At 38.7% G+C, this 131,841-nt stretch overlaps 12 protein-coding genes across 23 annotated transcripts; 4 read left to right on the top strand and 8 right to left on the bottom strand.

Moving 5' to 3' along the window:
* Positions 1 to 13,097: 13,097 nt before the first annotated feature.
* On the bottom strand, positions 13,098 to 15,781 carry LOC109191367. The gene is made up of 8 exons (XM_019342006.1): positions 15,471 to 15,781; positions 15,273 to 15,340; positions 15,029 to 15,095; positions 14,772 to 14,926; positions 14,589 to 14,659; positions 14,285 to 14,353; positions 13,755 to 13,855; positions 13,098 to 13,652 (listed from the first exon to the last, which is right to left on the bottom strand). Exons 1-8 carry the CDS (start codon positions 15,738 to 15,740, stop codon positions 13,341 to 13,343), a joined length of 1,113 nt encoding a protein of 370 aa, XP_019197551.1. The 5' UTR covers positions 15,741 to 15,781; the 3' UTR covers positions 13,098 to 13,340.
* A 3,092-nt stretch (positions 15,782 to 18,873) lies between these two features.
* LOC109191227 (receptor-like protein kinase ANXUR1) lies at positions 18,874 to 22,151 on the bottom strand. The gene is made up of 2 exons (XM_019341813.1): positions 19,131 to 22,151; positions 18,874 to 19,084 (listed from the first exon to the last, which is right to left on the bottom strand). The coding sequence occupies exon 1, from the start codon at positions 21,788 to 21,790 to the stop codon at positions 19,142 to 19,144; it is 2,649 nt and encodes an 882-aa protein (XP_019197358.1). The 5' UTR covers positions 21,791 to 22,151; the 3' UTR covers positions 18,874 to 19,084; positions 19,131 to 19,141.
* Positions 22,152 to 23,623: 1,472 nt separating this feature from the next.
* On the top strand, positions 23,624 to 26,214 carry LOC109191346 (UMP-CMP kinase 3-like). 3 transcript variants are annotated; one of them, XM_019341976.1, is made up of 8 exons: positions 23,624 to 23,738; positions 24,086 to 24,177; positions 24,972 to 25,026; positions 25,139 to 25,256; positions 25,320 to 25,476; positions 25,603 to 25,683; positions 25,769 to 25,876; positions 25,965 to 26,214. In XM_019341976.1, exons 2-8 carry the CDS (start codon positions 24,151 to 24,153, stop codon positions 26,064 to 26,066), a joined length of 648 nt encoding a protein of 215 aa, XP_019197521.1. In that variant the 5' UTR covers positions 23,624 to 23,738; positions 24,086 to 24,150; the 3' UTR covers positions 26,067 to 26,214. The 3 variants fall into 3 exon arrangements, with proteins under 3 accessions (XP_019197521.1, XP_019197519.1, XP_019197520.1); XM_019341974.1 differs by having other exon boundaries at positions 24,112 to 24,177; XM_019341975.1 differs by lacking the exon at positions 23,624 to 23,738 and having other exon boundaries at positions 23,909 to 24,177.
* Positions 26,215 to 28,404: 2,190 nt separating this feature from the next.
* LOC109191345 (zinc finger CCCH domain-containing protein 1-like) lies at positions 28,405 to 33,030 on the top strand. The gene is made up of 4 exons (XM_019341973.1): positions 28,405 to 28,537; positions 30,743 to 30,840; positions 31,080 to 31,915; positions 32,621 to 33,030. The coding sequence occupies exons 2-4, from the start codon at positions 30,792 to 30,794 to the stop codon at positions 32,723 to 32,725; spliced, it is 990 nt and encodes a 329-aa protein (XP_019197518.1). The 5' UTR covers positions 28,405 to 28,537; positions 30,743 to 30,791; the 3' UTR covers positions 32,726 to 33,030.
* A 4,059-nt stretch (positions 33,031 to 37,089) lies between these two features.
* On the top strand, positions 37,090 to 41,172 carry LOC109191343 (pentatricopeptide repeat-containing protein At2g31400, chloroplastic). Of its 2 annotated transcripts, XM_019341970.1 has the most exons (5): positions 37,090 to 39,095; positions 39,466 to 39,682; positions 40,227 to 40,411; positions 40,501 to 40,772; positions 40,848 to 41,172. In XM_019341970.1, exons 1-4 carry the CDS (start codon positions 37,159 to 37,161, stop codon positions 40,766 to 40,768), a joined length of 2,607 nt encoding a protein of 868 aa, XP_019197515.1. In that variant the 5' UTR covers positions 37,090 to 37,158; the 3' UTR covers positions 40,769 to 40,772; positions 40,848 to 41,172. The 2 variants fall into 2 exon arrangements, with proteins under 2 accessions (XP_019197515.1, XP_019197514.1); XM_019341969.1 differs by having other exon boundaries at positions 40,501 to 41,172.
* Positions 41,173 to 41,450: 278 nt separating this feature from the next.
* Positions 41,451 to 44,392, bottom strand: LOC109191344 (putative proline-rich receptor-like protein kinase PERK6). 2 transcript variants are annotated; one of them, XM_019341972.1, is made up of 7 exons: positions 44,343 to 44,392; positions 43,455 to 44,047; positions 42,666 to 43,355; positions 42,517 to 42,587; positions 42,352 to 42,428; positions 42,096 to 42,240; positions 41,451 to 41,991 (listed from the first exon to the last, which is right to left on the bottom strand). In XM_019341972.1, exons 2-7 carry the CDS (start codon positions 43,963 to 43,965, stop codon positions 41,686 to 41,688), a joined length of 1,800 nt encoding a protein of 599 aa, XP_019197517.1. In that variant the 5' UTR covers positions 43,966 to 44,047; positions 44,343 to 44,392; the 3' UTR covers positions 41,451 to 41,685. The 2 variants fall into 2 exon arrangements, with proteins under 2 accessions (XP_019197517.1, XP_019197516.1); XM_019341971.1 differs by having other exon boundaries at positions 43,446 to 44,047.
* A 20,601-nt stretch (positions 44,393 to 64,993) lies between these two features.
* On the top strand, positions 64,994 to 79,424 carry LOC109191348 (phosphatidylinositol 4-kinase alpha 1-like). Of its 2 annotated transcripts, none has more exons than XM_019341978.1 (26): positions 64,994 to 66,385; positions 66,487 to 66,828; positions 66,914 to 67,075; positions 67,856 to 68,026; positions 68,157 to 68,315; positions 68,410 to 68,537; positions 68,620 to 68,926; positions 69,686 to 69,854; positions 69,995 to 70,212; positions 70,800 to 70,958; positions 71,078 to 71,260; positions 71,532 to 72,065; positions 72,167 to 72,523; positions 72,897 to 73,111; positions 73,335 to 73,515; positions 74,545 to 74,681; positions 74,776 to 74,926; positions 75,052 to 75,318; positions 75,508 to 75,585; positions 75,725 to 75,769; positions 76,412 to 76,584; positions 76,667 to 76,862; positions 77,086 to 77,226; positions 78,269 to 78,477; positions 78,797 to 78,958; positions 79,048 to 79,424. In XM_019341978.1, exons 1-26 carry the CDS (start codon positions 65,396 to 65,398, stop codon positions 79,304 to 79,306), a joined length of 6,093 nt encoding a protein of 2,030 aa, XP_019197523.1. In that variant the 5' UTR covers positions 64,994 to 65,395; the 3' UTR covers positions 79,307 to 79,424. The 2 variants fall into 2 exon arrangements, with proteins under 2 accessions (XP_019197523.1, XP_019197522.1); XM_019341977.1 differs by having other exon boundaries at positions 64,995 to 66,385; positions 71,532 to 72,071.
* An 8,955-nt stretch (positions 79,425 to 88,379) lies between these two features.
* On the bottom strand, positions 88,380 to 89,969 carry LOC109191255 (pentatricopeptide repeat-containing protein At2g35030, mitochondrial-like). Its single transcript, XM_019341839.1, has one exon. It carries the CDS (start codon positions 89,967 to 89,969, stop codon positions 88,380 to 88,382), a length of 1,590 nt encoding a protein of 529 aa, XP_019197384.1.
* Positions 89,970 to 97,540: 7,571 nt separating this feature from the next.
* Positions 97,541 to 103,066, bottom strand: LOC109191336 (DUF724 domain-containing protein 6-like). 6 transcript variants are annotated; one of them, XM_019341957.1, is made up of 9 exons: positions 102,507 to 103,066; positions 101,665 to 102,078; positions 100,503 to 100,937; positions 99,991 to 100,099; positions 99,730 to 99,917; positions 99,259 to 99,346; positions 98,888 to 99,103; positions 98,480 to 98,626; positions 97,541 to 98,405 (listed from the first exon to the last, which is right to left on the bottom strand). In XM_019341957.1, exons 1-9 carry the CDS (start codon positions 103,008 to 103,010, stop codon positions 97,720 to 97,722), a joined length of 2,787 nt encoding a protein of 928 aa, XP_019197502.1. In that variant the 5' UTR covers positions 103,011 to 103,066; the 3' UTR covers positions 97,541 to 97,719. The 6 variants fall into 6 exon arrangements, with proteins under 6 accessions (XP_019197502.1, XP_019197501.1, XP_019197500.1 ...); XM_019341956.1 differs by having other exon boundaries at positions 98,888 to 99,100; positions 99,991 to 100,102; XM_019341955.1 differs by having other exon boundaries at positions 99,991 to 100,102.
* A 296-nt stretch (positions 103,067 to 103,362) lies between these two features.
* LOC109191337 (SWR1-complex protein 4-like) lies at positions 103,363 to 108,162 on the bottom strand. 2 transcript variants are annotated; one of them, XM_019341962.1, is made up of 17 exons: positions 107,630 to 108,162; positions 107,430 to 107,519; positions 107,245 to 107,310; positions 107,097 to 107,156; positions 106,937 to 106,993; positions 106,542 to 106,671; positions 106,313 to 106,380; positions 106,100 to 106,192; positions 105,891 to 105,938; positions 105,657 to 105,824; positions 105,135 to 105,245; positions 104,894 to 104,989; positions 104,671 to 104,745; positions 104,523 to 104,580; positions 104,352 to 104,386; positions 104,173 to 104,259; positions 103,363 to 103,620 (listed from the first exon to the last, which is right to left on the bottom strand). In XM_019341962.1, the coding sequence occupies exons 1-16, from the start codon at positions 107,741 to 107,743 to the stop codon at positions 104,182 to 104,184; spliced, it is 1,347 nt and encodes a 448-aa protein (XP_019197507.1). In that variant the 5' UTR covers positions 107,744 to 108,162; the 3' UTR covers positions 103,363 to 103,620; positions 104,173 to 104,181. The 2 variants fall into 2 exon arrangements, with proteins under 2 accessions (XP_019197507.1, XP_019197506.1); XM_019341961.1 differs by lacking the exon at positions 103,363 to 103,620 and adding an exon at positions 103,711 to 104,014 and having other exon boundaries at positions 107,630 to 108,161.
* A 3,215-nt stretch (positions 108,163 to 111,377) lies between these two features.
* Positions 111,378 to 115,588, bottom strand: LOC109191212 (nitrogen regulatory protein P-II homolog). The gene is made up of 8 exons (XM_019341792.1): positions 115,231 to 115,588; positions 115,077 to 115,122; positions 114,912 to 114,939; positions 113,803 to 113,890; positions 113,530 to 113,597; positions 113,369 to 113,438; positions 111,859 to 111,894; positions 111,378 to 111,661 (listed from the first exon to the last, which is right to left on the bottom strand). Exons 1-8 carry the CDS (start codon positions 115,433 to 115,435, stop codon positions 111,591 to 111,593), a joined length of 612 nt encoding a protein of 203 aa, XP_019197337.1. The 5' UTR covers positions 115,436 to 115,588; the 3' UTR covers positions 111,378 to 111,590.
* A 9,151-nt stretch (positions 115,589 to 124,739) lies between these two features.
* On the bottom strand, positions 124,740 to 125,894 carry LOC109191256. The gene has a single exon (XM_019341840.1). The coding sequence runs from the start codon at positions 125,892 to 125,894 to the stop codon at positions 124,740 to 124,742; it is 1,155 nt and encodes a 384-aa protein (XP_019197385.1).
* Between the last annotated feature and the right edge of the window lie 5,947 nt (positions 125,895 to 131,841).

Here is a 131,841-nt window from a genome sequence, read left to right on the forward strand (position 1 = left end):
TTGGAGGATACACCTTTCACAAAAAGTCTAGATTTTTTTAGTGAAGTATGATGCTCAATAGTGCTCTCTATTCCCTCTCGGGGTCTCCAATCTGCCCCTTACAAGGGTGGAGGAGCCCTCTTTATAGTGGCTCCTCCTCTACTGACTTAAAGGCCCATGATGGCCGACTTAAAGATTACATTCAATGTGTCGAGCCGTTGGGCGACGTTACGGACTCTGCCAACGGCTCTCTCTGGCTAGTAACTGGCGGACCGAGTCCGGCCTTTAATGCCTCAACGGCTCCTTGCCTCGACTGCTCTGAAGGCTCCCTCAACGGCTCTCTGGACCGAGTCTTCTCCTGGGCCGGACCTGGGCCGACTCCTCGTCCCCGTTTGGCATCGGGCCGTCCTTTCCGGGCTCTGAACTGGGCCTCCTTCTTCAGACCTGGGCCGAGTCCTGGACCCGGCCCATGCATTCTTTCTGGGCCTCTTTTCTTGGGCTGGGGTTCTCACCCCATCAACTAGTCCCTCACTTTTTCATACCCGGTCCGCCAACCTGGGTTTGGAAAAGTAGTAACCGCCTCCTTCTCACCGAATCCGTGCCTTGAATGACCCAGGATTAGCCCAGATTATCCGCTATCTCCCGGATCTCGCGGGACCGTTCTGATCTCCTCGGCCTGGCCTGGCACCTATAAATGACCTTGACCGCTCTTCTCTTAACTTACTAATTCCTCATGGGTCGCTCACCACTGAAAGGGAAGCGAATTGACTTTGGATCGCCCCGGCGCCCCTTGCCTTCGAAACGGACTCGGCCTGAGAGGGAGCCTAGAGGGAAGGCTCCCCGTCCGACTCCACAGAGATCACCTGTTGGCGCTGCCTCCAGGGCTCTTCATCCGCCGACTCCTGCTCGTCGTGAAGTCGCTCCGACTTCTCGCCCTTCTCCTCCTCCGGGGACTGCTCGAGTAACTTCCCCAGGCGGGACCGTTGTTGATGTGCCTGTCCCAGAGCAGCTGACCTTCCGTATGACCTTTTCTATTCCTCTGGATGACTTGGACGGTCCGGTTACAGGGCTAATGAACGAGGAAGACTTTGCTCGTTATCAGGAGATGTACCCGGACGACGAAGAGCTGGTTGTGCCACCACTCATGCCGGCGTTCTGGGACTCGCTTTGCCCACCCTCTCCTGGACCATCGGGAGGGTTCTTTGGGAGCGACTCCTCCTCGCCGAGTGAGTGATCTTTGTGAACTGGGGGCGGCCGGATTCTCTAGAGGGGTAGTTCTTTTAGGAGCACTTGCTTTCTCTGTAATAAGCTCCTTGTAACCTGCACCTTCTTTATTTTATAATAAAATATTTTCGGCCTTCAGTTTTCATCTTTTTCAGTATATTTAGTGCACTCGTCCGTCCCAATTGTCGAGGAGTCGGCCGCGATGTCGAGTCCTCCCTCCGCTTGACACCTGTAAAATCTCGCTTCCCAGGGCGAGCCAGGCTTTTTTCAGTTTAGCGTGCGAATCTCACCCTTCCCGAGCTAATTGGATGGGATCAGTCTCTGACAGAGATTCGCGCTGCCCATCCAATCCGGCTCAGTTATGTCAGTTACGATTCCCTCCGTGATTTACGCCTCGGTCGTCGCTCTCTCGAGGCTCTATATAAGGGCTCTTGGTAGCTCTGTGCTTTCTCACCATTTTACATCTCAAAACCTCAAGCTATGAGTTTCAGGGACGGTGATCGTCGTTGGTCCACCGTAATAAGGAGCATGCCCGGCAGGAGGAGCTCCGGCGGAAGATGGCGGCTAGCGGAGGGCACCTGGTGGGCGACTCCGCTTCTGATCCCATCGTGGTGCCTCCTGACATGCTTGATCTGATGGTCGTGGAGCCAGAGGAGGACGAGATGGAGCCCACGATAGAAGATCCAGAGCCAGAGGAGGACCTAGAATGGGAGGCTCCTCCGCTTTTTGGCGTGGCCATGTCACCGAGTGCTCTGGAGAGGCCCCTGCGGATGGTTGTAGATGGGAAGCCTGCTGTGTATCTAGATGAACTGCCCGAGCCCGAGCCTGAGCCGAGTCCGTTGCCTTTCCGCCCCCACTACTACTTGGAGGGTCCGCAGCCGGTGCGTCACGCGGAGGAGGAGGAAGTTAAGCCCTAGGCCCGTCTTTTCTGTGTAATGCTTGTGGCCGAGTCCTCGGCCTTGTACCCCTGTCTTTATGGAATAAAATCTCGTTTTTACTTTTCGGTTCTTGGTTTTTGCGTGTTCCTTTGGCCGACTCTTGGTCGTCATGACCGACTTGTAGACTCTGCCCGACCAAGCCCTGTGGGTGACGGATTCGGCAGATCCGTCGGCCGATCTTGCGACCTGAAGCTCGTCCGGGCCCCTCCATTTGGCCGGACCCAGCCGGGTCACTTCTAGAAACTTCTAGCGTGATCTGGATGGGCCCCCATAGCTTTTGCCTTGATGGGCCTTTGGCCTGGCAGGCCGGGTCATTGTCACTCAACCTCGGTCTAGGGTAGACGCGCCGCTTGTAGGCTAGCCCTAGGCCTGAACCGTCGTTCCGCCCATCGAGGCATTAAATGCGGCGTCCCTTCAACGTCTTGTCGCCTCCGATTCCTCCACTACGGAGGCGCCGCGTGGCAACCTCTTGGACTTCTTTCCCCCCTTAAAAGGCCTTTTCCTTCCATTCTTCTTCTTTAATTCTCCCACCAAGCTTCTGCTCTTTCATCGTCTTCTCAGCCTCAACTCCAATCTGTAAGTAATGCCTTCCTCTTCTCATTCTTCTTCTTCCTCCCGTTGGCCGTCTTTTGACAATCCGGCGGGGACCTCTCCGTCATCTTCTTCTTCTTCTTCCGTCGTTCGCCGCCTGGAAATGCCGGCGGGCTTCCAGGCGGTGTCTTCTTCTTCGCTCTTAGCCCCTTCTTCTTCTGGGGCGGCCACTCCGATGAGCCCAGCCCCGTTGACTACGGTGGCTGCTTTGCCGGGCGGCGTTGTACGGCCGCGAGGCAAGTTTGACTCGGTTGTCCGGCCGTCCGGTCTTCCGTCGTTGGCCACAGCGGCGGACCTAGACATGGCTCGCTTTCTGCTTGGCCCTTCGGCCTTGGTCGTCGCGGCGGAAAGCCGGCCTATCCACGACCCGCCGGAGGGTTTTGTGGGTATCCATCTGCACTCGGTTGCATTCGGCTTCCGAGTGCCTCCACACCCATTTCTTTCACTCCTCTTTCGGCATTATAACTTGGTCCCGGGCCAGTTAGTGCCTAACTCTCACCGACTCCTGACCAGCTTCATCAATCTCTGCCATTGGTGGCAGTGCGAGCCGGATTTGGACCTGTTCCGGTACCTCTTTACCGTGAACAAGGTCGGTTCTCACTTGCCCGGCTTCATCCAAGTCGCCGCCCGTCCGGGGCGACAACTTTTCGAGGGGTTGTCCGACTCGATAAAAGAGTGGAAGCCCCTTTATTTCTTCGTCCGACTTTGCTCCTCTTCCTTCACCTTTCCGACCCTCTGGCCGGCGACTCTCTTCAAGCCCTGCTCTCGGCGCGCCGTCTTTATGGAGGATGCTGTCATGGGCGGCGACTTCTTGAAGGGCTTCGGGCCGTACTCCGTCAAGTACTGGTCCCGAGTCCGGGCCATGGCCAGGCATGGCCTTCTGCCGGAGGGCGCCGCCACCGTAGGTAGCGTCTTTTTCATTTCTTTCTCGACTTGCTTCTTATTTCCTACGGGAACCCTCACAAGTGAGTGGATTTCTTTTGCAGGTCCGTACGATTCCGACTCCTCCAGCTCCGGCGAGGCAATCGCACCGACCCCTGAGATGGCAAATAGAGCGGAAAAGATGAGGCGTCGCTTGACGCAACGCTCTACCGGTGCTGCCGCCGCGTCCTCTTCTCAGCCGTCGCCGGTGGTTCGACCGACTCCCCCACCTTCCCACAACGTGGTTGACCTCACACCTTCGCCCGTGGTATCGCCCAGTCGGCAGCCGCCTCCTCCTGCTACTGAGAGTCCGAGTTCTAAGCGGCCTGCCGAGCATACGGAGGGGCTGACTCCGAAGAGGATCAGGCTGTGCCACGAGGTGGACGAGGATGCCCAAATCTGGATGGGCAACACCTCCGTTCGCAAGTGGTGCAAGGATGTCCTTCTGCCAAAGGATGTGGAGTCGACCCGTGCTCTTGGCGACGGGTTCATCATCGAGGCCTTACTCCGTCAGTCGTATCGCGTAAGTTTTACCCATTCGGCCTTTTTCCTCTGTTTTACCCATTCGCAAGTGGTGTAAGTTTTTTCTTTTCCGTTCGACTGACGGTTTGGTGTGCAGGACCTCGCCCTCCAGATGGAACTGGGCAATCGGTTCCAGGGCTTTAGGAATGATATGCGGGCCATGACCGCCAAGCAGCGCCAGATAGAGGAAGCTCTCCTGGAAGAGCAGGCGAAGCAGCTCAAGATGGTGGAGGTGCACAACGCCGAGTTGCTGAGGGTCACCCGTCAGTGGGAGGAGGAGAAGGGCAGAGTGGCCACGATCGCTGCGACTTCTGTCGCAGATTATAAGAAGTCGGCGGCCTTCGAGGCGGATGTGCAGGCGGCGGTGGCAGCTCGGAGGAGAGAGGTGGCCAAGGAGTGGCTGGCGACCCCAGAGGGCGATGATTTCCTCCTAGACCTGGGCGAGCGGGATTACCGCCTCGGCTTCCGCGAGGCGCAGATGGAGATTTACGCTACCCTGTTGGCCCGCGACTCCTCGTTCACTCCCGAGAGCTGGGGTCTCAAGCCGGTGCTGGACGCTGATGGGCCGGCTGCGCCTACTGACCCGGCGACTCTTCCTGCGGCGACGCCTCCAGAGCTTGCCGAGTCCTTTCCTCAGGCCGAGGACCCTTCCTCTGTTCCCCTTGCTGGACCATCGGCGGGGGCGCAAGTTGAAGGGGTCGCCGTCGGTACCCCCCCCCCCCCTGTAGCCTAGGGTCTTTTTAGAATAGACCCTCTTTTGTAAGGGCTGGCCTCCTTATCGGTCGTATTTTAATAAAAAAAAACAGCTTTCCCTTCTCTTTTCACGGAGTTTGTCTTCGGGGCTCTTTTAATATTGGCGTTCTTCTAAGGTTTTGAATCTTACTCAGTCGAGGCGACTCCTTTACGCTTCTTCCGAGAAACGACTAAGGGTCTGGACCCTTGTTTCCCAGCCATTTCTCGCCGAGTCCCTCAATCGAGGCGACTCCTTTCTGCTTTTTCTCTTGGAAACGACTAAGGGTCTGAGCCCTTGTTTCCCCTCTTTCTCTCGCCGAGTCCCTCAGTCGAGGCGACCTTTTAGGCTTTTTCTGTTCTCAGAAACGGTTTAGGGTCAGTGCCCCGTTGTTTCTATATATACTTGCCGAGTCCCTCAGTCGAGGCGACTCCTTTTGGCTTTTTCACGGAAACGTCTAAGGGTCTGAGCCCTTGTTTCCTATCTTTCTCTCGCCGAGTCCCTCAGTCGAGGCGACCCTTTAGGCTTTTTCTGTTCTCAGAAACGGTTTAGGGTCAGTGCCCCGTTGTTTCTATATATACTTGCCGAGTCCCTCAGTCGAGGCGACTCCTTTTGGCTTTTTCACGGAAACGTCTAAGGGTCTGAGCCCTTGTTTCCTATCTTTCTCTCGCCGAGTCCCTCAGTCGAGGCGACCCTTTAGGCTTTTTCTGTTCTCAGAAACGGTTTAGGGTCAGTGCCCCGTTGTTTCTATATATACTTGCCGAGTCCCTCAGTCGAGGCGACTCCTTTTGGCTTTTTCACGGAAACGTCTAAGGTTCTGGGCCCTTGTTTCCTATCTTTCTCTCGCCGAGTCCCTCAGTCGAGGCGACCCTTTAGGCTTTTTCTGTTCTCAGAAACGGTTTAGGGTCAGTGCCCCGTTGTTTCTATATATACTTGCCGAGTCCCTCAGTCGAGGCGACTCCTTTTGGCTTTTTCGCGGAAACGTCTAAGGGTCTGGGCCCTTGTTTCCTATCTTTCTCTCGCCGAGTCCCTCAGTCGAGGCGACCCTTTAGGCTTTTTCTGTTCTCAGAAACGGTTTAGGGTCAGTGCCCCGTTGTTTCTATATATACTTGCCGAGTCCCTTAGTCGAGGCGACTCCTTTTGGCTTTTTCACGGAAACGTCTAAGGGTCTGAGCCCTTGTTTCCTATCTTTCTCTCGCCGAGTCCCTCAGTCGAGGCGACCCTTTAGGCTTTTTCTATTCTCAGAAACGGTTTAGGGTCAGTGCCCCGTTGTTTCTATATATACTTGCCGAGTCCCTCAGTCGAGGCGACTCCTTTTGGCTTTTTCACGGAAACGTCTAAGGGTCGGGGCCCTTGTTTCCTATCTTTTTCTCGCCGAGTCCCTGGGATGATTGGCTGCAATCCACGCACTTTATTCAGATTTCTTGGAATCCTCGATCTCATACATGACCTATCATTGGCTACTAATAAAACTTTTTCAAATGTGTAGCATTCCATATGCGATCTATAAGCTTGCCTCCCATGGTCTCTAATTTGTAAGTTCCGGCCTGAACTACAGCCGCGATGCGGTACGGCCCTTCCCACTTGACCGCAAGCTTGCCTCCTTCGGTAGGTTGGCTGGCTTGTCGATCCCGTAGCACTAGGTCGCCAACCTGGAAGGTTCGCGGGCGAGTTCTACGGTCGCGGTATCTTTTTACTGCCTGCTGGTACTCAGCCATTCGCGCACTCGCGGCTTCCCTTCTTTCTTCTAGAAAATTTTTCTCAATCTGCAGGCTCTCCTCATTTGCTGCGTCCGAGTAGGTGCGAACCCGGTGGGTGGGTTCGACCACTTCGACAGGAACCTTGGCCTCAAAGCCGTATGCGAGCGAGAATGGACTCTCTCCCGTCGCCTGCCGCGGGGTAGTGCGATAGGCCCATAGGACTCGATCAAGCTCGTCCGCCCAGTTTCCTCGGACGTCTTCGAGTTTCTTCCGGATCCCATCGACCAAGGTTCGGTTCACATTCTCAACCTGCCCATTTGCTTGGGGGTAGGCCACCGACACCTTGGTATGCTTAATGCCGTGTCGGCGGCAGAATTCGGCGAATGCCTGGCAATCAAACTGTCGCCCGTTATCGCTGACGATGTGCTCGGGCAAACCGAAGCGACAGATCACCTTTTTCCACAGAAAACGTCGACACTGGTACTCGGTGATGGTAGCCAAGGGTTCCGCCTCGACCCACTTGGTGAAGTAATCGATGGCCACGACGCAAAACTTCAATCCTCCCGGGGCGACGGGTAATGGTCCCAACAGGTCTATTCCCCACTTGGCGAAGGGAATGGCAGTGGTGACTGGTGTATAGAAGGTGGCTGGCCGAGTGTCTTTCCTGGCGAATGCCTGACAAACGCCACATTTGGACATCCGTTCAACACAATCTCGCATCATGGTCGGCTAGTAATATCCTTGAACGACCAATTTTCGGGCGAGCGTGTGAGCACCCTGGTGCGCAGCGCAAATGCCTCTGTGAGCTTCATCCATTACCTTCTCGGCCTCAGGCTTAAGTAGGCATTTCAACAGGGGTCCTCCGAACGACTGTTTATATAGGTCTCCGCCAACGATCCGGAAGGAGGGGGCTTTCCGCCGAATCCTCGCTGCGACTGCCGGGTCAGTTGGCAACTCGCCCGTTTCCTTGAATCGCCGGATGTCATCTATCAAAAACATCTCCGGGTTTTCCTCTCGATCCCACCCTTCGGCGTTTACTTGCTGGACACCTAGCGGCGCCTCTTCAACACTCGGCCGACTTAACTCCTCCTTCTGGCAAATCTTTATCAAGCGGTCAGGCACCCCTTCCAGGGCGATTTTAGACAAGATGTCGGCCTCTACATTGTCCGCCCGGGATATATATTCTATTTCATAAGCTTCGAACCCCTTCAACATCTTAATGGCACATTCTTTGTACAACGCCATCCTCGCGTTCTTAGCTTCGCACGTACCCGAGATCTGCCCGACTACTAGCCGAGAGTCGGTTTTGACTCGTAGCCGTTCGACTCCTAGATCCTTGGCGAGTCGAAGGCCGTTCAACACTGCTTCGTACTCGGCCTCGTTATTCGATGCAGAGAACAGGTACCTTAAGGCGTAATACAGCCGAAATCCCTCCGGAGTGATGAGCACAACGCCGCCTCCGCAGTGCTGTCGACTTGATGCTCCATCCGCATGCATCTCCCACCATTCGCCCGGATTGCTCTCCGAGGCGTGTTCCTTATCCTCCTCACTCGCGGTACACTCGACCAGAAAGTCGGCCAAAGCTTGGCCTTTGATGGAGGGCCTGGGTTGGTACTCGATCCCATATTGAGTCAACTCGACGGCCCACTTTACCAGCCGGCCGGAGGACAAGGGGTTCCGTAGCACACTCCCGAGTGGCTGATCCGTCAGGACCCGGACGGTATGGGCTTGGAAGTAAGGCGCCAACTTGCGCACAGTGACCACCAAGCCATACACGATCTTTTCCAGGGTGGTGTACCGTGCCTCGGCAGCTTTCAGTGAGCGGCTTACATAGTAAACCGGGTGCTGGACTCGGTCCTCCTCTCGAACCAACACCGAACTTACCGCTTTGGCCGAGGCGGCGAGGTACAACAGTAAGGGCTCGCCCTCCTGGGGGGTAGACAGTACTGGGGGAGTCGACAGATATCGTTTTAGTTCCTCGAACGACTGTTGGCATTCGACAGTCCAAGCGAATCCCTCTTTCTTCTTCATGGCTTCGAAGAAAGGCACAGTCTTATCCGCCAATTTGCTCAGAAAACGGCTGAGAGCGGCCAGTCGTCCAGTCAAGCGTTGTAGGTCCTTGATAGTAGTAGGAGGCTGCATGTCGAGGATGGCTTGTACTTTCTCTGGGTTAGGCTCAATGCCCCGCTTGGTGACCATGTAGCCCAAAAACTTACCGCCCTGGACGGCGAAAGCACACTTCTTGGGGTTCAATCGGAGGTTGTATTTTATCATTACTTTAAAGCAGTCGGCTAAATCTTCCGCGTGCTTGTCCTCTTCTCGACTCTTGATGAGCATGTCGTCGACGTATGCGGCCATCGATTTTCCTAGCAGGTGGTGGAACAACCGGGCGACCATTCGGGTGTATGTAGCCCCGGCATTTTTGAGTCTGAATGGCATGACTCGATAGCAATAAACTCCGTCTAGAGTTAGGAAGGCGGTCTTCTCCTCGTCCGCCGAGTGCATGAATATTTGATGGTACCCTCTGAAGGCGTCCATAAAACTGAGCAGCGCCGACCCGGCTGTCTCGTCGACTAACTGGTCGATTCGGGGCAGAGGAAACGGATCTTTTGGGCATGCTTTGTTAAGATCCGTGTAGTCTACACACATTCGCCACGTCGGGGGCTTGGGCACAAGGACCACGTTAGCCAACCATTCCGGGTACTTGACCTCACGGACGTGCCCGGCTGTTAACAGCGTGCTGACTTCTTTCTTCACAAACTCCCTCCGGTCGTTGGCCAAGTACCGTTTCTTTTGCACGACCGGCCGGTGCTCCGGGTCTACGGCGAGTCGATGCGATATGATCGATCGATCTACGCCGGGCATATCTTCTGGGCCCCAGGCGAAAACCAGCCGGTGCTCTTGGAGTACTCTCGTGATTTCCCCCTTTGACTTCTCCGAGAGGCCGACTCCGATTCTCACTCGCCTGCTCGGCTGTGCTGGGTCGATCTCAATTTCTTCTAGCTCGACGGCCGGCTCTGGGCGAGGTATCACTGTTTTCTTAGGGGGCCTCTCGGTGATCTCGTGGACCTGCATCCCACGCTTGCCCATTCCTCTACATGCTTGCAGATAGCAGTCGCGGGCGACCTTGCGGTTACAACGCACCGTTCCTATTCCGTTCGGCGTGCGAAACTTCAGGCATAAATGTTCGATTGAGATCAGGGCCCGAGGTCTTCCAAACCCGGGCGGCCGAGTATGGCGTTGTGTGAGCAGGCTAGATCGACCACGATAAACTTCATGCTCAACTGTTGTACGTCCGGATAGCTGCCGATTTCCACAGGAAGAGTAATGGACCCTTCCGCCTCCACCGAGTCCCCGGTGAAACCGGCGAGAGGGGTGTTCACGGGTCTGAGCTGTTCTCGAGTCAGCCCCATCTTGGTAAAGGTCTCCAGGTACAGTACGTTGACGCTGCTCCCGGTGTCGACCAGGATTCGGCGAACGACCACTCCGTTGATGTCCATGGCGATGACCAACGCGTCTCGATGCGGGGTTTCCCCGGCTGGCAGGTCCTTATCGGTGAACACGATGGGCTCCCGGCATACCTTTTTGGAGCTCTCTTCTCGACCATAGACTGTTCCGACATATAGCTGCCGAGCCCAGGCTTTTCGGGTGTTCGCGGAATCGCCGCCTTCCGGCCCGCCGACTATCATGTTAATGACCGGCTTCTGGCGCCATTGGGCTTCGTCCTCTTCGGAAGCCGGCTGCTTGCCTCGGCTGTTTTCGGCGTCGGCGGCGGGTCCCTCGCCTCCTCGACTGGTCGACCTTCGCTTCCATTGGTTAGGGGGCGGCGTCCCTTGCTGGATGATCCCCTCCCTGATCTTCTTTAGATAGTAGCATTCTTCCGTGCTGTGAGTATAAGTTTTGTGATAGAGACAATATTTAGAAGTCTTACCAGTATCCTCGTCTACTGCACGGTCGTCAATCGGCGGAGGCGGAGGCGGGGCGACTGCCTGTACTTCGTGGACCGGTCGCTCTGGAACCGGTCGATAGGTGTGAACGACGGGGCGGTCATACGGTCGCCTGACCTCGGGTCGCCGGGCTGCATCCGAGCGCCTCTCTCTCGTTTCCACCCGCGTCCTTTTTCCGCTGGCGGACCCACCGACCTCGCGCTGCCGTTTATGCTTCATGGCCTGCTCCGTGTTGGCCCTCTTGTTGGCCATCTGGACAGCCTCCGCGTATGTCGCCGGGCGGTTGTCCCTTAGGTCTCGATACAGCTGTCCGGATCGCAAAGATTCAATGAAGAAGGTGAGCGCTGTTTGGTCCTCCACCTCTTCTATTGACTGGATCTCCTTTTGCCAGCGAGCAAGATAGGCTTTCAAGGACTCGCCTTCATCCTGATGGATGTCGCCTAAGTGCGTCAGATCCTTCTGTGGCTTGATGTTAGCGGCATAGTGGCTCATGAAGCGGTCTGCCAGTTCCTCAAAGCTGTGAATCGACCCTGGGGGCTGACCTACAAGCCATCTTTGGGTGGGCCCCTTCAGCGTGGGTAAGAAGGCACGGCACATGACCGGATCCCGCACTCCTAGGACTTGCATCTTAGCTTGGTAACTCAATAGATGCTCTCGCGGGTCGCCTGATCCGTCGAATGTGGCTTGCTCCGGGAACTTAAAGTCGCTCGCTATCTTAAAGGCCATAACCTCGTCTGAGAAGGGTAAGGCGGTCAGCAACGTACGTCCTGGGGATTTGGTTTTTCCCTCCATCCGTTCTTTCAGATTTCGTACCTCCTGTACTAGGTTGGCCACTTCGATCCTCTCCCGGGTGCGATTTCCCGTGGATTCCGTGCTTTCGCCGACTTCAGACTCAGCCGGTTGGACGGGGTTGCGAGGAGGTTGCTCCACGCGACGAGTCTCAGTCCTGGTTCTTTTGGTTCGGCTCTTCCCTCGTGCAGCTTGTCGGTCGCGGGCGACCAACGGGGCACGACTGGGCTCCTTCCGGCCTAATCGCTCTCTTGCCGACCGACGTCCGACGCTGGGACCTAGCCGGGAATGAACGGATTGCACCGGTTGGCTTTCAGCCCGTCGGCTCAATTGCCGGTTGTCCGGCCTCTGAGGCGGTTGCAATTCGCGTTGCAGCTGGCGAGTGATGGACTGTTCTCTCACTCCTAGGCTCGCTTCCGCGCAGGCGCGTCCGATTGCACGCAACTGCTCCGGGGTGAGCAGCACTTGAGGTAATTGCGGGTTTCTCAGCGGCGTCGGCGGCGGTGTCGTCTCGTTTTCATGCCTTCGGGCATTTCTCCTATTCAGCTGGTTTCTCAAGTCGGCCTCTCGTCCGTTGTCTTGACGGCTCGACTGTTCCTCGCTTCCAGCCATGTCTGGAGTTTGCCTGATTCAACTATTGTTTCTCGGACTCGCCTTACTCAAGAGGACACGTGACTCTTCGGTTCAATCCCCACAGACGGCGCCAGTGATGGTTTTTGGGTTTTCGGGCCCAAGGAGGTCCAACACAACCTTAAGCTGGAGGATACACCTTTCACAAAAAGTCTAGATTTTTTTAGTGAAGTATGATGCTCAATAGTGCTCTCTATTCCCTCTCCGGGTCTCCAATCTGCCCCTTACAAGGGTGGAGGAGCCCTCTTTATAGTGACTCCTCCTCTACTGACTTAAAGGCCCATGATGGCCGACTTAAAGATTACATTCAATGTGTCGAGCCGTTGGGCGACGTTACGGACTCTGCCAACGGCTCTCTCTGGCTAGTAACTGGCGGACCGAGTCCAGCCTTTAATGCCTCAACGGCTCCTTGCCTCGACTGCTCTGAAGGCTCCCTCAACGGCTCTCTGGACCGAGTCTTCTCCTGGGCCGGACCTGGGCCAACTCCTCGTCCCCGTTTGGCATCGGGCCGTCCTTTCCGGGCTCTGAACTGGGCCTCCTTCTTCAGACCTGGGCCGAGTCCTGGACCCGGCCCATGCATTCTTTCTGGGCCTCTTTTCTTGGGCCGGGGTTCTCACCCCATCAGAAACAATAATCTGTTACAAAAAAACTAATTAATCAAACACTTATACATTTAACCAAGTCAAACAAACTAAAATTAACTTATAAGCTAACTATGTTACCAAAACAGGGCCCTTATGTTCAGCCTAGCGCGAATCATTTTTCCTTCCATTCTTCAAATTTTGGAATATTTTTAACATTTGAACGAAAGTCAATTCATATAAAGTTAGACACCAAAATTGAAAAAAAAAAAAAAAGTAGTGTACCAAAATTAATAAAATCTCAAAAATTATGGGACTAAAAGTGATATTAACTCAACTGATAATATATATTATCAGTTGAGTTACCAAATTACGCCTCAAACAATGACATCTGACAAGATTTAGTTGTCAATTTGGCCAGAATGACCAATAATGATTAAAACAAATAAACTTAGATATCAAAATTAAAGAAATTAAAAGTTGTGCACTCAAAATAATAAGACTCCAATAGTCACGAGACCAAAAGTACAATTTGCAAAATTTACTTGTTCACTCCAAATCCTTTTTTTTTTTTTTTAATTGCCCCCTGGCATCAAGTCACCACTCCATACAAGGAGGACAGACTAATAACAGTAACAACCTCTGTAAATAGTAAATAGATTATTCTAATCTAAAACCCAATAGTAATACACAACACTCCTACTTGGTTTATAGTTTCAGGCTTTCAGAACAGACGACTAATAACATACTGTAAAAATGTGTGATTTGCTGCCTGCCTAATGCCTATCTCAAAGATTGTCGTTGTCCATAGGCGTAAAACGGACTCCTCCCTTGCTTCTTGAGACTCTATAGCCAATAAAAACAGACATGCAGAAAGCCACTACAGAAAACAGAAGAGAGAAGGCTGTCGCTGCGTCCCAAGAGCTCCTCCTTCCTGCCTCCGAACTACTACTGCCTGCCCCCGGCCCCGCCATTATGTCCATCGATATCCAGTCGCAGCTTATCGAGTAATGTGCCGATCCATGCCAAGCTTTCCCATCAACAGGGTACCATAGAGCTGCAGAAACCTTACTTGAATTCCCAATTCTGAACTGGGCATCCTGCACCACCCCGCCCAATTACAACTATTTCTTTCACCAATTCAACACACAAGTACATTGGAATGCCACACAACTCAAGATAAGACCATAAACCTCATTTACCTGTTGCAGGCGATCCATTGTTGTCAAAGGCCTAGAGAATTCAAAGTAATATGTTCCTGATTCAGCATTTGACGCATAGGGGCTGTCTTCCTTAACAAAACCTGTTCGTTTTGAGCAGCATTGAAAAATAGTATACTATTACTTACTATAAATGCCACAACAACAATTAGAATCTTTATATAAAAAGATGTAGTACACACACACACAGAAATCAATATACTAAGAGGAGGACATAGGATACAGTAATAGAGGAAGAGCACTGCCTAAACGACTAACTAGGCACATCCTAGTTTTATAAAAGGCAAAGCAAATTTGCTTCTTGGAGAAAGACTATAAAAAAAATATGGCTACATTCCCTATTCAATCTAACACTTTAAAGACATTCAACAATGAAGAAAATGTCACCCACCCACCCACCATATGATAAATATAAAATTGTAAAACTTTATTATTACAAAATGATTATAAATCTCCATCATGAGTGGAATTTAAGAAGCAAGCGAAGTAGTAGAAAGGGAAAAAGTTGGTACCTGAGTGACTAGTCAAGCTGCTGTGCCACCATGCACCTTTCCAATCATTCTGCGCACTAGAATCATTCGCTGATTGAAAACAAAATAGAAAGGTGTAGCACCAAAACAATTAAAATATGAAGCAAAAACTTGCACAACCTTGGTTACTGTAACTTAATATAAATGCAGATTCCACCCACCAGCTGGAATCCTTAATATTATAATTTGAAACTAAATGCAGGTCCAATCCAAGGAGTTTGAGTGAGATAAAATAATTTTAGTCAATTTATGCACAGAAACAAAAGCTCAATTGGATCATACATACCTGAAGGACCAATACCATCTAAGTATCTGCAGTGAGGATTCCATGCATAAACATCAACCAAATGACCAAACCTGTTGAGTAGTAGCAATAAACATAAGCTTAACTTGTAAACTAGCGCAATAATATTAGTTAGACTGGTGGACATGCTTTAGTACAAGGGAGAGAAGTAAGTATTGGCATTACCTGTCTCCCCCATTCCCCGCAGTGTTATCAACTGGATTGCCTCCATACAGCCGCCCTGGAATAGCATTTCCTATTGAGAAGTGCATTATGTCAACTTCGTGGCCATGGCAAGTCTTGCTTGAGCAAGTATCCGATTCTTGTTCACACCCACCCATCTTACAAGGTATACATTTCTCAGATCATAATGCTAATAATATGCAGTTGATAAGTAAAGAAAGAGAGGAAGTGGAGAAAAGGCTACTCTACTCAGTACTCACTCTATGATAAGTTGCATTATCCCCAATTGGGAACATGAGAGCTACAGAAGGGCATTTTGTATTGTCCCTGCAGCATAAAATCAAACACAAGGGTCTGATTAGATCATGTCTATCAGAAACTGAAACTCTAGACAAACCAAACCAAGTTATTCTTAAATCCCAGGCAGGCACAGCGATAACTTTGTTCTAATCTAGTAATCTCTCTCCTAGATTACATATAATTCAATAATTCATTCATTCACACCCGTCAGTATAAGCATAATTCCCGTCGACTTGCAACATAAAGAATACATCTTTCCCATCGTGCAGCGCCTACAAACAAAATGGTGTGTGAGAAATTAAATAGGTAAGAGAGAAATCGAGATCTAGAAATCGAAAAAAGAATCGTCAAAGGCATCTTATTATTATTATTATTATTCCAATAATGAAGTGATGTAGGTACCTTGATGGTCATCTTGCCGCCATTGTACTCCTCATCAGCATCTGGGTCTAACGCGGGCAAAAGCGGAAACTGAGACCCAGCAACGTCCTTCCAATCATCGACATGGCCGTCGAGGGTGATTATCCCGGGTCGGAACTGGGCCTGGAGTCGGATCTCGGGGTTGGAATCGCAGCTCCAGTCGCCGGACTCTTGGTGAGAGCTCACTTGTGCTACACCAGCTAAGCTCAATAATGATAGAACCGCGAGTGCAGGAAACATGGGTGGGTACATGGAGGGAAGAAGACGAAGAAGAAAATTCAAGAAACGAGACTTATTAGAGTGGGAAAATGTTAAATAGACGACTTTTCTTTCGTAAGTCCGCCAATTTTGACTTGTGAAAAGCTAAGGAACGGTTTATAATTGTTACGGACTTACGGAGTATTTTAAATTGGGGAGAAGTGTCAAATAGGCCTATGTACTATTATTGTCAAGTGTTCAATTTTCACTATGAACTAAATTAAATGCTAATTAATGAACAGATACTACAATGTAATAGAGCCAGTAACTTTCAAAAAAAAATTAAATGCTAATTAATCACATTTACCTACTAAATTTGTTCAATTAATTTTTTTTTACAGGTAATTGACTTTTTTTTTTTGCAGGTTACCAATTCAATTATTAAAAAAATAATTTCAAAATAATTTAAAATTTATTAAAAAAAATAAAAATACAGCCACTGCCCACTGGCTGTCCGGCGAGAACAGCCGGTGGCTGTATTCTTTTTATTTTTTATTTTTTTTTAAATTTTATTATATTTTATTTATTTATTTTAATAATTAAATAGGTAATCTGTTATTAACCTGTAAAAAAAATTAATTGAACAAATTTAACTCGTAGATGGACCTATTTGACACTTAATTTAGTTCGTGGTAAAAATTAAGCACTTCGCAGTCGTTAATGGGCCTATTTGACACTTGTGCCTTTAAATTGGGATAGAAAATTATTACACGTACTACTACACTTGTGCAGTATAATACTACTACTATTACTTTGTCATTGTTTGCAAATAAAAGTAAGTTTGTATATATATGGTAAAATAGTTAGCCTCTTAATTTTGATTTATTTGACCACTATTAGCTGTTTGATTTGGTTAAATAATCTATATGAGTATTTGATTAATTAATTTTTTTTTTTGTAATAATTTCTTTTCAAAATGTTAAAATTTAAAAGAAGAACTGTTCAAAATTACTTTTTTTAAAAATCACTTTGTATGTAATCAGCTAACCACTAACAACTAATTTACCATTAACTTTTCTACAATCGACTAATACTATCAATTAGTTAAATCCACTAACCAAACCAGTTAGCAGTCATTTACCAAACACCTCATATTGATAAAAAGAATAGTTTTATGTCCATCTTGTTTGAACCGTGCGATTTGTTAGAGTATCTCCAACCCACTCTACTCCAAAACACCAAATATTTTCACCAAATGTCACATCAGAAGGAATATTCTCAACATATTCTCACACCAAATTTATTCATCTCCAACCCATTTTTACCAAAACACCAAACTTTTACACTAAAATAATTTTATTTTTTAACTTTAATTAGTTTAATATAATTTATTTCGAACTTACTTAGTTTAATATAAAATATAACTTGTGATGTAAATAATAATTTTTATTAACATTAATTTTTTTATAAAATTAATTATTTTAAAAAATCGAATTTAACATTTTTTAAAATTTAATTTATTCCACAATAATAATATAGCATACAACATCTAGTACATTTAATTATCGAAATTACTAAATCATTTCAACAAATGCTCAATCAATGCATTACAGAGTATTTTATTATATTTTTTCAAAATTGTGTTGTATTTTCTAGTATTAAATATTATGTCGTATTAAAACACAAAGAACCAATAACGCCTCCACTAAGGCTTGAACTCGTAACCTTCCAAATGGAAGTCCAACCTGGGTACCATTAGACCACATAGTCTTAGTTATTATGTTCTAGTTATGTTTGATGTATTTGAAATTTTAATTAATATATATTCAATATTAGTCTTGTTTCGATCGTCTCAATGAGATCTTTAAAATTGTATAATTTTAATTTAATTATACAAACTTTAAATATAAGTATTTAACAAACTAAAACATTACATATAAAACAAATAATTGATACATTTGGAATTATAAAAAGAAGTAAGGACAAAAGAGTCATTTCCCCCTCCATTTTAGATTTGCCGCGGATGAATAGTGCAGCGCCACACTGTTCATTAACGCCAAACATTTTGGCGTTATGCCGCAATGCAATCTCCCTTTGGAGCACCCCAATTTGCATATTTGGTGTTTTGCAGTCAAATTTTGCAGTTTTACAGTCAAATTTTGCAGTTTTACAGTCCACATTGGAGATGCTCCTAGGGCATCCCAATAGGTTTTTTTTAAAACAAAAGTTTATTAAGCAAAAGAATTAAAATTTCTTACAACTGATGGTCCAAAAGTGACCATAACACATACTCAGCCCTTGGGATTGGGCCTATACTAATATAAAGAAACTAAAATAAATGATGGACTCAAGCCCTAGGCCAGACCTAAAGAATGAAAGAATAAAATAATGGACTCAAACCCAACTAATAGGCCAGATCAAAGGAATAATAAATGAAGAAAAATAAAAAAAATAATAGGGGTGCTGAAATGGAGGAGAATCCCCCTATCGGCGTCGCACCAATTTTCGCAAAAATAGCAGCATAATGACTGTTTTTAAGAGAATAGCTGCACCTGCGTGCTACCATGTACTAGTGCGTCACCATGCCGCCCAATAGGGGTTTCATTCATGAATTTTAGAATAGTAAAATCCCCTTTGCTAAGTTTTGGACAAATGGAAGGAGTAGATTTTGTGGATATTTTTCTCATGCAAGGAGGAAAACTTCTGTCAGCTTTATGTCATTTCACTCATTTGTGTGGGTCCTACGAAGAAAATAAGAAAGGAGCAAGGCTTGGATGGAAGAAATTAAAGTGTGGGTCTCACGATCTAATTTGCTGACATTTGATTTATTTATTTTTTAAACCCCCCTTATCTATTTTCTCTTTTTTAATTATACTTACAAAAAACTCTTCAAAATCCACACCAAAATCTTCACAATTGAGGATGCCCTTATGAATACGTATTGTTATTGATGTGATGTGATAGATGAATAGGTAGGGGCATTGGGCATATTACATACAATACATACATACATATATATATATATATATATATATATATATATATATATATATATATATATATAAAATTGAATTGATACACCGTATAGTAGCAGCTATTGGATGGCTATTGGCTATTGCAAATACAAGTTTTTTTTTTTTTTTTTGAAAAGATTGCAAATACAAGTTAGAAACAAAAAAAAAAAAAAAAAAGCAATTAAGATCCGATCCAGGAGCGTAATCGAAGCGGGTAGCTGGTAGTTACATGAGTGGAGTATATACAATTTGTACCTTAGCTCCTCCATTACATACATATTACATATTACATATCATCATCATCATCATCAGGTCATAGAATTGAAGTAGAAGGAGGAGGAGGATGAGGATGAGGTTAAATGAATTAAATCTGACAATATATTTATATATATATATATATATATATATATATATATATATATATATATATATATATGCATGTTACCTCCCAGTCCCTGATGTTTGTGAAAATGCACTGGCTTCAAACCCATCGTCGCTCCCAAGGCTCAAGGTATTTCTGTGCATAGCCATGAGGCTGTGTTGATCAATTACGGCTTCCTCTTCTCCTTCATTGGGATTACTGGGAGATGCTTTGGGCTTGTTTCTCTTATTATCCCCCCCGGAGTTTGGGTTGTCTTGCTGTTGTTGAAGTGCAAACTCCAGGTTCCACAGCACGTCTCCCATGGAAGGCCTGTCCGTCCCGTGATCCGACAAGCATTTCACCGCCGTCTCTGAGAATTTCTTCAGGCTTTCTGCTTTGATCTCTGGTTTTATCTGAGGGTCCACTATCTCCTCTAACGTCCCCTTCCGGTAGCAACTCAACGCCCAATCCGCAAGACTAACCTGCTCCTTGGGAAGACTTGGGTTCAATGCCGGCCTGGAGCACAATACCTCGAAAAGAACAACCCCGAATGAATAAACGTCTGATTTCTCTGTGAGTTGTTGCCTTCTGAAATACTCAGGATCCAGGTATCCGAAGCTGCCCTTCACCACTGTACTCACGTGCCCTTTGTTCATGTCTGGACCCGTCTTCGACAGCCCGAAATCTGAAACCTTAGCCACCCACTTTTCGTCCAAAAGAATGTTGGTGGTCTTCACGTCCCTGTGAATGATTGTGTATTTTGCCCCTGTATGCAGGTAATGCAGTCCCCTGGCAGCACCGATGCATAATTCTAGCCTCTGCTTCCAACACAAATCAGAACTGCTGCTCTTATTACCGCTACCCCCCTTGTTTGTGTAGAGATGTTCTCTTAAGGTTCCCCGTCCCATGTAGTCGTATACCAATGCCATTTCATTATCTTCCTCGCAGAAGCCAATCAACGACACCAGATGCCGGTGTCTTAGCTTCGACAACATCTCAACTTCTGTTTGGAATTCATGCACTCCTTGCTCCGACGACGGATTCGATCTCTTGATCGCCACTTTCACCTCTCCCCCGTCTATCACCCCTTTGTACACCTTCCCGAACCCTCCCACCCCAATCACATTTGACTCGTCAAAATTCTTGGTGGCTTGTTTGATTTCCGCCAGCGAGAAATACCTGCAGTTAGATGCGGCGTCTGAGGAAATGGTGGTCCCGCTGTGACTCCTGGTGGAAGCCCCCCGAGAATTCCCGTAAACTGGGAGCCAGCTAGTTGTATCTCCTCCGGGCACTCTCTTCTTTCTGTTATACGCAACTAAGCACAAGGCCGCGGCCAGACCAAACGCGGCTGCTCCTCCCGTAGCTCCGCCTATCACGGCCGTGTTGAATGCATCAGAGTTGGCGTATCGGACTTGCTGATCCTCTTCTAGCCGATACTTCCTCATCATCGCTGACATTGCGGGATTAGGAGCCGACAGGGTCTTTGCAGCGTTGGAGATTTTGAATATCTCAATCCCGCTGAGATAAGCGTCGGCGTAGTAAGACGAGGCTTCAGAGGATGGATGCAGAGCTATCCAGAGCAGATCTCTAGCAGGGTCGTCATCATCGTTACCGCCCCGGTCTTTGACGTTCACTACGTAATCTCTTATCACGGGGACCCCAAGTCGATTGTTCGCTATAGCAACCGGATCGATTTTTTCATCGGCTGTTCGGTTATTCAAGAACATGGTAAAAACTACCTCGTTGGGCCTGGTGATGTTCATCATGGTGTCGCACCAATGGAACCTCATAAGATAGGCGTAATTGAGATCCACCCGAAATGCCCAGGTGAGGTTATACTTGGTGTTGAGATCGCTATTGGGACCCATGGACCTGTATGAACTGTAGACATCAGCGGGTGCGACGTAGGTGGGCATATCTTGGTAGTCCACCTTTCTGAAACCTCCGCCGGTTACACCTCCGGTACCTGCATACAGGAAAGGACTATCATCGTACCAGTTACGCATTAGGCCGCCGGAATCATTGGTGGGAAGAATGTATTGACCCCCGACGTTGATCCTGTACATCGTCTCTAGTTGTTTATCGGCCACGGACAGGGTCTGATCCAGAAACCCAGCCATGAAAATGTTGCCAATGCCAAATATATCGGGAGATGCGATGAGCTCGATAGCGTTGACAAAGGCGAAGGAGTCGTTGGAGTCGTCGGAGGGTTTGAAGGTGAGTTCCATGTTGGGGACGGGGGTTAGAAAATATTCCTTCATGATATAGACCTGAGTGAGGGCCTCGGCGGTGAGGTAAGCACTGAAGTTTTTGAGCAGAGTAACAGAGCCCACGGATACATCGAAATATGATTTGGAAATATCGACGCCGGGATAGGTGGATGGGTAGAAATAAAGCCTGAGCAAAGTCCGATTGGCGGAGGCGGAGACTTGGGTGGGGAATTTGTAGGAGCCTTTTGCCTTGAAAATTCTAGCAGACATATACGGAATGACGGAAGGAAGCGATGGGTCTTGAATCTCAGCGGTGGCTGCCGCTCCTTTATCACCGGATCCCAAATATTTAGCATCGGGTTTCCATTTGCGCCCCGCCTCTTCGTCAACCCCACCCTTCGCAGACCCGCATGCCAAAAGCAAGTGTTTGGATTTCGCCGCCGCCGCCGCCGCCGCACATACGCTGGAATAAAACAACAACAACAATAAAACACCACCCCTCCTCCCGCTTCTTTGCATACTTGCGGGCGGCTGGCAGGCAGGCAGGCAGGCGTTGCAGATTATTGGGGATATATATATATATATATATATATGATAGAATCAAGCAATCAATCCAAACGCAATATTAATATTAATATCAATATCAATATTAATATTAATGGCGTACAGGAACAAAACAAACACTATATATGGAGTATGCAATGGACGATCCCCGCCGGCCTGTACGCCTATCTCTCAAGTTCTCCTATCCCCCCAAGGCTATATATGTATAAGTATATATTATATTATATGTATATTATTATTTTGCTGTTTTTAGCCTTTCTGTGTTCAACATCCATGGAAGGAAGGGTTCAAGGAGATGATGATGATGATGAGGCGACAGGGAAAGGGGGAAATTTCTCGCGTTTTCCAATCTTTAGCCTTTCTTCCTCCTCTGAATTGGGGCATCAGGTTGTTACCCATGAACGGACAAGAGTAAATATTGCACCTTTCATTCATTTTTTTACTTATATATTTATTGTATACGTACAAAATTATTAATTATGTCAGGCTATGTAGTATCAAGTATGTATGCCACTCCTCCTGGCTCCTACCTTCCTTCTTGCTTAATGTTTTGTCTGCTGATCAGATTTGGTTGACTAATATGAGTTTTGCACTTGCTTTCAAAATATAAATAAATTTATTAGTTATTATTTCTTTTTTACTTTGTTATCTTCACATCATAATCAAACTCATAACCTTCCAGTATTGAAATTAAGTTCTACACACTCGTCCACCACTTCCAAGCCGTCTCCTTTATTTATATACTTCATGTGTATTACAGTTAGGCTTATATTGAAAATTTTAATAGGGCATGCTTGATTTTTTTTCACAAATTAAATTCTTTAAAAAACTAATTTATGCATACTTTTTTTTTTTTTTGGGGGGGGGGGGGGGGGGGGGGGGGTGAAATTTAGCTAAACCCAACAAAATGACAAATTTAATCAACTCAATGCATGAAATAGTATAAAACCCAATTTGATTTAGTACTACAGTTAAGTAATGGTGAGCAATGTTGACAATAACTTTTAAATCTAGTCCGATAGCCATTGATCAATAAGATAGTCCGCTACATGTGGACGTTTTTCTTTAGCCGGTACATGAAGGATAAGCAGTATGCATGCCAGTCTCTCGGCATGTGTCCCCTTCAATCTCATTGGTTATGTGTAGTATAAGTTCTAAATTTCCATCACTATCCGTTCATCAATTTTTTTTTCTAAATGTTGTAGGGTAAACTATACTTGCTAGGAAGTCATTTATTATAATTGTTGTATACAAGAATTGTTAGCAAATTAATTAAAGATTTTTTTTATTAGAGTTAATGAATATTTCTAGTCCTTCGATATTCACCTTATGATATCTCCAAGTTAATATAAGCCTTCCATGGTAATCTTGGCATGTCCAATACAAGTTGGTCAGTTGCAAAGTCAAAAAGAGCCATCATTCTAGATTGCTCATATCTAAAAGACGGTCATGATTGTTGTTCTTAGACCGTCGTGGTTGTCCTCGCCGGACAACTCGAGTTGTTGTGAATAAGACAATCACAAGAAATTATTCTAACCAACGATAGTATTTTTTTATAAAAAAAAATAAATAAATAAAGAAATTTAAAAAAAAACGCGTACTAAACAAGTCAATTTGAACTCAATAGAATAATTTTTTGGCATTTTTTTCCAAAAACAAAAAGATAAAAATCGACTAAAGAATATGGAAAACCAAGGCCGCTTAAAGAACCAAAAGGTGGCATCTGGAATTCTGGATTCTGGAATAAAACACCAATATTTTACAAACATTTATTCCATCTTTAAAATACAAGCTACTCCGTATATATAATATATTAACCTTCTGGTAGCATCTACTTAACTAAACTTTCTGATCATCTCCATCACCCACAAACACTTTTTGCAGCATACCCTGCAGCCTGCAGGTAACCCTTTTAATTTGGCCTGATTATATTTTTCTTTAATTTGCCGCTATCTTTTCAATACTCCATGACTCCATGTCTGTTTTCTTCCCTTTTTTTTTTTTTTTTTTTTTTTTTTTTTTTGTTGTTGTTAAGAAATTTTTTGTGGCTCAGGAACTGTTGTAGTGGGTAAACATCCATTTCTTACCCACTTTAATATCCTGTGATTAATTGGATATGTTTGTAATTTTGTATATATATACTGTTTGATGAAATGTCTGATAGGACTCTACACCAAAGTTCAACTTACATCCAACTACATATAATTGTTTTACGATACCACCAAGAATGATGATATGATTTTCCCAAAGCATTTTGTTGTTTTGACTTGATGCAGACTGATTAAATATAGACGACCTTAACATTCTTGCTGCTCATGGAAACAGACATGGATACTAAGAAGGTAATTTGAAAACCATTTTTTAAGTCTTTTGTAATTTATACTATGTGCTTTTATACTATGAGTACTGCTATATAGGATTTGTCAAAAGACAATTGTCTAGGTATCAAATATAGTTTTTGTTGGATGAAAGAGTGCATAAGGCCGCTGACTTGATAACTATAAGATTTCAAGTTCGACTCTCGGTCTATTGGCTTATCGGTTTGAGCTAGTGAGTTATGTGAAACCTAGTTGTTGGCTAGGGTCACAAGGCGGGGTTTACCCAGTGCATACCCTCGAGCAGTAGCTGCGGATTTCCCTCGTCACTCAAATATAGTGTTTATTGGATGAAAGAGTGCATAACTGCATATGCAGTGTGTTTCCGAAGATGGCAATTATATACAATTCATTCTTGATTTTCTGATCTGTTTTCTGCTATTACAACCTCGATCACCTTGTCAAATGCTCAATACATATAAAATTTAGAAACTGTCACTTGTCAATGACAAGTTGAAGTTATAGCTATCCTAAGCAAGAATTGGCATGGGTTGAGATTTGAGAATTCACGTTTTGATTGTATATTGTAATTCCTTCTTCTATCTAGCGAGCCATATGCATCCCCCGCTTAAGCTATAGGAATGGAATGCTTTCCACTTCATTCTTGATAGTATGTCTGACAATGAACGTTTATATTGCTTAACAACTATAGTTTAAAAGACTCTGAATAAACCGATGATGACTGTAACCCTGTAAAAGGAGGAAAGATTGCTTCTTTAATCATCCACAATTGTAACTTGGTGATGCTTATAATTGTACAGGAAGGTGATCTGTGCCCGTTGCCAGATAAGAAGGTCAAAGTTGTTTTCGTTGTAGGTGGGTAATTCCTAGAGTTTTTTTTGGCTTCGACGCCTAGCCAATGAAGATAGTTAGGCGGTTATAGTTGTCTATACCTTATAGTTAGTTTCTTGATTATTTGGTTTGGCAGGAGGTCCTGGCAGTGGAAAAGGCACTCAATCGGAGAAAATCGTTCAGCATTTTGGATATACTCATCTAAGCGTCGGTGATCTACTTAGAGCAGAAAGCAAAACGGGTTCTGAAATCGGGTGAGTTGTTGAATGACTTATCCATTTCATCTTCCCGAGTGTAAAATGTTACTTATTCTGCAGATCAGTGATTCAGAACATTATGAAGGAAGGTAAACTCGTTCCTTCAGATGTAACAGTTAAGCTTCTGCAACGCGCCATGCAAGAAACTGATAGCCACAAGTTCCTGATCGATGGCTTCCCAAGAAACATGGAGAACGTTACAACATTCGAGAACATTGTATTAGTTTCTTGCCTAACTGAGTTGCAGCTTGTAGATTAAACCAATAGCACAAATTATATTATTTGTTACCTCAAAATTGGCCCAGTTTCTGGTTTCTGTTGATTCGTGATGCTTTTGCTGTAGACACAAATCGAGCCAGAATGTGTGATCTTTCTTGATTGTCCAGAAGAGGAAATGGAGAGGCGCCTTCTGTCTAGGAATGAGGTAAACTTCGTCAACCATTTTCAACTTATATGGTAAACTAATGACTGTGGAGACATTATTTTTTGTTCCACAACCAATGGTGCAGGGAAGAGCAGACGATAACATTGACACAATAAGGAAACGATTCAAAGTTTTCCAAGAGTCGACGCTCCCAGCAGTTGAATATTATGCTTCAAAGGGGAAAGTCCACAAGGTAACTGCATTCTATCTCTGAGAACTTAAACTTCTTGCTAGACAATTGGAGTTCGGGTTAAGAAATTCTTAATACGACGAATTAGCAGATTGATGGCGCAAGGCCTGTGGAGGAGGTTTTTGAATCGGTTAAAGCGATTCTTACCCAAACAGAAGAAAGGCGAAACACTATACCATATTTACAGGTTTGATGTGTTTTCAGACATTCAGAGCATGATGTGTTGTGTCATAATTTTCAGCTCCTCACCTTCAGTCAGTCCACTTAGGATTAGTTACAAGTAATGGTGTTAATAAGCTGATAGCTATATCTTGTAATATATCAGTGTACTTCCTTCTACATGTTTGTACATGTATTTCAGTAGGTGGGTTATTCACCTAGCATATAAAATCGTGTTTACATCAATTGTTTAATTTTTCAAAATTTTTTAAAAAGAAAATGTAGAATTTTTCTCTATTTCGTAAACAAGAATCAACATTATATTTGCTTCCAAGTTCCAGCGGTATAAATTTTGGAGGTCTGGATTAGATTCTTTTGTGTGTAAAACTGTAGAAGTGTATATTTTTATTTTATTTTTTCAAAAAAAAAAACTTTATTAATCAAAGGGATTAAAAGGATTTACTTACTGAGTCCTCAAGAAGGGCAAATTATTGTGTGGACCATGGTCCACACAATTTTATATGGATCATAACAAAAAGTACATTTTTAATATATTAAATATACATTATTTTTGTACTGAATGTACATTATACAATATAATGTGCACTCAGAACAAAAATAATATACATCCCTTAAATATAATGTATATTATTTTTGTACTGAATCTACATTATTTTACAGTAGACAAAATATGGTCCATACAACTTGTATGGACCATGGTCCACACAATAATGATTGCTTAAGAAGGGACCTATACTAATTTAGAGGAACATAAACAAAGAATGGACCCAAGCTTAAGTAACAGGCCAGGTCTAAAGTATGAAAGAAATAAAAGAATGGACGCAAACTCAAATAATAGGTCAGGTCTAAACATAAATAAAATAATAATAATAAAATAGTTGCAGAAATGGAGATGCAGAATCCTCCTCCAAACTTCAGGTCTATCAGTAGCAGTTGGAAGCCTGACAACATAACGTATGTCACCCCATGGACTATATATAGGAGCCCCAAAAGATCAAACAACTGCCAAACAGAACAAAGATGGCATGCATGCCTGAAAAATGGCACGCAGGCCAACCAGTAGCGATAAAGTCTCATATGCCCAAACAATGACACAACACCAACTCAGTAATCAGAACCCTAACGAGATTAGCTACTATGGGCCAACAGCAAGCCTGGACAAACCGCCAACGGATTTAAAGAGCCCCTACCCGGTCACCGTTCAGCCTGGGCCAGAATGTAATTTCTTACCACTTGCACCAACATTGAGGCATGATCTGTTCAAAGAATACCCACAAAGGCCAAATCAAATGAAGCAACAGGCCAATGAAATCTCAAAGGCCAAGAAAATATTCAAGCAAGCAACCAATTAGACCATAAATTGTCTTTTGAATATTGATTTTTACTAATTTTCGTTCTCAATTTTTAATATGACCATAAATGATTCATTGATTTTTTATTTTGTTCCAAATTTGGTCATTTAGTTAAATATTTATTTAATAAACATTAAATTAAGAATAATAATGTAAAAATTAATTATTATTTTTTTGGATAGACAAATTAAGTTCATCATTGTGAAGAACTACAAATTTTACGTTATTATTTTTAAATTTAATATTTATTAAAGTGATATTTAACTAGAGAATTCAATCTTAAAAATTCAATAATCAAAGGACTATATATATAATTAAATTAGAAATCAAAGATAAAAATTGATAAAATTTTATAATTAAGAAACCATTTATAATATAATTGAAAATATAAAAATTGATAAACGACAATAGTTAATGCCATTATAGAATTAACTATGTTTAAAAGAGCAAATACCAATTTTAATCGTATGAGTATTAACAAAATAACAATTTTGGTCCACATATTTAATTCTTATAAATTTTTATTTACAAGTACTATTTTAGTATCAATTTTCATGTACGACTATTTTTTTAGTGTCAAAATTCATCACACCGATCATTCATTCTTTTAAGACATGTTGAAATCTAAAATTTCAAGAGTATTTTCGTCTTTTATAACTTAAGATCTTAATTTGAGCATAAATAAAGGGATTTAAACTATAAGATCAATCCTAATTTGTAGTTTTTGCCCTCAAATTAAGGTAGGATGATGAGGAGAAGTGCGAATTGAGATCGATATTAGGGCTTAAATTTCTTTATTTATGTTTAAATTGGAATCTTAATTTAAAAATGATGAAAATATTTAATAATTTTATATTTTAGCATGTCTTAATTATGAATGCCTAATTTTAATACTAAAATAATAATTGTGGATGAAAATTAATACTAAAATAATAACCGTGTGAAAATTTGTAAGAATGAAACATGTGAATCAGAATTGATTGATGTTTTCTCATTTCTAAAATCACACCGCCTCCCGCAGTCCGCTCTCCCCTGCGAATCTGCGCACTTAAAATCGGAATCCCTAAGACGGCAAATTTTACAATTCAAAGACCAGAGACCACAGCACTTGAACGAATACAAAGCCACGAAGGTATTCCTCCGATTCTTGATTTTTTTTTAAAAAAATAAAAATTTGAACTTGATTTTTTGATTTCGTTATTTGACTCTTGATTTCTGATTTCTTGATTCTTGATTTTTTTTTTCTTTTTTAATGTTTGAACTGTTTCTGTCTTTGAATGTTGAACTTTTCCCTTGAAGCTTGAACATTGAAGTTGACAATGGAATTTTTGAACATCGAATTTGGCAATGGAATTTTTGAACATTGAACTGATTGCTTGAGTGTTCGAGTCTAGGCCGAGTTAAGCACTGGAAATTTATTCCTAACTCAGTATTTTGCTCACACCTTTGGCTGCATCTTTCCCAGCTCTACATCAATTAGATGCCTAGTTTTGTGAATAGGTAGGTACATTTAATGTCCACTTGCTCAAGGAAAGTTCTCTAAGTCCCTCTTGTATTAAAGATAAACTTCAATTTAACAAAAATATGTTTAATTTTCTTTATGTAACATTAATTAGTATGTAAAGCTGTCTCATGGGCAATTAACTAATATTGTCATTGTTCATAAGAATATTTTTAAACAATCCATTTTAATGTTTATGGGGTTTATTTCATTGTTTCTAGAATTCTTTTACAGTTGGGGAATGCGGACTAGTTTGTAAGATTGGAATTTATAGGCAAATATTTTAGTGAGGAACATATGGCCTTATATTTTCTTACCCCCAAAGTAATGAGCTTTTATGTGTGTGTGCAAGGCATGATACATTGTTATATGTGTCATAATATCAGGTTATTTTGATTAGTACTTTTGTTTATGGATAAATCGGAGAAGCTGACGGTGAATATTTGCCTCTCACGTATCATATATGTTATTGACACGTTTGAACCTGATGTTGGTGTGCAATGGGCACTAGAAAATTAGGATGTTGGGAATTGGGGTTCCTAAACTGAACTTTTTCAAACCGAACCAAACTACAATGTTAAACCGAATGGTTTCATTTTTTATGACCTAACAAACCAAAACCAAAAAAAAAACAAACGGAATACTGAAATGCCCACCCCTACTTTTTTAGTGCCAAATTGAGCTCTCTCTCCGGAAAACTGTATAGTTTTCTCCATGGGGTTGAAATAGCATGTAATTTACTTGCTCCTAATGGATATTGGTACTTCACTGATGTTTTTTTTTTTTAAAATGTTTATGTCCTAGGTTCCATTGCTTTCCAAATTCCAATAGTTCCCCTTTCTGAAAATAAAATCTCTCTTCTCATTAATTCTCTGCTTGTTTTTAAAGGGCATAATGCTATCTAGAAGTTTAAGTTTGTGTTGATTCATTCTGTTGCAATTATGTGTATTACAAGAAATCACTGTTTCCATGTTTTTTGGTAAATAGTAAATTTCTCTTTTCACATTTTCATCGTTTTATGCAGAGGAAATTCTCATCATGAATAAATTTGAAAAATTCCTTATGTAAACACTAGTATTTTCTTGATATATGTTGAATCATTACTCACTTAGTTATCTGTTGATTTTCTTTTGCAAATTATGTACTCCGTCTATTTTTGACATTGTAACAGAGTATCTACGAGATTACCAGCTTTGAACTTATAATTATTATTATTGTTATTTTTTTTAGTTTTTTTTTTTATGGTTCAAACATAAGTTTTATATTTTATTTTGGACTCTAAATTCTATCAAGTTTGTGTTATTTATGTATGGATAGATCAATTTATATTTATAATTGTAGCATTGGAGTTCAATAGGTTGAACTCGAGCTTGAAAGTTCAAGCAATCTGACTAGAGCTCGAGCTAAAAAATTCGATCTCAATTCGAGCCAATCGAGTCGAGTTCCGGATCGGACTCGAGCTCGAGCTCGTACACTTGAGCCAATTGAACCGAGCTTGAGCTATATGAAAATTAGTGAGCCAAACTCGAGCTTAAATTTTAAAGTTTGATCGAGCTTGAGCTCGAGCCACCATATATTTATCGAAAATGATGCGATTCAACTGTCCAAAAGCTGTGTGTTTTTGGGAGAACTGTTGATCTCCCAGCTTGTTTAGAGGATGCAATATGTTTCTTTGTCACATAAGACAACATAATTTTCATAGCATGTAGTTAGATTTGAGCTCTATGACTGTTTGATTTTGGTTGAACTATATATGTTTATATATAAAACTTCGAGTATTGATTAGATCTGTTTTACTTGTTGAACTAATGTTAATTTGTAAATTCACTTCACCAGGGTGCCATTCTTCCTGTGTATGTGATATATATTCTTCTGCTAGCTTCCAATGGCCGAGGAACCTGAGAAAGCTAATTCTGAAGACCCTCAACAGACAGGTTTTCATCTCCTCTTCTATCAATTTTTTTTTTTTTTTAATTGTCAAGATTTTCACATAATTCAAGTCTGTATGTTCTCATTAATGCTCATTAGTGTTAGCAACACTTAATGAAGATCAAATTATAAATGTTAGAAATATCTGAGACAAGGAAAGTATTTTTGGTGTGTTTATGCTGCATAGTTTTTTTTTGTTAATCCTCCCCTTACATTTGCTAATCTGCCTTGAAACTTTTTTTAGTTTGCAGTTTCTTCAGAAAGCCATCAAAGGCCAAAAACATCAGAAAACGTACTGCCATTGAAGAAGGTGAGAATGAAGATGGAGATCCAAAAGACGAGACTTCGGTAGTATTTAATAAGAAGAAGCCAGCAGTTGCTGACAACAAGCTGCACTTTTCTACTGGGCCCTCAAAGCGGGAGATGACCTCGGAATCTGATGCAGATTCGAAAAAACCTCTTTTTCAGTTTGAGTCCTCGAGGGAGATTCAGGTTCAGACTGATAATAAAGCAACTGCTACGCTGGAAACTGAGACTGAGTTCTCAAAAGATGCCCGGGCAATTAGGGAGCGAGTTCTCAAGCGAGCAGAAGAGGCATTGAAAGGGAAAAATGACAACACTGCGGATGAGAAATTGTATAAGGGGATACATGGATATACTGACTACAAGGCAGGTTTCCGGAGAGAGCACACAATTTCCAGTGAGAAAGCTGGTGGATCACATGGTCCTCTTAGAGCTTCTGCTCACATTAGAGTTTCTGCCAGGTTTGACTATCAGCCAGATATCTGTAAGGACTACAAAGAAACTGGATATTGTGGCTATGGAGACTCGTGCAAGTTTATGCATGATCGAGGGGATTATAAGTCAGGATGGCAGCTGGAGAAGGAGTGGGATGAAGCAGAGAAAGCCAAGAAGAGAAGAATGGAAATGGGAATGCTCGATGATGAAGAAAGTGCAGAGCAGAGTGATGATGATGACGATGATGCGCTGCCCTTTGCATGTTTCATCTGTAGGCAACCTTTTGTTGACCCCGTTATGACAAAGTGCAAGCACTACTTCTGTGAGCATTGTGCATTAAAGGTAAGCCCTTTATATTTTTCAGAATATATCTAATGGGATGGGATGGGATTTGAACAAGGGTAGAGCAAGTTAACTCCAATGTAAGACTATATATTGTCTTTCAACATAACATGATTACAATTAATTGCTGCTTGGGGGTAATCCCAGCCAAGATAGCTAAGCATACAAACCCGTAACCACAAGGTCACGGGTGAATCTCAACCTTCTTGGTTTGAGTCGGTTAGCTATGGGTAACCTGGGCTGGTTTACCTCATTGTGGTCCTTTGCTGGCTAGGATCACAAGGCGGGGTTTACCTAGTTCACACACTGGGTTTTCCTCGTCACCCAAAAAAATTAATTGTTGCTCTGCCTGCTCGTGCTATATAGTGTATTGGGTTTTGAGCTAGAGTCATTGGGAGGATTCAGTTAATGAAATAGCTTACTCAAATGCATCTAATTGCACGTCAGAGCAGGTTTGCAATACAAGCACTAACAATTCATGCTGCTATTTGTTTACGACTCAAAATGCTATTCTATCTTAGCGTTCTATTTTGTTGGAGTGCTGTGTGTTTGTATATCTGCTAGCATGAGTTTGTTTTCATACATGAGCTTTAATTTTATGCATAGTGACTTACTTGGTTTGTCCCTCCTGTCTACTTTTTTCATTAAGAATTACTCTGTTTAAGTTTAAAATAATTAATCCATCTTTACTTTTGTGCTTCTCAGCATCATGCGAAAAATAAGAAGTGCTTCGTATGCAATCAGCCTACCCTCGGGATATTCAATACTGCTTTTGAGATACGCAAGAAGATGGCTGCTGAAGGAAAATGAGGTCCTTGCCATTTTTCTTCTATTAACTGTGGTAATTTGTATTAAGTTTAGTAATTTACTAACTTTGAGTCTTGATGTTACTAACTTTGGGCCGGGATAGACAATGCAACAAATATAAACATAAATTCTGAAATTTGTTGCTCAAGAAACCACACCATAGTAAAGCTTTCTTATCTAGGCACCTGTGATCAAAATGCACATGTAAAAAGAAAGCATCAACATTATACTTGTCACTATGCATTGATTATTTTTGCACTGTCTGGAAAACTTCTTGGGAGAATTCTATCTTTCTACTATTTACATAACCAATCATCTTTGTTCTCATACATGTTTTGGGTAATGAATCTCTTGTTAAAGTGTATTGGCCTTGAGGTTGAAGTGTATTGATCAACAAAATGACTTCATGATAAATCCTTTGCAATTAATTTGATTCTTCAGAGTATATATGCCTGGGATCCATCCAGCTAATTTGTACTGAGCTTCTGAGAAGGAATTGGCTTTGAGAACTTCTCCTTGTTTCTTCCATGGGAAAGCTTTCCAACCAACGAACATCTATCAAAGTGCCCACCCACTGTAGGTTGGGAGCAGGGTGAGTGGAGTTGAGAAGTGGATTTAGTCACCTCCGACTTATTTTTGGGGTGACGAGAGAAAGTCGCAGTCACTATCCAAGGGTGTGCATTAGATAAATTTCGTCTTGTGACTTCAGCTGGTAATAAATTACAAAGAGTTAATATAAACCTAGGTTTTCCATAACTAACCGGTTCAAGATAGAAAATTTTGAAGAGCGCTGGAAATATCACCAGTCAAGGGAGGAAAATACCATCAAACAAATTGGAATACAGATTGAAGTATGAAGGCATTGCTCAATTAAAAATATGTTTTTCTTTTACTATACTTCGTGTCTTATTTCTTTCATGGGAGAAGTCCACCAAATCCCCTTGCACTTGGTTATATTTTTAATACAGGGTAGTACTTTGTCGGATAGTGAAAATAATAAGAAATGTGAGTATTCTTAATTTTGTTGAATTACAAAATTGTACTGCTTGTTGAGTATACCTTTGTTTGATAACATACCTTGTCATTTAGAATATTTTCTCAATAAGGTTTGGAAGATTTAAAATGAAGATTACTTCTAAGGTGATTAACGACTCGTGATTCATGAATGAAGTCTTCAATTTCTATCTTTAGTGTTATGTTACTTTTCAAAAAATGTTATATGTTTAGAAGTTATAAGTGAATCTATGTTAGTTGCCTGAAGTAAATATGTTGTGAATATTTGATGATGATGACCCCTCATCAATTGAGTAAATAGGTTTTAGAAATCTGCAATGATCTCACTATCTATGCACTTATTTGGTATTTAAATCTCCACATGATTGTTGAGTGGCATTATAATTTAATGTGTATGTTTTTTCTATTTTGAACATATACGATTGCATATACTTTTGAATGCTCTATATGTTGTGATTCTTTTAAAATATTTAAGACTCAAATTCTTTTAAATTATGGCATGAGCGATTGGATCACTTTGGGCAAACATAATGAGCCAAATATTTTATAAATCTTGTTGGACATCAGGTATATGTAAACAGTAGAATTTCTTAAATAAATATTTTATAAGGCATGTGTGAATGAAAAATTACTAAATTATCTATTTTAGAGACATTGAACTTGATATAATACTGTTTTGAATCTAAATGTGGCACACTGCATATCATGATTATTTTACTATACACCTAGTACGTGGTAGAATTGAACATTTCCCCATCTGCGTTTTAACATTAGTATGTCGTTTATATTTATAATATTACCACCAAAGTTTATCTCTAAGGGCTATCAATTCAAACATGTTGGTTATAAATCCCTGTTTGTTGTAAAAATACTTAGTGCCCATGATAGGTGATAGCGTAAATAGTATCGGTCTGCGTTTCGAATACGTATGTCGTGAACAAGTAAAAGAGGGTGCTCGGTCAGTTTACCGAGTGACGATTGATCGGTCCGATGTTGTATTACAAGTAACGAGCGATTACAAATAAAGTAGATTGCAATGTAAAGTAAATCACAAGTGGTGTGATGTTATAAGTAATGGGTTGTTAAAATGAGATGAATATGACAAAGGAGGGGGAAAGACCCTCCTATTTATACTAAGTAAGTCGACTATGCATTTAATGCCTCCACATGCAAGTGGCCTAACGTGGTGCCTTCTTGTTGGCTTGGTTAAACGGTCACCCCGCAACTACGTGTAGGTTGACTGTTAGAGGTGACGGAGCCGTAATTCCTGCAAGTTGTCAGCCGCCCTACCTGCAAACGATAATGGGCTTCCTTCACTTGTAGTGTAAGCTAAACTTTCTAGCTTGCGGAGTGCATCACACTGTAGGCCGACTGAGTAACCTACGACTGACCGTCTAAGTGGTGCTCCTTTAGGTCTTAAAGACCAACATCTAGACTCTTTTTGCAACACATGAATGCATACATAATTACATATTATGTACTATTTCCCTCACTAGTTTTTTTCATTGAATTTTTCTAGTATGATTTTTAACCAGGCATGAGTATGATGATATAGCAATGCCAAAAGGGAAGAGTTGCAAATAAATATTTAATAGACAAACATCAAAATCCTGAAAATTATGCATGAAAGCTTATGGTTGTACTATTTTTTATTTTTTATTTATTTAACTAAGTTTTTTTTTTTTTCACAAGGATTTCTTACAGCAATTATATTGTGGACCGCGGTCCAAAAACGGCGCTGTTTCTTTAAGTAATGAAATGGTGCACTGTTACAGTTAACGGAGTGCGCATGTTTTGTGGATTAATTACCTACTGAAACTACAATGTATATAAACTGACACTGCCTCACGTATTATTTTTATATTATCAAATGAAACTGCAATTGAATTGAAATGAAACTGTGGTTGTGTTGAAATGAAACTGTAGTATATATAAAATGAAACTGAATAACATTTCACATATTTGAGTGTATATTGTGCAATGAAATTATAGTTATATCGAAATGATAATGTAGTTGTGTTTTAATGAAACTATACTGTATATAAAATAAAATTAAATAACATTTTCACATATTTGAGTGTATAAATATCGAAAGAAAATGTAGTTATATCGAAATGAAACTGTAGTTGTGTTCAAGTGAAACATACAAAATGAAACTGAATAATAGGGTTACTTTTTTTGCGGAACAGCGCGGAACGACGCGAAACGGGTGCGATTTCTTTTCATTAAACAAACCGATGTCGTTTAGAAGCTCGGTCCATAATCCATTATGGACCGCGGTCCACGATATAATTTATCGTTTTCTTAGGGTAAGGTTTTTAATGAGGCAACCGAATAATTACTTATATATCGTGTAGTAGTTTCTCGTCTAAATTTTTCTCACAAAATTTTTCTAGCAAGTTTTTAATGAGAAATGATTATTGTGAAATAATGTTCGAGAGAAGTGTTATAAATACAATTTATGGTAAATATTATGGGTATTGATTATGTAATGGTCGTAATAATAGAAGATTACGTTTACCATTATTAACTTCCGTTATAAATGTACATATATATTGTTGTAATATGTAAAAATTAAGAATGAATGAAATATTCATCTCCTTTTCCATTCTTCTCCATATTGCTTGTTAAGACTTAATTTTTTATATTTTATTTTTCCACTTTTTAGTTTACAATTTTGAGAAAATTTCAATTTTGGTCCTATGACTATAGGGGCCTTGTTAATTTTAGTCTCTGAGTTTTAAAAGTGTCAATTTAGTACCTTAACTATGCAATTTTTGTCAATTTTGGTCACTCCGGCCAAATTGTCGGCCAAATTCCGCCGAAAAATTTTAATTGTTAAAATAATGAGGGTATTTCGATCATTTCACGTCTCTTTTCTTCTTCCCAGGCGAGTCTATCCCTTCCTCTCTTGTTTCCGGCGAATGCAATGAACTAAGATGATGGGGAAAAGAGGTTTGATGATATTAAAAATAGGCTTTACAGGAAAAAAGAAGGTCGGAAACGGGAGATAAAGGGATAGACTCGCCGGAGAAGTAGAAAAGAGGCGTGAAACGACTAAAATATTATCATTATTTTAATTATTAAAATTTTTCGACGAAATTTGGTCGAAGTGACCAAAATTGACAAAAATGCACAGTTAAGGTACTAAATTGACACTTTTAAAAGTCAAGAACTAAAATTAACAAGACCCCTATACTCATATGACTAAAATTGAAATTTCCTCTTACAATTTTTTATATTTTATTTTTCCACTTCTTCAATTTTCAATTTTTCTGAAAAGTTCTCCAATTCTTTACTCTGGAAAACAACCCTGACTCTTTCCTGACTATTTCCTGAGTGCTGTTTGAAAGCTTAATTACTCCGTATTATTATTGTCAAAGTGAAAACCTCATCCTGATTCCTGATCCCAACCCCTCTCAATGGCCTCTTCAACTCCGCCACCGCACTGCGCTCTCACCACCTCTAAATCCTATCAAAACCATAACCTCCACCATATCCAGAACAACCTCCAACCAAACCGCCGCCACCCCAACCACCACCGCGGCACCTCTCACAAGGTCTCTTTAAGTCGTCCCCCAAACCCAAAAAATGCTTCGTCCGGCCACACCGCCGCCGCCGCCGCCGCCGCCTACCCTTCTTTCTCTTCCTCCTCTTTTACACCAGAACTCGGCGCTGACTTCTCCGGCCGCCGCTCTACCCGCTTCGTCTCCAAAATGCACTTTGGTCGCCCCAAGATTACTGGCGCTGCCAGCCGCCATACCCCCGCCGCTGATGATGCTCTTGAGGAGGTGCTTCGCTTTGCCGGCGATGATTGTGCATTACATACACTGTTCCTCTCTTTCGGCTCCAAGCTCTGCGGCACCGATGATTATATATTCTTGCTACGGGAGCTCGGAAATCGGGGCCAATGGTCAATGGGCTTGAGATGCTTCGAGTTCGCTATTCGCCGGGAAAGAAGGCGCAATGAGCAAGGTAAGTTAGCCAGCTCAATGATTAGTATTCTAGGGAGACTGGGAAAAGTTGATTTGGCAGAGAAAGTGTTTGAAAATGCAGTAAATGAGGGGTATGGTAATACTGTTTATGCTTATTCTGCTTTGATTAGTGCTTACGCCAAGAGTGGTTGCTGTGATGAGGCCATTAGGGTATTCGGGGCAATGAAAGACTCGGGCTTGAGGCCAAATTTAGTAACTTACAATGCTTTGATCGATGCTTGCTGTAAGGGAGGTGCTGACTTTAAAAGGGCTTTGGAGATTTTTGATGAATTGTTAAGAAATGGGGTTCAACCGGATAGGATAACCTATAATTCGCTGCTTGCGGTTTGTAGTGGTGCAGGCTTGTGGGAGACTGCCAGGCGTTTGTTTAGTGAGATGATTTATAGAGGTATTGAGCAGGACATTTATACATACAATACGCTGTTGGATGCTGCTTGTAATGTGGGGCAAATTGATGTTGCTCTGGAGATTATGTCTGAGATGCCTGCAAAGAATATTTTGCCAAATGAAGTGACTTATAGCACTATGATTCGTGGGTGTGCCAAGGTGGGAAAATTTGATAGAGCCTTGGGCTTATTTAAAGAGATGAAGAGCAAAGGTATAAAGGCAGATAGGGTATCTTATAACACTTTACTTGCTATATATGCTAGCCTTGGTAGATTCGAGGATGCATTAGATGTCAGTAAGGAGATGGAGGGCATGGGGATAAAGAAGGATGTTGTCACTTATAATGCCCTTCTGGATGGGTTTGCCAAACAAGGGATGTATAATAAGGTTAAGGAGTTCTTTGCCAAAATGAAAGAAGAAAATCTTTCACCAAACTTGCTAACATACTCAACATTAATTAGTGTGTACTTCAAAGGAGGTTTATATCAGGAGGCTGTGGAGGTTTATAAGGAGTTTAAGCAACAAGACCTGAAGGCAGATGTTGTTTTCTATAGTAAACTTATTGATTCCCTGTGTAAGAAGGGTCATGTTGAGTCTGCTTCTTTGTTGATTGATGAGATGATGAAGGAGGGAATACTACCAAATGTTGTTACATATAATTCTATAATCAATGCCTTTGGTTTGGATGCAAGCATTGAATGTTGTTCATTGGATGGTGTCACCAAGGTTGAATCCTCCTCAACAACTGTGGTTTCCAGAGAAGTTAAGACAATGAGGAGGGGGGATGATAGAGAGGAATCGGATGACTGCATCATAAAGATCTTCAAACAGTTAGCTACTGGCAAATCTGTCAACTTAAATAATGGAAAAACTTACAGACAGGACTTACTTTGTGTATTGGGAATTTTCCATAAGATGCATGAATTGGAAATAAAACCAAATGTTGTCACCTTTTCAGCAATCTTGAATGCTTGCAGGTATTACTTTCTCTTTCCATTTGTCAATTTTCTACAGCCCAATAGCCTAATCTGATCATCTTTTCCTTTGTAGGGATTATTTATAGTCTTCCTCTCCCTATGCTCTTATATGCTTTCTTTACTGATGCTCTAGCTTACTCTGACAGTAGGCAGAATTTGGTTTTGTAAATATTTGTGTCATCAATTTGCTTTATACATATACTCCGTATTATATCCACTTAAGGATGTTGTGCTTTTAGGGTGCCAAAATCACATTTACTTAACTGATAATCCAATATGATACTTTGTTCTATATATCCATGTCCATCTCTTTCCAGTTATGGATGGATAATTAATTAATTTATTTGAGCTTTTCGATCTGTTGCTGCAGCCGTTGTAGTTCATTTGAAGAAGCATCATTGTTGTTGGAGGAACTCCGAATATTTGATAATCATGTTTATGGAGTGGCACATGGACTTCTCATGGGTCATTGTGAAGATGTATGGGTGCAAGCTCTATCTCTTTTTGATGAGGTGAAGCAGATGGACTCCTCAACTGCATCTGCGTTCTATAATGCTTTGACTGACATGCTGTGGCATTTTGGTCAGGTATAGTATAGCTAAATTTAAAATTCATTTGTATTTGTATTAGACCATAATGTTAATGCCCATGAGTTCCATTCTCATCTCAAACAGCAATCTAAGACAATGCAGGACTTGTTCTTACGTATGAAGGAAGTCAGTATATTATTAAAGTAAATTTAGTTTTAAGAATGTTAATTAGCTGCCTTAGCTTTCAGTTACTTTCTGCCATAAGGCGTACTAGCTATCTAGGATTAATTTAGTCTTGATTTCCTGTGAATAAAGGTGGTTTCAATGCCATACTTGTGGGGCAATCATGAAAAGAAAAGGAAATTTCTTTTTGGAATTCGAAGTTATTTTTGAATGACATAGGAGGGTTGTGGTTTAAATGTTGAGCGTTAACCCATATTGTTTCTATCTTCTCCTGAAAAAGAGGCTGTATTTAAGCAAAACATCTTTAATGAATTGGATTATTCTCCTGCAGGGCAGTGGTGCTTTCTGCATACATAGTATCATGCAAATCATTTATTTCTTTCTTATATATATGTATATCCATCTGATCTGTTTGCAGAGACGGGGTGCACAATTGGTTGTGCTAGAAGGTAAACGTCGGAATGTGTGGGAAAATACGTGGTCCAATTCATGCTTGGATCTGCATTTGATGTCTTCGGGGGCTGCACGCGCTATGGTGCATGCGTGGCTGCTTAGCATACGCACCATTGTTTTTGAAGGGAATGAGCTACCAAAGTGGTTGAGGTATGTTTTGTTTTGCTTATTTAAAAGTGATTGAAAGTGAGAGGGGAGGAGGATGATATATAATTAGAGTGAACATGCATGCAATGCAGCATTTTGACAGGATGGGGTAAGCACAGCAAGGTAATGGGAGATGGGGCGCTTAAGCGTGCCATTGAAGCGCTGCTCAACAGCATTGGAGCTCCTTTTGAGATAGCAAAGTGTAATATCGGGAGGTTTGTATCATCGGGGGCTGTGGTGGCAGCCTGGTTGAAGGAATCAGGCACACTCAAGGTGCTGCTGCTTCAGGATGACAGGACACCACCGCCGGAAACCGCCACATCCACATCCACATTTAATAATTGCATTCCAATTTCATAGCCTAGCCCAGGTCCCGTTGTTGTTGTATCATCATATCCATGACATGGTGTTTGCTTTTTTTTTTTTTTGATAAGTATAGGCCTAGCCTAGCCCTAGTCCCTTAGGAATTCGGTTTTCGGGTCTTTCTCCGTTCGTCTTACGGTCTAAGTCCACTCAATTAATCTCCGCTTGCTCCGAGAGGCATAGGAACTGGCCTAGGGGGAATCGAACTTGGGTTATCTCAAAATTCTTCTCCACAAAGAGATCTCATTTGTCATTTGAGCTATCTCATTGGGTTAAATTCGGTTTCCTTTTGTATACTAAGTTCTCCTGTATATATACCCCTTCCATCTTCCAAGGGTGTGTGAAACGGGCCTCGAAATTCTGAAGGCTGGCAAGTATAACTGAAATTATTGCTTTGAGTCTCTTTGCTTTTCTTTACTCAATTTTATGCGTGTCTGCACTTCATTTTTAATAATTGTGTAGGTTAACCGTTGATTACTCGTGAATTGTAAAACCAACCGTATGTATGTGCTCCGATAGAGGATCGATCTAATAATAGCTAGCTAAGTATTTTAATTTGTTTGAAAATAAAATACTCCGGTCCATGGCTATGCATATGTTTTGATCGAAGTCTGATCTGATCCATTAAAAAATGTAACTACATAAAAGAAAAGAAAAAAAGAAAAAGAAAAAAAAAAAAAAAGAGTACCTATGGTGAGGGGGGTTACACTCCATTAATTAATATATATATACAAGTCCATTAACTGTACATTTTACACATAAATTAAAGCTATATATATATATATAGATATATAGATAGAGTATTGATGTTGTTGCTTGCACGGCACATACATATAATGTTGAGAAGATTTTAATTAGCATTGGGTGGCCTGGGTACTTAGTTAGGGATGGAGTTGAGGTTAATTAGAATAGGACTAGTGCTCACCGCTACTAAACCCGTGACTTGATTGCTGTCCAGAGGATTGGGAAGTGGCAGCGGAGTCGAAATCGGTTTTCCCTGCCACAGCATTCATGTTTAGATCATCCAAAGACGCATCACCTTCCAATGCACGTACTATTTGGCTCATTTTTGGACGTCTCCTTCCAGAGTGCCTAATACACGCACCAGCACAAATCACCATGCGTTTCATCTCTTGCGGATTATAATTCTTCTCCAACCGTGGATCCACCACTTCTTCAAAGCTTCCACCATCTGCAGCACGCGTCAGAAATGGCCTAGCCTGCATGCACCATATATATATATATATATGCACACTCACACTCACACTCACATAATATATATATATTGCAACGTAACCAAATATAATCCAACTAATTAACTTACCCAGTCCACTAGCGTGTCCTCATCATCATTATTTATATCAATGGGCCGTCGTCCAGTTATGAGTTCCAACAGCATTACTCCATAAGAGTAAACGTCAGATTTCTCTGTCAGTTTGCCGCTAGATGCATACTCCGGAGCCAAGTATCTGCATGCATCATATGTATATATATCCGCCCATCATTCAAACTTAATAATTACTATATATGCATTATATTAATTAATTTAATAATGCGGGCATTCTATTCATGCACTGCACCCAAATGTTCCCATGATTCGTGTCGACACATGAGTGTTGTTGTCGTTAGAGAGTTTAGCCAATCCAAAATCAGCCACCTAAACGTAAAATTAATAAAATGTATATAAGTATATATGTTGCAAGTGAAGTGAAGTAGTATATATGTATCTATACTACCGTACGTACCTTTGCATCAAAATTATGGTCCAGTAGAATATTTGCAGCTTTTATATCTCTGTGTATAATGCGAGGGTGGCCTGGGCGCATGCAGTAGAAATTAAATTGAATTATAAATGGAAAGAAGAAGGAATATCTAGCTATCAGACTTGACTTACAATCTTCATGTAGGTAAGCAAAGCCTTTGGCGGAGCCGAGAGCAATTTTAAGCCTTGTTGGAAAGTCCATAATTGGAGAGGGTTTTCCATGAAGGTGATATTCAAGAGTGTTGTTGGTAACAAACTCATATACCAACATCCTCTGAGATCCAGCAATGCAATACCCAACCAAAGACACAAGGTGGCGATGGTGCACTCGACTGATGATCTCAACCTCAGCCTGAAATTCTCGCTCTCCTTGTCCACTATTAGATTTTAGACTCTTTACTGCAACCTCCTTACCGTTTGGGAATACACCTTTATGTACATACCCGAACCCACCTTGACCCAATAAGTTAGACTGAGAAAACCCTCCTGTTGCGGCTGCCAGGTCATTATAACTGAAGCTGCTCTGGTTAAAACCACCCAGAGGAGGCGGAGGAGGAGGTGCCATTGCTTGACCACCGTGTGGACCTGATGATGAGAAAGCTGCAGAGCTCATATCACTACTACTCATCATTGGTGGTGGCGGTGGAGGAGGACCCATTGCCCACCCATATTCTGAACTCATAACACCGCTGGGTGGCATTTGCATTTGCATTTGCATATGCGGAGGCATATTAACAAAATGCGCCTGCTCACCCGAATATTGCCCATTATTATTCTGCCAATTTCCATTCTGTCCACCTGCAGCTTGTTGATAGTACCCACCTGTACGTAACGTACGTATATAATGTAAACATATCTCATCTATATATGACTATCTAGCTTCCGAATGATGAAATAAAATTAATTAATTACCTCCACCACCTCCATGACCATGAGACGCGTCGTTATAGTAGTTCATTTGACCATATTTCTTTTGCTTTCGCCTTTTACTTCTACGGCAGCAAGAGATGAGGAACACGATCAAAATAAGAAGCAAAAGTCCTGCTCCTGCTGCAACTCCTGCAATCATGGCTTTCTCATTATCTGAGAGTCCCTTGTCCGATGAATTCTTCTTCGATTTTTGCTTTCCTGATGAGGGATTCAGTGAAGAGGGTTGAGGATATGATGAATCCCCATTATCCCCATCTGATGACGACTGAGACTGAGGAAGTTGATCAGGGGAAGCATCATTATTAGAGCTGCTGCTGCTGCTGCTTTGGCTTGAATCAGGTCCTGGGGATGATGATGATGATGAGGAAGAATCGACGTCATCAGGTGGAGATGATGATGATGATGAGGAAGAATCGACGTCAGCGGGTGGAGATGATGATGATGAGTCGTCTGCCGATGATGATTGGGGAGGTACAGATTCCTGAAGCGAAGACCCCTCCATTTGCAGACGTAGTAGTCTTCGCCACAATCTACCTGGACACGACTAACTTATCGCACCCTACCAATCTCCCAAAAAGTCACCTCTGCAGATCGATCAACGACGATATATATATTTATATATTTATATATATATCGATCAGATCAGATCATATTGAATGCACGCACTATATACACACACACACACACGATTTATTATCAAAACAACCTACAACATGCATATATGCATCAAGAAATTATTAAAAGTAATATATCTAATTAAAACATATCAGAATACCCTGATCGATATGCATGCATGAACGATATGATTCAGTTGCATGCATGGACCGGGGGAGGGGAGAAAGAAAAAAGACGATAAACGTAACAATAAAATGTTGATACCTTTAGGAGAAGGGCGGGAAAGATTTTCAGAGAAAGAAACAACTATGTTGTAGCATGGGTGAATGTATAGTTTCAGGAAACAAGTTTAAGGTCTTTTCGTCCCCATACACATCTCCTAAACGAAGGGAACTTGCCACTCTATCGCTATTTTTAAGCAAATTGTCACTTCATGATTGTGCCGCTTGGTGCCTGCCTGCCAACTTACCTAAAAAGTTATTAGGTTTTGTTGGTAGATCGAATTTTTTAATATAATGGATAGGAGAAATCGCACTTTTGGTCCCTCAATTGTTGCCCGATCTGCAATGTGGTCCCTCACTATCAATTTCACTCAATTGGGTCCCTATTTGTTGTAAAACGTAGTCTATTTGGCCCCCCGGTTAAATTTCCCTCAAACTATAGTTAAAACCATGGATAGAAATGTAAATTCACAATGGCTTCCATTTACCCCTTTCCTTCATTTACGTTTACCCCCTTCCTTGACCACATTGACTCCGATAATTTTACTCCATTGCACACTTACAGTCTGATAACCCTAACCCCCAATCTAGCGATTTACTCCAATCTTCCATTATCCCCAGGCTTCGAAGAGGACGACGAGGCACGCACGAGCACCGGCATGACTAGTAGGAGGATTAATGGCTCCAATAAAACTCCTACGTGTAAGTATCTAAAACTCACATATGCTTTACTTTTATCAGAAAAGGTATTTTTTGTTCTCTTTCTGGAGATTAAAGCATGTGGAATGTGTTGGGTTCTGGAATTATTGCTTACTAGGGACCCATTCTACTTTAATAAATTTATATATTTGAACTTCAACCATTGGAGTATGTTTCTTTTTCGCATGTGCAAGGTTGGGTTTTGGGGGACCAGTTGTCTACTTTGTTGTACCCACATGGGGACCATATGGGGACCATAGTTAGTGTACTGATATTGAATGGACCAAACTGTACTTCTAGTTTATTGTGTTTGTATTTTACTGTGAATGGACCATGTTTGAAATTGTCTTTACTGTGAATGGACCATGTTTGTATTTCATCTAAACTGTTAAATTGTCTTTTAATTTGAAATTACTCCTTTATAGATGTTGGTGAGCATTCATCTGTGTTTACTATTAAACTGCATATTGGTGGTACTCTGGTTTTGAAGCCAAAAGTTGAATATAGGGATGGGTTTGAGGAGTATTTTGATCATTTTAACTGTGAAGAGGGAAGTCTATTGGATTTAAGGAGGATGGTTAAACAATTAAGGTTCTGTGATAAAAAGGCCCAATTTTGGGTTAAGGTTAAGGGTAGAAAAAATGTCAAAAAGATTGAAGTGAGAAAACTGAGCACAGATGCTGATATTGTAGTGCTTAGTTTAGAGGTTCCAAGAAACAAGGAGTTGGAAATTTATGTTGAACATCACTGTGATGATCAATGGGACTATGAAGTGCAGTTATCTAGGTCTTTGGGAGATGATGCACTATTGAGTGAGGACAGAGATGAGACAAGTGAACAACAATCTGAGAGGGAAGTGAATGGCCCAAATACTGTGTTTGAAGAAGTAGAGGTAGAAGTTAATGGTCCTGGACCAAGTAATAAGGGTGTGAACAATGCTGTTGATGTAGAAGTTTCTGATGTTGATTGTGTCATTTCTGAAGAAATTTTTAGGAGTTTAGCTGATTCTGATTCTGAGAGGGAGGTTAATGGTACTGAAATTGTCTTCCAAGAAAGATACCTGAAAAGAGAAGGGTTTAAGTTTGTTTTGGGAATGATTTTTAAATCTGCCTCTGAGTTTAAGTGGGCTGTAAAGTATCATGAGGCAATGAGAAGAAAGGATGTGAAATTTAAAAAGAATGAGGGCAGAAGAGTAAGGGTTTATTGTAGACACAATGACATATGTAGTTGGACAATCTTTGCCTCAAGGAGCGATCCTAGATGTCCATTTCAAATTAAGACATACAACCCTGAACACACATGTGGAGACCAAGATGAAAACAAAACTGTTAACTCAGGTTTCCTTGCTAGGTTATACAAAGATGATTTTAGACTGAATATGGATTGGGGTAGAAGACAGTTTCAAGAGCATGTGAAAGAGAAATTGCATTGTCAGGTCACAAAACATCAAGCTTATAGGGCTAAACATAAGGTTAGGAAGGAGCTGGATGGTCAAGATTGTGAGCAATTCAAGTTGTTGAATGATTACTGTGAGGAATTAAAGAGAAGCAATCCTGGGACAACTGTGAAGATGAAGCAAGACAGTGAGTTTAGTGTTAATGGGAGACCTAGGTTTCTTAGATTATACATTTGCTTTGCAGCTTGCAAAGAAGGGTTTCTTAGAGGTTGTAGACCTTTTTTTGGGTTGGATGGCTGCCATTTGAAGGATAGTCAAAAGGGTGGGCAACTTTTAACTGTTGTTGGTGTTGATGGTGATAACTGCATGTTTCCAATATCATTTGCTGTTGTTGAGGGAGAATTGAAGGATAGTTGGAAATGGTTCTTAGAGCTGCTTGACAATGATTTAAACATTTCAAGTAATCCTCATGCATGGACAATTATATCTGATAAACAAAAGGGCTTGTTACCAGCTGTGGATGAGTTGTTTCCTGGACTAGAACATAGGTTTTGTGTAAGGCATATGCATGCTAACTTTCTCAAGGATGGTTTTACTGGAAATGTGTTGAAGCTGAAATTGTGGGCTGTGTGTAAAAGCACAACAGAGGCAGATTTTAAAAGGCTTATGGATGAGTTAAAGGAAGAAGATCAGAAAGCTGCTGAGTGGTTGGCTGCCAGAGAACCTAGTCACTACTGTAGGGCTTTTTTTAGCACATTTCCAAAGACAGATATGCTACTGAACAACTTGTGTGAGAGCTGGAATAACACTATACTGAGTTTTAGGGACAAGCCTATCCTCACAATGTGTGATAAGATTAGGATATATCTTATGACTATAATGCAGAAAAATAGAGACAAAATGAAGACATATCCACATAAGATTTGTCCCAAAATTATGAAATGTCTTGAAGAGGCAAAGGATAAGGCAGCTAGGTATAATACTTACAAGGCACATGATAACATCTATCAAGTTGATGATCAGAACTTCAAGTCTTTCAAGGTGGATTTAGCCCAAAGACAGTGCAGTTGTAGAGCCTGGGATCTCACTGGAATTCCTTGCAGTCATGCAGTAGCTGCTATAAGAAAGCAGAGGCAAAGCCCTGAAGATTATGTACATCAATACTATTCAGTTGAGAGTTATTTGAGAGCTTATGAGCCTGCTATACTTCCCATTCAATCTTCAGACTTATGGCAGAAAATAGATCTTCCAGCACCACTACCACCTAAATATAAATCACAACCTGGTAGGCCTAAGAAAAAGAGAAAGATAGACCCAGTTCAAGAGAGCAAGCAACAAAAGACTCAAGTCAGAACAAAGAAACTAGGGGAGGTGAAGAGGTGCAGAGTATGTGGACTGACTGGGCACAATAAGACTACTTGCAAGGCTAAAAATCCACAGGTAATATGTGATAGTTAGTCTAACATTTCATTTGTATTATTTGACAGTTATATCTAATATTATTATCATGTAGGTATCTCAAATGGCTGAAGATATTGATTTGGAAAATCAGCATGTTGATGGTCAAGGTGATATAGAAGGACAGTTTGAAGACATCCCAGTTGAAACACAAGTCCCCTCATTTGTGCTTAATGATATGGTAATTGAATTTTCAAGATATAGGTTGCTTTTTTACATATTCTTTTAACTTACTGACCACTTGTTTGTATAAGAATCTCAAGAGGTAATGGGATCTCAGACTTCACAACCACATCAGAACCAGGTGGCACAACAGTCTAGTTTTATTGCTGCACAAGTCCATGCTTCAAGTGTTGCTGACAAGAACAAATCAGCTCAGAGAGTAATAACTCTAAATGAACTTCAGAAATTGGCCAAGAGAAAAAACTAATGTATGTGAGCATAAGGGAACAAAGTAATATTGTGTATGTTTTTTTTGTATGTTTTTGCTAAACAAGCAAGGTGTCATGGTGTAGCTCACTTAGTTGTCATGTTCTTTTCAAGTGGCCAAGTGGTTTTGCAGAATTGGTCATTTGATATTTTTGCTATTTTTGTATGTTTCTGGTAGGCTATTTCACAATGAAAGCCTATCCTAAAAATGTCAGTAGATACATTTGGCATTTGCAAACTATAAATGTTCCTTGCTTGCTTGAAATTGCTAAAATGAATGTATTTTGCTCATTTGGTTATGTATACAGTTAGACCTTAACAGTTGTAGCAAATTCATACCCAACAGGTTCATATTCTGCAAGTTCATATCCAGTTTAGGCAATGAACATATCCACAGCTTCATATCCAACAGGTTCGGCAATGAACATATCCACATCTTCATAGCACTTAACAGACAATGAACATATTCACATAACAGATTTCACCTTAGGCAATGAACATATCCACAACTTCATATCCAACAGCTTAGGCAATGAACATATCCACAACTTCATATCCAACAGCTTAGGCAATGAACATATTCACATAACATTAGAATATCTAGGTTCATAACAGGTTCATAGCACTTAACAGAAAATAGCATTAGCACTAGAATAATCCATTATAATACACTCCAAATCCATAAACCATAATCCAGCAGGTACATAGTTCATTAATCCAAAACATAATTCATTAACAGTAAGCTGCCAGGTACATAGTTTCTAGTTCTACTGGACTAGCCTACCACAATTGGATCAACACTTCTCATCCAAAGCTTGAAAGAAAGAAAACCTACAATAATTCCAAATCCAAAACCATAAAAAAATTTAAATTTTGAAGCAAGACTCTTCTTCTTAAGCTTGACATTTTTCTCATCAATCACTGCTTGAAGCCTTTGCATTTCACTCTCTTGCTTATCTAACCTCTTCAATAGACCTCGAATCACTTTGGACACACGCTCAGATACATCACAGTCCAACCATTGAAAATACCTACAGTTTTCATTCCCCTGCAATTCAAAATCAATAAACAAATCGAAATTTAAAACTCAAACACCTAAGAACAGCAAACTAAAATCATCTAAGATGCTTACATGTACTCCATAGCGTGGGCATGCTCTAAATCACTTTCCAGGGTTGGCATAACTCCAGGACATCTTTACCGGAGCGACTTCGCCGCACCAACAACGCACTTCTGGAATCCATTCAACTGATCCGCCGGAGTTGTTTGAAGCCATCGTCGTGCAATATCAAATTCGTTTTCTCGTTCAATTAGGGAGAATGGGTACGTGAATCGAAGATTGTGAGTGTTGTGAAGAAGACGAATTGGTGTGGGTTAGGGCTGACTCTGATTTGGGGCTAAACAGATTGGGAGAATGGGGTAAACGTAAATGAAGGAAAGGGGTAAATGGAAGCCATTGTGAATTTACATTTCTATCCATGGTTTTAACTATAGTTTGAGGGAAATTTAACCGGGGGGCCAAATAGACTACGTTTTACAACAAATAGGGACCCAATTGAGTGAAATTGATAGTGAGGGACCACATTGCAGATCGGGCAACAATTAAGGGACCAAAAGTGCGATTTCCCCTAATGGATATATACCTTTATAACCCTCTTTGGTAAATGGTTGTTAGCTATACTAGTCCACTTAGAGTTTTTATACCCAATCTTAAGATTCAAACTTCCTAAGTCTCCCGCGGTTCGTACCGCTCTGATACCAACTTGTAACACCCCACTTTTCTTAATCTTAATTACAATTCTAAACCCACAATAAATACAAACTAAGCAGCGGATAAACGACTTAATAAGTAAACTAGTGGGAATGTCACCGCCACAACCACCACTCTATGGTGATTGCACAGGCTAAGGATGGAACTAAAACAATAAATCAAACTAAAATTCGAACTACTTCATTAAAAGTCATCAGGGGAAAAACACCCCGATGTCTAGTCATCAAACCGGAACATCAAAACATAAGTTCTAACATCAAACATAAACATTAAAGTCTACAAATCCGTCAAAAGATCAACATAATAAAAAAGAGAGTTCAGACTACTAGATCTACTAGACTAGTCTAATTCGATCATCTCTCATACGCTAGGCCCACTTGAAAGGGGTTTTACAAACAACACATAGACAAATAGGAAAACACATGTTAGCACGAAGCTAAGTATAACCACACTCAACCCTGTAAAGTACTATAGAATATACTTTGGAAAAACATTTGATCTCATACTAAGTCAAACAATTTCATCACGTAACAACTGTAAATACATCACAGACTACTATATGCTTATATCCTATAATATCAACATTCATGCTTCAAATATAAATAACTCATCAACATGAATATTTCAACACATAATATCTCAACAAACTCATCATAACGAACTCATGCTTACAAGCAATTGTATACTATCAAATCAATAATAAACTATTCTCATGCTTTCGAGTTCTCGTCATGCAACTAGATTTATATAAGACATCAAAGTACAACTAAAACAATCATACTCAACATACAATCTCAGTTAATCATTCTCACATGCAATCTAGTGCAATACTATACTCAATTGTAATCTCGTGCAAACATTCTCATTATGCAATCACGTGCAAACTATAAGTATACTCATACACTCGCTTGTAAAATATAATACTTTTCTGTGGAGGTTTCTTAGAGCCACAAGGACTCGCTTGCCTTCTTTCTTTCTTAGAGTCGCAATGACTCGCTTTCTTTCATTCTTTCTTTTCTTAGAGTCGCAATGACTCGCTTTCTTTGCAAATGGACGAGGTAGGAACTTCACCGTATCGTGAACGAACCTATCCGGGCACGGCGTTTAGCCAGCCTAATACTCATCTCGTCCACCGAACCACTCTCTTGGTTCTATGCTCAAACTCTGTGGAATCAGGTATCGAACTTTTAGCGTGCACACCCCCTGACCAGGATTCCAAGCCTGGCGGGCAGTTTCCAACCTCGTAACGTGGGAATACACCGCGTTACATGTACTGGGACCGCAATGTCCATAATAATCATCCGAGAGGACATAGTCCAAACGGGTCCTCAAAAATAAGGTTTTCCTCACCATATATATATATATATATATATATATATATATATATATATATATATATATATATATATATATATATATATATATATATATATATATATTATATTATATATCGCTCATGCATTTGATATGCACCACACTTAACTTATGCAAAAGACATGCACTGATGCACATACTCTCAATTCATTCTCAAGGATAAGATAAGGATGTTCTACGTGGAATGAGATTTTTGGAAAATAATACTTGGGCTCACGTTGGTCACTTATGCACTTTTAAAACGTGGTCTACTTAGAATGCAATTTAATGTACCACATGCTTCAAATTAAATATCACAGTGAACTTCCAAAAACACACCAACATGCTAGTATTGCAACATATCAAGCTCTTTATATTTCTACCATCAAAATAGACTCAAAATTCCATTGATCAAACAACATATTCTAGTCATGCTTTTCTAATAAATCTTATTCACAAAGTGATGGACAATTTTTAATTATGTCCTCGCAAGTGCACGAGTCAGTGTAGTTATAGTGTGCAATAGCAAGGGTCGATCCCTCAGGGAATTGATACGATGCAATTTAATAACTTGAAAAATAAATAACTTAATAATTTAAAGTGCTATAAACAAATGCCAAAGATGAATTCAAATGCAAAATAATTAAAATGCAGGAAGCTAAAACCAATAATTCAAGTGGAACCAAAATATCAAATAACAATCGGAATGAAAAAGCCTAGGAATATGAGTCAGAAACCATTACTAATCCTGTATTTTAGCTAAACTTGTCAACTAATTAAATAGAATAATGCAAAATATATATGATAAACAATTCACGTCCCTAGAACTGGACAATTTAGTAAAGCATTTTTTATAATAAGTAATTAAAATCAATAATAACTACAATAAATAAATAGCAGTTACACTTAGAATTTGAGAATTGATTAATGAAAATAAAGTTTACAATTTTGAGAGTTAAAAAGCAAAGAGACGGCGATTAAAGAGAAGGAAAAAAAACACAAATGCCAAGAAAGAATTGATTAATTAAAACAAAGACAATTTTGGGAATTTAAAAGCAAAAAAGTATTGAAGCCAATTCAACAATTGATTAAATTAAGAGAATAAGAAATATCATGCCAGTACGCAGCTGCCGCTACACTCTGTTGTTGCCGAAGGAGACTTTCTCAACGCCGCCAAACTTCGTTGCCGCCGATCAGAATCAGTTTTTACACCGTTCACCGGAAATCTCCGGCTTTTGGTGAAGAGATGTTCGCCCATCATTATAGATTTTCCCTCTATTTATAGCGGCTGGTTTCAAAAGCTCTCTCATCCTCAACCTCTCTTCCGCTTTCAGCTTCGGCTCTTTTCTCGTTCGTTAGACCCGGTGATCGACTAACAGAAGGTAAATAATAATAATAATAATAATAATAATAATAATAATAAAAAACTTATTAGAAATCATATATAACTAATCTACATTTATTAAACTCCTACTGAACATGTATTACTAAAATTATAATAAATATTATTATTAATAATAAGGATCAAAGAATTATTGAACTGACAAAATTGAAATACTAAACAAATTTAATAATAATTATTCTAAAATTTGAACAAAATTAATAAAGCTATTAAAAATAATAATAAATAAAAATATATATAAATAAATAAATAAATTAATTAATTATTGCAAATAAACTATAAAAAGATTATATAAAATAACACTAAAAATAATGTTTATCAAATTTCCCCACACTTATTTATTTGCTTGTCCTCAAGCAAATGCATTATTAACAGGAAAAGAAAATAAAACGAAAAATAAAACCAACATTAAACTGAGCTTTACTCGAATATGCTTTCAAATTTATTTATCTCAATGCAAGGTTAGTGCCAACTCAAAGTATGTATAAAACATTTCGCTAGAAATTAAAAACTTTAACAACTAAAATAAATATAAAATGTGTGCTCGTGTGCTGACATCCCTTATATGAACTATATAAAAACTCAATAGAAAAATATGAAAATTTCACCAAATTCAACCTAAATCAAATTCAGAAATATTCTATCACAGTGCAGGTGAAAAACATGAAGGAAATCAAGATCAAGGCATTTATTAAAATTGAAATGCAATTGCTCATCTCTTCCAAAGTCCACTCCTTATTTTTCTATTTTGACTTTTTTCAAAGAGAACTTCCCCAAAAACCTCGCCATTTTATGCCAGACTTGATTGGGTTTTCAATTTTGTGTGTACTCATAAACCAGACCACGACACTTATTTATTTATTTATGGTACATGTGTATAGGTGGCTGATTCAGCGGAGTAAAATCTCTTTATTGCAAACAAAATAAATAAATAAAACACTCATTTTTAATTTTTTTTAAAATATTCTTTTTATAATCTTTTCTTTTCAACTCACTTCTCACATACAGATGATCCTTGAACCAACACACTACACCACAATTTATAGCACTCAAGAATTATTTAAGAATTTGAAAAAGGTAATATAAAATGAAAGAGGCATATAAACTACTAAAGAAAATGCATAACACATATAAGTTTATTTGTGATTTTCAAATTCTATTTATTTTTTTATTTTTTTATTTTTTTGTTTTTTGATTTTTTTTTTTTTTGGTTTTTGATTTGACAAAGATATAAAATTAAAGAAATTAACAACTAGTCAAAAGCAATATACACATTAAGAGCTGATAAAAACCTGCATTATTCCTATCACCGAGTATTTAAAAGACTCATAAAGGTAAAACTCAAATTAATATTAGAATTTCAAAATAAAAAGGTTTAAGAAAATGTACATGAGAAAATTAAAAAGTTTAAAATTTTTCAATTTTTTATGATTTGTAGGTAAAACCCCCTCCCCACACTTATTTTCAACATTGTCCCCAATGTTGTGAGAAGAAAGAAAAGAAGACAAAGAGAGTCCTCCTTTATTAGATTTTTTATTTCTGAAATTCTGATTAAGCCCTGCAATTTTAGAATAACAAGAAGAAATCGATTCATCAACGCCATTCAAAAGATTTTCTTTTTGGAGTTTATCAAACTCTAACTTACCATCCCCAACAAAACTCAACCCCTTAACTGCAAAAACTTGGTTAGAGTTATTAGGCAAATTCAAAGGTGTAAAAATTGAAAACTCAACAGTTTCATCAAGCAAATTTTTGGTTAATTTGTCTGCTTGAACATCCATAGGGACTAGGGGAAATTCGTTTTGTAGCTCTGCACCTACCGTTTCATGCACACAACTTCTGAGCCTATTTGGAAATGGAACTGGGTCCACATAAGGCTCGGGTGGTACATAAGGCTCCTCTACCTCTAAATATTCATTTTGCACCGATTTGGTGTTTCCAAAGCTTTCATCAACATGGATAGGGATTGGGGGCACATAATGCATGGGAGGCAGATAAGGATTATCAGATTTATGCAATTTAAGCTCACTTTCAACAATAATATCATCAACATTATTATGCAATTTTTCAATTATTTCAGCTTGTTTAGAAATGATATTATCTTCTGGCTTGTTTTCATTGATATCACCAGCCTTAGCCTCTTCAGGTTGACTAGGTAACTTACCTGGCACATGCTCTTGCACAAATTTAGCAATTTGTTCTAAATGTGCTTCGATTCTTTTAAAGCAAGCCTCATTTTCTTAGAATCGTTGTTCATCTTCTTCTTGTGGCTCATAAGTTTCTTGTTGCATATGCAACCATTGATCATGTGCGTCTTGTTGCATATTGCAAGTCTGTATAAACTCCTGCAGGGAATCTTCTAATGATTGTTTTTTAGGTTGGAAATCATGGATATTGCAACCCTGCATGAACTCCTGTAAAGTATCCTCCAAAGATGGTTTTTCAGGTTGGGATGGGTCAATTGGCTGAAAGTCATTTTGATTATAATCACAATAAAAATTAGAATAACTTGGTTGAAAATCGTTGTGATCATAATCACAATAAAATTTGGGATGACTTGGTTGAAAATCATTTTGACTATCATCCCAAGAAAAATTAGGATGATTTAGTTGAAACTCATTTTGATTATCATCCCAAAAATTATAGTGATTTTCCCAACCTGAATTATGTGCATTATAAAACGAGTCATGCACATGCGTTTCATTAAAAACATTCATTGAATTAGCTTGTCCAAAACCATTATTATTTGTAAATGAATTATCTTGATGCATACTTAACATAGACCACATATTTTCCATTTGTTTTGCTAACTCAGACATTTGAAAAGCCAAATCCATATTGGAATTAACTTCATACATTTTTTCAGAGAGTAGAAATTTTCAAAATTTGGATTTGTGATTAAAACAAAAAAAAAATCAAAAAGTAAAATGGACTAATGAATCAATTAAATAAGCAAGGGAAAAACAAATGACAATAATAATAAAGTGATAGAATTAAAGAAAAGCTGTTAAGGAATGTGAAAATTAAATAAAGAGAATAGGGAAATTAAAAACAAATATAAAGCAAATTTTTAACTAGAGGAATGAATTAAATAAAATGCAAGATTAAAGAATGAAAAAAAATGACAATAATGAAGAGATAGGAAAAAAAATCAAGTAATTAACGAAAAAAAAAGAAAATTAAATTGCAAAATAAACAATTCCCCGGCAACGGCGCCAAAAATTGATGGACAATTTTTAATTATGTCCTCGCAAGTGCACGAGTCAGTGTAGTTATAGTGTGCAATAGCAAGGGTCGATCCCTCAGGGAATTGATACGATGCAATTTAATAACTTGAAAAATAAATAACTTAATAATTTAAAGTGCTATAAACAAATGCCAAAGATGAATTCAAATGCAAAATAATTAAAATGCAGGAAGCTAAAACCAATAATTCAAGTGGAACCAAAATATCAAATAACAATCGGAATGAAAAAGCCTAGGAATATGAGTCAGAAACCATTACTAATCCTGTATTTTAGCTAAACTTGTCAACTAATTAAATAGAATAATGCAAAATATATATGATAAACAATTCACGTCCCTAGAACTGGACAATTTAGTAAAGCATTTTTTATAATAAGTAATTAAAATCAATAATAACTACAATAAATAAACAGCAGTTACACTTAGAATTTGAGAATTGATTAATGAAAATAAAGTTTACAATTTTGAGAGTTAAAAAGCAAAGAGACGGCGATTAAAGAGAAGGAAAAAAAACACAAATGCCAAGAAAGAATTGATTAATTAAAACAAAGACAATTTTGGGAATTTAAAAGCAAAAAAGTATTGAAGCCAATTCAACAATTGATTAAATTAAGAGAATAAGAAATATCATGCCAGTACGCAGCTGCCGCTACACTCTGTTGTTGCCGAAGGAGACTTTCTCAACGCCACCAAACTTCGTTGCCGCCGATCAGAATCAGTTTTTACACCGTTCACCGGAAATCTCCGGCTTTTGGTGAAGAGATGTTCGCCCATCATTATAGATTTTCCCTCTATTTATAGCGGCTGGTTTCAAAAGCTCTCTCATCCTCAACCTCTCTTCCGCTTTCAGCTTCGGCTCTTTTCTCGTTCGTTAGACCCGGTGATCGACTAACAGAAGGTAAATAATAATAATAATAATAATAATAATAATAATAATAATAATAATAATAATAATAATAATAATAATAATAATAATAAACTTATTAGAAACCATATATAACTAATCTACATTTATTAAACTCCTACTGAACATGTATTACTAAAATTATAATAAATAGGGAAAATGGCACTTTTTCCCCCTGTGTTATATACTTATAGCACTTTTTCCCCCTATATTATTTAAGTGGCAATTTTCCCCCCTGATATATTAAATGGACATATTTACCCTTAAAATAAATATTTCCTTTATTTTACTTCTCCAACAAATTATAACCACAATTTGAAAAAATAAAATACATTAATTGTTGAATTTAGAATACTTTAAAAATAAAAAAATAAAATTTTAAAATAATGTTTGAACCAACAGTTCAAATTGGATCCGAAATTGTGAAACAACGATTCAAAATAAAAACCAAATCGCGATTATATATACTTATATGTGAGTGTCAATATAAATGCGAAAAAAACATACACTATTTGCAAATATTATAATTCTAATTTTAAGCTATTGCTAGTAGTTGTTCCGATTTGAACCTCTGGTTCACGGTTCAGAATCTATTTTTTTCCACTTCACAATTTTAATAAACGGAAACCCAAATATTGGGTTATGTTATGAATCATAACCGAATTTTTTTTTATTTGATTGCTATAGTGTTCGGTTCAGTTCAAACCGAACCGTGGCCATCCCTACGTATAAACAATAATTTGTTGAACAAGAGAAATAAATAAAATATGTATTTAAGGGTAAAAATGTCTATTTAATATTATCAGGGGGAAAAACTGCCACATTTATAATAATTGAGGGGGCAAATGTGGATGCATGAATAACTCAGGGAGAAAAAGTGCTATAAGCATATAACATAGGGGGAAAAAATGCCATTTTCCCTAATAAATATTATTATTAATAATAAGGATCAAAGAATTATTGAACTGACAAAATTGAAATACTAAACAAATTTAATAATAATTATTCTAAAATTTGAACAAAATTAATAAAGCTATTAAAAATAATAATAAATAAAAATATATATAAATAAATAAATTAATTAATTAATTATTGCAAATAAACTATAAAAAGATTATATAAAATAACACTAAAAATAATGTTTATCACAAAGTGATCATGCTTTTCTATTCATTTCACAACAACATCAGGAAGATAAAACAAGGCAATTCCCAATTACAGTGAACTTAAACAAATCATACTGTGAATCAAATTCATCACCAAATCCATCATAACATGCTCATCTCTAATCCAAATTCAACGAAATCAAAACCAAAACGTGCGTCAAGACGGCCCCGAGACACCTGGTCCGAAACGACACGTAGCTGAGCCACAAGGGCCCGGCCACTGCACAGAAAACAACTCAGGGACCAGGGGCGGGGCTCATCATGGGCCGCCCCCCTCAAGCCGCTACAACGTCGGGCCTAGGCAACGACCCTCTCCTAGGGTCGTGCCCTAGGCCCGGCTGGTCACGGCTCTAGCCAACGATCCCCTTGATGGGCCGTTGGCTAGGGCCGTTACATAATCTGGTGCACACTGTCTGTGCACCAGATGATCTACTTTCATCAGCAATTCAACTTCAAGCAATTCAAACACATCCAAAACATTATCAACACATCATAGACAAATAATATATCACTTCCTAGCTCAAACACAATAAAAAATCTATCATTTCTACCTAGAAACTAGGCTTCACAGAGCCAAAATTTGAAGAGGGGGTCCATGGGGTTATACCTTTGTAGACTTCTTCTTCTTGCTTGGATCTCTTCTTCCTCCCAACCTAGCTAGCACCTCTTTCACCACCTAAACTCCCCAAACAAACCATACAAAGCTTTAGACTAGAACCTCAGAGAATGGATGAAAGCTAGAAGAGAAAATGGAAGGCTAAGATTTGAAGGGAAAATGAAGATGAACTTACTGTGTTGTTACTTCTTCTCTTGGCAGACAAATTTTTGGGTGAGGCAAAGAAAAAGACCAGGGAATCAACAATGGAATAGTGAGGTTTTTATAGGATCCAAAATCCTAGGTAGATAATCAATGATTGGTTATGGGCAAAGTGGTAAATTGGCTTGTTTCTAGCTGATAAATGCTTATTTGTCTTTATTTTCCTCCCTTTCACTAAGTCATTTTGCTTATAGGTCATTCCAAATTTCATGAGATTATGATTAAATTGTGTTATTTTGCAAGGAGTTTTGTTTGGAAACAAAGATGAGTATTTTCAGGCATTTTGGTGGACATTGGAGTCAAATGGAGCATTTTGGATGCATTAGGAGTCCAAGGGAACCTAAGAGTGGTGTATTCAATGGTCTTAGTCATTTGGGCAAATCAAAACAAAAGAGGAGCAAAAGATCAAGACATTGTAATTTTCGCTCATTTCAGACACTGTTCAGTTTTTTGACCATATATCAGCCTAGGAATATCCAAATGAAGTGAATCTTGCACCATTGGAAATCTAAATTAAAGGTCTACAACTTTGTTGAAGACCATAAGTGCCAATAAAATGGTTTTAGAGGAGAAAAATAGCCTAGAAGTCAAGACAAGTGCACATAATTCTGTTTCCAAGAGCCTCGTACTGCCTTGGGTACCCCCATCCCTTGGCCAGTATGCATCTCTTCTCCCTGGTCTAGTTTTCACTGGAAATGCACCAAAAATCGTACCCCCTGACGTACGCCCATCCCTAAGGGCGTCCCACTGTGCTCTGCTCTATTTAGGCGCGTTTTTGTGTCATTTCAACTTGGTTTTGACTCTTGTTAGAATCCTGGACACTCTCATTTACTTCCCTTTATATTTTTAGGTTAGATTAGGCTTAAATTTATGTTTCTTAACACTTTTGAAGCTTGTAATCTTGGATTTGAAGCTTGGATTCCAACATTTCAAGATTCCACCATCCATTTTCAATAGAGAATCTTTCTTCCTTTTATCTCTTTCTTTTGCAAGATTTATGTTTAATGCTTGTGTTCTTGTGTTCTTATGCTATTTAATCATGAGTAGTTAGTTTATGGACTTGAGTTAGGGTTGTATTTTCTATCTTGATGCTTGATTTGTGATTATTGCAAAAAAATGAGAAGAACTCCAACCTAGGGTTCATGTGTTTGTGAATGTTTTGTATTTATATCTTGTTAATGTTTGATGTACACATTCATTAGCTTGTTTTTGGAGGATTCCTTGCCTCAACGAGAGTTGGGTGATGAATCCAAGCCATCCCTTGCATAGACCCGATTTTTTCCTACGAAAATAGGGGAAATTGGGGTCTTTAGATGCTTTGTGTGTTTGATGGACTTGGAATTGATTCACCACGAAAGCGGGGCAATTTCTTGTTTTAGTCCTTGTATATTAATCATGAGAATGGTTCGTAGACTAGGATACCTACGTGCATTCCGCTTGATTCCTTGGTTAATTGTTCTCCCTAATCCCTTAGGTTGTTAAAGCATCTAGATGATAATGATCCCTAGCTTGAGTCCTATTTCTTTATTTTGTGTTTATCTTTGTGTATATGTGTTAGTCTTATTATTTCCTTAAACTTGTAGTTTGCTTATCTTCTTGTTGATTTCCTTATGCTAGTGCCTAGTTTATTGTGATTGCATAGTGCGTGCCATATCCCCCAATCCCCTGCGGACGATATAACACATCGAGCTCACATCTTATTTTTGCTACATCACTAGCAAAGATCAGACAAAGGGGTTGGAGGGTTGTGGTCTACCAAGCTTCATGGACCAATGTCTAGAAAGGTGGTTTTAAATAGTTTAGGGGTCAAAATGTATTTGTAACACCCCACTTTTCTATCTCTTAATCACACTTATAAACCATCATTAACATAAACAAAGCAGCGGAATTAATAACTAAAAAGATAACTAGTGGGAATGTCATTGCCTTGCTTGTACTAACTTTCTTCATCTTCTTTCTTGTTTTGGATTATGCTCTAAGCAAAAATGGAATTATAATCTGAGGATTATAAGTTCTAATTTCAATTGATATAGATATATGTATATCTTTTTTCGTAGATATATATGTATTTATAACCGTGGGGTCTGATTTATATATATTTGTGTGTATATATATATATATTTCAGATATATATCGAATAGTATTTTATATATTTGTGTGTGTATATATAAATACTATTTTGAGATATTAAATCGAATTTTGGTTCATTATTTCCAACAACTTTTTAGGTAATGTTCGAAAAATTTATTTGATAATTTTCTCAATTAATTTTATTAATCAAATTAGCTTTGAATAGCGATAAACAATAAATTTTTTTTGAGTTTATTACCGAAATGGTCCCTCGACTATTGTAAAATTACCAATTTAGTCCTTAACAATTTTTCTTGCCCAATTTGGTCTCTCGACTTTGAAAATGTTAACCATTTTAGTCCTCCGTTAAGTTAGGTGTTAGAAGTCTGTTAAATTAGAGGGCATTAGTGGAATTTCACATTAGATATAGTTAAATTAGAGCAAATCTGAATCCACTCAGCTGCGGATCTGAATCCACTCAGTTGCTATGTGATGCCGCAGCTGGTTCGAGCTCTTCACTCCATTGCCGCCACTCTCCGCCCCCACCGCCGCAGAAGCATCGACGGCGGCGCCGGATCCGGCGCTGAGCTTCTCGATGTCCATGTAAGTAGAGAAGATATCGTCCTCAGATCACATCTCCTCGAAGCTCCCGGCTGGCACGGCGGTGTCGAAGGGGTCGGACGCCAGATCCAGATCCTCCGATGGTGCAATTGCCGGAATGCAGAGGGAAACGGCGGTGTTTGGTTGGCCAATGGTTTCGAACCTGATGGATCTTGCATCTTGATGGGAGTGGAAAATGCAAGAAAACAAACAAACAAAACAACCCTTTTGTTGGGGAGATCCAGAGGACAAAAAGGACGAAGCTTTTGAGTTATGCAAAGAAAGAAACAGAAAGGGTATGTAGTAACCAATAATGGCGACTGGGAGGAAAACTGGCGATCCAGTTTCCACCGGAAAAATCAAACAACAAGCATCGAACAACAAAAACACCACTGCAATTCTACACATCCAGAAATCAAACCATTTTATAGACCAAGAACACCACCCAGACGTCTGCCTTTCGCCGGAAAATACTCCCAACGCCAGAAATACATCCTACCGATTCAGTACGGGTTGAACTTTTTGGAAAAAACACACAACGCCGAAAAAGCCGATAACCACCGTAAAGTTCCAAACCATATGAACACCACCGGAAATAAACAGATCAAAGATATGCAAATGGGTCTTCTCAAATTGAAATGGATTAATCAATTAAATAATATAAGAAATGGATTTTTTAATGTGAAATTCCACCAATGCCCTCTAATTTAACAGACTTCTAACACCCGACCTAACGGAGGACTAAAATGGTTAACATTTTCAAAGTCAAGGGACTTAATTGGGCACAAAAAATTATTGATGACCAAATTGGTAATTTCACAATAGTCGGGGACCATTTCGGTAATAAACTCTTTTTTTTTTTTTTTAAGTTACCTCACTTACCTATATAGAGAGCCATCCCACATTTAATAAAATAGTTACATATTTTATTATTATTATAAATAATATATTATTATATATTATTATTATTATTATTATTATTATTATTATTTATTAAATATAATAATTGATTTTTATATAATTTATAAATTATTATTATAAGATATTCATTATTCTTTTAGATGTTTTTACAAATTAATCGCTAATTTTAAAGTAATGGTATTTACCCTTATTTCTAAAATTTTCTTTCTCTAATCTTCCCTTCCTTAGATAATATTTTGTAATTAAAAAATTAACTTTCTTTTTAATTAATGGTAGTGTCATTCAAGTCATGAACACCAATGATCTTAAACCACAACATGTAAAGAAAATAGAGTTAATTTCAGCAATGGTCATCTGACTATTGCAATTTTTCAAAATTGGTCTTCGACTTTTAATTTGGAAGAAAAAGACACTTGACTTTCTAATTTATTCCAGCAAAGGTCCTTCTATTATCCATTCATCTCTTAGCCATTAGTTTAGGGGGCAAAATGGTCTTTCAATAGCTATGCGTCTTCTTCCTCATTTTGGTTAGTATGAGTACGCATTTGACGTAGAGAAGCAATGCTTCTTCTTCCTTAGGGACGATACAAAATTTCCAGCATGAACTTTAAATTGTAAAAAGCGACCAAAAAAACTTGAATTGCAGCATACGAGAAGTGGCCGAGGTCAGCAAACATTGCTTCATATCCTGCAATTAAAATTATCATTATCAGAAATGTGATGGAATGCAAATGAAAATTTACGAGTTTCATGCTTGTTACAGATGTTCAAACTGGTTGGCAACGAATACTATTTCAAATATCATGGGATGTAGTATCAATTTAGCCCGTGAACATCCAAGTCATCGAGGTTTTACCTGTTATCCACAAGAGAATTCCCCCCAACGACATCCATCCATCTTTTATAATCTTCTTCAAGAACTTGAACATGTACGTAATACGGGGAAAGTGCCTTGTAAACGTGTGGATTTCAAGTAAAGATATTGTAAAATCCGAGCCCACTTATGGAGATTAACCAAGATAACACGATTGGCGCAAAACAAAAGCCAACGCGGTGTGCGCCATAATGCTGTAATGCGAATAGGTAGACTTATATGAATTAAGTTATAGGGACCACCGCACTTGAAATGTAAAATTTACAGATATGAGTAACTCCGAACATCTGAAACACTTCGTTTTCCGTTGCCATTGCTTTGTGTAGAAGATTATATTCTATAGATATGAGTTGCACTAACCAACAAATTATATAAGGAAATGCAGCTTCCCAGCCGGCATAAAAATCTCATACAAAGTAAAAAAATAAAGTTCCTAGATATTACGAGGAAAAAGCTTACATTGATGGATGGTGATCCTTGGACATGTAGAATTCGAGCCCAGAAACCGCAGAGAGAACTAAAGTATGACAGAATAACGCATCAGCGGTGATAGAAAAAGAAAAATTACATTCCAAGACCCGACTGATACTAAACTCAAAGAGTAATACCGGATATGGTGGGAGTATGCAGTCCATGCTAAAAAATTTGTATCGTCCCTGAGGAAGAAGAAACATTGCTTATTTGCGTCAAATGCGTACATATACTAACCAAAATGAGGAAGAAGAAGCATATCTAATGAAAAGATCATTTTTTCCTCTAAACTAACGGCTAAGAGATGGATGGATAACATAAGGATCTTTGCTGGAACAAATTATAAAGTCACGTGTCTTTTTCGTCTAAATTAAAAGTCGAGGACCAATTTTGAAAAATCGCAATAGTCGGAGGACCATTGCTGAAATTAACTCTAACCAAAATGAAGAAGAAGCATGGCTAATGAAAAGACCATTTTGCCCCCTAAACTAACGACTAAGAGATGGATGGATAATATAATAGAAAGACTTTTATTGTAACAAATTAGAAAGTCAAGCGTCTTTTTCGTCTAAATTAAAAGTCGAGAATCAATTTTAGAAAATCATAATAGTCGGAGGAGCATTGCTGAAACTAACTCAAAGAAAATATTAAGAGAAAAGTTTGAAGGAGAAAAAATATCATTTTCCTTTTATTAACAGCTATTTCGAAAAGGAAAATACTTGGTGAACTCCTATTTTATATTCCCAACTTGTATTCCTTCTCACATGTTTTTGATGTGGAAAATACTTGGTGTACTCCCATTTTAAACTCCCAACTTGTACTCCCTCTCACATGCTTTTGATGTAGACACTTTTCAATGGACCCACATAATGAAAACAACCAATCCTGATTTGCCACCCCAGGGAGTATAAATGAAGGAATAGAATTTTGGGAGTTTATGTAGTAAAACTCTTTTGATGTAGACTCTTTCTATGGACCTACATGTTAAAAATAATCAATCATGGTTTGTCACCTCAGAAAGTACAAATAAGAGAGTAGGATTGGAGCTTTCCAAAACAAGGGGAAAGTTAATGCACAAATGAAAAGGACAAAGGTAATTATAGTACCGTAGAATCCGATGCCCTTGTCAACAGTAACTCAGTATACAGTCATAATACGGATTACGGAGCACTAAAGCGATATAACACCAAAGGGCAAAGGCAGCCGTCACCGAGCGAGGCACGAGATGTGCACAGAACGACGAACAGCGACCTAACGAGCATGCCGCGTTGAACTTCACGTCCAGCCCACCACCTTTTTACCCTAATTTGACTTCCAGTCTCGCCTCTTCCTCTCAGACACACATACATCCGAAATTCTCGGGTATTTGAATTTACCACTGCAACTTGTATGCACACACTTTGCCGCATTGGTGCCGATTCTTACTTAAAATGTCGTTGATTAGCTGATCGAGTGCTGGAACTCTGCGTTCGTTGATTATTAGAGTTTTTAGTTACTCGGGGGTAGATCGGAGTTCGAAATGGAGTCATTAATTGAGCTGTGCGATTTGATCGCGGACAATCCAGCTCAATTTCAGGAGAAGTTGACGTGGTTGTGTCGCCGGTGTCCACCGCCGGAGGCACTGCTCGTGGGATCTCCTAGAGTTTCTAGGCCACAGCTCAATGCAGTCCTTGCGGTGGCTCGATTCCTCTCCAAATGCTCCAATTGCGTAGACAAATGGCCCAAATCGCTCATCCTAGCCTTTTATCGCTCTATTTTTTCTTCTTTCAACCCATCCTTTTGGCCGCAATCCTTTGGGATCGACTCGATTGCATCATTCTTTACTGATTTTTTGGGATATGTCTCAAAAGCCTCGATTCTTTGCCCAGATTTCGCTTCAGATGTTTCGGGCTTCACAGGCGAGATTTTGATAGCTGCAATAGGCAATGTAAGTGGAGATGTTAGAATTTCTAAGGTGTTCTTGCATGCCATATCTCTAAATTTCCCTCCTACCGTTCCTTCTGACGTGGATAGGTTAGTTTCCACTCTCCTTGATCGGTTTGAGATTTGCATTCCAGGCTCTCCGAGAGAGCTCATTTCGAACAACTCAGTAGCAACCTCAGCTCAGAGTTCACCTCTGAGTATGGGCCATGAGAGGTCGAGTCCTGGAAATGATATGAGCAATGCATCTGGATCATCCAGTAGTTTAGTTACTAGGATTGCAGATGACGCAGGCAGCTCACAGTCACCCAAGGGTATAGTGATGAATGGGAGTAGCGGTCCTTGGAGGACCAATGTGGACTCACTGGCAGCAAATATGGGTTTTAATGATGGTGGTGGAGGCAGTGGTGCCTATAGGCGAGCTATTGCTTCTTTTGAGGAGGAGTCCTTAGATAGCCTTGAGAAGCGCGAAATAGCTTTCAAATTGATAGGACACATATTGGACAAAGCACAAGTTGATCTCAAGCTTTTGGAGCAAGTGAGAAGTATTGCTAGGGAGCAATTACAGTCAATGGTGGCTTTTCTTAAGGTAAAATCAATGAATTATGAAACTTATCTTTATTTTTCCATTGTATAAGATGTCTTAGTGAAAGAGAGATGCAATCTTATTCAATTACTTGGTTCTTTCAGATAAGGAAGCATGACTGGTCAGAACAAGGTCAGTCTCTGAAAGTTAGGATCAACACAAAACTTTCAGTTTACCAAGCAGCTTCTAAGTTGCAGATTAAAACAGTTGGTACCCTTGATTCTGATGGGAAGTCATCAAAGCGATTGTTGCATGGAGCTCTTGCACTATTGATTGAGGCTGCTGAGGCATGCTTGTTCTCAGTGTGGCGGAAGTTGAGAACTTGTGAAGATCTGTTCAGCTCCTTGCTTGCTGGAATTTCCCAAGCTGCTGCTGCTCGCAGTGGCCAACTGCTTCGCGTTTTGCTAATTCGATTTAAACCTCTTGTCCTGGCTACATGTGCTCAGGTACAATGTTGGGGCTTGGTTAGATTGTTTCAAAAGTGATGCATATTGTTGTTAAATGTTTTTGTACATTGGTCTTTACTGGCAGGCTGACACTTGGGCCAGCAGTCAAGGGGCCATGTTTGAAAGTGTTTTGAAGACTAGTTCTGAGATAATTGAATTTGGATGGAAAATAGATCGATCTCCTGTGGACACTTTCATTATGGGATTAGCTACAAGTATTCGGGAAAGAAATGACTACCGAGAAGAGGTGAGTTGACACATGTTAACATTGGGAACATGGAATACATATTTATTGGTAGTTGAGAGTGTGCACGGGTGTATCAAGTAACGATTATTGCTTTATTCTGTGTACATACATGTTTCCCTTGTTTCCTAATAGTTTGTTTGGTGGTTGCTTTCGTACATTTTACAAAGTTCAAAGTTGAAGTTCCCGAGGAAGTCAGAAAAACCATAGTGGAATGTAGTGTTTTTGCTTAGGATGAGTGATCATACAAAAAATGCACTTATAAAGAGAACGTAAGAGATGTAAAAATAGGGTACATACACTTTATGTTAGTTTTACAATATCTGCTAGCACAATAAGCTACCATTCATCAGTTTTTTACTTGAGACATTCAGATACATTTTGTAGTAAACTTTCCCACAGTTTTGTATGATAGTAGGATATACATAGTGATCTCTTGCTTTGGAACAATGTACTTCGAAGTTTGATTTGCATAGTGCCTGTTTTGCCCAACTGATTGCTTCTTGAAAATGAGGATTTTGAAGAAAGCCTCATTTGGAGCTTCTCAAAAAAAAAAAAAAAAAAAATTCTTCCCACCTTTCTAACCTTAAAAAGCCTTGTTTACGTTTAGTGTATTGCCCAACTTCTTTTTGGAGTAGATAAGCTCCAAAATGAGTTGGTCCAAACTAGCACATGGTGGACTTGAATAATAGGTATATCTGGTTGATTAGTTGCTCTTCCACTTGTAAGTTTTTTTTTCTACTTTTATATGAATGTTATGCCTCTTTTTATGCCAATTTTCAGCAAGAGAAGGAGAAACAGGCAGCTTCTGCTATTCAGTTGAATGCTATAAGGTTACTAGCTGACCTGAATGTCAAAGTTAACAAGGCTGAAGTGGTTGACATGATATTGCCATTGTTTATTGAAAGTTTAGAAGAGGGTGATGCTTTGGTGCCGGGATTGCTAAGACTCCGAGTATGATTGTCTTTTCTGGTGTACTTTAGTGGACCTTATCTTTCTGCCCTTTTGTCTTCTCAATGTTTATTGCTTCCTTTAATCTTTTTTCTCAGTTGCTCAACCATATGTTTTGTTGGAGTTATTGCAGCTTCTTGATGCTGTTTCTCATCTGGCAAGTTTAGGCTTTGAGAAGTCTTACCGTGAAGCTATTGTTCTGATGACTCGAAGTTACTTGAGTAAACTTTCTGATATTGGCTCAGCTGAAAGTAAAACCTTGGTTCCAGAAGCTACCACAGAACGCATTGAGGTTCGTTGCCATTTTTGGTATACTAGTAAGCTTTGGATTTATTTATGAAGGTTTGGGTATTTCTGTGGTGCTCACATGTGCAATCAAATTCTAGACACTTCCTGCAGGATTTCTTCTGATTGCCAGTAGACTCATCAACCCTAAGTTGCGCTCAGATTACCGTCACCGGTTGTTGTCATTGTGTTCAGATGTGGGCTTGGCTGCCGAGGCAAAAAGTGGAAGGTAGGCACCTGCTAACCTTGGCTAAGCAGAAGGTACTGATACTATTGTATTCAGCGAAGCTAATGGACCTTGTCTTTTGCAGGAGTGGAGCAGATTTTCTTGGGCCTCTACTTCCTGCTGTTGCCGAGATATGTTCAGATTTTGATCCCACTGTAGATGTTGAACCCTCACTTCTAAAGTTATTTAGAAATTTGTGGTTTTATGTTGCTCTCTTTGGGTTAGCTCCTCCAATACAGAAAAATCAAGGTGTGTCAAAGCCTATTTCCACTACTCTAAACAGTGTTGGCAGCATGGGAACAATCGCACTTCAAGCAGTAAGCGGGCCATATATGTGGAATTCTCAGTGGTCTTCTGCTGTCCAGCGCATCTCCCAGGGGACCCCGCCTCTTGTAAGTTATACACTGCAAGTGGCAAATCTGAAATGTCTTCTGGTTTAGCTATTTGCCTATATCCACCAACTATTATTTGTTTTTTCAATTAAATTGAAGCACAGACATGAACTGTTGCATTTCTGTTTTAGCAATTGGTTAGCATTTTTCTTTTATCTCTTTTCCTTTTTAATAAATCTGTCTCATATTTGAATTCACAAGATTTTAAGAGATCTTGTAATAACATTACTTGTAAAAAGCTACTTTCTTGTAATACTCGTTAATAAAAAAAAGACACCTTAGAATTTAGTGCAGACACATTCATCTTAAGCTTCCTAAATACGGTTAAGTCAAAATGTCTAGCAGAAGGCATCAGTTATATGAGGAATAGGAGAATCTAAATTAGATGAAAGGGATTCCTGGGGTGTCAGAGAGTACTTCATGAGATGAATTAGTACTGATTCTATGTGCCCCACTCCAAGTTTACCTGTAGAAATTGTATATTTACAGAAGTTTTGTAGGGGTACAACTTGTGATGGCATGAAAGTTTCAGCAAATCATGATTTGGAATATGGACTCTATACTAGTTATATCCACTAATCTGCTACTATTTGATGCCTGCACTTTTCATGCATGTTTATTATTGTTGTTATTAATAATAATATTATTATTCATTGCTATTACTCTGATTTCTGGTCTTTCATTTCTAGAGACAATAGCATATTTTGTTGAAGGAAATATTTATTTTAAGGCTTTAATACCAACGGACATTTGCATCAGGTTGTGAGCTCTGTGAAATGGCTCGAAGATGAGTTGGAACTTAATGCTCTTCATAACCCAGGTAGCCGAAGGGGGAGTGGAAATGAAAAAGCTGCTGTAAGTCAGAGGACTGCTCTTTCTGCTGCATTAGGAGGACGCTTGGAGCTTTCAGCAATGAGCACAATTTCAGGTCTTGATGATATTTCATCTTTGGTGTTGAAAAACAGAGTTTTCCATGTATTTCTCTTATTTTTATGCCTCCTATGCTTGGCTTCAGAGTTGATGGTCAAGAATATTAAGGCATTGTTGATTCTTTTCTTACTTACATAGGTGTGAAGGCAACTTATCTACTTGCGGTAGCGTTTTTAGAGATCATACGATTCAGCAGCAATGGTGGCATCCTGAATGTGGGCCCTGCTTCAACTGCTTCTTGTAGTGCTTTCAGTTGTGTCTTTGAATACTTGAAAAGCCCTAATCTTATGCCAGCAGTTTCCCAGTGCTTGACAGCAATCATCTACAGGGCCTTTGAAACAGCATTAGGCTGGATGGTATTGTCACACTCTTTTCCCCTTTTAATATCTCCTTGTGCCTATATAACCTATTAAAATTGAGGGATTGAAAGGCCTGGCGGGTGGAGAATAAACACCACCCGCCAGTTAGGCGGAAGCAAAATATGTGAGAAACCAGAGAATTGAGAATAGAAAGAATATATTATATTGAAAGATTATAGTAGATTGTATCTCCCTATGTGTCTACGTACCTCTATATATATACTAAACTACATACTAAATTAACCCTAATAGGAATAGGAAACTACTAATAAGAATAGGAAACTAAGACAGCTTCTACTAGGTAGAGACAAAGGTTTCCTAATATTCAACATATTAGAACTAAGTTTCGGTATGCTAATAAAAGTTAATGCAATGACCCTGCCTTGCATGTAGGCATCTTTAATAATGATATGAGGCTGGGAATTTCAAATATGAAGCAACTTGATGAAGTTAATTTATGAATTATGGTTGTGTTTGTGGTGACATGCTTGCTCACAATCCTTTATTGCATCCATGTGTTTTCCCATTTTTTGTTGAAAGTGTTAGACTTTACAAGGTTAAGAATATGATGCAACTTCTCACAGGATGATCGAACATCTGAGACTGGGCAGATTGCTGAGACTAGAGAGTCTACTCTGTCTGCCCATGCCTGTTTTCTCATTAAAAACTTGTCTCAGAGGGATGAACATGTTCGGGATATCTCAGTTAATTTGTTGAATCGACTTAAAGATCGATACCCTCAGGTTGAAATTCCATTTGTTTTTTACATTTCAAATTATTCAAATTTTCTTTCATGCAATTTTCTTTTGCTTCTGTTGCAGTGTTCCTAATTCTAACCCCATAATGGTTTATGTGCTTTCAGATTCTGTGGAAGTCTTCTTGTCTGGATTTGCTGCTATTTTCTGCACAGAATGATCCTCCTGCAACTCTTGTCAGTGATCCTGCATGGGTTGCAACCATCCGTTCTTTGTACCAGAAGACTGTTCGGGAATGGATAATTGTGTCGCTATCATATGCTCCTTGCACTACTCAGGGCCTTCTTCAGGTTTCTTGTTTAGAGTTCACCGTGATGCTGTATGATTGTTTTCATTATATGACATTTATAAGTTAAACCAATGTTTCTGTTATTGAGCAGTTCAACTTAACTGCTCTGAGTTCTATGTTTTTGTCGGTGAAACCACTCTGCAATGAATGGTCTCACTAACATGCTTCAATGATTTGATATATCATATATCTTTTAATTATACCTTACCAGCCACTGTTGCTTCTTCTTTAGAATCTCAGTTATCTAAAATTAAGAGAATGTTGTTCCTCAGGAAAAGCTATGCAAAGGAAACACCTGGCAAAAAACACAGCCAACTAAAGATGTTGTTTCTCTTCTATCTGAGATTAAGATTGGTACTGGTAAAAATGATTGTTGGACTGACACAAAAACTGCAAATATTCCTGCTGTCATGGCTGCAGCTGCTGCAGCATCTGGAGGAAACTTAGCACTGACAGAGGCGTTTAATTTGGAGGTGCTAAGTACTGGTATGGTGAGTGCTACTGTAAAATCTAACTATGCTGGGGAGATAGCTGGAATGAGAAGGATATATGAGGGCATTGGTGGGCTTGATTCTAATCTCCTAATGATAGGAAATGGGCATAATCTTGATCCTCCAACCTTTGGATCTGCAGCTATGGTTCGCGATTCACCTCCCAAAACTTACTCTTTTTGTGAGTTATTACTTATGAGGTTTGTGCGTCTACTTCAGAAGTTTGTTAACATAGCAGAGACAGGTGTAGAGGTAGATAAATCTTCATTTCGTGAAACATGTTCTCAAGCTACTGCTTTACTTCTTTCAGATATGGTAAATGTAAGGCTCTACCTCATCTTTACTTAATTCTCGAAGGCATTTGTTTTTGCCCTATGTCACTCCTGCTGATATTGGTGGTACAATATCTGTTACAGGGTTCAGATTCAAAATCTATTGAGAGCTTTGCACAGCTTCTTCGTCTCCTTTGCTGGTGCCCAGCTTACATTTTAACCCCTGATGCAATGGAGACTGGTATATTTATTTGGACATGGTTGGTTTCAGCAGCTCCTCATCTGGGTCCTCTTATCCTTGCTGAACTCGTTGATGCATGGTTGTGGACGGTTGACACGAAAAGAGGTCTTTTTGCATCTGAGACACGGTATTCTGGGCCCGCTGCTAAGTTAAGGCCTCACCTGGCTCCTGGGGAGCCAGAATTACCACCAGAAAAGGACCCTGTTGAACAGATAATGGCCCAGAGACTTTGGATTGGATTTTTTATTGATCGCTTTGAGGTGATATGTTTTGTGTTTTGTACCTATACAACTCTTTTTCTCTAACAAGTGTTCAGATCTCATGCCATTCCATACTGTTCTGAATTATCTGCTTCCATTTTTGGAATGCTTGGAAGTGTGTGATCATAGAATGATACTGCTCTGACTTTCATATGACATTTTGTACAGTTTATATCTTCACTTATCCCATCATGTGTTTAGTAATTTACCTTATTTTAGCATTTTCTCTTGCTTACTAATGTAAGAGAACCTATCAAGGCTTTTGTTTCCTCTGCATGCTTATTAGTCAAATTGTTCAACTGAAAAATCTACTTGTTTTTTTTTTTTTTTCTTTTTAAAAACTTTCTTTTTTCTCCTATTCTTTTGTGTGCAGGTGGTTCGCCATAATAGTATTGAACAGCTTTTACTACTAGGTCGATTGTTACAAGGAACCACAAAGCTCACTTGGAACTTTTCCCACCACCCAGCTGCTTCTGGAACCTTTTTCACCCTCATGCTACTAGGGCTAAAATTTTGCTCTTGTAAGTCACAGGGTAGTCTACAGAACTTCAGCAGTGGGCTGCAGCTACTGGAAGACAGGATTTACAGGTAAAAAAAAAAAAACTTGAAACAGACCTTTGCTGTTTATAGATTTTGAATTGCCTTTCTTGCCTTGAGCTGAAATGAAGGAGGCTTATTATTATGGAAGGAAAATTGAGTATTGAAACAGAGTTTCAAATTAACACAAACTTTTCTGTACGTGTATGCTGTGATTTTGTGTCACTAAAACATTTAGTAGCATAGTTAAGTTATTTATCTTGCTCATATGTAGGGCTTCATTGGGCTGGTTTTCCCATCTACCTGAATGGTATGACATGGGTAATAACAATTTTGCCTTGACTGAGGCTCACTCTGTTTCTGCATTTGTTCATCATCTTTTGAATGAGCCAGTGGATACTCAACTTGATATGAAGGGACGGGGACCTGAAAATGGAAGCTCTTTCAACAATGTGGTAAGCGATACTTGATGCAGAAAGTTAAATGAAGTAAATTAATACAATTCGTTCATTCGTACTTTAGGTGATGTATTTTCAGACTTTTACAAGAATCAAATCAAGAAAGTCTTGCAAATATAGCATTATTTTTGTCATTGAAACACCCAACATGCAACCACTAGGAAGTATGGAAATGGGACATGGGAAATGACAATTTTAAAAAAGGCAGGACATGAAATGCAGGGGAAATGTGCAAATATAAAAAATATAGGGGTTTATTTGTGAATATTAGTTTTCTATTAGTTCCATGATTAAAAGTATTAAAGTAATAAAGGATATATTCACTATAAAAAATAGGGGTATATATATATAGGGCTTAGTTGTAGTGCGGATGGCTTCCCAAGTGCGAACGTGCAAACAAATATGGTCCGTCCAACTAAGGATGATCAAAGGCTAAAAATCAATGAAAATGGAAAAAACGCTTTGGCATTTTTGTAGTTTTTTCACTTTTCTGTAATTACAATTGTGCATTTAGAAATGCTTTGAGTGCACGGAAGGCACTACATGATTCTCATCACCTTCCTCCTTCGTGTCACCACAAGAGTTTTGAAATGCACCTCCAATTATTTGTGAATGCACTGTCATGCATTTCCAAATGTACAATCCTAAAATCAATGAAAAGGGGAAAAACACAGTTTTTATTTTTGTAATTTTCTATAATTACTATTATGCATTTAGAAATGCTTGACAGTGTGTTCGCACTTGGAGGCCTGTTCGCATTTGATCATAATTATATATATATTCTAGACTAGCATTTCTTTTTTAGAAATGTACCCAAATGTTTTTTTTTTTTTTTTTTTTTTTTTTTTTTTTTTGCCTTTTATTTTTAATTATGGAAATGTCCCAGAATATTTCTGGAAAGTTCCCAATGTGGAAATAACACACTTACACACATCCCTAAGAGTTTCTTTGCATCATAGCTTAGATACATACTACAAGCTTCCAAACCATTTTGCTTATTTCATGAAAATGATTACTTATTTTCAGAGAGACCAGTATCACCCTGTATGGGGCCAAATTGAGAACTACAGTGTTGGAAGAGAGAAGCGGAAGCAGTTACTTCTGATGCTATGCCAGCATGAGGCTGATAGGCTTGATGTTTGGGCACAACCAATTGTTTCCAAGTAAACTGTGTTAAATTGCTAATTTTTTATTTTTTTATTTAAATTTTCTTCTTTGGTAGCTATTCACTTCAAAATTTTTTTTAACGTGTATTAGAGAAAGCATTTCACGGCCAAAAATTAGCTCAGAGAAATTGGTTGAATATGCTAAGACTGCCTTCTCTGTTGATCCTCGGATAGCTTTATCGCTTGCATCAAGGTTTCCCACAAATAATGCTCTCAAAGGTGAAGTGACCCAGTTGGTTCAGGTACATTCTTCTAATAAAATTTTCAAGGTTGGAAATTAGCATAGTTATGTGATAAGATCAATCACTTTTTACTTTACGTTTTGTTTAGTTGGATGTGACCTAAGTTTCTCTTTTTCCCATTGTAGTCACACATACTAGAGATTCGCAGTGTACCTGAAGCTTTGCCGTACTTTGTTACTCCTAAGGCTGTTGAAGAAAATTCATCACTTTTGCAACAATTGCCACACTGGGCTGCATGTTCGATCACAATGGCTTTGGAGTTCCTTACACCACCATATAAGGGTCATCCTCGCGTGATGGCTTACGTTCTAAGGGTGTTGGAATCTTATCCTCCAGATCATGTGACTTTCTTCATGCCTCAGCTGGTGCAGGCTTTAAGATATGATGAAGAGGTGTGTTCTCTAGTATCATCCTTGCTGTTAACCATTTGGATGTATGAATGCAAATATGGAACAGATATCAAATACTAACGTGTCCTGCATTCAATTCTGGGACAGGGAAAATTAATGCATGTCTTGTTAAATTATATCCTAGTATCAACCTTGACTAAATCTTCCATATGATGGTTAATTTCTGTGCAGAGGTTGGTAGAGGGATACTTACTTAGAGCTGCTCATAGGAGTGATGTATTTGCCCATATTCTGATATGGCATTTACAGGTTCAAGAAAGTTTGCTTTTTTATTTATTTTATTTTATTTTATTTTATTTTTATTTTTTAAAAACAAGAACTAAGCATGCCTTAAGATAAACATGCTTTAGTTTGCATGTAATAACTGCTGACTACAATAATGTTTTAGGGAGAGACCTGCGCACCAGAATCAGGGAAGGATGCTTCTGCCAAGGTACGCCTGTTTAATTAGCTTTTAAACTGATAATGGATGTGCCTGGAGTAAGGACATAATAATTTTTTTCAGCATTGGCAATAATTAAATAAAGCATGCTTGCTGTGAACTGTAAAGTAATTTAACTGAATGTTAAATATTTACATTTGTGAACTTATCCACACACACACAAAATTGATCAACAGTTATCTGGATCCATTTGATTCTGTGTCGCATATTAACTGGCTATCCTAATCTCAGTTGTGTCGGGGCGAGGAGAAAATGCTTTATTGGTGTTGTAGTGTGGGAGTATAATGCCATTCATTAGCCTATAAAAAGAAAGAAAAAGATAATGTGACTTATTTCCTATTACTTGCTTTTCCCAAGAGTTGAGGGGAGTAGGAGATGCTCTCAACCTCTCAGGAATTGGTTTATCAAAAAAATCCATTCTCAAAGCAGACATTAGTGGATTCTCTAATTTCTCTTCCTCAGTTTACTCCTAACGTTTGATGTAACAGAACATTGGAGCTGATTCATATGTAATGAATACACTTGTATGAGAGGAAGTTTCTTGTGCTTGATGTTGAAAAGTGTAGTGTTAAAGTCAATTTTGTAATTATCATATGTATTCACCTGGGGTTTTTTTTGATGTTTTTCTTTCAGAACAACTCGTTTCAGAATCTCTTGCCTGTGGTTCGGCAACGTATAATTGATGGCTTCAATCCTAAAGCACTTGATGTGTTTCAAAGAGAATTTTATTTCTTTGACAAGGTCACATCTATATCGGGTGTTCTCTTTCCACTTCCAAAGGAGGAACGGCGAGCTGGAATTCGTAGGTAATGTAATAGAGATACTGAACTACTATTAACTAATATTGTCATCTCTGACATTATAGAGTAATTTTTAATGTTAAATTAGGGAACTAGAGAAAATTCAGGTGCAAGGAAATGACCTTTATCTACCCACTGCTCCAACTAAACTTGTCAGAGGTATTCAAGTTGATAGTGGAATTCCCTTACAATCAGCTGCCAAGGTTCCTATCATGATTACATTTAACGTGGTGGATCGAGATGGGGATGAAAATGATATAAAGCCTCAGGCATGCATATTCAAGGTGAGATTGGTAAAAGGCCTAGTTGTCTGCCCATTGGTGAACCATTCTGAAATGGAAGAACTATTACAACAACTACAAAAAGAGATTAGAGGCAAAAAATACACTGTTCCATAACCTGTCAACTTTTTTATGTTCACTTAGTACAGAGATCATTTTATGTCAACCTTTTTTGTTTTCTTTGCTATTTCTCTACGTAATTACATCTGGATATTCTGTTTTATAGGTTGGAGATGATTGTCGGCAAGATGTTCTTGCTCTACAAGTCATTTCACTTCTGAAGGATATATTTGCAGCTGTTGGGCTTAACCTTTATCTGTTTCCATATGGAGTTCTTCCAACTGGCCCAGAAAGAGGAATAATTGAGGTGAATCTTTGTTTGGCCTTTGCATTTCTTTCAGTGTTTGCGTGTGTTTTCAAACGTAAATATATGTAAATTCTGATCTTTTTGTTAGTTTATAGAGCAAAATTTGGAGGAAAGAGTTACGCGTGAAAGAGGAATTGAGGATAAATTTAGTAGTGAATGGAGTTAAGGGAAACTTTTGGACTGGTATGGTAGCACTACCCTATCAGGTCGAATTTTCTTCCAGGTTTTCTTCTCATCAGCACATCAGAATGTTAAAAGCCGCGGGGTGGGGTGGGCGGGTGGAGGCAGTGAACTACACAATCTGTGGAAAAAAACGAATGCAACTATTAAATAGATAAAAAGGAAAAAAAAAGGATGTGTTATACGAGCATTGACCATATGATAAAATGGAATAAATTATGTAAATGGGAAATTCTATGTTGTGATTACAAAAAATGGAGACAATAACCATCACCAGAAAAACACCCCCATTTTGTTAGACCTACTAAAAGAACAATTGTAAAAATAAATAAATAAATCTTAACCCCCAACACCAATTTTGTTAAGTGTGCTATATCCCTTGTCAGTTAAGAGAATAATCATTTTTGTGTTCTTTAAGTTACGTGATTTCAGATCTACATACTATGCGGTTCTTTTTGCTGTTTATATTTCTTATCTTACTGAAGTTGGCCTCACTAATTTTTGTTTTAGTTTGTAGTCCTTTATTTAGATTTTCAAAAGCTATTAATAATATTTGTAATCTTTCCCATGTGGGTTCCTATTTGTCAAATATGACCGGTTATGCTTTAATACATTTTGTCTTGTTTTAATGTACAAAATCTAAGAAAAAAACCAGTAAAAATAAAATTAGACATGACTCTTAAGTGCAGCTGAAGGATCATTGTGTATCTGATGGTTATTTTAGTAGAATACAATATGATATGTAGTCATTAGATCACTTCTTATGCTGCAATCTTATTATGCATTTCCTTTTCATTGCTTCCCTTCCACCCTATAAACATTAACTCTTGAAGGTGTGGAGTTGTTAACAAGATTTCTGCAGGTTGTACCTAACACCAGGAGCCGAAGTCAAATGGGTGAGACAAATGATGGTGGTTTGTATGAGATTTTTCAACAGGACTATGGACAAGTTGGTTCTCCCAGTTTTGAAGCTGCTCGCGAGAACTTCATCATTAGTAGTGCTGGTTATGCAGTCGCTAGCCTTTTGCTTCAACCGAAGGATAGACATAATGGGAACCTTCTATTTGACAAGTATGACTAACCCCTCATATGCTATTTGTTTTGGTACATAACCACATAAACCATGACTATCTACCAACTGTCCTATTTTATTTTATAATACTTTCTTTGGGAAAGGTGAGCATTTTTTCAGTAGGCAACAATATAAACACTATTCTTTAAATGTGTTACTCCGTCCATATATGATGATTTTTTTTGGCATACAATCATTTTTATGATTTTTGTGTTAAATGATTAAACTATGGTAAATATTCCTTTTTTATTTGTTTGGAATGGGATTGGGAGTAGTTACCATGGTAAAGAAATTGACTCCAGCTATTGGTGGATGCAGTGTTGGTAGGCTTGTTCATATTGATTTTGGTTTTATCCTGGAGACATCACCCGGTGGGAATATGCGATTTGAGAGTGCTCATTTCAAGCTGAGTCATGAGATGACTCAACTAATTGATCCATCCGGAGTAATGAAAAGTGAGAGTTGGTATCAGTTTGTGAGGTGAGATGAGGTCCTTCAACATGTGTCTTTCTTTTGAGCATTTAGAGAACCTACCTGTCTGCTAAACCAGGCTTCCATTGTTTTTGCAGCTTGTGTGTGAAGGGTTATCTTGCCGCTCGCCGCTACATGGACGAGATAATCAATACAGTCTTATTGATGATAGATAGTGGGTTGCCTTGCTTCAGCAGGGGCGATCCTATAGGAAATCTTCGTAAAAGATTTCACCCTGAAATGAGTGAGCGTGAGGCAGCCATGTTTATGATTCGTACATGCACCGATGCATATAACAAATGGACTACTGCCGGATATGATTTGATACAGTATTTGCAGCAGGGTATTGAAAAATGATGTAGTAATTCTTTTTGTGAAGAAATTACTTTGCTGTCTCCTTCCTAAGTTGTATATTTTGATGGATAGTAAGTCGTTAAAAACATACTCGTTTATAAAGTACAGCAGTTTTTTTTTTTTTTTTTTTTTTTTTTTTTTTTTTTTTTTTAATTTATTTAAGAACTGAGAGAGAGAGAGAGAGGATCAAATGAGAACTTTTTTCACATGAGAACTGAGAATTAGTTTGAGCCTTTGATTTGTACATATAATTATGGAGGGGTGAATTAATATTTTTGTGTGCGTTTAGAATTTCAATATTATTATTAGTGGATGTTACATATTATTTTAAGATGTATATTTTTTGTAGGATTATATTTTTGGTAGGATCGTGTACTTCTAATTTTATATATGTGCATTTTATATTCTGTGATTGTGCACTTTAGTATAAATTCTTGTGCATATTGAGGCTAAGGTATGCGGATGTATGCATTGCATTGTAGTGTTATGCGTATTATAAGGTTGTGCACGCGCTTCTATTTCAGTGCGCACATTTAATCTAAGTATGTTGCTTCACTTGCTTGTAGTGAGTATTGAATTGGACATCGTGTGCACTACTAATTTATTAGTGTATATGTTGTATTGTTTGTTATATATATATTTTTTGAATTGAACTTGAAAGATGGTAATAATTTTTTTCTAAAATAAACATCAAACAACGGCATTTCTTTTATTTACTAGTTTTTTACGCGCATTGCGCGATTGAGATAATGTCCAATATTTTTTTAAATAAGTAATCTAAAATATATAAATGCAAGATTATATTAGAATTGTTCATGCATGAGTATGAATAGACATGTGGTTCCCCACCGCTGTCCATCGCTGGTACTTCGAATCGAGGAGGGAAAAAACAACTAAATTACATATTTACTCCGAATAAACGGTGTCATACACTAACGGGGAACCACATGTCCGTTACGGGAGGGGCTATATGTGCACCGTTTTGATAATTGAGGGGCAACATTTACACCACTCATAATTCGGGGGTAACATTGATAATTGGCATATTATAGAGGGGCATTTTTTACAATTTTCTCAAAAAGATAATAGACAATGTAGTGAATATAATCAATTGATGAATTTGAATGTAAAGAATTTTTACATTGGAGAAATATAAAGACAATATAACTAAGAGTGAATTCCATTTTTGGTCTTACTGTTATAGGGGCGTTTCCAATTTCAGTCCACTTTAATTTTTTTTGCCACTTTACAACCACTGTTATTGAATGTGTTCCACTTTTAGTCCACCGTTAATATTTTCGTCAAGAGGCCGTATAATCAAAGGGTATTTTGGTCTTTTTATGTTTGTCTCTTCTCTTTTAATCCAGGTGCTTCGTCCTCCTCCTCCGATATTCGAAGATGGCTCTTCGAACAACGAGAATGGGAAGCCAAAGCTACATCGTTTCGTTCGTTCCAACATGGGCCGGCGAGGTTTCTTAGATTTTAGGTTTAATGTTTTCATTTCTTTAGTCAAACATAGTCTTGGATGAGAAGAAAGGTCAAAATACCCCTAGATTACATGGCCTCTTGATGGAAATACTAATGGTGGGACTAAAAGTGGAACACATTATATTCAATAATAGTGGTTATAAAGTGGCAAAAAAAATTAAGGTGGACTAAAATTGGAAACGCCCCTATAACAGTAGGACCAAAAATGGAATTTACTCATATAACTAATAACATTATTTCTCTTAATTAATTTATTGATAATGAATATTTTTTTTAATAAAGACATTGTAGGAATAATGTAGCGAATATAATCAATTGATGAAATTGAATGTAAAGAATTTTTATATTGAAGAAAAATAAAGACAATATAACTAATGAAATTATTTATCTTATTTAATTTATTGATAATGAGTAATTATTACTTTTTGAATAAAGACATTGTAGACACATAATTCTAAATTAAAGAAATGCATATGCATGTATTATTTTTTGTTGTAGCTACTAAATTATTATTTAATTTAATAAGAGTAAAATAGGGTACTAATTATGTCAACTTTGATTGGGATGGAGTTCGAACCTTAGACCTTTCTTATTAAAATCAATGAGTAAGTTAACGGTGAATTAACAGAAATTAACGGAAAAGTTAACGGAAAATCATATTCATTAAGGATAAATTAGTAAATCTTAAGGAAAAATTAAAATCTGATCAATCTGAGCCATTCATTTGATTAAAAAATTTGACCGCCATTTTTTCTACCCATTATAGGTCTAACTCTCTTGGGCTCTTATTAGTATATATATATATAGTATATAGTAGATATCAATATATTGTTTGTTGTTTTATCTTAGGATTCATATATGCACACATGTGCACTTAAGTATTGTCACATTTTTTAATAATGTTTTTACATGGAAAAAAAGTCAATTAAAGAAGAGAAAAAAAGAGTATATACATGGATAAACTTATTTTGTTATATAAAAGAATGGACTTATTTTGTTGTTCATTTACCAATTTTTATGGAAGTTTAGAATTTTTATTGAACAGATTTGAATTGCCTCTTAAATTTAGGGCGTTAGACTTTTAAACGGCATTAGACTTCTAAACATAGTAATCACTTTATTTCTAAGGTTGAGATCTATTATCATGTGAGTATCATATATATATATATATATATATATATATATATATATATATATATATATATATATATATCTATTATCATGTCAGTATCATCTTTATATATATATATATATATATATATATAGAGATGATACTGACATGATCTATTATCATGTCAGTATCATCTTTATATATATATATAAAGATGATACTGACATGATAATAGATCTATATATATATATATATATATATATATATATATATATATAAAGTGATGATTGTTTTCAGGCGTCTATGGTTCATCAATTTTATAATTATTGAAAAATATTAAGAGTGTTGTGAATATAATAATGATAATAATAATAATAATAGTAACATTATTATTAGTAAGATGCAATAGAATAGTAGCTATATTAGCTCAGTGAGAGGAATAGAGGATTGCTATATTTCATATATATTGCTTCTGATGTGTTTTTATACAAGGAGTGGAGGGGGTATTTATACTATCAGGATTAAGAATAAACAAATATATAATTTGCATAGCATAAACAGATGTTGAAACTAATTTAGTTGGTTACTCAACATGTAGCTTTGCTTTGTCATGTATTAGTGCACGTGTTCCATTCCCAATAACTACATTTTTGGAGTATTGTGCTCTTCAGGAGCAAGAACATTCCTTCTTGTTTGTGCTCCTGCTCTTCCTTCTTGTGTCTGTGCTCTTTCTGAGCAAGACTATGCTTGCTCCTTTAAAGCAAGATCAGACTTGCTCTAGATTCTTATGTTTGTGCTCCTTCTCCTTCTTGCGTCTGTGCTCAGAACATCCCTTCTTGTTTGTGCTCCTGCTCTTCCTTCTTATGTTTGTGCTCCTTCTTGTGCTCTTCCAAAGGAGGAACACTTTATTGCCTCGTTAAAAACCTTACCAAAGAAAAACCCAGTGGGAAAAGAAACTTTGGTCAAGGGAAAAAGAGTACAATAATATGCTCCCCTGATGAAGACATCATTGAATGTCTTTAAGATGACGCATACCAATTCCACGGACTAGTTTCTTGAATGTAGTCGTAGGTAATGCTTTGATGAACAGATCTGCTAAGTTCTCACTTGAACGAATCTGTTGAATAATGATTTCACCTTTCTTCTGGAGGTCATGAGTGAAGAAGAATTTTGGTGAAATGTGCTTTACTCTGTCTCCCTTGATGTATCCCTCCTTTAATTGAGTGATACATGCTGCATTATCTTCATATATTGTTTTTGGAGTATCATCCACTAGTAGACCACATGCCCCTCAAATTCATTTGGGGATTTCCTCAGGGGTCCCGATGATATTCATATCATCAACATAAACAACGATTATGACAAATCCATGTCCAGATCTTTTATAAAAACACATGGACAAATTTGATCATTGGTATAACCTTCTTTCAGTAAATATTCACTGAGTCTGTTATACCACATGCGCCCTGATTGTTTTAGTCCATATAAAGACCTTTGTAACTTTATCGAGTAAAGTTCTCGAGGGCTTGTTTTATGCCTTTCAGGTATTTTCAGTCCTTCAGGGACTATCATGTAAATGTCACTATCAAGTGACCCATACAGGTAGGCTGTTACAACATCCATTAGTTGCATTTTTAGCTTTTCATGCACAGTTAGGCTAATGAGGTATCGTAATGTTACAACATCCATAACAGGTGAATATGTTTCATTATAATCGATACCTGGTCTTTGAGAGAATCCTTGAGCTACGAGTCTTGCTTTATACCTCGTAACCTCATTGTTCTCATTTCTTTTTCTTACAAAGACCCATTTGTATCCCACAGCTTTTACCTCTTTAGGTGTTCGGACGATTGGGCCAAACACTTTTCGTTTTTCAAGCGAATTCAATTCTGCTTGAATTGCTTCTTTCCATTTAGGCCAATCGTCCCTATTTTGACATTCATGAATGGATCTTGGTTCATGATCCATATCACCATTCATGATACTCAATGCTACATTATATGCAAAACAGTCATTCACAATGACTTCATTTCTATTGCATATATCTTCAGCATTAGTATAATTCATCAAGATCTCTTCATTTTTCTCAATTTCTGGCGAATGAATCTCTTTAGGAATTTCATTCCTTTCATACTCATTTTTATGAGTTTTCTCATTTTTCTCACAAAGATCATTCTTTGTATTGACCTTTCTTTTTCGAGGATTTTTATCCTTCGAACCAATAGGTCTTCCACGCTTTAAGCGTACTTGAGATTCATTCCCAGTTTGATCTTTTGGAATGTCAATGCTAGCATGAACATTAGCTGCTGGGATATAAGATTTTGTTACCCTTTTTGGGTCAACAAATGCGTCTGGCAGTTTATTTGCCAATTCACGCAAATGAATTATCTTTAGAACTTCTTGTTCACATTGTTGAGTTCTAGGATCTAGATGAAGCAATGATGGAGTATTCCATGTCAATTTCATCTCCACAATTTTATTTTCTCCTTTCAATGTTGGAAAGGATGCTTCATCAAAATGGCAATCTGCAAATCTTGCAGTAAACATATCTCCCGTTAATGGCTCAAGATATTTAATTATCGAGGGAGATTCATAGCCAACGTATATTCCCAATCTCCTTTGAGGACCCATTTTAGTCCGTTGTGGTGGAGCAATAGGGACATATACTGCACAGCCAAATGTTCTCAAATGAGAAACATTAGGTTCCTGACCAAAGGCTAATTGCAATGGAGAATACTTATGATAACTTGTCGGCCTAATTTGAATTAGCGCCGCTGCATGCAAAATAGCATGCCCCCATGCATTTGATGGGAGTTTACTTTTCATAAGTAATGGTCTAGCTATCAATTGTAGCCTTTTGATAAGTGATTCCGCTAGACCATTTTGCGTATGAACATGCGCTACCGGATGTTCAACGTCAATCCCAAGTGATATACAATAATTATCAAAAACTTGGGATGTAAATTCTCCAGCATTATCCATCGGGATTGATTTAATTGGATGGTCGGGAAAATGGGCTTGCAATTTTATTATTTGTGCAATCAATCTCGCAAATGCCATATTACGAGATGATAATAAGCACACATGCGACCATCTAGTTAACGCATCAATCAGGACCATAAAATATTTAAATGGTCCACTATATGGATGTATTGGTCCACATATATCACCTTGAATTCTTTCAAGAAATGCCGGTGATTCAATACCAATTTTGGTTGGTGATGACCTTATAATTAATTTCCCTTGAGAACATGTAGAACAGAAGAATTCATCTGTTCAAAATATTTTATGTTCCTTCAAGGTATGACCATTTGTGCTTTCGATGATTTTTCTCATCATCACATATCCTGGATGACCCAACCGGTCGTGCCAAATCTTAAAATCATTTAAATCAGTAAACCTTTCGTTTACTATAAGATTGGCTTCGATTGCACTTATTTTTGTGCAATATAATCCAGAGGGAAGAGCATGGAATTTTTCCATCGCATATTTCTTTCCCAATATTGCCTTTGTAATTTGAAGGAATTCTTGATTCCCTTCTTTTATAGTCTCAACATGATATTCGTTTTTTCGAATATCTTTAAAGCTCAACAAATTTCTTTGAGACTTTGGAGAGAATAATGCATTATCAACCATCAATTTTGTTCCTCCAGGCAATAATATATTGGCTTTTCCAAAGCCTTCAATCATTTTTGCACTACCACATATTGTAGTGACATATGCCTCATTTCTTTTCAAGAGGCAAAAATATTTTTCTCTTTTGAGAATTGTATGTGTGGTTGCACAATCCACAATACATACATGTTCTTCATTTGCACTGGATTTAATCACAAGTGATGATGTATTCATCTTGTTTCTTCAACAAGTACAAAACAAGGAAATAAAATTTATTAGAAATATTACAAGGATAGCAAAAAAGATTTAACTGATCTCCAAGATAAAAACATCAGTCTTGATGTTCAACTGGCTCAATGAAATATTTCACATTCAACTGTGTGATATCAAAATCGTTATCCATGAAAACATTATTGGACTCTATATTTTGCTCTTTTCCTTTCAGGGAAGCTTGATAGAGATCCAAAAAGTGCTTTGATGTACGACAAGCGCGTTCCCAATGATGAGTCTTGCCACAACGATAACATATACTTTCATTCTTGGGATAATTTTCACGCTTTTCCTTGTCGTATTTTGCACCAGCACTTTCTCCTTTTCGGTGGTAACTTTTATTTTTGAAGTTTTGACCACCATAACGATTTTGACCACGACCGAGATTTTTACCACGGTATTTTCCATGACGACGACTGCGTCCATGGCCACGACCACTGCCATTTGTATTTTTCATTATACAATGATACCTCATTCACTTCAGGGAATGGGTTTGAGCCAGTAGAGCGTGACTCGTGGTTTTTCAACAACAGCTCATTATTTTGTTCAGCCACCAGAAGGCATGAAATCAATTGAGAGTATTTGGTAAAACCTTTCTCTCTATATTGCTGTTGCAGCACCATATTTGATGCATGAAATGTGGAGAATTTTTTTTCAAGCATATCTTCATCAATAATTCTTTCTCCACATAACAACAACTGAGAGCTAATTTTGAACATAACAGAGTTATATTCGCTCACAGTTTTGAAATCTTGCAATCACAAGTGAAGCCAATCATAACGGGCTTTTGGAAGAATTACTGTTTTCTGGTGATCATATCTTTCTTTAAGATCTTTCCAGAGTTGAAAGGGTTCTTTCACAGTAAGATATTCATCTTTTAACCCTTGGTCAAGGTGATGGCGAATGGAAATCATTGCCTTTGCTCGATCTTGCATCGAAGCATCACTATTTTCTTTTATAGTTTCACCAAGACCTTTTGCATTTAGATGCATCTCAGCATCCAGTACCCATGACAAGTAATTTTTCCCGGATATATCAAGTCCCACAAATTCAAGATTTGTAAGGTTTGAGTGTTTGACATATTGGTAATATTGAATAAAATATTATAATTATATAAAGAAAGATTACCTATGTAATAGTTGCACCCGAGACCTCGTGCTGATAACGTGTTGTGAATATAATAATAATAATAGTAACATTATTATTAGTAAGATGCAATAGAATAGTAGCTATATTAGCTCAGTGAGAGGAATAGAGGATTGCTATATTTCATATATATTGCTTCTGATGTGTTTTTATACAAGGAGTGAAGGGGGTATTTATACTATCAGGATTATGAATAAACAAATATATAATTTGCATAGTATAGATAGATGTTGAAATTAGTCTAGCTAGTTACTTAACATGTAGCTTTTCTTTGTCATGTATTAGTGCACGTGTTCCATTCCCAATAGCTACATTTTTGGAGTATTGTGCTCTTCAGGAGCAGGAGCAAGAACATTCCTTATTGTTTGTGCTCTTGCTCTTCCTTCTTATGTTTGTGCTCCTTCTCCTTCTTGTGTCTGTGCTCTTTCTGAGCTTGTTTGTGCGCCTTCTCCTTCTTATGTCTGTGCTCTTTCTGAGCAAGACTATGCTTGCTCCTTCTAGAGCAAGACCAGGACATCCACATTTTCCTTATGTTTCATAACAAAGAGTATGATTTATTTTTATAATTATTGCATACTTAAAAATTTAATAATGATAAGATTTAGCTTTTAATTTTTTAAGATAGAAAATGTGGATGTATATATATAATTAGGTTTAAATGCGGTTGGTGCGTCCAGGTGCGGTTGTGCAGTGAGAGGAGAGCCATTGATTTTGATTATGATTAAATCAATGTCCAGGATTACTAAAATTAAAAAAAAAAATTGCAGTGGCAATTTGGTATTTTTGCATCTAGGTCAAAGTTAAGCTGCGTGATTTTTGTGCTTAAGATGTGTCAGTTTTGTGCTTAAGGTGTGTGTGTTTTGTACTTTAGGTGCGTGAGTTTTGTGCTTAAAGTGCGTGGGTTGTGTACTTAATGTGAGTAGTTGGCGAAACTTAAGGTGCGTGTGTTTTGTGCTTAAGGTGCGTGAGTTTTGTGCTTAAGGTGCATGAGTTGTGTACTTATTGTGAGTAGTAGTTGAAACTTAAAGTGCGTGATTTGTATGCTTAGTGTCACAGACTGTTTTTCCGTGATCGTGTGAAGACCCAAATGAATGTGGAAACGACCAACTGGTTAGCAATGTCATGCAGGTGAAGGGGGCGTGAATAGTGTTAAGGATTGTTCTGCCTTAGACGTTAAGGTATGACCGAGTCCGGCACGCCAACCCGATTAAGTTTGGAGAGCCTGTGGCTAGTCTTGAAGTTTATACGGAATGAAGATGAAAGTGGAGATGGAGAACTATAGACTAAGCTTTCCAGTTTGCGTACCGTAGGCGGACCAGGCGATCTACGGGTAGACCGGCCATTATTGCATCGATGATCTATCGATGTGTGCACATTAGCTAGAAATTTAGATATAGATTGAATATATATTGTGAAGGAGTTGGAAATAATAAAATAGAATTCAATTCAAGCAACCCAGCTACAAGCCTTTTGTTTTTTGGTGAAATGGACTGATCCCTTCTCTTCACCTTGTCCAGCACCCAGCATTTGCATTTGAATTTTAGACGACGACCACGACGACAAAGCTGGATGATCTGTTTGTAATTTGTATATTCGTTTTGCTGCAATCTCCCCACGCTCAAGGCAAGAGTGCAAGGCGCACCCTCGAAGAAATGCACCCCACACAACCACGTCCGCCTCAAAAGGCATCCCCTTTATCAAATTCTCTGCTTTTTCCAGCTCACCCGCCCTTCCGTATAAATCCACCATACACCCATAGTGCTCCATCTCCACTTTCATCTTCATCTTCTTCATCATCCAATTAAAAATTCTTTCCCCTTCCTCAACTTTCCCCCCGTGAACACAAGCCGATAGCACATTAATGAAGGTTATCTCATCCGGCTTCACTCCACTCTTCACCATCCTCCCCAACTCCTCCACTGCCCTCTCCCCAACCCCATGTCTCCCATATCCACCAATTATTGAATTCCATGAAACCAAGTTTTTCTCGGGCATGGATTCGAAAATGCAGAAAGCCATTTCTATTTCTCCGCATTTTGCATACATGTCAACAAGCGAGGTTGACAGTATAACATCATCAAGACGGATACCCAACTTTAAAATACACGCGTGCACTTGACTACCCATCACAAGGGAGCAACACCCTGCGCACGCATCTAAAACACTAGAAAATGTATAATGATTGGGCCGACTTCTTCCTCCTGAACTCCTCCTCAACATCACCACAAACAATTCCAATCCCTTGTCAAAATCTTCACACTGCACGTACCCTTTGATCATTGCAGTCCAGGAAACCACGTCTTTATCTTTTTCGCTCATCTTATCAAAAATACCACGAGCTTCATCAACTTTCCTGTTTTTTATATACCCATTAATCAATGTGCTCCAAGTAACGAAATTCTTCTCAGCTGGCATCACATCAAAAGCTACTTTCTCAGCCTCACTCATCAACCCAAACTCCATATAACCCAGAATCAACACGTTCCACGGGGTAACATCATCTTTCACCAAAATCTCATTAAACACTCCATGCATGCCTTGGCAATTACCCAAGTCTATGTAACCCCTCATCAATGCAGACCCCACGAAAACATTCAGCTTAAGCCCCGAGCATATCACCACACAATGTAGCTGAGGAATGAGAATGTTGAATTTTGTTCCAAGGAATGCGCTAATTGCTACAGCCAAGGTGAGCTCATTGGGCCTCTCTCCCACTTTATTCATCTCAACAAAGCACTTGTACACCTTTTCTGGGTGATTAGTGTGACGAAAGCCAGAAAGCATGGTGTTCCAAGAAACCAGGTCTCTGTGAGGCATTTCATTGAATAGCTCCTGGGCGTGTTGGACCTCACGCTGCCTGAAGTAGGCCATGATCATTGAATTCCAGGAGACCACGTTTCTCAAGTAAGGATTTTGATCAAACATGTGTCTAGCTCCATCCAGGTCCGCGTTGCGAATGCAGCGGTTAATGGCGCGGTTTAAATTAACTGTAATGTGGTGGGAAATGCCGCCGATGTTCAACTTGAACGGACACATAATGCTACTAATTGGCAGTAGATTATAAATCTTTATAGTAATATCATGAAAATTTTATCGTTTGGACTTTGGAGGGAAGAGACTAGAGAGTGTAATTTCATGAAGAATTATAAATCTCACCTCTCCCCTAACAACTCTGCAATTCCATGATACATACAGGAACAAAAAAAAAAAAAAAAAAAAAAAAAAAAAAAAAGAATAAGGTTCAAATTGGCCACTGAATGTAATCTGAAAATGTAATTAGGACATTGAGCGAAAAGAGTACAATTAGGCCACTTAACACTTTAAATGTATGCAATTTCACTTGATAGCATGTTACCATTAATTTTAGCAAGTTACTACGTGGCAGCTGAGTTGACATTTTAAATAAATTTTAATAATATTAAAAAAAACAATGGGCCGGAGCAGGTAATAAAAATAAAATTTATTTATTTTTGAGAAAATGATCAAATAGACCTCTAAACTTTACACCAAAAGTCAATTAGGCACTTAAATTTTTATAAGGTGCAATCAGGGACGGAGCCAAAGGGGGGGCAGGGGGGTCAACTGCCCCCCCTCACCCCACCCCCACCCCATATATAGTCTTTGTATGTATATATGTATATATAGTACAAGTTTTAGTATTAGTATAAAAAAACTATGGAATGTTAATAAGAGTGAGTTAGATTAGGTGGTAGATCACATATTTGGCAATAGTGTGAGGTCAAGAGTTCAAACTTGGCTTTAACATATTTTTACAATTCATTAATTATGTTTCATATTTTGTTATTAATATTTTTATAAAGTTTCGATGTGTTTTATTTTATGAATATTTTTATAAAGTTTTGATGTGTTTTATTTTTCGTCAATATCCAAAAATATTTACAACTATATTTCTTAAGTAATTTATTTATTTATTTTTAAATTATCTCGTTTGTTTTAATGTTTCGCGTTTACTGAAAAAATTTTCTGAATCCGTCTGTACTGTTTCGCCCCCCCTCCCCCCCTCCCCTCCCCCATCAACCAAATTTCTGGCTCCGTCCCTGGGTGCAATTAAGCCCTCAAACATATCAAATTGAGATAATTAGACCCAAAAACAGGTAAATAACCTGTAATAACAGGTCACTTTTAAATCCGACGATTTTAGACAAAACTCCGGCGACGACCGAACTGTCGCCTCTGGAAGGCGACCAGAAAGGTCGCCTTCCTCAACGGAAGGCAATTGTTATTACAGGTTATTTACCTGATTTTGGGTCCAATTGCCTCAATTTGATATATTTGAGGGCTTAATTGCACATTTTAACAATTTAGGTGCCTAATTGACTTTTGGTGTAAAGTTTAGGGGCTTATTTGACCATTTCTCTTTATTTTTTTTTCAATTTTTTTAATTTATTATTAAAATTTATTAAAAATTATTTAAAATATCTACTCAGCTGCCACATAAGCATGTAACTTGCTAAAATTGATGGTGACCTGCTATTCGGTGAAATCGCATACATTTGGAGTGTTCAGTGGCCTAATTGTATTTTTCTTTTCGTTCAGTCGTCTAATTGCATTTTTAGGTTACTTTCAGTGGCCAATTTGAACCTTATTCTAAAAAAAAAAAAAAAAAAAAAAAAATCGGTAATAGTAAGTGAGTTTAAGTAGGACCGGTGGGTGAAAAAAGACACTTTGTTGACACTCTTATTGTGACGAGGACAATTTTAATCCTCCATATGTATTTATGTTAGATGGCCGTCTAAGAGAGGGTAATTGCGTCATTCCATGTGTGTTTTGTTTTCTTCTTCGTTGAAATCCGTAATTAATCTCTCTGGTTCTCTGATTTCTCTAATCATCTCCATTTTCCGAGCTTCGACACTTCGGCGACTCTAATGCTCTGGCTCTCTCATCATCCCCAGGCTCTCGCTCTTTAGTCTTCAGTACCTCTCTCGATACTCATCGTCTCTGATTACTTCGGCTGGACGACCAGCTACTGGTGGCTACGATTAGCGACAAATACTCCAGGGCCACCAGAGCTGGAGCTCCACCCGAGTGCTACTGTAACAACCCAAAATTTTATTTTATAAATCCAGTATTAAGAAATCCCAAAGTAGCTTTTTCACTCCATTAAAAATTTTTGTGATCGATCGGTGATTGAATAAAATAATTTTGTAGCATTTTGAAATTAATTCGACACCGAAGAAATAAAGTCTATTCGAAAATCCCTATATTTTCGGGTAATTTGCATACCAAGATTTAAATCGAGAATTTTATCTGAGTGAGACTGGGAGAGTTCAAAAGGGAATTTTTAACAAGTGTTCATCCATATAGCTTTTGGAAAAATTCACTTTCAACCCCAAAGTAATAAAAGATAACATTTCTAGCCCATGGTTCATGTTACATGGTGGACCACAAGACATCCAAAATCCCTTATAGAATCATCTTTTAGCTTGGAAAATTACCCCTTTACCCTCAACCAATCATTGTGAATCATCCTAGGGTTTTGAACCCTATATAAACCACCTTATTTCATCACATTTTCCTGATCTCATTCTTTGCCTCTTCCTCACATTTTGGCTGCCAACAAGGAGAGAAACAACAACCTAGTAAGCTTGTTCATCCTTCATTCTAGCCTCTTTTCTCTTCTAGTTTTCTTTAGTCTTTGAGGTTCTAGGCTAAGGATAGAAGGTGTGTTGGGAAGTGTAGGTGGTGAAGGAGGCTCAAGCTAGGTCAAGAGGAAGAAGAGATCCAAGCAAGAAGACTAGACTACAAGAGGTATAACCCCATGGATTCCTCTTTAGATTTGACTCTATGAAGCCTAGTTTTGAGTAGAAATGAGTATAAACTATGAGATTTTGATGTGTTTATGCTTAGAAGTGATCTAGTATGTGTTTGTGAGTTGATGAGATTGTTTTGGAATTGTTTGGATGAGTTTTTGCATGTGAAATCACATCTGGTGCACAACACAGTGTGCACCATATCAGAGTGGCGACCCATCAAAAGGGCTGTCGGCTAGAGCCGTGGTGGCACGGCCCTAGAGGAGGGTCGTTGCCTAGTCCTGGCACATCAACGGGGCTTTAGGGGCGGACTATGAAGAGTCCTGCCCCAGGTCCCTGAGTATTGTCTGAGAAGGATTTTTGTGCAGTGGTCGGGCCCTTGTGGCTCAGCTACATGACGTTTCGGACCAAGTGTTACGGGCCCTTGTGGCTCGGCTCTTCGGGATCATCTCGACGCACGTTTTGGCTTTGACTTCGTTGAATTTAGATTAAAAACAAATATGTTAAGAAGGATTATGTGAAGAATTGTTACACAGTGCATATTTTGCTAAGTTCTCTGTGTTTGAGGAATTGTTGATTTTGTGATCAGATAAGATTTTTATTGAGTATAGAAGCATGATCCTTTGAGAATATGATTTATTATGAAAGTATGATTAAATTGTATTATTTGATCAAGTAGAAGCATATTTGTTGAGTGAAATGTATAGAAATTGTTATGTTGCAAACCGAGTATGATGATATATTTTTGAATACTTCATGTTAGTTTATACATGAATTAGAAGCATGTTATAGAGCATTTTGACATTTCACATGAGTCATATTTCAAAGATGCATAAAGGGCCAATGTGAGTCCAAGAATACTTTCAAAAACCATAAGTATGTGGTATATCATTTTTTTGATGCATTGAGAAGTAGTAGAATTATTGCATGCATGAGATTGATGCATGAGAGATATATTTATGTATTAACCATATCGGTGAGGTTTTGGAGGATACCGTTTGGACTATGTTCCTCTCGGGAGATATTTATGGACATTGCGGTCCCAGTATATGTAACGCGGTGTATTCCCACGTTACGAGGTTGAAAACTTCCCACCAGGCTTGGAATCCTGGTTAGGGGGTGTGCACACTAATAGTTCGATACCTGATTACACCGAGTTTGAACCATGAGATTGGTTCGTAAACGGTAGGAGATATTGGGTCGGAATTATGCCGTTCCCGATGGGATAATTCACACATTTGTGAAACCCTGAACCGTCTACGAGTATAAAAGAAAGAAAGAGAGTCAACAGAGACTCAAGAAAGATAGTCAACAGAGACTCAAGTATGAGAGTCAATAAAGAGTCGAGAGAAAGAAAGAGAGTCAAGAGAGACTCGAGAAAGTAACAAAGAAACCTCCATAGAAAGTACTCTAATTTATATATGAGTGTATAATTATATTATTGCACTAGATTACACATGAGCATGAGTATATTGTTGCACGAGATTGCATACGAGTATGAATATATTGTTGCACTAGATTGCATAAAAGTATGAATATATTGTTGCACTAGATTGCATAAGAGTATGATTATATTGTTGCACTAGATTGCATAAGAGTATGATTACATTGTTGCACGAGATTGCATAAGAGTATGATTACATTGTTGCACGAGATTGCATAAGAGTATGATTAAATGGTTGCACGAGATTGTATATGAGTATGAATATATTGTTGCACTAGATTGCATAAGAAGCATGATCATAATGTTATACATGATTGTATACGAATAGATCATCGTAAAAGATTGTTTATTGAGAAGTTTAACTTGAGATGTTCCTTGAGCATGATTATCGTGTTGTAGTAGAAGTTCCACTTATCAAGTTATGTGGTAAAAGTGCTAATGTGAAAGCATGTAAATACATGTGGTATAGTCTTTTAACATGATCCTATCTGTAAGCATGAATTGCTTGATAAGCTACTTGAGAAGTCTATATGTTGATGAATATACGTGATCAGTCTTATACATATATAAGCATGCCAGCTGATATTATAGGGTGCAAGCATTTAGAAAAAATATGATAAATCTTAAGTGTGGTTATACTTAGCTTCGTGCTAACAGGTGTTTTTCTTGTTTGTCTATGTGTTGCTTGTAAAACCTCTTTCCGGTGGGCCCAACAGTGAGAATAGATCGAGTTAGATTAGTCTCGTAGTTTGAGATGTCTAAACTCTCGTTTATTATGATCATGTTATGAATTTAGACTTATGATATTATGTTTGAGGATTGTTGTAGACTGTGTTGGGGTGACGTTTTTCCCCCTTACTTTTTCAGTATTTATTTCTAGTACCTAGACTTAATATCATTTGTAGTTTTACCCCTTTTAGCCTGTGCAATCATCAAAGAATGGTGGTTGTGGCGGTGACACTCCCACTACTTATCTTCTAGTTTTCCACTGCATAGTTTATGTTAATGACTGTTTAGAGATGTAATTAAGAGTTAGAAAAGTGGGGTGTTACAACTACTCTCACGGCTATCAGGCCGTTTCAGGTCCACCTCCCTATTTCTGCTAAACCTTAAATAGGATATCAATTTTACTTTTATTTCTGACTTTTTTTGTTGAAGCAATTCAAAATTTTCGTTTCTCATTTTATACAATCTGTGGTTCGGATTTTTTTTTTTTTTTTGGGGGGGGGGTGGAATTGGTGTTAATAAAGGTTTTTATTTTTAATGCATTAATTTATTAAGTAAAAATAAAGTATTTATTCAAGTTTTTTTTTTTATTTTTATTTTTACTGGTCTTGATTTGTCATTTATTCTTGGGAGATTTTGATGAACTCTAGGCTATGTAGTTGTGGAGGGAACACCAGTGAGAGCGTTCCTCCCTTGCTGTGATTGTGGCATTGGTTGGTTCTTGTAAGTTATATCAAGTCAATGCATCAAAGCTTGTTATTTGCTTATCTGCAAGGTAAACTGAAACTTCAATTTTTGAGGTTATTTAGATGAAGGGTTGAGTTATGCTTCTTACATGAGTTGCATCTAAAGTTCTGCATGTGCTACCATCATTTTGTTTATGCCTCTATGATTTGTCTTCCACTTAATTGCTTATCTTGCATATATGATACATTACTGTGGTTTGTGGGCACAAATAAAATTTTACTCAAAACCTTCCAAATATAGAACAAGACAATCTAGCTTTCTTTAGTAAATAATATTTAATCCTCTAAATAAAGATTCAAACTTTTGATTATAATTCTTCACAATCAAGTTTACAGTTGTCTTTAGGTGCACTAACCAATTGATTAATTCTGCCAATTTTATTGGGGAAAGAAGCAGACTTTCAGTTGATTAGGCCATATCCCTGAATTTCCATATTTACTTCATTTGCAGTAAATGGTAAAGACTTGATATTAATGGACACTTGATCTGTTAAGGAGATGCAATTACAATGTTTTTCGTTCATTTGTACAATATTTAATGCTTGTAGCACAAATATTCAAAGTTGATGATTTGAATTATATGAGAATTTACTGGGGAGATTTTTGTAGTATATGTTGAATTATTGTCTTTATTGATGTATTTGTTATATTTGTTGCAGATAATCACAAAGACTCTCTGTTGGCTGCACAAGTAATATATACTTATGAGGTGTTTAAACTTTGTTGATTTGATTTGATACTTTCATAATCCGGTTGGTATGATTTTGAATTGTTTGGTGTAGGGTGGACAGAGCATTTCATAGTGCAAATAAATGAGGGTCAGAGTAAACACATCAAATGCATGGATGAGGACCAAAATTGTCCATCTTACAATAAAGAGAGCCTGAATTGACGTAATTATCCCCTCTTAAACGGGCATCTAACAGAAATACAGACAAAGGACCAAAATTGTCCTTGTCATAATAAGTGTGTCCATAAATTGACCAAATTTTGTATGAAGAATTAAAATTGTCTGTGCCACTATGAGTCTATAACCAAAAATGTCTTTTACTCTAAAATGGCAAAACTCATTTTTATTAGCAATAATACTGTTATGAAACAAAAGACATGTGAATGTTCAAGTTGTGAAAACCAAACTCTCCACCTCCTACATGGCTACATAAGAGATAACATTTCTTGCCACCAAACTACTATGTCGGACGTTTCGTTCACTGTAATTTAACTGTAGTTAAATTGAAATTCAATAGATGCCTCAATACGTTGTTTGATTTGAGGAAATTGCAATTTTCTCCTTTTGTTGAATTGCAATTCATGGGGTACCCCCATGAATTGCAATTCAATGTATGTGAGAAAGGAAAAATAGATGAAATGACACTACTACCTTTAGTTATTTTACTATTATTATTATTACATAAGAGTATTTTAGTATTTATACCACTTCTTTCATTCTCAATTCTAATAATTTTATTTTTTCCTACCATATTCTTTTCCCACCGAATTACAATTCCTTTTCCCCCTATTTCTTTCCTTCAGGCATGTTAGGGTTTATGAAAAATATTTGAGAATAAATAAAATAAAAATTTTATGAAAAAGAAATTATTAAAAAAATTAATTACATGTCTTCAAAAAAAATTTAATTACATCGTTTGGTTAGTGAAAAATTTTAGTAATTTTATTATTTATTTGGGTTTAAATGTACATTTTCAAAAACTTAAAAATCAAATTATCAATATAATCTGAAATAATATCTCTTTTTAATTAGAAAATGAGGTTCTTAATTGAAGAGGTAATCAAATTATATAGTTATATTTTAAAAGCTATCAATCAAACAATAACTATAATTTTGATACGCATTTTTAGTGTGTAAACACATAAACCAAACACACCCTAAATGTTTCTTTTTTTTTTTGAAGGTAGTACTGACCCCAAAGTCCAAACATAGCATAATACATTAATTACCCACGACAGACGTCAATCGCAAAGAGTTGGTTTTTAAAAGCAAGCAATTATAGTACAACGTCTACAGAAGGGCATTGCACGATACATAGGCCGCGCCATACCAGCTAAAGGCTTAGCTAACCTACAAAGTTTTGCAGCACTTAAAACGCTTTACTAGTTAAAGCTTCATAATCACCCCGCAAATTTCTGATTTCCTCGCTGATCTCATCCATCCGGTGCCTAAGAGAAGCTATGTCATCTTCTTTAGTCCCTTTCCTGGACATAGCCTGTGAAAGCTTCTTTTCCAACTTAGCTATTTGCTTCTGGAGGTCATCAACCTCTTCCTCAATTTTTGCTTTCTCCATGTTTTGCTTTCCTATTTCACTTTGGGTCTCGGTTAACAAGCCTTCAAGATTTTCTTGCTTATCTTTAAATGACAGCATCTCATTTAAGCGTCCACGTACAGGCTCAACGTCAAACCCATGAGACTCCAAATCTCGGAGTGTGTCCAACATTTCATCAATTGTGCTTCTTGGATCATCAAATACCAATCTGCATGCCTTATCTACTATACTAGAAAAAGTTACCATATAACCGATAGCTAATCCCTCACGAGAACTATCTTTACTATGTTCCAGAGGCCGGAAATGTGGCTTCTGTGGAATTTTCTGGAAAACGTCCATGGATTCAATTGTGGCCCAAAGAAGTGTGTTTTTCACAAAAGGCAAGCTTTGGAGATCACTTGACGCTGCCACTTCTCCATTGTCAATAGCAGGATTTCGCACAACAATCTCTTTGGACTTCTCTCTTGCTTCACTATGTTGCTCCACATTCCTCGCTTGTGATCCTGGAAGAAATCAAATGTCATGAAACAAATTCCATAGACTAAGGGAGCACAAGATACAGAGCATACTAGCTTACTTGATCCATCAACAGCAGTTGGAGGGTGCATTTCTTCAATCCACTTTGAGAGAGGCTGATCCTCAAAACCATTGCTAGGTACTTCAGCAATGACTTTCTCTACAGCTATGCATTCAGCATCTTTCCCTCCAGAAGTATCAGCAGTATCTACAGAAGGACCAAAATCAAAATCCTTCACTGACAACAGAGAAAATACAAAATGGCAGGTAGAGACATGAATTGCTTCACTTTATGTCACTTGAATCCTCTTAACAATCAAATATTGCATCATAGTTCCATATCCCCAATTGTATAGGAGAAAAAGTTATAAGCAATACAACAAGACAAACAAAACCAATAAGAAACCCAAGCATGAAAATATGAAACCTCCAACACCAAAAAAAAAAAAAAAAAAAAAACATTCTTCACCTGGAATTTGAGATTCAATGTTTACTTCAATAATCTTTCTTTTCCCCCTCTTTAGTGTGTGCTTCTCAGACTTCATTATTGTAGCACGATTTTTCTGATTTGATACTTTAGCTAAAGCCATTTTTCTTATCCTGCCTCCACTTTTCCTGCGCCCCCTTTGACTCTTTATTGGATCCTTAGCATCTACATCATAGGGAACTGAGCTCCCCATCCCTGCTGAATTAGTACCAACATTGCCATGCAAACCAGCTTCATTAGTTACACAATTTTGAACAATCATTTCATTCTTGGAATAATCTACAACTAAACCCCAAAAAATGCTAAGCAGAAAATAAAATGTATATTAGGCTCTCATAAAAACAATAATAAACCTGGGGAAGCATGAGGAGTGCTGAGCAGTTTCTTGGGTGGCCTTCCTCTCTTTTTCTTTTGACCAGTCAGGGTATCTTCTTTACTCTCCTATGCAAGAGTAGAACTATGACTGGTGATTGAAGTAAATGAAATAAAAATGAATAAAATACAAGTGTTTCCAATTCATGAAACCACAGCAAGCAATTACACATGGAATCTAAACATTAAAAAAATCAAATTCATTGAACCAGGGGAAAAAATGCTAAATGTAATCAAGGATATATTATGGCTCTGTTAGGCACGCCTAGCTGAAAAGTTAACTAAAAGCTGAAAGCTGAAAAGCTAGTAACTAATAAGCTAACTAATTGAAATTAAAGTGTTTGGTAAAATTAGTTGTTGAATTAGCTGATAAGTGTAAAAAGACATAAAAGGATAAACTAAGATATTATAATTTCGATTAATGAACATACAATATGCATTATTCTGCTCACCTTTATAGCATCTATAGTTAGATTGCTCAAGTCCTGCTCCTGGTCACTTGTAGGATCTGAACACTCCTTGCCATAAGATCTACGAGGTTTTTTAGTCACTGAGGGAGGAATACACTCCAATCCTATGATGATAGGAAGGTCAGTTTCATTACATTCAGCAGCATTTCCTACTTCTTTACCCTCTTTACCTGTTAAGCAGCTTCAGCACTATACTTAAATTTTGGAATCAAGAAAAACTAAGGGAAACTTAGCACCATATACCTTGAGCTGAAGATTGTTGGCCTTTAACTTGCAATTTTTTGGCTCCCCCTACCTTTATCTGTGCACTTGACATATAGCCTTCTTGCTCATCAATTTTATGGCGTTTCCTCTGCTGAATAAATTATGAAAGACATAACTATACTAATCTGTGACATAACTGACAAATCAAGCTTAAAAATCAGTGGTATAGAATGAGGCATTGGTAGGAAGAATTCACTAAAGCATCTTTAGCTAATTTCAAGTAGAATGTAGTTGTGGATCAATTTTAGTAAATTCTAAAACTAAACATCGCAAGGATGCAGTGCATGAGGATGCCTACAAAGGCAACCCTGGTGCAGTTCACACTTGTAAAAGGGCATATTTGTGCATTTAATAGGAGTCTGCCTAACTATATGCACTACAGAAATAACAAAATGAAATTGATGGCAGAGAATTTTCTAAAGCACTCTTACAGATAAGAACTATCATTTGCAGCAATACACAAACACACACACATAGTAAATAACACTTACAGTTCTCTTCCCCTGAGAAGGTTGATCAGGCAGCTCATCTACATTGACAGAAGTTGAAACATTCAATCTAGTACCCTTGGAAGTTGGATTGATAAAACCACTTGGAATGTCCTCAGTTGGTGTTTCACATTCATTTGTCTTTTGCTTAAATTTGCTAAGAGATGGCGATCGAGTTGAAATTCCTTCCTTTGGCAGTTCTAGACGTTGCTTCCTTTTCATTGGTGAAACTCTAGCATTTGAAGGCTTCTTGATGGAAATAGTTGGCTGCTCACTCCTATCACCATCAGACTTCAAGAAACAGGACATTTTCTCTCCAGACGTTTCATTTGTAGTGCCAGTGACTGGGCTGCCAGGTTGAAGAACACTTTGGATCACATTTGGATCATTGCAGGTGTCCACTTCCTCAATGGTGCAATCTGGAGGGACTGAAGCATCCTGAAGCAGAATATGTATGGCAAGTAAAATCTTTATAATTTCCAAGAACAGCAAAATCTGAAAACTTCCTAGTAAAGACATACTTCTGGAAAATCAACAGCTTTTTTTAATCAAACTAGCTATGAAGGATAGAGGCAAGCAAACTAGATGTCGCACCAGAATTTAAAAATTATAATTAAAAATATAAAAATAAAACCAACTGGCATGTTCCACTACATTCCTAAAGCAATGCATCAAAGTATTCATAACAATGATACACGATTTTAGCAAGAGCTTTGGATAGAGACCAAATCTATTTCAAGATGTTAGGTGAAACCAAAAAAAAAAATCAATGTGATTTAAAATGTGTTATCAAGGAGGGCAAAAATCCAACCACCTGCAGACACAGTGACAAACAAGAATTACTTGTTGCTGTCACGTAAAGTTACTTAATGCAACACATCAGCACAAAAGAGAAGGATAAGGATAACATGCTCCTGTACGCCTTCCTCCCACAAGAATCTTTAATCTCTGAAGTAGATGGTGATTAATAAGGAATCCAGATAATAATTTCCAGTGTGAATACAGCATTCAACACAAAACTTGTGATTGGTAATAAAACAATGATTCACCCACACAAGTTGTTAATTTGTTATGATACTGGCTCATAGACTCAATTTCTACCAAGTATGACAAACAAAAATGATTATGAACTATTGTCAGGAGCATAAACAAAAAGTGAGCATACCTGAGAAGTATACCATTTTCCATCCTTCCAATCCATGTGAGGTCTTAATTCTGAGTGATTGAGCACCCTCTCCTTCTTCCCATGTTTAAAGAAAACACTATAACTATTATCAGCAAGTACTTTGTTTACCACTCCTCTCCACCAGCCAAAATCATAATATGCATCTACTTTGTCCAATAAATTAAAATTTTTATTTTTGAGAAGTGGAGGGCATGGTCGGATATGGAGGGCATCAACTGTTACTCTAATTAGCTCGTTCTCATTGCCATCATTCGGCCTCCGATACTCCACCAAGAAAGAGCCATTACCAGAAACTTCAATGATATCTGAAGGGAACCAAGCATCCTGACAATCATCTCTGTCAAATGAGACTTCTACCTTTTTCCCCACACTAAACATCAATCCTGCTGTTTTCTTTCGAGAAATTGACAAAAGAAGAACAAATAAATCAAGAATAATCAGAAAGAAAGAGTACTAATCACTTCTTAATATACAAATTGGCACTTTCAGTAGAACAATTCCAACACAGTAGAAATGTTTTTATGACTAAGGATCCCTTTGGGTAAGATTTGACTGGTTGGACTGCTCCAATTGCACCATTCCTACCACACCCTTACCCCTCCTCTTGAAATTCCTGACTTTCCTGCTATTGGAGCAATCTCGCTCAAACCACAATTACCCAAATGGCCTTCTAGACCAGTCTCCCAAACACAACCTAAGACAATGTTTATTTGGTCTCTATATTCGAAAAAGAAGAATAAAACTTTCTTTAAAAGTGAGAAAGAAATGTGGGAAGGCGCAGGAATTGCGTGGGGGGTAAGAAGAAAGGGTTATACTACTACCTGCTTCCTGGGTCGGACCCACTTTCCATTAAGCCATTGACGGTGGAACCTCAAGTCAGATAGGCCGAATTCAAGCTCGTCCGGCGGGTTCTTAAAGGTGACTGTGTAGCGAAAAGAACCGAGAAGTCTAGTTACAACTCCAGTCCACCAACCATCCTTATAGAAGGCATCAACGACGTCGTAAAGCTCGAAACCCTTAGCGTTCTGAGAAGGGGAAGGGGAAGGCGGGCGGGGGCGAATAAAATCCGGATCCACAAGCTCTCTTAAAGGCTTATGCCCATCCTCGTCGGAAAGGAGGTTTACATACTCGACGTAGACCTTGGCGTTCTTCTTTTTGGAACCGGATCTTGTAGAGGAAGAAGGAGAAGAAGAGGGAGGAGGAGGATTAGGGTCAAGAATGACGGCCTCGAACCACGCTCCCGTGAAGCCTTCTTCGTCTGTGCACACCTCAACCAGCGACCCCTTGGCTAGTAGCTGCTTCTGCTGCTTTGCAACACCACCCATTTTCTTTTTCTTAGGCAACGCCCAAAACTTCAACACCCTCCGCTCCTAGGGTTTAATTACATTTTTCATAATTATTTTTTTTTTTACCCTATTCTTTAAATACCAAAGTTATTTAAGGACTGGTATGTAAATATACTATTACCCAGTACCCAAGCCTCAATCCCTCATTGATTGCAATTGGGAAAATCTTTTCACGTGAGTGATAGCTGATGCAGTCTTGCGGATTGGCTATTTTCACGGCAGGAGTATCCTTCCAAATTCCAATGCCGAAATGTTAAAAGTTAAGTTTAGCATAACACTTATGATTGATTTGCTATCACCAAGTGATGTTAAATAAATGCTTGCATATAGAAATTTTAGAATAAAAAGAATTTTACAAATGAGATTGTGTATTTTTTTTTTATAGCAAAATGAAATTGCTTTTCTTGCTTAATGATTAAGAGATTGGGAAACTCAACTTTGCCCTGCCCTCCTCCCACAACAGAACGAACGAGGCATTTTGTAAGAGAAGAAGGGCTTTCATTTGGTTGATTCCAATATTTTCTTTCCGACAGAGCAGTGATTTTTTAATTTTCTAGAATTAAAAAATAAATAAATCCTCTTCTCCCACCTGTCACTGCGCCTTAATTTAAATACATATTTTGTTAAAATTAAAAAAAAATAAACCTACTCTGCCATCCTTGAAATTGAAAAATATTCATTACTTAAATGATTTATCGGATAAATTATGCAGATTAGATTAGATAGCTGAAACTTAAAATGTTAACTTAAGAAATACTCCGTTAATTCCGGGAATATACAGATTAGATTAGATAGCTGAAACTTAAAAATGTTAACTTGTCAGATTCAGAGATGTGCCAGTGCGCTTTCACCACCCATGCAGGAACAAAAAGCAGACTCCACATTTCATAAAGCATTAGATTCTAAAATGCTTTGCTAAAACCAATTCAAGAGCTTAAGCACACCACAACACCCGAGGAAACATTCTCAGAAAGGCAGTGCTCCTGTTGTAAAAACACAAGCACCCCATCACAAAACACTTCCATAAACATTGCATTTGGTATTAACTTCTACCCAGAGAATTCTACATGGACACTTCACACAATAAAATAGCGTTCTATGATCGCAATTTCAGCCATAGAACTTGAAACTATGTACTAACCTGCCAAGCCTATCCATCTGAAGCTTTCAACTTCCGTGGCCGTTTTGAGGTTGCTGGTGAGCTTTCAAATTTGGGTGTTCCAGGTGTCTTCACCCACCCAAATTTCAGAGAAATGTGCAATTAGTAGAAACTTTCAGAGAAAGAGAAACCACAGAAATAATACATAATAATGAGCATACCTTCCGTTTTTGATCCCTTTTACCAACTCTTTCCCCTAACATACAACCAAATAAGTTAGAAATCATCCTTAATTTAAGCCATTACATAGTAGGGATGATTCACCTGGAGCCCCATGGGGTTGGTAAGAATCAACAAAATGACAATATGGCAAAATCAAAGTTCAATATTACCTCCAAAACTTAAGTCAGGAATGAATGTTCGGTCCTGATCAACTCCACGCTGTGACCGCTGCCAATATACATCAAATAATACATGCTGCATGCTTCTGTTTAATTCTTTAAACAATAAAAAACGGGAAACAGAGAATGGCTAGCTCACCTTTGGCGGTGAACCAGGAGTTTCAGAATATGAACCATCACGATAAGATGAACCTTCGGCCTCCTTGTATTGCAACTGAAATTTTAACCCGAAAAATAAATTTAAAAAAAAATAAAAAAAAATTGCCACAAATAGCAGCCGTAACTTGTGAATCTTATATTAGGATTTCAGGAAGGGGGTGTTTCACAAAGATTACAGATAACATTAGAGATACTATACATACCTGTTTCTGAAGATTCAAAAGGGTCAAAATTTCTTTTCTAAGTTCAAGATGCTCAGCACATACAAGTTTAGTTGGGACTTTTGGCTTCAAATTAACCTGTAAAAGCAAACTCCAACTTCTCCTCTTAAACTAGTGGAAACAAATAGAGTAACAAGCTAAAGGAAATAACAAGCACATGCTAGATGATCTCAAACAAACACACAAAAGGTTCAGCAGAAAGGTATTTGGAGCCAGGACAAACCCCTAGGTCTTGTAAAGTTTGCTCAACACGCTTAATAGTCCGTAGTCCAGCTGATGAGCTTGCTTCTTGCACCATTTGTTCTAGCGCATATGTACGCAAGTATACCCCCAACTGAAAATTGAATCACCAGTCAATAAGATAGGCAATAATAGTATAATACCATCTCAGCACTAACATAGGGGGTGTTTGGTAAATGACTGATAGTAGTTAGCTGATTGGGTTAATGAGTTTGACTAGTTGATAGCATTAAATGATTGTAGAAAAGTGTTTGATAAATTAGTTGTTAGTTGATTACATACAAAATGATTTTCTCAATATGAGTGTTTGAGTAGCTTTTTGAATTTTAGCATTTTAGAGCAATAAGTTGTTACAAAAAACTAATTAATCAAACACTCATATTGATTGTTTAACCAAGTCAAACACTAATAGTGGTCAAATAAGCCAAAATTGGCTGATAGGCTAACTGTTTTACCAAACAGGGCCATAATGTTTTTATATTTTCCTTCTTCAACTTAAGCTCACCATGTGAAGAGAAGCTAAAGCAGAAGCAGTTTCTGATATTGGAGCAGCACTTGTGCCAGAGGGAAATTGAGCATTTGGGGAAGTTGAGACAGGATCAACATTAATGGCCCTATCCAAACCTTCTGGGCAAGTATCTGACATGATTGGTAGCTCTGAATCTTCAGCAGCCTTTCATTCAAAACAAAGTGTAAGCACCTCCTTTGTTTGGGTCAAGGGCACAGTACTGGAAATTACCTTTGCAACTTTACGGGATTCTATTATTTTCTTTGCTTCAGCAAGGACCTAAAAGGATTTGAAATGAAGTAAACAGATAAAAAAGAGTGATTGATGTAGTAAGTTATATATTCAATGTATTCATCAAGCAAGTCTATTCAGGGCTACATCAATTGAATTTTCTGTTTTCCTTTGTTCACAATTTTCAAAAGTAAAAAAAAAAAAACAACCTCTGCATCTCTGCGCTCTTGATGCTTTGTCTGCGAAAGTACCATGGACAATGCACGTTTCCTTTCAATCTCTTGAGGCATATTGTATGGTTCCTACATAATTGTGATAATTTGGATACAATAAACATAGAAACAGCACAGAAAAGTAGACAGCAGAATGAAATGCATATACTCTTTAAATGTAAAGAGGAAGGAATGGAACTGCCTACAAACCTTAATAATAGGATGCCCAGCAACATCAATAGAAGATGCAGCCCTTGAATTCAAGACAATTCGAGATACTAAGACAAGACAAAAAATTGCAAGTTATATAAGTTTAGAGCACAATACAACAATAGTAAGCAGTTGACAATATAAAGAATTACTGCATTAAAACCCACAAAAATAAACAGTACCAAAACACTAAGGAGAAGTAATCAGCAAGTAGAGATAAATGATTTACCAGTATAATAACGATCTTTAAGCTCCTCAATCGTACGTGACGATGAAAACCTATCGGCTATCACAGTGAACCGTAGATCAAACCTCTTACACAACTCAAATAATTGGCCTGTCTCTTCCTTGGTCCACATCTTATATTAGAGAAGGTATAATTAAAATCAGAATAATAGATTACTTGAGTGTTCGTTGACATACGACACACTAACTATATGGGCAAAAGAGAGAGTTTGACTAGTTTATTACTATTACTACACTGATACACTTTAGAACTTCATGAACTGGTTGTTGGAGCGTGGATAAAGTTTATTTTAAGGGGACAATACTGTCGTTTAGATTTAACTAGTATTTGCACCCGTGCATCGCACTTATCGCACTTTTAATGTGTGAGATACTTACGGGATCAGTCAAATATTTCTCATACTCCTCATCTGTATATTCAATCACATCCACTGACTGCATTCAATCATCAACAAACAAATAAATTGGTCCAGGAAAGCTTTGGAAAAAGACATATTTGTGAATAAGGACTATATAATAGAAAGATTCTTCAGCATACCTTGTTATACTTAGCAAAGGAATAATCGCCTGTTGGCAGAACACCATTTACAACCCTCACCTAAAAACAGAAGAGGCAGAAAAGCTCTTTTCCCTACATAAATCTCACAACACTGAACATAGACTTCACAATGAAGAGCTAGACATACCCAGTGGTATAGTTGCAAATTGTCATTTCGGGCAGAATTTGTAAAAGGAAGCCATTGCCATGTAATCTGGAGGGAGAATTGAAGTACATCAGTGCCTTACATAAGCAGTTAAAATTAAAATAAAAATAAAAAAATAAAAATAAAAAAAAATTAAAAAAAAGGGAAGAGTTCAACAGTCATGTAACCTTTTCATTCTCTGCCTGTGTTCGTCTTTTCAAATGATTGATATCAATAGCAGGCATGAGAGGTGCCAGACCTCCTGTAAGGGCGTAAACCTAAAACATTACAGAGCTCAAACCAACAGTTCAAATAAACCATACACTCAAAACAGAGCAGAAATTACACATGTTCCACGAGTGGAGAAATAGAGAGAGAAACTAAGTACTTCTCGTGAAATGCCATCGGGTTTGCGTTGAGACTCTTTCGGAGGTCTAGACTTCTTTTCTTGGGGTATGGACAGTGAATTCTTCGGTAGCCCTAAAATGTCCTTTGCATCCATCTGATCTTTCCAACAAATTAGGGTTTGCTTCCGCTGTTCTTCGATATTGCTATATAACGAAAATATAATTTGCTAATATATATCTATATATGATGAAAATCGAATACATTAGATTAAATCAGGTTGGGTTCAAAACATAAACTGCCAAAGCCCTTCCATCAAATACATATGAATAATAAATCAAAATTTATTCATGATTTTGTGAATAAAGCCTTCCATCAGCTATTCTGCCAGACGGACGCGTTGCAGATCTCTGGCGGACGAACGGCAACTGGCTTGGCTGCTTACGGGGGTCGGAGGCTGGCAGAAACACAGAGAAGCAGGATGTGAATTGGCGGTAGGCGGTCCAGGTAGGGCGAGGCAGTATGGCAGACCGCATAAAGCAATTACACATTGGATGCTTAAGGTTATCGAAAGCAATTTAGAAATTAATCTAATTGAAGGTGTAGTACGGTTCAATTAGTCTAGAATTTAACACTCGTCTAATAATTTGAAGGCAAAATATCTGCATATACATTGATTTATTTGGGTTAATTAGTGACTATAATATAGTACTCCTTATTATACTGCAAAAAAAAAAATTAAAAAAATAAAAAATTGATAATATTAGAATATTGATCCAAACTACTCACCACTATAGGTCAAGATAAGTCGGTACCAATTAACAATAACCAATAAAGAATGAAACAAACAATATGAAGTCATTGTAGGTATATTATCTTGATTGTGAGAATGCATGATGAATACATATAACTAGGAGTGGGTGTTCCCATTTTGGATTCAAATTTTTTCAATTTCAGTTTGTTCGATTTTGAAATATAAAATCATTCAGTTTAACATTGTAGTTCGATTTGAACAAATAAAAAAAAAAACAAAAAACAAAAAATAAAAAATAACCAGTTTCAGATCAGATTTGCTTCGGTTCGATTTAAGAATTTCAACATAATTTTTTAGGACAAATAATTATTTATTTATTTGACTATTTGAATTTTGAACTGATTGTTGTCTTACATGACTTTCTTGTTCTCTCTTTCAATGCATACCATTTTATGCATCAGAATTGGATGTTGTTATTATTGTTTTTTAAAATTGAATTAGATGTATGAAATTCACTCTAACATTTAAGGCTAGCTTCACATTATTGTAAACCCAAAAAAAGTATTTTCCAGTATACTTATACACAAGCTAAATTTATTATTATTTTTTCACTCTAATTAGAGCTCTAGATTGAGCCCAGAATTAGAAATAAAAGTAAAATTATATAGACTGAGCTAAAGCTTTGAAGGCTTGACATGATTGTCATCCTAGAATAAGCATTCTCCGTTATAGTTATGTTGCACGTGCTGAATTTATTGATTTCCTGTGTGATGATTATGTTGTGTAAAGCTGAGTATATGATCACTTTAATACATTTTGTCCCCCTACACAATGAAACAGAAATGATATTCCTCCAGCAATTAGGCCAAAAAGACTTACAAAGCTCCACAAACCTTATGTCTTGAGGATGCAGTTTACGAACAAGTATATGAATGCTCAAGTAGTCCATACACCAACTGCAACAGTTGTAGTAGCTGCCAGCACTCGAGAAAAGAGTCGACTGGGAAATGATAGAAGCAAAAGAAAACACGAGAGATGATAGAAGCAAAAGAAAACTTAATACTCATTATGTCATTATTTGAGGAGAGTGTAAAAGACTAACGTCACACGTTTGGTTTACGGAATAAGCCTAGAATAAAATATCATTCCCAGTAATAGATCTAAAGAACTTGTATTCCAAAGAACCTTGTTCCTGGGAATGAGTTATTCCCCCTACAAGGGAAATAACTATTACTGCCCCCTGATATTAAGTTATTCATGAGTTCGAATAACTTTATATATATATATATATATTTTATTTTCTATTTTATCCTTATTTAACTTAAATTTTTTTATGCTATCTTTCTCTCTATCTTCTCATCTCTTCTGCCATTTGCATCTAATTTATATTGGAATTTTTCTTCAAGCTTCAAACAAAAGGTATTTTTCTAAATTTTATTTTCTAGAAATTAATTATTTGTATGTATTTGATATATATATATATATATATATATGTGTGTGTGTGTGTGTGTGTGTGTGTGTGTGTGTGTGTGTGTGTGTGTGTGTGTGTGTGTGTGTGTTTTGAGTATTGTAATTTTTTAATTTAATTTGTAGTTATGGTTTGATTGTGTTTAATAACTTATATTGAAAGAAGAAAAAGATTCGTATCTGTATTGCATGTGTGGTTGGATATGTGTGCTTCTGTGAGTTTATTATTCATAATGATGATGTCCACCTTGACAATTTTGTGTTCTAAGAAAAAAATGTGTGAAATCTTATATTATTAATACTTTAAAGTCTCGATAATATATGTTATGAATGATGTATTCTTGTGACGGAAAATGCATATCTTAACTTAGGATGAATCGACATGTTTTTGTAAAGTTGTGTGCAATGTTACAAACTATATGAGGGTTAATGCCAACAATAAATATGCTTGTTGATGAGCAAGTAGCAATCTTTTTACATATTATTGCTCATCATGTAAAAAATAAGATCATTCAAAACAATTTTCAAAGGTCAGGGAAAACTATTAGTCGATACTTTAATATGATTTTAAATGCTCTTTTGAAACTCCGAAATCATCTATTCAAAGATCCTAAGTCAATTCCAGCTACCTCTACAGATTATAGATGAAAATGGAAAGTATATGTAGCAAACAGTAGAGTTTTTCGAGATGCATTACCTAGAAGGTATCCACTTAAGGTCCCTAATGGTAAGCATTATAATATTCAATTTCAAATATGATGTAATATCAATATATCATGCATTCTTATTAAACTATAAAATTATGTTTGTAGGTTGTTACTATTTAGTTGACGGATGATATGCTAATAGTGAGAGATTTTTGACACCATTTAGTCAAATGTACCACTTGAATGAATGACATTTTACAATGTCCACTAGTCAAAAATCAAGGATTAAGAGACATTTGAAATTTATCTTCATCCAACATATTTATTTTAAATGGTCCTATAAATACCTTCAATCAAGACTAAAGAAAGTGTTGGTCTTATTATTGAGAAATATCAAGTGATCCAAAGCGTTCTAAGTGCTAAAGAGAAGAAGAGCTAAATATTTTCAGATCAAGCTCAGAATTTGATCTATGAGAAGTGAAGATTCAAGTGCCAAGTCTGAGTAACAAGTTGAGACTTGTGAAAAACCTAAGAAGCTTGAAACCGACTTTGTGTTCAAGACTCAAGTGTTGGGTTTGGCTGAACCACTTCAAAAATCTGTTTTTCTTTTTACTTTACTAACTTTTACATTCAGTCTATAACACTATTGAACCTAAAATTTTCGCTGCAAAAATCCTTTATTATTGAGTATTCTAACTTAAGTTCATGCGTTTATCTTAAACTTAGAATTTCAAACAATAAAGATTTTCAAAATTTACACAAATCTATTCATCTCCTTCCTCTAGACTTGTGATTCAACCCTTCAGCACCAACATTAACCGTAAGAGTAATATGACTATGAAATTTTCACTTTTTTTTTATTATATATATATATATATATATATATATATATATATATATATATATATATATAACACCTTGAATTAGGGGACACTAAGACTTATTCTCATAACAATTACGAAATAAAATTATTTTTAACCACACCACATCGTTCCACACAACCTGAACTAGTTCTTACTTTCTTAGAAACATCAAAACCAGCACGGGGTTCTTAATTTCTTAGAAACATCAAAACCAGCACCTCCATGCAGCTGGATCAAGAAAGGTGATAGTATCCTTGCATTGCAGCCACCGCTTCAAGCACTCGACACACCGATCATATCAGCTCTTCCACCCATCATCCTCTCAGCCTTTTCCCCCCTCTCTCCTGATTTAGCAAATGATAGACCACTCATTATAAAAAAGGTGATCAGGAACAGAGAGGAAGGTGTGAGGGAAGAGGTTAGAAAAACAATTGATAGTGGGAAAGTTTGTGGATAAAAGATCCTCCAAACCACGTTTATAAATACAAAATGGGCTATATAATTAAAGAGTATGCTACTCTACATACTCTTGGTTGCTTACCAGTACGCACTCTTATCACATCTGCAACAGGAATCACTGCATAAACAACAGAAATAAGCATAATCATTTGACAGCCAACCAATTCTTAACTGCTTAAAGAAGGGCAATGTACTTACTCTTCACCACCAAAAGTATTAAGTCACACATTTTAACATGTTACATTATACATCATCTTACTGAGATTTGATTAACCACTTTTCAATCCCCTTTGCGACTTTATCTCATTTATCTGTTTTCAATTTTCATTCCTCTAGCTTGGTTTATTTTTTTCTCAAAGAAAGAATGTTGCTCATGTAAAACACACCAAGAACAGAAAGATAGAACCATCAGATCACCACCACACACACACATCATATCTTACAAATACATTAGCCAAGGAAGAATAAATAATCCACAAGTCAAGGGTTTTAGAATTTAAACAACTCAAATATAATGATAACCCATTCTACAATTCAGAGATCATATAACAGGTCAGCTTCGATAATATCCTATGTTGATGAATGAGGCAGTTTCCACTTTCCAGCATCATAATGTGTATGACTACAACATCTGATGGTAAAACCAATTGATTAAAAAGCAAGTATTTCAAGTCATTGGACTCTCTGATGATCATAGAATAATTTGGGACTGTAAGAGTTTAAATTAGTGGGTTAGTATGTGGCTATCAAACCTTCCTTGTACCTATATATACTATACAGTCTCAGGCTTAATAATAATATCATATACACAGTGAGTTAAACACTACAGTGAGCCTTTTCCTTCAAACGTTAACAAATAAGAATATCAATGTCTTGCATCTTGGCAAAGGCCAATATCCAGTTCATGAAACACATCCACAATGATTAGCTTGTGTGAAGTTTCTTCTACAATCACAGAAATAAAATGAAGTTTCTACTAAAATGATTATGTTATTGTTAGTGGTGGTAAAGGTCCATATGGTTATCATCATCCATGTCTAAACTAATGGCCCAAATCGCAAATGACTTACAAATTAATTATGCAGCATATGAATAGGAAGAATCTTTAGCACATCATTATTAAATATTTAAATTTAACCCACTGCTACAATTGCCAGAAAGGTAAACACTTATATTAGCAAAGACTCAAAAAACCATTTAGTTTACAAATATCAAATGGAACCAATTTATATTCCTATTTGGTCTTTGAGATTCAATTTGAAAGCAATAAGTTGTTCAAACATCCAAAAGCAGTGGCTGCATTTTCTTTTTAAATTTAAAAATGTTAAAATTTTTTAAATGTGTAGTCCCCTTATATTATAACAGTTATACAGCCATACAGGTTTATATTTCAAAATCAGATCAAGAAAACTGCATAAAGGATCCATTGAAGTAACTAGTTCCCTTATATAATACAGGCTTCCAGAGGTAAATCAATAGAACTATAAGAATACGTTGAAGAAACTACAACTTCTAAAATACATTTCCAATTGGTGGAAGAAGACAGTGCATCAAATTTTATCTTCTACAAGTTAAAAGGGGAATAATCTTACAGAAAATTTTGCCATCACCAATCTCGCCAGTTCTAGCTTCTGAAATGATCTTTTCTATGACTGCTTCAACCTAGGAGAAGACAACATGAAAAACTAAATTAGGCCTACTCCCGAGCAAACACCATATATAAAGTAGCAAAATAAATATTTAATTCCTAAACCTGGTCTTTGCTGACAACAATCTCCATCTTAACTTTTGCCAAGAACTTGTCCTCAGAAAATTCTGAACCTGACAACAAATCCTAAACATAAAGGTCTTGTTTTTATAAAGAAAACTTATGAAGCATCAAGCATGCTGTAAGAAGTATGTGAGTTGCTCAAGAATATTAGTATCTGATATGTGATATGTAAAGTTGCAGAATAATTAAAAATTAAATACTAATAAAGTAAAGCTGCAGAAACATTTTAAAAGTCCAAGCAAATATAGATCTAACCTGCTTGCCTCTCTGATAATCCACCTTGAGAGCCAAAGCCCCGGACATCAGAAATTGTTACACCACGAATTCCCATTTCCAGAAGTCCCTTTTCATTTCACAAAGTTCAATAAATGAAATTCCTTTTATATGTAGTGGTGCAGATACAATTCAAAAGAAACTATAGCTGAACGAAAGCATGAAGGTGGTTATTCAGGTATGATTATCATCAGCTCCATAAGCTGGGTCAAAGATGTACCACAAGGCCAAACCTCATGGGCCTAGTCCAAGGACATTGGAACCCAACTCCATGAGGGTCTTACTGTCTTAGGGTCCAAGACTCCAAGAGAGATCCCTAGTCCTGTGCATGCAACAAAAGGGAGACTAAAAACTTGTTTTCTAAAGGGGTTTTACATTCCTAAAGCTATCACCTCAAGGAATAGTACTACTTACACTGCAAGGTATAGGGATCTCTACTATATAAAATTATAAACTCCTCTAGGGCATCACTTTCTTTGCAACCCTAAATATTCTTTTGTCAACACCAACATAGTAAACCTTGAGTCTCTGGTGTTTCTCCCTGTTGTAGGGTTCTCAATGTAGATCTTATGTTCTTTAATTATGCAGTGATTGCTTTCATTATATGATTGCATACGTCATAATCACCTAGCATTAGTACCTCCTTGGTTACTCATTAGTAAGAGTGTGTTATATATAAAGAATGTTGACAAGCATGGTCAATATACAATATTTTGGTTGCTCATTTATTGGATTTTGAAAGACAAAAATGACTTAACAACAAAACAACAATATATATATATATATATATATATATATATATATATATATATATATATATATATATGTACATATATATAGCATGCTAGAGAAAGATATTTCTCATTAATCTCAGATATTTTTTTTAAAGGTCAATGTTCAGCCCTAAAAGAAATATTCACTTTATTACTTGTCATACTTTTGGGAAGCAACATAGAGACAAAAAACAGAGATATGTGTGCTGATAGGCACTGAATGTGAAAAAAACTCCAGCATTAACTTAAGAAGAGTCAATAGTTTGGTGCACACATGAAAGCATTTTCAATTCATAGATGACTTGCAGAAGCTCTTACCGAAGAAACCTTTTGGACCCTCCATGGCCTATTACAGTATTAAGTGGGGAAATGGGTTAGAATGGTAACACTCCTCCAATGAATCGAAAGGACAATAATAATCGAAATGAATATTTTGGCTCATTAAAAAAATGGCTAAAAGAAGAAGAAAACAAAGTATTGCACCTTAGAATTGCTTCGACCTTGTAAAAGTTTGCATCTGGAATGTATTCTAAATGAAAACAACCAAGAAATGAGTTAGAATACGAAAGGAACGCCAACAGGCACAACCTCCCCACCCCAAATTGGAAGTGGAAATGGGTGATTGTGGAAAGGGTACCTGGAGAGCATTGAGCTCGGACAATTGGGAAATGCGAAGCACTAAAGGGGCCGCCTTTGAGAGTGAGACCGTGTGCAGAGGGGCTTATTTTGGGGAGAAGTGAGAAGAAACCAACAGCAGTAATGCGCGAATTAGGGGATTCACAGAAACGAGAGGGCAAGGTGTTGAGAGTTGCACTGGAATTCACAATTGAGGAAGACGCCATTCGAGTCGACCGTGGAGGAGCTACTGAATTAGTCCCTGGAAAAACGAGTACCCTGTGATGGTAGCAGACTAGCAGTAGACGTGAACAGTGACGTCTGGATCTCTACTGTGTCATGAACAGCCTGTGGTGACAACCTTGGCGCGACCGCAAAGATGTAATCCCAAAAATATCCCCAAATATACTTGTCTTAACAATTTTAATTCTCAACGACTCAATTTTTATTTTTATTTTTATTTTTGAAAAATGGCGAGTTTGGTACCTGAGTTATAATTGTAGTGACGATTCAGTCCATATGTTATTACTGTATCTATTTCTAGACAATCAATTATGAATGAAGTGACGAGTTTGGTCCTTGGCGTTAGTGGTGCGTGGATAGAGTTAATATCAAGGGTAAAGAAGTAAATTCCTTAATAAAACTTGTACAAAAGAGTTTTTTCCACTTTTGGTCCCTCGAGTTCACTTGCGGTAACAAATGGGATTCACGACTTTTATTTCGGACATAATAAGTGCTCAACTTCAATTTTTTTTTTCCACATTTGGTCTCATCCGACCAAGAACCCGGCCAACCCACCGGAATTCGACACAACCGTTGTTATGTTAAGGGTATTCTAGTCATTTTTAGCCCATGTAAAATAATCAAATATAAGATTTCTTTTATAAACCCTTCTCTGTTCGAATGTTTGCGAAGAGGGAAGAACAAAAACACGACCGTAATTGACTTCCGTAGTGTCTCTCTCAAATTCAGCGCGAAGCACCAAAATCCATCATTGTGAACATTCAGTGTTGGACGCGTAAAGGGATTGTGAAAGCAAGCTGTAAAATCGTTCGTTGATGCGGCGGATATGGCTTCTCATCAGCGAAGATGTTCTTCATCGGATTGGGCAGCACATGGTAAGTACACTGACAAAAAGTTAAATCCTTTGCTTTTTTGGAATGTTGATGTAACACCCCACTTTTCTAAAACCGTATTATCAATTATTTAACTTAGAAAGGAAATACTAACAAGCACAATAAATCTATTAATCATCATAAAGAGGTGTCACCGCCACAATCACCGTACACGGTGATTGCACAGGCAAGGAAAGGTTCTAAACATCCACAAACTTACTACTTAAAATAACTTGGGGATTGAACCCCAGTGTCCAGCACCATCAAAACAACTAAATAAGTCTACAACCATAGTCTCAAAAACATAACTGATGTAAGAGTTTAGACTACAACTAGCACACTAAGCTAATCTAGTCTAACTCGAACGCTCTCATGAACTTGGCCAACCTGAAAGGGGTTAACAAACAAACAAGTAGAAAGCAACCCGTTAGCACGAAGCTAAGTATAACGCCACTCAACCTTGTAAAATACTATAGCCATATACTTTTGAAAAAGATTTGTTTCACATATTTAGATCAAGCATTCTCAATCACTTAAGTTACATTCAAACATGCTCACATGACTTCTATATGCTTGCAACCTAATAACAATTAGACATACTTTCTCAATTAATTAGCTTATCAACATTCTCATGCTTTCACACACACACACACACACACACACACACACACACACACACACACACACACACACACACACACACACACACACATATATATATATATATATATATATATATATATATATATATATATATATATATATATCTTATTAGGGCATTATACATTAATTATTCTCAAACTGATGGTTAATAATATACTTAAGCTTTAACAAACAATCTCATGCTAACATATATCTTAACAACAATCTCATATCATCATATAACTCAATAAGCAATCTCATGCTATCAAATAACTCAATAAGCAATCCCATGCTATCCTATACTCAATAAGCAATCTCATGCTATCATATACTCAATAAGCAATCTCATGCTATCAAATAACTCAATGAGAGACAATATAATGTCATGCTTCTTATCTTACTTTCATGCAACGCGTGCAAATCATTTTAATCATGCAAAGGATAAACAGGATGCTATAGTATAAGTATAGATAGGTATACAAATACACTCTTTCTTTGGCATCAAGGAACACTTGTTAACGGAGGTTTCTTAGAGTCACAATGACTCACTTTTCTATACTTTCTCTAGAGTCACATTGACTCGCTTTCTTTAGAGTCGCAATGACTCGCTTTCTCTAGAGTCGCAATGACTCGCTTTCTTTATAGTCGCAATTGTAACACCCCGTGTTACGACCCCTAAAACCAATTAATCATTTAATCATTTACCCAAAAGAAAGGACTAAATTCCAATAATTAATTAGGAAAAGGCCCACCATAGTCCATGAGACCTTATCCCTAAACCTAATCCCCTAGTCCTAGAAGTAATAAAACTAGCCCTAATTAGGGACTCTTAGGCATATAAATAGGGGGCATAGGAGGCACCTAGAACCCACACCACAATAATCTCTCACCACACAAGAAGTTCCAAGAATTCCCCTAGGAGAAATCAAGAAGGAAGGAATATTAAAGAAAGACCCTTCATAGCCAAGGAAATTAATTAAGGCTAAGAGGTAACCCATGTCTCAGCAAAACCTATTTTCCTTGCTATAATTATCTTCTTTGGCTTCCTCTCTACACTTGTGTCTTGATGAATCGTTTATGATGTTGATGATATGATCTTGATGATTGATGGGATGAATTTATGTGTGATCTTGATGATGATAAAAGGTTCTTGATGATTATGTGATGTTCTTGATGAATCTTGATGGTTCTTGATGTTAAAAGATGAACTATGATTTTGATGATTTAAATATGGTTAGAGCCCTAGGTTGAATGTCTAGGGTTTAGGGTTTTGGGTTTTTTTTTTTTTTTTTTTTTTTTTACAAAGAACCGGCGTATATTAATAACAAAATTCATGTCTATACACAAGGTGGCCCAAAAGTGGCCACCCCTCAAATATATACACAAGGTAATCAACCAAACTGTGGCCACACGGCCTAAATCTATACAAGGCCTACGGCCTAAAAATCAAAGGGCCAAAGAAAGACTACTCTTTTGTCCAGCTCTTGAACAAGCCGTATATATCAAGGCCATGAAGGCTAAATCATCTTAAAAGGTAGCTCTCCCTTCGGTTTCAAACTTTAACCTCCCAAACCACCATTCTTTCACAAGCCATTAGTCAAGATTAAGCTCCCCGTCCCACACCCAGGGTGGGACCGATGCTTATCCAAGAGAATCCCTTCTACCCTAAGTCTCCCTTAGGCCAAGGCCCCATTCCCGCCGGCACAACGCACTGTGTCTTGCCCGGGGGAACTTAAGGGACCCGACCTAAGCAAAGATTCTCACCACCTTCCACCGTCATACCCAAGGCTCACCCCTCGTGGCATAGCGTACTATGTTTTGGTCCCGGGGGGCTTGTAGAGCCCCGATATGAGCAATGACTCCCTCCCCATTCACCCTTATGCCAAGGACCAACCCCCTCGGCATAGCGTACTATGTTTTAGCCCGGGGGCTTTAAGGTCCCGACCTAAGCAATGAATCTCCCAAAAGCTCTCAACCATTCCCAAATCATTTTCTTTTCCTTCATTTTCCTTTCCTCTTTTCTTCATATTCCTCACTTCTCATCATCCAATTTTTTTTATTTTTTTATTTTTTTATTTTTTATCTTTTTTCCTTATTTCCCCATCTCTTTTTTTCTCTTATTTTCTCTTTTTTTTTTTTTTTCCTAAGGGATTCCATCTCTTCAAACACTCCCATCTCAGGATGTGTGCTATACTTGGAGCTTAACCTCAATTCCACCATACAAATATCAAGCCCAATAGGAACCTTAAAGTTCTCACCCTCTAGGAGAGCCTACCTTTTAACAAGCAAGCCCCCCCAACCCCAAGTATATTGCTGTTCAGAGCTAAACTTGCATGCAATCTTTTCTTTGCCCTGGTGCTTCCAAGTCTTCTCTCCAAAGCTACTCCACTTCATCTTCACCTGCAAGAAATGGCCTCATTTCTGCAAAAATATTGCAGATCAGCCAGCAACCATCTGCACAGCAGGTCAGCTTAGAGCCTCCTTCCTGCTGCCAGTCCCTCAACACTGCTGAATCCCTCAGTGACTGCCCAGCATAACAGCTGGGTTGGGAATAGATCATGGGAGCTCAAGCCTCAGCTACTTATAGCTTCATTGGCTCAACCCCCCCAATGTTACAGCAGAACCAGTCTCCACCTCCCAGGCTTTTGGGTTTAGGGTTTAGGGTTGGGTTTAGGTTTTTTTTTTTTTTTTTTTTTTTTTTTTTTAAATAAAGTCATACTTCAGAGAAACACATCTTACGCATCACAGAGACAAGGAAAAACCAGGATATCCGGTCATAGGCCTTAGCCATGTCTAGCTTCAGCACTACATCCTGGTTTCCTAGCGTAATACCATGGCACATCTCAGAAGCAAGTAGAATATTATCAGTGATTGACCGCCCCGAGACGAAACCACTTTGATGAGGAGACAGCAATCTCGGGAGAACAGGAGCCAACCTGACTACCATTAACTTAGTGACAATTTTACTACTAAAATTGCACAAGCTAATTGGCCTATAGTCAGCAAATGTCTCCGGGCTTGCTTTTTTGGGCAAAAGCACAATAGAGGTGTGAGTAATGGACCTGGTGAACTCCCTACCAAGGAAGTAACTCCTGACCATATTAACCACATCCCCCTTAACAATTTCCCAACAAGATTTATAGAATGCCCCAGAAAACCCGTCAGGGCCTGCAGCACTAACAGAATTCATGGCAAACACAACATTTTTAACCTCATCCTCCTCAGGGATAGCAATAAGGCTAGCATTCTCATTATCCGTCACCAGACGCGGTACACAGTCAAGTTTAGACAAATCAAAGTTACCTGCCTCCGCAGTGAATAGACTTTCAAAAAAGGCGACAGCATTTTGTGCTATCCCCTGTCTATCCTCAATCCATTGTCCTGTGTCATCTTTTACCTTATGAATATAGAGTTTCCTTCTTCTCTCTTTTACCATCGAGTGAAAGAACTTGGAGTTCCTGTCACCCTCCTGAACGGCCACCATGTGAGCCTTCTGTTGCCAATATTCTTCTTCGATAGAAACCTGTCTTTGCAGAAGAGCAACGCTCTCCTTATAGTCAATGAGTGCCCTATCATCATCTGGATTCTGTTGCACCTAGGGTTTAGGGATTTTTTTTTTTTTTTTAAAGTAAAGTCATACTTTATTAATAGCAAAAGAGAGGCCGAAGCCAATACAAAGTATGAAAGGACTTAGACCCCACATGGCCTAAATCCTACTAACTAATCTAAACTAAAAAGAGTAAATAAAGATTACAGACGAAGGCCCCCGGGGCTATAACATGCGCGGCCCCAAATCCCATGCTAGCATAACACTAACACTAGACCAAATACTAGGCTAAGTAATAATAATTAATAAAAGAATGCTTCCAAGTAGTATGTGGTATGTAGACTGCACGCCAGCTCGATGAATGAGCATCAAGTATAGTATGTCAACATCACAACCCATCATATAAACGTGTAGATGGGTGACAAGGGGAAAAGCCACATTGCGTGTCACACGCCATAGCACTTCCCCGCCAGCTGCACCATAGCGTCCCATCACTATAATGCAATCTGACCGGGCTGCAACCACAACCGCAACATCTCCTGGGGTGCTATTGACTGCCCTGTTACAAAGCAATAATACACACCTCCCCATCTAAATATAAAGGTAAATATCGGCACACAGGTCTAAGTCCAGAAATAACATAAGTAGTACAAGGCAGCTCACAGGCCAAAACTTCGGCACACAGACCGATATAAAAAGAAAACAGAGCAGCCAATAGCTCAACCCCGATCAGCACCAGCAACAAACCAGAACCAACCCTAGCGGGATTAGCTACTATGGGCCAGCAGCAAGCCTGGACTACTGATGCGTAGTATATTTGCAAACAAATAATTCTCGGAGTACGAGTTATCGATCCACAGGGAAGTGGTTGTATCAAGCACTAGTTACTAACTTATTCATTAGAGTTAATCCTAACAATTACTTAGATGATTGATTGGCATAAAATAAATAAAATAAAACAGAGGTTCAGGATTTTGAAAACAATTAGAGAGAAGTTGAGATTCATGGGATTCAAGTATTTAATCACCTAGTGCCAATTATCGTTTGCAATATTTAGTTTGGAATTAAGATTTGTGTGGGAATGCAAAGTGGAATCGAATTACTCCCGTAATCTCTATTCCTAGTGAATTTCCACTCCCGTGGCTTAAACACCCATTAAGATCGAAGATCAGCATTCAATTATTCCTAATTACTACCATCTCCCGATTGGCAACAATCTAGAATAAACTTCCCCTAATAAGTTCCCCTTTCCCAAGGTCCAACCATTAGGTGCAATTGTGTGTACCCTAATTTATGCCCCAACTCCCATTGGTGACACAAACATGGCTATGAAGCTAGTAACTATGGCCATTAATTACAAGCATCAAACAATATTATCACGATTGCAACACAAGTATTAAACCCAAATAATAATATATTAAAGAAACTGAGAGCTCAGGCACATAGGTTCATAAACACTTTTACCCAAGAATCTCTAAAGAATTTAGCCAAGCATGACTAAATTATACATAGCAAATATAAATAAAGAATTACAAATCATCAAAAGAGTACAAGAATTAACCAGACGATTTTCCCAAATCTTCCTGGCTTCCTCCTTGCTTTCCAAGACAACTTGTGGCTCTTGATTTCTCTCCTTCTTGTCTCTAAGAATCTCTGAATATCTCTCCGTGTTCGGTCTGGTATTAGGGTTGAGGAAGGAGGGATTTTATAGTGGGTACAAAGTTGAGATGAAATAGGAATCTTGTACCAAATTGGAGTATTGGACTCAAATTCTAATTCCTATATTTAAATAAAGAAATTGTCGTCTTTAATGATATTAAGAATTTGGAAGATTCCTTGAATTGCTAACTTTTAATATGGAGATATGAGCCTTGAAGTCCGTGCAATTGATATTAGGAAAAGAAATCTCGCGCTTGTATTGAATTTTGCCCAGCTGCGCCACTTTAGGCGTCTGTTTTTTTTTTTATCCGCGCCACTTTAGGCGTTTGTTTTTTTTATCCGCGCCACTTTAGGCGTCTGTTTTTATCCCAGAAACAGACACATATTCGACGCGTCGAGAATTTTCTCGACGCGTCGAGACTTCCTGTGCGCGAATTAATTAGCTACTGGAAAATTTCGACGTGTCGAACCCTTGGCTCGACGCGTCGAGTCCACTGGGCCCCGAACTCATCCAAAATTGCTCCAAACTCATCCTTGAACTCCCCTTGGTCATATCTTTGACCTAAAATGGTTCAAAAACACTAACAAACACCGTAAAATATTCAAAACAAGTGCGAACCATAATTAAATGATAATAGCAAGGAAAACATGTATTAAATAAGCAAAATTAAAGAGCTTAATTACTGTGATGATTCAAAATAACCATAAAAACAAGCACAAATGTGATAACATCAACTACCGCCAACGGATTTGAAAAACCCCTACCCGACCACCGTTCAGCCTGGGCCAAGATGCAATTTCTTACCGCTTGCACCAACGTTGAGGCCTGGTTTATCTTAAAGGATGCCTGCTAAGGCGGAACCAAAGAAGCCTATAGACCAGTCAATGCCTCGGAGGCCAAAGAAACAACAACCTGCAAAGATAGAAAACAAGATAGAACAAACAAGCATCCTGTTCCCTTGACCCCAACTATTTCAATCTTTCTCATAAGGTGGGTGTATAAGCATTAACAGGCTGACGCGAACAAACAGCAAACCCCCCAAATTAAGACTCGTCCCCCCTGGAGTCCAGAAGGGACTCGGCTACTATTGGCCAGCAGCAAGCCTGACCAGGTCAACGGATTTGACTAGTCCTGCCCGGTGCACCGTTCAGCCCGGACTAGGGTGCCATGTTGTACCGCCAACACCTTACGTTGAGACTCGGTCCCGACAAGCAAGACTTCATAGCTTCCAAGAACACCTCACACACTCTCTGTTTTTAGCTCACATCACTCTATCTTTTCCTTTTTCTATTTCCTCATTTTACCACTCATTCTTTCTCTCATACTCTTTCCCTCATTTCTTTTCTTTCTTTTCTCGTTTTCTCTTATCCCTTTTCTTTTTTCTTTTCATTTTCATTTTTTCTTTTCTCTTTCTTTTTTCATCTTTTTTTCATTTTTCTTTTCATTTCCAACATGAAGTAATAGTACATGAAAGATAAATAAGGAACATAAAGAAGCGGCTCGCAGGCCAAAATACAGGCACACGGGCCCACACAAAGTACAAGAGTTCAAGGCGGGTCAAAATCATCAAAAATCATCGATGGGATGTCATCATGAACAAGCAATGGAAGAGCTCCACCAAACTGCCCATCCTTCCTCAACAATTCATTTCCAATCTTTCCATTTCTTCAGTTTATCCATCTTTTTGTCCCAATCTTTTCCAATCTTCCATATTGCCTTTCCCAATTCTTTTCCTGCCATTCCTTTCCAACCAAACCCAACCAGCCCCCACATGAGACCTGCAACCTCTTAGCATAGCATGGCCCTCTCAAGGCAATCATCACCACCAAACCAGCACAAACCCTCAAGACATAGCCTATAGGGAATGCCAAGCAGACCTGCAAGCCAAGTAAACCTTCCAGCAGACCAAGAACCAAGAGAGACAACAATACTCACCAATCTACATAAGGAGATCAACTCATAAGCTTTGGATTCAGAGATGGACTACCCAGCCTCTTCCCAGCTTCAGCTTGTAGCATCAGGTTCAGAGAATCAGCTTCAGGTTGCTGCTTCAGGCCCCATCCAAATGCAGTTGCTTCTCTTGAAAGGAGCCCCAAAAGCCCCTCCACTCCTGCACCAGACAACTCCATTATGTGATCAGGAGCCTTATTCCATCAGCCTTCTGGTCTTCCAGAAAATCAGCCCAGATCAGATGCACCCTCATAGGCCAGGATCCCTCCAAGCCAATCATCAGGTTTCAGGAGCCCCACAGAAGTCCTTCAGATCCCAGGATCCCATTGCCTTCCCTTTAATGGTCTCAGAACATCAGCACCTGGAAAGATGAGGAAGTGTGGCATGCCTTCCAGGCCTAAAAGCTTGAGGAACCCAGCTGGAAGGGCCCCAACTCTCAGAAAGGTCATATGCTTGTCTTTGCATTTGTCTAAGAGACAATGAGCAATGCAGTTTACCTTTATATCACATTTTCTCCAGGAGATTATCAAGTTCCCAGGCTGTTCCCTTCCCATATTTCCCAGGGAAAGATCAGTTTCAATTTGTATCTGCCCTATGCCTCTCTGCAAACACCAAGCTCAGCAAGATCCTAGAGCCTGCCCCAGGTCAGCATGAATTCCAGCCAGCATGAACTCACCCTGGGAGTTCCTTATGATAAACCCACAGCCCTCCCTATTCCATACAAGGTTAATTTTGAGCCAACCCAGAGGTGGCTTATTCCAAAAAACACTTCTTACAATCCTTGTGCATCCAAAACCTTGAGCCTTCCTCAGGATGTAGATCCAATTTGGAGGGAATGGATCCCATGATGGCCACTTCCTCTTGACACAATCTGCTATTCCTTTAGAAACTTTAAAAATTATTCTGCTTCCTGAAACCTTCTCATTCCCATGCTTGCACTGGTTCATGTGTGCCCACAGCTCCAAGAGAATCAAGACTGGGAGCCTATCAGCCATGTACTTAACCAATCTGTTCCTGTGCCTCTTTCTCCACCAGTCATAGCAGATTTGGCTCACACTTCTGATTTGCAGCAAGAGCCCCAAGGACCCAGCAAAGTATTGCCACACCCTCCTGGCAGTTTCCCCCTCACAGAACACATGAGACAAGCTTTCAGCTTCAGGTTGAGCACAATAGTAGCACCTTGAAGCCAGTTGATATCCAAATGCCCTCAACCTATCATCTGTGGGAAGTTTCCTCTTGAAGACCCTCCAGGCAAGGAAGGAAGCCTTCCAGGGCACATATTTCTGCCAAATCTTTGCATACCAAAATAGCCTAGCTGAGCTAACTGTGTTCTGCTCTCTGGCCAATTTCTTTGCTGAAGCAAGGGAGAAGCCACAACTCTTATCAGGCAGCCAAATTGGGGTGTCTTCTACATTTTGTCTCAAGCTCAATCCCCTAATGTCTCTTCTTACAGGTTCCTGCAGACTTTCCTCCTTCCACCTGTTACCAAGCCAGAAGTCCTTTACAAGATCTTTTGACTTTGTTTTCCCCCTTATATTGTGCCTTGTAGTAATGGCACCCTTCCCATTCCAGTTGTCCCACCAAAAACTTAATTCCCCCTTGCCCAGTCTCCACTCAATTTCCTTTTCCATATTCTCCCTTGCTTCCACCATCCTTTTCCATACATGGGATTCCCCATATTGCCAGCTTTGCACACAGGGTGCATCCTGGAGCAGTACTTGGCTTTCAGAAAATCTCCCCATAAAGTCCTGCATGTTCTGAACCTCCACCATAACTTGGAACCAGTTGCTTCAACAACATCATGCAGGGTTGTGAACCCCACCCCACCCTCTTCTATTGGCCTTGCCAGGTTGGTCCAAGAACTCTAGTGATATTTGGCCTTTCCATCTACTTTCCCCCAGAAGAAATCTGCCATTATAAACTCCAGGTTTGTGATCACAGCCTTAGGAGGTTGCACTGCATAGAAGACATGAGTGGGAACAGCCTGCAAAACTGACTTGATTAGAACAGACTTGCCCCCATTGGACAAGTGCCTATTTAACCACCTTTCCAGAATCTGAGCCAGCATATCACTCCCCCTTCCAGAATCTGAGCCAGCATATCCTTTTGCAAAAGCCTTTTTTTCAGACTTAGTGAGCCTTCTACCTGGAGAGTGGTTCAGTTGCTTGAACACTCTCAAATTCTCCTCCTCAATTTCACCTTTCCTTATCTCCCCCTCCTCCACATCAATGTCCTCACTCAACTCCTCAGATATAGCATAATCTGGATCTTTCTTGTCATTGTAAGGTCCATGATCATCCTCTTCAATATCAAAATCACACTCCCCATCCTTATCTCTCAAAGAATGAAAGGTATTGTGGCTAACCACCCCCTCCCTCTTTGTTCCTTTCACCCCCTCTTTTCTTTTCCCATCATTCTTTTTTTCCATAGATAGTCTTTTTCCTGGCACATTATTTACCAGATCTATGTTTCTCTCTTCTGAGACTTTTCCCTCCCTCAACCCCACTATCCCTCTTTGTTCTTTCCTTTCCTCAGCCTGCCTACTTGACTCAGGCAGGTCCTGGAGATGAGTCACCCCAGGCATGGTCTTCTGTGTTGTCTCCCCAGCCTCCACCTGAGCAAGCACAGGTTTTTTTTGGCCTGATTAACACTAGGTTCTGCAACCTGATGTTGTGGATTTCTTTCCCCATTGCTCTGACTTCTGGCCTTAGGGTTTACACCCCTTTGATTTGCACTTGCACTTCTGTTCCTAGACCCAGGTCTAGACACACTTCTGCCCCTCTCTTGAAAGCCAGCCCCTGATCTTACTGTACCTGCATTGTTAAATGAAGCACCAAACCTGCACACTTCTGCAGGGTGTCCCTGCTTAAAGCATGTAGTACAATAATGTGGAATTCTCTCATATTCTATTTTTTGAACATATCCAACATCTTCCTCTCCAGGATTTCTTGAGAACCCTATGAAAATTTCTCTCACAGGAGGTTTCAAGAGGTCTATTTCCAGCTTTACTCTAGCATAGCTAGGCCTAGTGAAGTTTGTGGTAGCATAGTCAGCAGCCAGAAACTTCCCTATGGGTTTGCAAATTCTTTTCAAAACAGCTAGGTTGAACAGATTAGCACTTAACATTGGCAATGTCACCCAAACAGGTGCCATACTGGTCTCTCTTTCAGTAGAGAATCCCAGGGCCCATCTAAATAACCTCATGGGGAACTTTCCATTAAACAAGATCTGATCTTTCAACAGGATTTTGACACAGTCCTCTTCATGTGAGAATGAAAGAGTTATGTGTCTAGAGTCCATCCAACCTATAACCAAGGTCCCCTTAAAGATGAAATTTGAATCAAAGTATCTTCGAATTTCATCCAAAGGAGGCCTACCCTTTGAGCTTTTCCCAATTAGCAAGTATTTCCCAATCTCATTTAGCTGTTTTACTTCAGACTCATCCAGCCTTATGGCTGGAATTCCCCTATGGACTTCAGTCTCCCAGTCCCCAATCTCAGGTTGGGGAATCCTATCCAAAATGCTTCCTGCCTTCTTATTGGAGTGTTCAGTAAAAAGAGAAGCAAAGCTTTGGACATTCTTCCATACTGGGATGCCTGGAACTTTGTTTGTAGGGTCAGGCTTTGTGAGCTTCTCACAAACAGGTTCTAGGCCCCCAGATTGGAGGGCAGGTTTGTTCAAGCTAGTGGTGTTAACTGCTTTCTCACTCTCATTGGCCATTGAAGCCTTTTCACAAACAGCTTTCGAGCAGTTAACACCATTAGCTTTTGGAACCATATTTGCTGAGAAAGCCTTAGAGGCATTTTTACAAATAGGTTCTGAGCACTCATTCTCACCATATGTGTCAAGATTAAAAGCTTTACCTGTGTCCCTTTCCTGTCGAGCAGCACTCTTTCCAGCAAGGTTTTCCATCTCCGATTGCTTCAATTGTTCCTCCAGCATTGTAGCCTCCGCAAATGAGACTGTCTTCCTCGCTTTGGGATTGATTTCCCCCAATTTTCCTTTCAATTTTTGGCAGAACGCCTTCTCTAGGGCACACATTTCTCCTTCGTAGTGCTTTTCTGTGCTCTCATCCACTCCAAAAGCCATGGTGACATCCTGGACGAGGTGATCGGCAATGAGATCCACCAGGGCTAGCGGATTGGTGCCCGATTTCCTTCGCAGGTCGTCCATAACCTCCTGCTCAATATGCATCTTTACGTTTCCTATACGAATTGGAACTGTCCCATTCGCACTTGAGGTTACAGAGTCAGAGTCGCATCCTAGCTCTTTTCCTTTTGATTGCTTTACAACGTATTCTATTTCTCGATTCAACTTGCGAAGTTGTTCAACATCCTTTTGAATGTCCAAATTCAAACCATAGCATTCCATTAAGTTCCTCCACTGTCTCAGAATTTCCACACTTGGCGAGGCAGAGTCGGACTCCCCCTCCTGCGACTCCGAGATCTCATTGTCCAGCCCTTGAGCATTCGAGTTCTCCGCAAGGATCGATCGGACTCCATAACCAAGCTTCTGTTCCTTAAATTTCCTAAAATCAGCCACTGGTTTCTCCTCTTTAGTCGTAGACGCACCCGCAATCGGATCGGTCCTCCGACTATTTTCCAGATTCTCATCATTCAATTTAGCTATCAAGAGCACTTCCGATGGATGATCCAAGGATGGATTTGGCATCTCCTCTTCCAGGCGATCCAGATGCACCGACTTCGTCTTTTCCGGCGACCTAACTGTCGCCGGACCACCGCCGGACGGCGGCGCCGGCGGTGGCTCCGGCGGTTGTGCCGCCGGGACTCCAGGCTGAGCAGTCATGCAAAGCAAAGTATGGTGTTTTTTTTTTTCTAATGAACTATATGAGTTTTAAAAAATTAAAACCAAATGAACATTTAGTTGGAATGAAATGTACCTAAAAATCCTAGAGAGAGTTTGGTCTAGAGAGAGAAAGTAGAGAGAGAAAAAAAGATGGTAAATGACTGGGGGTTTAGGGTTTAGGGTTTTTTTTTTTTTTTTTTTTTTTTTTTTTTTTAAATTTTATTTTATTTATAAAAGCTATGTGTATATCATCATCAAAAAACCCTACATGGCCCAAAAGTGACCACGTAATACTAACAAATGGCATTTCGCCTTTACAAACTACAAGGGCAATATGCCTCAAACATCACAAATGCTAAGCCACATACAAAGGCCATTCGGCCATCACTAAAACCACCCCAAGGGGACTTACAAACATAGGCAAAAAAGCTAACAAGCATAAGACTACACAAGCCCCTTACCAAAGCAACCGGTTAGGGGTTTGTCATCACCCCAACTCATCCTCTTGATCCTCCAAAAATCCGCATTGAAAGTGTTGGCCCCTTCCACTCTCTTTCCTTCCACACTCCGTAGCTTGGTTGCTTGATTGTCTATCCGGTTTATCCCCTCTCAAGCCGTGCCCTTCATGCCTTAGATTCAAACACACCCATGCCAATAAGGGGTCATAAATGCCACTTCATGGTTTGCTCCAATGAACCTCAAGCCCCCACCCCAAAAGCGCGGGGTCAATCCCCACCGCACGGCAAACCGTGTTTTAACCGGGGGGACCACTTGTGCCCCCACTTATGGCGGCGAGACTCACCCTTAGCCCATGAGATGGTACCCCTTGCTAATGAAACCACTTGCACAAGGAGACCATTGCACCTCATAAGCTAAGCAATGATGGGATCGAGGCCACTACCCCTAACTCCCAAGATAGCACCCCTTACTAATGCCAAGGCACTTGCATAAGGGGCCTATTTTGCCTCAGGAGCTAGGCAATAGTGCGGTTTCCACCATACAAACCACCACCAAGCTTGAAATCATTCATACAAGAGGCTATTGCCTTCCAATTCTTTCATGTTTTTTCATTCATCACTTATTCCCTTTTTTTTTCTTATTCAGCAGTCAGCCCTTCTTTCTTATTCATGCCAACCCCCATTCGAAACTCACCAGTAGTGACCATGACCCCCTAATGGCATAACAACCCTCATTCTCCCACCCAAGGGCACTTCTTGAGAACACCCTTACCCCTTAAGATGACACCCCCTACTAGTACTAAGCACTTGCATTGGGGAGCCATTCGATCCCAAAGGATAAGCAATGCTTTTAGGATAAACCAAACATCCAATCTGCAAACCAAGTAAACCACCAACCATGTCATAACCTTAAAAGTTACCATACTTACAATGCGGTTTTCTGCTGGTTTAAGAGGATATTTTGAGTTTCTGACTCATCCTTCACCACTTGCCTCAGTGGAGCCAAATGTAGCCAATCTCAGATGTTGTTTGCCTTCTGAAAAGCCCCAGCAGACTTCAGCTTATGGCTTCAGACTTCAGAGTTGCAAACCAGGCCCCATGCTCAGCCTGCTCTCTCTGCAACTACCACCTCTTCATTGCTAGATACACCCTCATAGGCTGGGATCCCTCCCAGTCAATCATCAGGTGTTGCCACAAAGATTAAGCCAAGCCACCAGGATCCCAGGTTCTCCTTCTCAAAGGCTGATCATGCAGGAAATCAACCCCAGGCATCATACAGAAGTGAGGGTAACCCTCCATCTCCAGAATGTGAATGAGTGATCTCTGCAGAGCAGCTGTCTTGTTGAAACTCAAGTTTTGGCCTTCATACCAGTCCAACAGAACATGTGCCACACAATTTACTTTCTTCTCACATCTTAACCAACATATGAGCAGGTCCTTTGGTTGATTTTGAATTTCAATTCTGCTATCCAACTCCACTTGAATCTGTTGTATTCTTCTAGACCTGGACCAATCCCAGCAGCTCTGCAAAGACCTTTCCACACAATCCCCAGGTTCTGAGCACACTCCTGCATTGCCACCTGACCCTTTGAGTCTCTAATGATATAACTGCAACATTCTCCCCTTATGGCCAGGTTAACTTTCACCCATCCTTTTGGTGGCCTATTCCAACTCATTTTTCTTACAATCCTTTTGCAACCAAACCCTTCTGCCCTTTTCAAAATGAGCAGCCAGTTTGGGGGGAAGGGGTCCCAAACAGGCCACCTCCTCATAATGCAATCAGCCATTTGTTTTGCCACCCTAAAGATGACTCTGGAACTAGATGGTCTCTCCCTTCCATACTTGCATTGGTTCATGTGAACCCATAATTCCCACAAGATAGCCATAGGAAGCCTTTGGGCCAAGAAGCTGACCAACCTATTTTTGTGTCTAACCCTCCACCAATCATGGCAAACCTGCCTTACTCCTCCCAGGTGTAGCCTTAAGCCCAGAGATTGTGCATAGTAAGTCCACACCTTAGCTGTTGTCTCTCATTTATAGAAAACATGTTGCAGATCTCCACAAGCTGGCCTCACACAACAGCAGCACTTGGACACCATTTGATATCCAAACTTCAGCAGCCTGTCATCAATTGGGATTTTCCACTTAAAAACTCTCCATGATAAGAAGGACACCTTCCAAGGAGTATGCTTAGCTGAAAAACCCTAAACCCTAAACCCTACAACCCTAAAAACCCTAAACCCAAACCCTAATAAACAACCCTAAACCACCCTAAAACCCTAAACCCTAAACCCTAAACCCTAAACCCTAGTTGTGCTCAGAGAGGGGTGGGAGATAAGGTCTTTTGAAGCCTGGAAGGAGGGGGAGTTTCACCCTTGCATCAGCCAAAAACTGATCAGAAACCAGTTGCAAATCCAGGGGCAGATGCACAGTTCTGGTACAAAGAAGATCTGGG

Source organism: Ipomoea nil, unplaced genomic scaffold (assembly GCF_001879475.1).
Source record: "Ipomoea nil cultivar Tokyo-kokei standard unplaced genomic scaffold, Asagao_1.1 scaffold1619, whole genome shotgun sequence".
Lineage (NCBI taxonomy): Eukaryota > Viridiplantae > Streptophyta > Magnoliopsida > Solanales > Convolvulaceae > Ipomoea > Ipomoea nil.

What these genes read in the sequence shown, in the direction of transcription:
- LOC109191256 (XM_019341840.1), bottom strand. Translation starts at nt 125,894, where the DNA reads ATGGTGGAGGTTCAGAACATGCAGGACTTTATGGGGAGATTTTCTGAA.
- LOC109191343 (XM_019341969.1), top strand. Translation starts at nt 37,159, where the DNA reads ATGGCCTCTTCAACTCCGCCACCGCACTGCGCTCTCACCACCTCTAAA. An exon ending in GCAATCTTGAATGCTTGCAG is followed by an intron (nt 39,096 to 39,465) that starts GTATTACTTTCT and finishes CTGTTGCTGCAG; the next exon opens with CCGTTGTAGTTCATTTGAAG. An exon ending in GAGCTACCAAAGTGGTTGAG is followed by an intron (nt 40,412 to 40,500) that starts GTATGTTTTGTT and finishes CATGCAATGCAG; the next exon opens with CATTTTGACAGGATGGGGTA.
- LOC109191336 (XM_019341955.1), bottom strand. Translation starts at nt 103,010, where the DNA reads ATGGGTGGTGTTGCAAAGCAGCAGAAGCAGCTACTAGCCAAGGGGTCG. An exon ending in GGGTCCGACCCAGGAAGCAG is followed by an intron (nt 102,079 to 102,506) that starts GTAGTAGTATAA and finishes ATTTCTCGAAAG; the next exon opens with AAAACAGCAGGATTGATGTT. An exon ending in GAAAATGGTATACTTCTCAG is followed by an intron (nt 100,938 to 101,664) that starts GTATGCTCACTT and finishes ATTCTGCTTCAG; the next exon opens with GATGCTTCAGTCCCTCCAGA.
- LOC109191345 (XM_019341973.1), top strand. Translation starts at nt 30,792, where the DNA reads ATGGCCGAGGAACCTGAGAAAGCTAATTCTGAAGACCCTCAACAGACA. An exon ending in TGAAGACCCTCAACAGACAG is followed by an intron (nt 30,841 to 31,079) that starts GTTTTCATCTCC and finishes AACTTTTTTTAG; the next exon opens with TTTGCAGTTTCTTCAGAAAG. An exon ending in GTGAGCATTGTGCATTAAAG is followed by an intron (nt 31,916 to 32,620) that starts GTAAGCCCTTTA and finishes TGTGCTTCTCAG; the next exon opens with CATCATGCGAAAAATAAGAA.
- LOC109191337 (XM_019341962.1), bottom strand. Translation starts at nt 107,743, where the DNA reads ATGGATGCAAAGGACATTTTAGGGCTACCGAAGAATTCACTGTCCATA. An exon ending in AGAAATATTTGACTGATCCC is followed by an intron (nt 106,672 to 106,936) that starts GTAAGTATCTCA and finishes CTCTAATATAAG; the next exon opens with ATGTGGACCAAGGAAGAGAC. An exon ending in TTTTGAATCTTCAGAAACAG is followed by an intron (nt 104,746 to 104,893) that starts GTATGTATAGTA and finishes TTAAAATTTCAG; the next exon opens with TTGCAATACAAGGAGGCCGA.
- LOC109191212 (XM_019341792.1), bottom strand. Translation starts at nt 115,435, where the DNA reads ATGGCGTCTTCCTCAATTGTGAATTCCAGTGCAACTCTCAACACCTTG. An exon ending in AAGGTCGAAGCAATTCTAAG is followed by an intron (nt 114,940 to 115,076) that starts GTGCAATACTTT and finishes ATACTGTAATAG; the next exon opens with GCCATGGAGGGTCCAAAAGG. An exon ending in TGTGATAAGAGTGCGTACTG is followed by an intron (nt 111,662 to 111,858) that starts GTAAGCAACCAA and finishes TTGCTAAATCAG; the next exon opens with GAGAGAGGGGGGAAAAGGCT.
- LOC109191348 (XM_019341977.1), top strand. Translation starts at nt 65,396, where the DNA reads ATGGAGTCATTAATTGAGCTGTGCGATTTGATCGCGGACAATCCAGCT. An exon ending in GAAGCTCTTTCAACAATGTG is followed by an intron (nt 73,516 to 74,544) that starts GTAAGCGATACT and finishes ACTTATTTTCAG; the next exon opens with AGAGACCAGTATCACCCTGT. An exon ending in AAGTGACCCAGTTGGTTCAG is followed by an intron (nt 74,927 to 75,051) that starts GTACATTCTTCT and finishes TTCCCATTGTAG; the next exon opens with TCACACATACTAGAGATTCG.
- LOC109191344 (XM_019341971.1), bottom strand. Translation starts at nt 43,965, where the DNA reads ATGGAGGGGTCTTCGCTTCAGGAATCTGTACCTCCCCAATCATCATCG. An exon ending in ACCATAATTTTGATGCAAAG is followed by an intron (nt 42,429 to 42,516) that starts GTACGTACGGTA and finishes TTTTACGTTTAG; the next exon opens with GTGGCTGATTTTGGATTGGC. An exon ending in AGGACACGCTAGTGGACTGG is followed by an intron (nt 41,992 to 42,095) that starts GTAAGTTAATTA and finishes TGGTGCATGCAG; the next exon opens with GCTAGGCCATTTCTGACGCG.
- LOC109191227 (XM_019341813.1), bottom strand. Translation starts at nt 21,790, where the DNA reads ATGCAAAGAAGCGGGAGGAGGGGTGGTGTTTTATTGTTGTTGTTGTTT.
- LOC109191367 (XM_019342006.1), bottom strand. Translation starts at nt 15,740, where the DNA reads ATGTACCCACCCATGTTTCCTGCACTCGCGGTTCTATCATTATTGAGC. An exon ending in AATTATGCTTATACTGACGG is followed by an intron (nt 15,096 to 15,272) that starts GTGTGAATGAAT and finishes TTTATGCTGCAG; the next exon opens with GGACAATACAAAATGCCCTT. An exon ending in ATAATGCAACTTATCATAGA is followed by an intron (nt 14,927 to 15,028) that starts GTGAGTACTGAG and finishes ATACCTTGTAAG; the next exon opens with ATGGGTGGGTGTGAACAAGA.
- LOC109191346 (XM_019341976.1), top strand. Translation starts at nt 24,151, where the DNA reads ATGGAAACAGACATGGATACTAAGAAG. An exon ending in CAAAGTTGTTTTCGTTGTAG is followed by an intron (nt 25,027 to 25,138) that starts GTGGGTAATTCC and finishes TTGGTTTGGCAG; the next exon opens with GAGGTCCTGGCAGTGGAAAA. An exon ending in TTACAACATTCGAGAACATT is followed by an intron (nt 25,477 to 25,602) that starts GTATTAGTTTCT and finishes CTTTTGCTGTAG; the next exon opens with ACACAAATCGAGCCAGAATG.
- LOC109191255 (XM_019341839.1), bottom strand. Translation starts at nt 89,969, where the DNA reads ATGTGTCCGTTCAAGTTGAACATCGGCGGCATTTCCCACCACATTACA.